The sequence below is a fragment of the Stomoxys calcitrans genome, chromosome 2, assembly GCF_963082655.1.
Source record: "Stomoxys calcitrans chromosome 2, idStoCalc2.1, whole genome shotgun sequence".
NCBI lineage: Eukaryota > Metazoa > Arthropoda > Insecta > Diptera > Muscidae > Stomoxys > Stomoxys calcitrans.
Window position 1 is genome coordinate 167114818 of NC_081553.1, and position 108703 is coordinate 167223520.

The following is a 108703-nucleotide window of genomic DNA, read 5'->3' on the forward strand; positions in this document are numbered from 1 at the left end:
ACATGGCTAAATCGACTTAAAATAACATGACGACCAAGAATATATATTTACTTTATGGGGTCTCAGAGGAATATTTCGAGGAGTTACAAACAGACTGTCGAAATTAGTATATCTTCATCCCATGGAGGAGGGTATAAAGCCAAAAATTTTACGGCTGTTGACACACTTTTGACGCTCGATGTACATATTTCTTCAACACTTTCCGGGGACTTTCTTTTTGGCGCACTTTGGCAACACTTATGTCTGGGCGTCCGTCACTTAGTGAGCGTATATCGGCAAAAGTAATTTTTTGCTTGGTTAATGTCTAAATAAAACATATTGAAAAATACAATCTCCGCATGGGCAGAGCTATCAAAGCAACGAGTTTTTTTGTTTTTTTTTTTTTGCAGAGGGAGAAATTACTCTCAGCAATTCACAGAGGCAGCCAGCCAGGCAAGCAACCATCCATTTAGCCGGTTGTTTAGTTAGTTTAACGCTCTGTTTGTATTCGAACGTACGTCTTATCGGATAGTACGCACCCATGTCAAACACAGGGTGTCTCTCATAAACGAGGCGCGTAATCTTAAGTCTGTTCGTTCGTCTGTCGCCTATACCACTTGGCTCGGTCGTTGTCGGCCGGCCGGTTGATCGTTGTCTGCAGTAAGTTGTGGAAATTTTCAAATAAAAATAAAAAAAAGAAAAAATAAGTAAAACAACAAAAAAACACACCCAATGAAATCCAAGTCCAGAATGCCAGCCAGGAGTCATTTTCCTTGATACAAGTGGACAACTGTTCTTGTTGTAGTTGTTGTTAGTGCATGCAGCCACACACCGATCAATTTGAAACGGTTCATATTGGCGATATTATTATTAATTCAATTGTTATGGCATTTACGGTTCGAATAATTTTGTGCAAGAATAAACGCCACTTGAATTTCAAGCATCGAAACAAATCATATATGGCCCAGCAATGGAGCTGGCAAACGATCCCATCGGTCGGATTGGATGGTATAGCTGCTTAAAAATTCTTTGGAATTTCGTAAATTTGAGAAGAAACATTTTCGTTACACACTGACGCGCAATCGATTAAAGCGGGTTCAACAACAACAACAAAAAAACTTCAATAATTTATTCTAGTGCGAATATCGATAGAAGATAGCTACGTCAACACTATACAGAATGTCTGGCTAAGGCAACAAACATAGGGGAGATATTAATAAAGAAAAAATCTTGTGGATAAAAACAAAGTGCTAAACAAACATTCCCAGCAGCGGCGTCTTTGGAAGCTTTGGATTACCACGAGCTGGTCGATCTTCTTGTTTGGTGGTCTTTGCTTCGCTCAAGTTTTTTCCTGCTGTGTTTTTTTTTTTTGTTTTGGCAAATTGAATAATTTGTTGCCATTTGTGTAAAATAAAGCTCTCATCAATGAGAATTTATTGTCACATAAAATATTCGAATGGCAAACCGGCAATTAGCTAGTTTGGAATGCAACATGACTAGGCTGTTTTTTGAAGCCATCTCTATACAGGGTGACGAGGCTAAAAGTTATCTTAATGTACTTATTTAAATATTTGAATACATAAGCAATTGAGTTAATGTGGCCAGGATGATTTCAATCAGAATTCGCTACCAAATCAACTACCAAAGCACTTATTGTGTGTGTTGAGAGGGAGGAAAAACAATAATTAACATTGGTCAAAAATATCCCATTGTGGCTATTTCCAAAGCTAATAAATAACATTCAAATTGTTATCAATGGCTACCTACATATAATATTTTTACTGAACTTAAAGGGTTTACTACAAACGATCGTCTAAGGTCATTTATCAGAAGAATTTTGATTGCGGGCCGTCGCTAGAAACATATCCACAAGTTCCAATTTCCCTTGAGCTAGGTTAGCTTTCAACCATTTCGTATTCCCTACATTTCTTGTAAGGTTAGGTTGAATGGGTCGCCCATCATAGGTGAGTTCACTCGGTGACCTATTGTAATACCCTAGAAAGAAAGGGAAGGAGAAGAAGTGAGACCTCAGACCATATCCAGAGGTTATATACGAATAAAAGAACCTCCGTCGGAACTAGGGTGTGACTCGAATAATCGCCATTCGATTATTCATGACTTTTCAAATAATCGAACAATCAACAAGTAAAAAGGCGTTTAGCTCGGCCGGGCCGAACTTTGGATACCCACCACTTCGGGTATATATGTAAATCACCTTTCGTCATAATCCGTTGAAAAATGCATAATTTATGCCCCCATAGCAGCTTTATCAAAATATGGTCCTATTGGACCAAATTCGACACGGATATTGAGAGGTCTAATAAGTACAAGTCATTGTTCAATTTTGTAGAACAAAATATTGGTCTTTTTGGTAGCCATATCCAAATATAGCCCGATCTGAACCATATACGACACGGATGCCGAAAAGCCTAACATAAGTCACTGTGTCAAATTTCAGTGAAATCGGATTATGAATGTTCCTTTTATGGGGCCAAGACTTTAAACCGAGAGATCGGTCTATATGGCAGCATTATCCAAATCTAGACCTATCTGAGCCAAATTGAAGAGGGATGTCTAAGGGCCTAACACAAATCACTGTCGCAAATTTCGGCGACATCGGACAATAAATGCGCTTTTTATGCTCCCAAAACCAAGCCAAAAATAAGGCACCTATATCTAAATCTGAACCGATCTGTGCCAAATTGCAGAAAGTTATCGAAGAACCTAAGGCAACTCACTGTCCCAAATTTCGGTGAAAGCGGGCAATAAATGCGTCTTTTATGGGCCCAAAACCTTAAAGCGAGAGATCGGTCTATATGGCAACTATATCCAAATTTGGACCGATCTGGATTAAATTGAGGGAGAAAGTCGGAAGGCCTAACACAACTCGCTGTCCCAACTTTTGGCGAAATCGGACAATAAATGCGCCTTTTATGGGCCGAAGACCTCAAATCGAGAGATCGGTCTATATGGCAGCTATATCCAAATCTTTACCGATCTGGGCCAAATTGAAGAAGGATGTCGAAAGGCCTAACACAACTCACTGTCCCAAGTTTTGGCAAAATCGGATAATAAATATGGCTTTTATGGACCTAAGACCCTAAATCGGCGGATCGGTCTATATGGAGGCTATATCAAGATATAGTCCTATATAGCCCATTTTCGAACTTAACCTGCTTATGTGCAAAGTTTCTGCTCAATATCTTTATTGTATCTATCCTCTAACTTTGATCCATCTGTGTAATACAATTTTCCAGATGGCATTACTAGGGTTCCGTCAGTCCAAGATTGCGCCGCTGGCTGCAGTGCCTAGCACTTGACCTTAAGTGTCGTTTTAGGTATCCGATCGGAAACCTCTTCCCTTCCTTCCAGAAATCCTCTTCCCTTCCTTCCAGGAAACCTCTTCCCTTCCTTCCAGGAAATCTCTTCCCTTCCTTCCAGCAAACCTCTTCCTCTTTCCTTCCTTTCCTATCATCGTCTTGATTATACCGCGATGGTATGACCTGCTCCGATCCTCAATCCATTCTCCCATCTCGCTAAGTCTCATAGCAGCAGGGCTGCCACGCACTTAATCGGTATTTCAATAGGTCGGATATCTAGAATAGTCTCCAGTGCCCTAGTAGGCGTGGTCCTCTCGCTCCGCCTATGCCAAGACAACATGTTCCAACATGTTCTCTGAACCTATTGTATGGTCCTTTGTTACACTTCTTCTTCATAGCAGTTCACCAAACAACTGAGGCGTAAGTAAGTATTGCTCTTATCAAACACTTGTGTAGAGCCAGTGGACTATCCTCGGATTCAGGCCCCATTCGTACGCTCCTGAATGTGACACTTCCAATTAAGTTTCCTATTCAAAATCACTCCTAAGTATTGACCTCGTCAGATATCGAAATCGTTTTATTGAGGAAACCACCTTCATCTTCTTCCTAAACAGGCATATTTCAGTGTTCTCTGGGTTAACATTGAGACCTCTGAGTCTAGCCCAGTCATATGCCACATGTATGATCCTTTTGGCCCTTCTGCATAGCTGGTTCGGATCCTTATTCCTAAGAAGTAATAGGTTATTTATGGCGGTCACTCAAAGGATTGGCGATAAAATGCCCCCTGTGGCCTGCCTTGTGCCCCTTTCTCCCTAATATTTATGTCATGTGAACCACAATTTATCCATCTATTCCTAAACATGTGGTTTTTCCAATCTCTAAGGACCCGATACTGGTCTAAGGATTGGATCAATAGTAATTGATGTCAAATCAAATCGCCAATGTATATGTCTTGGCATCGAAGGATTCTTCCATTTTATGCACAACCTCGTGCAGGGCAGGTTGAGGGATAAGATCTCAAAAAAATATCCCGTTTTGTTTTATTAGACATACTAAACGATTTATCGGTTAATCGATTATTCTTCAACCTCTTCCGGTCTTGGTCGGTTAATCATTGAGCTTGAATTTTGAAATAACCGATTAATCGAATAATTCAAATATTTGTACACTCTAGTCTGAACCATCTTGTTGCGTTCACAAATCTCAGGAGGCATCCCAGAGGTATGTTTGCGAGATTACCCAGATCGCAGAAGAACCACCACCCCCAAAAAAGGAGAGCCTGCGTCCATGCAGACCCGGATTTGGGCAGAGCAAGTGCTCGATAGTCTCCTCCTCATCCTAATCAAGACAACTCCTGGAGAAGTCATTGTGGGGTATTCCCATGCGACCTATGGCATAGTGCCCGGTTATGACCCCTTCAATGTGTTCAGTGACTTCTTCGTCTCCTCCTGCCGATGACAGGACAGAGCGCATAAGCGGTCCGACAACTATCCTCTGTGTCCCATCTCGCCACCGACGCCGCTCTGGCCATCTCCTCTACTATATTCAGTAGTTCGACAAATGGATCGTAGGCAAGACTGGTGACTAATTCGCACGACTCATTCCCCGGAATCCTTTCGTGTCCGGGCACCCACATTAGAGTCACATCGTGGACTCGGAGTCTATTCTAGGACTCTAGGGAGGACCCAAGGCCTTGACTGCCGCCATACTGTCCACATAATGCCTGAGTTTTGAGGGCGGTAGATCCCTTGCCAGAAGTTCTCTTGCGGCTACTGTAATAGCACAGACCTCTGCCTGAAAGACCGTACACTCGTCCGGTAGTCTCAGAGACATACCGATGTTGAGTGCGTTCGAATAGACCTCCAATCCAGTCCCTGACTCCATTTTGGAGCCACTAGTGAAGATCGAAGTCTCACCTCCTTCAAACACAGCATTCGCCCTCCATTCATCCCTCCCATGAAAACGAATCTTGAATGTGGTAATCCCAATCAGAACCGGTGCCGGATAGTCGGCGATACTCCTCATTCCACACTTCGCATCAACAGCATCCAGAATGGAATTACGGGCACATGTTCTCTTTAAATATGCCAAACTCGTCCCCAATGGGCTGCATGTCCAGCATCGCCTCCAGACCTGCCTGCGGTGTGGATCTCAGTGACCCTGTGACCTCGATACATTCCAATCTCTGGACCTTCTCCAAACTTCCTCGCACGAGTCCTCTTATCCACGGCCCTCCAGTGCCCCATAGGTCAAAACTGTTCTCACAATGGCTGTATGCATCCAGTGAATCATCTTACGGTTACCTCCACTTCCTACCGAACATCCTCCTGTAAGAATAAAAAGCGCACAGTGCCTCACGGCTCCTTTCCTCCGTATTCCTCCTCCAGGATAGCTTCGAATCGAGGACTATGCCTTGGTACTTCGCCTCCTTCGACAGCTACAGGGGACTTCAGTCCAAGGACGGAAGTCTGAACTCTAGCATCTTGTATCTGCGAGTGAAGAGCATAAACTCCGTCATCCTTGGGTTGGTTTTCAACCAATTTCTGGCAGCCCATCGCGACAACCTCTTCAATGACCCTTCCATGATCTCTCTACCAGCAACATGACGTCGTCCGCATAAGCGATAAACTTCCTGTCATCTTCGCCGAGATCCAACAGGATTTCACTCATCGCTAGGCTCTACAGAATCGGCAAGAACATCCCACACTGGGGCGTTCCTCTTGATCCAGGATAGTATACTTATATTACAAATTCTGTTTATATAGACTTCAGCAAATCTTTCACTTCGCCTTAATGCCAAATCAATATATAGTGTAGCGATACTGTTCGATATCCACTGGAAACTTTTAGACAGTGTCTTTTGAATATTTGCATCATGTCTCTCTTTGAAGCGATTCTTAGGCTATACACTTTATAATTGCTAAATCAACAACACTTGAAATCAGCTGTATGAGTATGTGTTCGTTTGTCACACCTACACGTTTTCGACACGTTCACATCCATGTTTGTTTAAACAAACGGTCATTTACCTTTACTCACTGATATTTGTTGGGTTGTGATGACGTTATTTTTGTCTTGCCTACTTTGTTAGAAAGAGCCTCTCTCGGTAGTTCTATACCCACCATAATAGGTATACAAAATTTGATTGTCATGACAATTTAAATCGATCCGTCTGTCCTTCGTGGTCGTCTGTCTGTCTGCAAGTACACTTGTGAGTAAAGTAAACCGCTGTAAATTTTGCACAAACCTTTTTATTGTTGCAATTTGGTTTGTTGTTGTTGTATCAGTTTGTTATGTTCTATCTTTCGTCTGCTTAATTCTGTTGAGTGTCAAGACCCAGGAACTCTGCGACTAAGATGGGGTGCGTCCACAGGGATTTGGGTCTGAGTCGAGAGGGTCTGGGCGGGCAGTTAAACAGGTGACGTATATCGTGCGGTCCCTGGTTACAATCGAGACATATATCTTGCACGTCGGCATCAATCCTTGCTCTGGAGGAGTTGAGACGGCTGCATCTGCCGGAACGTAATTGAGCCAGAACTACTCTGGTTTGAAGGTGGAGATCAATTTCTTCAGGTGCAATGAGAGGCGGTCGTTCTCCAAGGACTACATTCACCCGGTAGCTCACGCTCTAGATCTTGTAGATTTACCTTTAGTCTTCTGGGCGGTGGAAATATATCCACAAGATGATTATTTGGATGGTTTCTGCAATAGCAGCCCAAAAGATATTGCTTAGACAGCATGTAGTTATGTCTTCGCACTGGTAGGATCTTTGTCTCCTGATGGAGGTGGTCCACATGAGAACTGAGAAGACAGCCCGTCGCAGTTCGGAGGTCGGCATTCTGACAGATCTGAATATTATTCCACTGCGTGTCACAAAGTTGACGAGACCACACTGCAGCTGCATAACTTACCACAGACCGGCCAATTGCTTTGTACGTGGTCAACAAGGTTTCTTTGTCTGCACCCCAAGTGCTGCCAGCAAGTGACTTAAGGACTTTGTTTCTACTTTTGACTTTATCGCAAATTTCTGGGACATGTGGGGAGAATGTCTAAGTGCTGTCAAATGTGACGCCAAGTATTTTGGGACACTTGATGGTCGGAATCATTTCTCCATCGACCATCACAGTCAGCTCTGTATTCACTACACGCGTATTTGTAGTGAAAAAAGTAGCTGAAGATTTGGTGGCAGATATCTTCAGATTTCTTGCAGCGAAATATGAGGCAAGCTCGTTGAGGCAGACGTTCAACCTATCGCAGATGTCAACAGAGGGTGGGGCCTTATGCCATGGTTGTGCAATCGTCCGCATATGATACGATCTCTATGACGTCTGGAGGTGGTGGAATGGAGGATAGGTAGAGGTTGAACAGTGCCGGAGATATCATCCCACCTTGGGGAACTCCTTGTTTCACTCGACGGTGCTTCGACTTCTTATCCCTAAATTCCACAAATGACTGGCGACAAAACAGATAATTCGCGACTTAACGTGAGTTGATGGCATGCAAAGCTGTTGTTGTGCAATGCAGTCTTCGAAATCCATGTTGATGCTCGGCGAATGAAAATTCTCCCACGAGGCTCAGGACGAGTAATGACTCAAGTAGGTTTAGATTGTGAATAGGCTAAATCGGCCCATGTATACTTATAGCCTCGGAGATCTATTTTTAACGTGATCTTCAAATTTGTCTTGTTGAATCCCTAAAAGGGGTTATTCTTATCCAACTTGGTTGAAATGTTGCACCATGACTTTTGTTATGATTTTCAAACTTCTTTTCCTCCTCAAAGGGGTTACACCCTACAGCACACCGTTTGGACTCGGATATACAAATTTCGACGTCACTGAACGGTGCCTCTTTGTAGAAAAGTTTAACATGGCTGAAGACCTCACAAATATCGCCAGCGGAATGCCACCACTTGAAGTTCTCGCCAGGATTCGATGTATTTATGCATAATTTGGGGCAAATTGCTGTAGTCGTTCGGAAGATAAACGAAAGATGGACGTCCAATGCAAGATTAAGAAAGGATGTTAAAGCTACCAGGAATACTTTATAGGGTCTCAGATCCATTTCTCGATGTATTACGGAAGGACAAACTTAGTATGCCCCAAAATTTGGCAGAACCACCATTCTACAAGCAAGCTGTGCAATTGAAACTTCAAGTACGACGAATACACATGCTAGGGGTGAATATTAATCGTCCGAGACTTATGTTGAATCAAAGCACTATTTTGTTGCACGTAGTGTTTTTTCTAAAGAAGGCTAGACAGCGTAAGTTCTAAATTGCAGCAAATGTTGACATACGCCTTCCTCTGCGCCAACGTGCTGCTTAGATCAAATTACGGCTGTGAAATTATATTTAACCTTGTTAGGCACATTATGTCCAGGACGAAAAAACCAAATATCCACTAATAAAAAATTTCCAATTCATACAAAGTATCTCTCAAATTAAAACTCTTGGTATGCGTGTATCAAATATCACACTTTAGCGGTTTTACTATGAACACTCATCCATTGCGGTCTGTCAATGATTGTTGATGTGGGCGTAAGATCACTGTGACCACTTTTTCTATTTTATTAGTTTTTTTTTTTCTAAATGAATAAGTGTGTGGCTTATCACTTTATAGACAATGTAATTAATATTTGCCAATTGACATTAGATACATTATAAACAAAGCAAACCAACTACAATAGATGCAAATGTATTTCTATTTCAGTAAAATTCCAATAAATGTTTTGTGGCGGTACCGGTCTTGTGCTAAACGGCGGAAATAATTGAACTCGATAAACGAACGATTCGCAAAAGTCAGTCACCATGCAATCCTTTAAAGCAGACGAACTACCGGAAAATCCCCGGGAATCATCAAATCCGCTATCATCATTGATGTTCTGGTAAGTACCTTTTCTTATTTTGCTTAAAGAACGGAAAGTTAAAAAAAAGTTTACAGCATTTTTTTATACCCTCCACCATAGAATGGGGGTATACTAATTTCGTCATTCTGTTTGTAACTCCTCGAAATATTCCTCTGAGACCCCATAAAGTATATATATTCTTGATCGTCATGACAGTTTAAGTCGATCTAGCCATGTCCGTCCGTCCATCCGTCTGTCTATCGAAAGCACGCTAACTTTCGAAGGAGTAAAGCTAGCCGCTTGAAATTTTGCATGAAAACTTCTTATTAGTGTAGTTCGGTTGGGATTGCAAATGGGCCGTATCGGTCCATGTTTTGATATAGCTGTCATATAAACCGATCTTGGATCTTGACTTCTTGAGTCACCAGAGGGCGCAATTCTCACCCGATTTGGCTGAAACTTAGCATGAGGTGTTTTGTTATGACTTCCAACAGATGTGCCAAATATGGTTTTAATCGGTCCGTAACCTGATATAGCTGCCATCTTCTTGAGCCACTAGAGAGCGCAATTTGCATCAGATTTGCCTGAAATGTTGCAAAAAGTGTTTTGTTATGACTTCCTACAGTTGTGCCAAATATGGTTTTAATTGGTTCATAACCTGATATAGATGCCATATAAACCAATCTGACATCTTGACTTCTTGAGTCTCTAGAGGGCGCAATTACTATCCGATTTGGCTGAAATTTTGCCAGAAGTGTTTTGTTATGACTTCCAACAGTTGTGCCAAATATGGTTTTAATTGGTTCATGCCCTGATATAGCTGCCATATAAACCGATCTGGGATCTTGAATTCTTAAGCCTTTAGATTTGGCTGAAATTTTGCCGGAAGTGTTTTGTTATGACTTCGAACAGTTTTTAAACGCCTCGATCTTCAGAGCTCCTTCTCAAATCTCTGACACCAAGTTTCGAGATGTATTTCACCACTTTATCTTTCCATCGGAGATTTTCTCGTCCACTTTTGCTTTTATCACAGTCTTCGCTTGGAAATAAGTCTGCAACTTTTTATCTGATATGGACCCACGGTACTTTCCTGAAAGCTTATGTCCTCCTCTACAAATGTCTAGAACTTTTGGAGACGCTAAGATCAACAGATAAAAAGTTTTAGACTAGTGCGTCGCCAAGCCAAGGTTCATACAACGGAGATACTCTTCACCAGTGCAAACTACTTCGTCTGCATTCGGAACATTTGTATACCCTATCTTTCGATGCTTTCAAAGGCTGCAATTGCCCATGATATCGATGTCGTCGGCATAGGTGACACATGTGCATCTCGTACAATCTTTTTCAGCTGGATATTAAAAATATCACACGATAGGCTGTCTCCCTATTTGGAACCTCGATTTTTATTGAATGGTCGCAGAAGACTCAATACAGGCAAAGAAGAAGAAGAGGAAAATCTAAGCGATGAGGTTCAGGATTGGAGGGTCTCCATGAATCACTCCTTCTCTGACCATCGCGACATTAGGTTTAGGATAGCAAATCCAACGCCGAATTCGATAAGCTTCCGCAAAAAGTTGAAAACCAACTGGGATCCTGGCGAGAACATAAAAATTTCCAACGCTGGTTATCCCCTCCTAATGCTGGCGACATTTGTGAAATACTGTACCATTTGGTATGGCAGCCATGTAAAAACTTTTCCTCGAAGAGGTGTCGTTCGGACTCCACTATAAAAAGGAGGCCCTTTATCATTGAACTTAAACTTGAGTTGTACAGCACCCATTGATATGTGAGAAGTTTGCCGCTGTTTCTTAATGGAATGTTCATGGGCAAATTTGCATTTGCAATCAGAAGAAGACTTGGGCATGAAAATTTAGATTGTCCAAGCATAAAAGACATTAAAGACAATGTCAACAGAATTACGACTGCAATAGTGGGGTCTTTTCAAGAAAGTTGTCCTCTTCGAGGAGGGAAATCAGCCCAAGAAAAACGCTGAATGAACGAGGAGATTCGCCATATTGGGAAAGAGGTCCGCAGACTATACAACAGAGCACATCGTAAAAAAGCGGAGGTTTGCTGGGATGTATACCACACACGGCTCAAGGAATACAATAAGATGACCAGAGCGGCAAAACATGCCTCCTGGAAGCTTTTCTGCGAACAGGTCGATAGCGTTCATGACGCCGATAAAATAAAAAAAGATTTCTTTTAAAAACCCATGTCCAAACTGAAACTATAGTAGACTACATAGGATTGAGAGCAGATCCAACGGGGGACTTGTTGAGGCTTTTGATAAAAGCGCATTTTCGCCAGAATACGGAATAATGCGGTTGATCGAAGGCTGACCATTACAGAATTTATGGCAAAGGAAGCCTTCAGGAGCTTCAAACCATTTAAGTCACCCGTACCTGATGGAATATTTAAGCAGGAGGTCTATCTGGCCACTATTTTCACAGCCTGCCTAGGACTTACACATACTCCGAAAGCCTGGCGGAGGCAATGGTGGTTCGAATAATCGACTTTGAAGTTGAATACTCCAAAAAAGTCGAAAAATGTCAAAAAAGTAAAAAAAATCGAAAAATCAAAAAATGTCGAGAAGTCGAAATAGATTTAGTTTAAGGTAGATTTTTGCCGCCGACAGCTCTGACTATTTTGAGCTAAAGTTGCAATAGATCCAAAAGGAAAAAATAGTTCACAGGAAAAAATACCAAAAATAACTCGAAGTGGAGAGTGTTACAAGAAAAAAAAACAATATCAAAATGAACCGATCGAGACAATATGGGTATCAAATTAAAGGTATTGGAGAGTAGAATACGAATATGACAATAAAATCTGGGTTGAAGTATCCTGGTAGTCGCTCCAACCCCAAATCTCCTCCAAACAGATATATTGGTCATACATATCAATATGGGGCTCAAATGGTATTGGGGAGTAGATTTCGAATATAGCATAAAAAATTAAATCCTTGTAATAGGGCGTCGCTCCACCTCCAAAAACCCCAAAAGGACATATTAGCATATCATGGCTATATGGGATTCAAATAAAAGTTATTCGAAATCTATTGAATATGGCATTAACATTTGTGTACGCATATATAGGTGGCACTTTACCTCCCAAACGATCCAATTTTGAGGCCAAATGTTTGGAGGTCCCAAAGCACCCTCCAAACTGTAGATATTTACCGATAATGCCAATATAGGGCTCAAATTAAAGATATTTGTCTGAATCAACGTTCAACATTTTAGCCCAATCGCATTGTAATTGCGCCCACTAGAGGCTCAAGAAGTCAGATAGAGAGATCGGTTTATATGGGAGCTATATCAGGTTATGGACTGATTTGGTCCATTAATAATCCCATGTGACCTAAACTCAATAATTAGAAGGTTAGGTTAGGTTAAAGTGGCAGTCTGCCATTAAACTTACTTTGACGTTTTCATCCATTGTGATACCACAGGAACAGAAGAACCATTCGTTGAACCATCCAGATCGCCTTAAAAAGCCCAATAACTTGCGAATGTTTCCATCCGCTAAATCAGACAGGTTCTCAAAGAAATGAGAATCTAAAGTGGAACTCCTTCTAACTGCTAGTGTGGGACCCACACACAGAAGGTGTTCTATAGTCGCATCTTCTTCGATGTCCTCACAGCTTCTGCAAAAGTCGTTGCTGGCAACCTTCAGTCTGTCAGCATGTTTTCCGATTAGACAGTGACCTGTTGTGATGGACACAAGGACTGAGACGTCTGTCCTAGCTAATGACAGCAAAGCAGTAGACCTCTTAAAGTTTAGATTAGGCCACATTGGGATTTAATAGCTGCCTAGCTGAGAAGATATTTATGCCAAATGTCATAATGACATTATGTCTTAGCTATTCCACTACATCCTTAATTGCAAGGATCTCTGCTTTATACACACTGCAGTGGTCGGGTAACCAACTGGTCGTCTAGTTTGGAACCATCCGTATAGAAGTCTACGTAACTTCTATTACAAGGGATATCGTAGTTCCAAACAGTTCTATCAGGAATAGTGGTACAGTACATTTTATCAAAAAGCGGCTCAGGTAAGATGTAATCCACACTGCCTGGAACATCGGATATTGTATCAAGGATAACACAGTGTCCGTAAAAGCCACATGACCAAAGCTCCCTTAACCTCACGGCAGTGATCGCTGCAATTTGTCTAGCCACAATGTCCAGAGGCATAAGATGTAGCATTAAATTCAGTGTATCAGCTGGTGTCTTCCTCAGTGCGGCTGTGATGCACAAACAAGCCATCCTTTGAATCCGGTTAAGTATTTGAAGCGCCGTCCACCAACACCATATAGCATTATAGGTCGACAACTACAGTATATACTCAATGTATGACAAGCGGTCAAAATCCCCAACTTTTGCCAATGGCTCTCTTGCTGGGGTATAGGGCAAGAGTTGCCTTTCTTGCCCTTTCCAAAATGTTGGATTTGAAGTTAAATTTCCTGTCCAGCAAAACACCCAGGTTTTTTGCGTTTTCAGTAAATGGAACATTCTCTCCACCTAAGGAGACAGGTTCCACTGTCTCCAACTTGTATCTCCTGCTGAAAAGAACTACTTCTGTCTTGCACGGATTTATACCCAGACCACTTTCGGTAGCCCACTTTGCTGTTGCATGTAGACCTTCCTGAAGTATATCTCTTAGAGTGCTGGGAAACTTTCCCCTTACCGCAATTGCCACGTCATCAGCATACGCGACCACTTTTACGCCATTTTCTTCCAGAGACATTAATGTATCGTTAATGGCTATATTTCAAAGTAGAGGACACAGTACACCTCCTTGAGGTGTTCCTCTGCTGACCCGTCTTCTTAGATTCACAAATCCCAAGCCTGCCGTAATGCATCTTTTAGTAAGTAACTTATTAATAAACTTTCTTCCGATAGAGTTGATGCCTAGAAACTCCAACTCCTTCATGATTGACGTCGGTTTTACATTATTGAAAGCACCATCAATGTCAAGAAATGTTACCATTGTTTATTCCTTGACAGCGATAGAACCCTCTATGTAGCCTACTAGGTCTTGAAGGGCTGTTTCAGTGGATTTGCCTTTACTATATGCATGCTGCTGCCGCGATCCAGCAGCATCTCGAGTGATCTTTACCCTAAGATATGTTTCTATCAATCTCTCAAGAGTCTTCAGCATAAAGGATGACAGACTAATAGGATGAAAATCTTTCGCCTTCGTGTGGTAGGGTTTTCCTGCCACACGAAGGTATATATGACATATGACACAGGTATATATGACATTCTGATACAAGCGGAGTATATCTCCCTAAGCCAGGGAACCAGTCTAGCAGACACAGCTTGTAATTCAACCGGTGATACATCACCAGGGCCTGGCGACTTAAAGGAGTCGAAACTTCTTGTCGCCTAAAGGCTCAGACACAATTTCCCTAATAACCTCCGACGAATGCATGTCAGTGACAACCTCTTCTGGCGCCACGTTGTCCGTTGGAGAATTTCCCGAGAAATGTGTATCAATGAGTAATTCTAGTGTTTCCTCACTAGACATTTCCATACATTCTCTGACTTCTGAATATACCCCACCGTAATAGGTCTCGGTGGAGGCCACCGTAGCGCAGAGGTTAGCATGTCCGCATATGACGCTGAACGCCTGGGTTCGAATCATGGCGAGACCATCAGAAAAAATTTTCAACGGTGGTTTTTTCATCCTAATGCTGGCAACCTTTGTGAAGTACTATGCCATGTAAAACTTCTCTCCAAAGAGGTGTCGCACTGCGGCACGCCGTTTGGACTCGGCTATAAAAAGGAGGCCCGTTATCATTGACCTTAAACTTGAATCGGACTGTACTCATTGATATGTGAGAAGTTTGCCCCTGTTCCTTTGTGGAATGTTCATAGGCAAAATTTGCAATTTGCTATAGGTCTCGAGGACTGAATCTTTCTTAGCCTAGAGGTCTGAGATATATCCTCCACCATGGCGGTCGCTGTTTGGCCCTTGTCTTGGCACTAGGGCATGCTAACACAAGGGAGTCATTCAGGGCCTTCGTGATCCGTTTGACCACTATGTCTATATTCTCCGTAGTTTCCACTTCCTTTTCTAGTCTAGAAGGGAGAAACGCGCAGAATTTGTGACGAAATTTATCCCAATCCGCCTTTCTTCTGTTTAGCCGAGGGATTTTCCCCAAGGCTGAAACTAATATAACAATGATCATAGGAGCTGTGGTCATCCAACACTTCCCAGTCGCATATTTTTCACCTATATCTTCCAATACAAAGGTAATATCTAGTACCTACTTCCTGTTCCTGGTAATAAAGCTCGGTTTATCCCCTTTATTACAAATCGCCAGATTGCAACTTATAATATATTCAATAAGCAGCTCACCCCTTTCGTTGACATCCGAACTTCCCCACATCTGGTGATGTACATTAGCATCACATCCTAAAATGAGGCTTTTCTTCCCTACAGAAGCGGCTTCAACCAGCGACTTAAGGTCTGAAGGCGGCATCTCTGAATCGTGTGCCATACAGAGATGGTCCGTAAGACGATTTTTTAGGTTTCCGACTGTCAAAAAGTTGTAAAAGTCGAAAACGTCGTATACTTGTATAAAACGTAGAAAAAGTCGCAAACGTCATAAACCTTAATAACTCAGTGTAAAAGTTTGATTTTTAACAAATATTATTGTCACTTATTTGTTGTATATAGAAGAGTTTATATGTAAAAAAATTTCGCAATAAAAGAAATATTAAGTTTTTTTTTTTTAATTTTTGCATTTACATTTTTCACACAATAAATTGGAAATATACGCAAATTTCAAGTCAATTTATAAAGTAACGTTTAAGGATTTTTTTGTGAAGCACAAAATCAATAAATTATTAGTTTTCATCAATTATATTTAGAAATTGCAATTATTTTGTATCCTTTTGCAAAATTATTTGCTTCTCCCGTTTTAATTTGCTTTTTGAAAGCTGTTGTAAACGACATATGTTAAAAATGCATGACATCTGAGGAAGTGTCAAGTGAAACGGTACATGGAGTGTTAGTACTTATGCCAAAATTTTTAGTTAATCAGATCAAAAATTCGACAAATTTTCGTTCGAATTTTTTTTTCTGTCAGAAACCTAGTTTTTTGGCTAGGTTTACGACGTTTTCGACGTATGTAATATACGTCGGAAATGTATGTCATATACGTCACTGTTTCTGACAGGCCATCTCTGGTGCAATATATAGGGAAGCCAGCCAGTAATGAGAATTGTTTATTTCAAGGCTGACTACTACTTAATTTTCAGTACTTACAGCGACGGAAGAAGAAAAACATTTAGAGTGTTCTTTATATAGTAAAAGAAGACACAGCGGAGCGGACCCGGTTCAGCTAGTCTTATATATGTATAAAAATCAATTTGTGTTTGTTTGTATGTTTGTGTGTTCCTCATAGACTCAGAAACGGCTGAACCGATTTTCTTGAAATTTTCGCAGAAACGCCAGATTTCGGAGATGGGTGGTGCGATTTAGGCGAAATTTTGTGCGCTTTCATATAGTACCCTAAAAATAAAAATTTGGTATCCAAATTTCGGATGGGGTACCTAGGGAGGCCGCCCCACCCTTAAACCTACCAAACATATATTTAGATCAATCACGACAATATGTGACTCAAATGAAACGTTTTTAGGATAAGAAAACGTATCTGATATCAAATTTTCGGACCAAGTGCTAGGGGGACCACTCCAACCCCGAAAGCACCCCTAAATCGGACATATTTGCCGACCATGGCAATATGGGACTCAAATAAAAGGTATTTGCGAGTAGAATACGAATCTTATATCCAAATATGGGACCACGTTTCTTGGGGGCCGTCTCCCCCCAAAGGGGACAAATTTATGACCATAGCAATATGGGGCTCAAATGAAAGGTCTTTGGGAGTAAAGCACGAATTTGATATCAATATTCGGGAAAAGTGTCTATGGGGCCAACCCACCCCCACAACACCACCCAAATAGGAAGTATTTGCTGACTATTGCAATATGAGGCTCAAATAAGAGGGTTTTTAGAGAATAACACGAATCCGATATATATTTTCTAGGCCAACTCACTAAGTGACCGCCCATCCCCCAAAACACCTACCACGTCGGTCATGTTTGCCGAATATGGAAATATGGGGCTCAAATTAAAGGTATTTGGGAGAGGACCACGTATCTGATATCAACATTAGGGACCAACTGTCTAGGGGACGTCCCACCACCATAGCAACCCCCAAATAAGACGTATTTACTCACCAAGACAATTTAGGTCTTAAAGAGAGTGGAACTAAATATTTATAGTTTTTAGGGCCAATACCCCAAACCGAACATATTTGCTGGCTTTTGCAATAAGGAGTTTAAATGAGATTATAAAACGAATTTTATATCCAATTTTGAGGCCAATGGTAATATGGGGTTCATATAGATGATATATAGATATATGAGAATAGAGCACGTTGCTGATATATTTTCAGGGTTTTGTGTTTGGGGGATCACCCCAATCCCCAAAACACCCCTAAATCGGGCATATTTACCGACCATGACAATGTGGGACTTAAATGAAAGGTATTGGGGGGTAGAGCAAGAATTGATACCCACTTTCGGGACCTATTATCTGGGGGTTTTCCCCTTTCCCAAAATACCCCACAAACAGCAATTTTTTACTGACCATCGTAATATGGGGCTCAAATAAAGGTATTTGGGAGTAGAATACGAATTTTATATCCAGGACCATGTTTTTAGGGCATCACCCTTCCCCAAAACACCCCACAAAGGGTAAAAATATTTCGACCATGCCAATATGTGGGTCAAATGAAAGGTATTTGAGATTAGAAAACGAATTTGATAACCATGTGTTTGGGGGACCCCTCATTGTGTAAACTCCCCCAAACCAATGGCAATATGGGGCTTAGATAAATAGTATTTGAAAGAAGAGCACGCTGATATTTTTCATGGCCAAGTGTCTGGGGGACCACCTCTCCCCCGAAAACACCCCTAAATCAGATATCATGAGAATATCGGGCTGAAATGAATTATTTTTAGAATGGAGTACACATTACATCCAAACTTAAATTCGTGGACCAATGAAGATCATATGGTATTCAGATAAAGGCACTTATATTGTTAAACTGTTAGTCAAGCGACATACTATTTTGTAGTATGGTATTTCGCTAAAAGCTCTTTGATTGTCGAAAATAAATATTCCAAGGAAAATTTTGTTCCATATAAACTAAAAGCAGACACGGCAGAGCGGACCCGATTCAGCTAGTAATTTATAAAAACGAAGTAGTCATACTTTACCGTTATATATCATCTAAATTCTAGGTTATTTTCTAAATTAATAGTCTCCTTGAGATATAAACATTTTCTTTGACACTTTAATATGGTTTTTACCAAATTAATCATTGGTTAAAACGAGGCGTGTATCATTATCGTTGCTAATCTTCGCAAAACCTCTATACTTTATGATTTTAAACATGCACCATATTACGATCCAACCTAATATAAGGATACCCACCATGTACATACAAACGATCACTCCCTTTCAATATTCAAATTAGTTTTTGAGAAAGTTTTTACTTAATCTCCTTTGGGTAAAAACAAATTTCATCGCTGACTGTGATGCATGGTTTCTGCCGTATTGGAATGAATTAATGATTGAAGTAGGGATTTAAATGTAAATATTCGAAGCGATTTCCAGTTGCAACAGCATCCCTCCTTCGTATACACTACAGCACCCCGGATACTTTTTTTGATATAGTAAACTTGGCGATGTGTCTGTCACAAGAAGTGTTACAACTTTAAACTGTAAGCGCCGTTGATGGACGATGTAATTCAATTTTCCATATCGAATGAATTGAAAATCAGTGCTTGCTCGTTCAATGTTGTTGGTGTTGGTGGAGAAAGTGTTGAAGAACCACGCTTTTGGGGTAAATGTATCATCAGTCAGTTTGCGTTCCCTTGTCACAAGCACAGCACTACAATTTGTATTCTTTAGGCATTTAGTGCTTTTCGGAATTGCATTTGTGGCATTTAGTGGCGTTTTTATGCTCGCTGATATCGCAAATGCATTTGTTTGGGAAATCGCATTAAATGCAATTGACAGAATTTAATGCAGAAACCTGAAACCAACTCCACATTAAATGGAAAGTTTAGAAAAATAGGCGCAATTATTTGTGGTAAATATCACGCATATGTTCATTAAATGACACTAAAAACAAATAGCACTTAGAAATTTATCCATTAAAAGTGTTGTACAATAAAAATAAATTTTTGGCTTTTGGTGAAACAGTTATGAATAACCCGTCAATCATATTCTTCAAAGGAGGTTATCATCTTCGCTTGATTTTACTGTAACACAGTAATGGGAAAAAACACACATGCTATTGCATCTTATTGTATTGGTACACAAGAACATTATCCAACCCACCAGGCCGCGTCGTCAAGACATCTTAAAGAAGAAGGTACATGACCATGTCAATTGTTGAAGACATATAGCCTACAGCCCATACAAATCATTGATGACATTTTCATATAGTAGTCGCGAAACTACAATATTCCAAAATATTCTGCAAGTTTGTCTTCAATGACAATATAGAGGAAAGGATCCACAAATCTGACACTGAAGAATTAATTTATTATTAAATTAATTAAATTGGTTTAAAGATATTAAATAATTTTCGCTCTCCTTTTGTTTTGGGGAATTTTGTTTATGGCTGGTGTTAGTTTTTTCCAAAACGCCTCGAATTTTAGGGCTTGTAAAAGGTTAAACCTTTATGAGCATATACCATCTCGTAATATAAAAAGTATACATACTTACCAAAAATTTTTATGATTTTAGGTTAGGTTAGGTTGAAAAAAGTGTGCGGACATTAATTCGCCCCATGCCACCATGGACATTCACCTAAGCCAGTAATCGGATTGTTGTGCGCTATAAATACTGAAAAGGCAACCTCGAAAAAGAACTTTTTAAGTCAGGTATTCCGTGCTACTTACAAAATCCCAAATTGTTTTCCATTCCACGGACACTGTGTTATCCTTGATACAATAACCGATGTTCCAGGCACCCTACCTGAGCCGCTTTTTGATAAAAAGTACGATACAACTATTCCTGATAGAACCGATTGGAACTACGATATCCCTGGTAACGGAAGTTACATAGACAGATGGTTCCAAACTAAACCACCAGGTGGCCTTTGGGGTGTTCTCTAAAGATGTAGAACTGGTTATATCGAAAAAGTTACCCGACCACTACAGTATATATCAAGCGGAGATCCTTGCAATTAAGCAAGTGTTGGAATGGCTAAGATATAATGTCATTACGACGATTGGCAGAAATATCTTCTCAGACAGCCAGGCAGCCCTTAAATCCCTGGAGAACGTATTTCTAAACACAAAAAACGTCCTTGACTGTAGCAGATCTCTCAACGAGATGGCTGAACAGTTCAAAATTCACCTGTTGTGGGTGCCGGGCCACAGAGATTTCCCAGGAAAATGTAAAGCGGACGAGCCTGCAAGACTAAGAACTACCCTACACATTCCAGGGATACTGGAATCTGTGGGTATGCCTCTAGCGACGTGTAGGCTAAGTTTTCAGGACCAGGCCCGAAGGACAACGAATGATAGATGGTCACAAAGAGACACAAACAGACGTCTCAGTCAAAGTGTCCGTCATGACAGGTCACTGTCTAATCGGAAAATATGCTGACAGACTGAAGGTTGCCAGCAACGACTTTTGCAGAAGCTGTAACGACATCGAAGAAGAAGAGACTATAGAACACCTTCTGTGTGTGTGTCCCGCACTAGCAGTCAGAAGGAGTTCTACTTTAGGTTCTCATTTCTTTCTGAGAACCTGTCTGATTTAGCGGATGTGAACATTCACAAGTTATTAGGCTTTTTAAACCGATCTGGATGGTTCAACGGTAGGAACTAGAAGGCATCTTCCTTCTTCTGTTCCTGTGGTATCACAGTGGACGAAAACGTCTAAGTGAGTCTGATGGCAGACTGCCACTTAAACGTAACCTTTCCATACCACGCCCCTAAGTTGGTTCATGTCTGGTGTTGTGTCCCCACCTAAGTGATGGTATCTATTAGACGCGAAAGCCGGGCAATGACAAAAAATGCTCAAACGTCTCATCATCTTCCCCGCATGCCCTTCATATGCAATCACTTGCCGTACCGATTTTAATTAAGTGAGCTCATAGTTCTATGAGTTCCATTATGATACCAATAGCTATATTGGCCTCCTTCTTACTTCCTTTCAGTAATAGCCTCGTCTTCTCACGATCTGGCCAGTTGTTGAAAGTCATAACAAACCACCTCATGCAAAATTTCAGGCAAATCGGATAATAATTGCGTCCTCTAGAGGCTCAAGAAGTCAAGACCCCAAATCGGTTTATATGGCAGCTATATCAAAACGTGGACCGATATAGCCATTTACAATCCCAACCGACCTACACTTATAAAAAGTATTTGTGCAAATTTCAAGCGGCTAGCTTTACTCTTTCGAAAGTTAGCGAGCTTTCGACAGACAGGCGGACGGACGGACATGGCTAGTTCGGCTTAAAATGTCATGATCAAGAATATATATATTTACTTTATGTGGTCTTAGACGAATATTTCGAGGAGTTACAAAGAGAATGACGAAATTAGTATACCCCCATCCTATGGTGGAGGGTATAAAAATGTTTTACATTGCAGCAAAATTGATAATGCTTGTTCTTAAAGAGAAAGAGGGTTATGACGATCACAGATGCATTTAGTTTGACCGGCCTGAATAGATCGCTTTTACTGATTTTTTTCCAGAAATTTAGACGAAAATAGAAAAATTGCTACATAGGATTAAAATTGCGCCACCCAGGTGTTCGAGAAGGCAAATCGGGGATCGGCTTGTATGTGATCTATATCCGGTTTTGCACCGGCTAGACAAACAACGGATCAATTTGGCCCATTTACAATACAAACTGACTTGCTCTAATAAAAAGTATTTGTGCGAAACACTCTTTCGACTCTCTGGATATCTAGATCGATATATTAATCGATTAACTCCTTCGTTAGCGTCTTGCTGAACTCATTGTAAGTTTTTGACCATCGATTTGATGAGTCATCCACCGTATGGACCTGACTTGGACCCGAATGACGTCTTTTTATTCCCGTACGTAAAAAACAAAATGAGAAATCAACGTTTTTTCGACACCTGAAGAAGCGGTTGATGCGTTCAGAATGCATATTGGGGTGATACCTCAATCAGAGTGGCAAATGTGCTTCGACAATTGGTTCAATCGTATGCAAAAGTGTATAGATCTTAATAGGGAATATTTTGATATTTGGAAAAACAATAAATCGATTTGGGATGATTAATATTTGTTTTTGTGTCCTCTAATCTTCTTTTATATAAAAATCAATTTGTGTTTGTTTGTTTGCGTGTTCCTTATAGACTCCGATGAAGAAACCGATGATCCGATTTTCTTGTAATTTTCACTGATGGTGCATAATGATACCGTGAAAATAGGGTACTACATTTTTTGATTTGGTATCCAAACTTCGGATGGGGTCCCAAGGGGTGGGGCGTCCCACCCCAAAACCTACTAAATATATAGATGGGACTCAAATGAAAGTTATTTAAGACTAGAAAACGTATCTGATATCGAATTGTCGGACCATCCCAACCCCCAAAAACACCCCTAAATCGGACATATTTACCGACCATGGCAATATGGGACTCAAATGAAAGGTATTTGCGAGTAGAATATGAATCTGATATCCAAATTTGGGACAAAGTTTCGGGGGGTCCACTCCTTCCCCAAAACACCCCCAAACAGGACTTATTTACTGACCATGGCAAAATGGGGATTAAATAAAAGTTATTTGAGTGTAGAATACAAATCTGATATCCAGATGTGGGACCAAGTGTTTGAGGGCCGCCCCGAGAACATCCCCTAAAGAAGACAAATGTACTACCATAGCAATATGGGAAGTAAAGCACGAATCTGATATCAATCTTCGGGAAAAGTGTCTATGAGGCCACCCCACACCTATAACACCATCCAAATAGGAAGTATTTGCTGACCATTTCAATATGAGACTCAAATAAGAGGAATTTTAGAGTAGAATACGAATATGATATATATTTTTAAGGCCAAGCCACTGAGTGGTCGTCCCATTCTCCAAAACACCCACCAAACCCGTAATTTTTGCCGACTATGGAAAAATGGAGCTCAAATGAAATGTATTTGGGAGTAGACCATGAATCTGACAAGACCAACTATCTAGGTGACGTGCCACCACCATAACAACCCCCAAGTAGGACGTATTTGCTCACCAAGACAATTTGGGTCTTTAAGGGAGTGGAGCTCGATACTCATAGTTTTTAGGGCCCATACCCCAAATCGGACATATTAGCTGTTTTTTTCCATAAGGGGTTTAAGTGAATGGTATTTGAGATTAGAAAACGAATTTGATATCCAATTTTGAGGCCAATGGCAACATGGGGTTGAAATATATGAGAATAGAGCACGTTGCTGATATATTTTCAGGGCTAAAATCGGGCATATTTACCGACCATGTCAATGTGGGGCTTAAATGAAAGGAATTGGGGGGTAGAGCAAGAATTGATACCCACTTTCGGTATCAATTTTCTGGAGGTCTACCCCCTTCCCAAAATACCCCACAAACAGCAATTATTTTACTGACCATCGCAATATGGGGCTCAAATAAAGGAATTTGGGAGTAGAATTCGAATTTGATATCCAAATGTAGGACCATGTCCATGTAGGGCATCACCCCTTCCCCAAAACACCCCCCAAAGGGTAAACATTTTTCGACCATACCAATATGTGGCTCAAATGAAAGGTATTTGAGATTAGAAAACGAATTTGATAACCAATTTTGGGACCATATGTTTGGGGGACGCCTCATCCTGTAAACTCCCCTCAAAACCAATGGCAATATGGGGTTTAAATAAATGGTATTTGAGAGAAGAGCACGATGTTGATATTTGTTTAGGGTCAAGTGTCTGGGCGGACCACCTCACCCCCGAAAACACCCCTAAAGCAGACATCATGAGAATATCGGGCTGAAATAAAGTATTTTAAGAATGGAGTACAAATTACATCCAAACCTAAATTCCAATAAATAGACCAATAAAAATCATATGGGATTCAGATATATTGTTATATTGTTAAAATGTTTGTCGAACGATATACTATTTTCGTAGCATGGTATTTCACTAAAAGCTCTTTAAAATTTTGTTCCATATAAAGTAAAAGAAGACGCTGCGGAGCGGGCCCGGTCCAGCTAGTCCTGAAATATAATAGGAAAGCCTCGTAACTTTTTCCCTTGATACCCATGTTGCCTAGGTTGGTCCACTCACCTCCAAGTGGTGTTTTTTGAACCCTCGGTGGGCCCAAGGTCCTTTGCCCCAAAAACGGACTTCTGATTCGTGTTCCTGAGGTCAACTAAATTTCAGCGAAATCGAAGGTGCGCCCTGTAAAGTGCATTTTTGACGTTTTTATCGCCAGCATGACGATTATAAGTCAAATACCTGATTCCTTTATGTTTTGGTTGGAGAAATTACCCATACTTTAATTATAAGAATTTTAAATTCTTGTAGTGCGGGTGTAAACAAATTACAAATCCTTTTCTTTATTTGCAAAAATAAAACGCACCCATAATGTCATAATCATGTCTAAAATAAAACTTAAATTAATAACACAGTTATGACGTTTTACAATCATAAAAAAGCAATGCACACAATTTTAAAAAGAATTTTGCTTTTGCATTTGCAAGTGTTTTTACAGTGTAAAGGCAAAACACCAATTGAGGAAAAAATGACACAAATGTCATCAGCGTTCGTGTTTAATTCACAATTTATCTCCGCTTCCAAGAAGTAAGTGATCTACCCTCCCGACATCACTGCGTCATTTTAGAAATACTTGTTTAGACAAACACGAAATGCAAATTACTTTGTTTTATACTTATTGTTTATATTTTTATTCACATATCTTTCTCTACATGAGAACACTTATTATTGTGGCTGACAAGTGTCCGGCAACCCAACTACGAGAGTCCTTAATTTGCTTTAGGTTTATGGCTTTTTTTATTTTTATTGGTGGTGCTGTGGTAAACAAAATTATGTATGAACTGCTTTGGTAAGTTTATGACAGCTGAATGTTAGCCGCAATACTTGCATCACATAGAACGGACAAAGACTAATAAGCTCCGTTGCACGCACTAACTTAGTTAGTATGGTGGGGTGATGGCAGCATAGCTGCAAACCTAATGACAATCTGACTACCTTAATTTACAATAGCTGTGTTTTATTATACCCACCACCGGAGGATGGGGTGTATTCATTTTGTCATTCCGTTTGCAACACATCGAAATATCCATTTCCGACCCTATAAAGTATTGATCAGCGTAAAAATCTAAGACGATCTAGCCATTTCCGTCCGCCTGTCTGTTGAAATCACGCTACAGTCTTTAAAAATTGAGATATTGAGCTGGAACTTTGCATAGATTCTTTTTATACCCTCCACCATAGGATGGGGCGTATACTAATTTCGTCATTCTGTTTGTAACTACTCGAAATATTCGACTGAGACCCCATAAAGTATATATATTATTGATCGTCGTGACATTTTATGTCGATCTAGCCATGTCCGTCCGCCTGCCCGTCCATCCGTCTGTCTGTCGAAAGCACGCTAACTTTCGAAGAAGTAAAGCTAGCCGCTTGAAATTTTGCACAAATACTTCTTATTAGTGTAGGTCGGTTGGGATAGTAAATGGGCCATATCGGTCCATGTTTTGATATAAAGGGTGATTTTTTTGAGGTTAGGATTTTCATGCATTAGTATTTGACAGATCACGTGGGATTTCAGACATGGTGTCAAAGAGAAAGGTGCTCAGTATGCTTCGACATTTCATCATGAATAGACTTACTAACGAGCAACGCTTGCAAATCATTGAATTTTATTAACAAAATCAGTGTTCGGTTCGAAATGTGTTCATTCACCGTAACGTTGCGTCCAACAGCATCTTTGAAAAAATACGGTCCAATGATTCCACCAGCGTACAAACCACACCAAACAGTGCATTTTTCGGGATGCATGGGCAGTTCTTGAACGGCTTCTGGTTGCTCTTCACTCCAAATGCGGCAATTTTGCTTATTTACGTAGCCATTCAACCAGAAATGAGCCTCATCGCTGAACAAAATTTGTCAAAATTTGAACACATTTCGAACCGAACACTGATTTTGGTAATAAAATTCAATGATTTGCAAGCGTTGCTCGTTAGTAAGTCTATTCATGATGAAATGTCAAAGCATACTGAGCATCTTTCTCTTTGACACCATGTCTGAAATCCCACGTGATCTGTCAAATACTAATGCATGAAAATCCTAACCTCAAAAAAATCACCCTTTATATCCTTTTTTGCCTAAGAAGAGAACTTAGCTTGTTTTTTTTTTTTTTTTGCCATAAGCAGGTTAAGTTCGAAGATGGGCCGTATCGGACTATATCTTGATACAGCCCCCATATAGACTAATCCGCTGATTTGGGGTCTTAGGCTCATAAAAGCCACACTTTCTATTCGATTTTGCTGAAATTTGGGACAGTGAAATTTGGGACAATGAGTTAAGTTAGGCCCCTCGACATCTTTTTGCAATTTGGCCCAAATCGATCCAGATTTGGATATAGCTGCCATATAGACCGATCTCTCGATATAAGGTTTTTGGCCCAAAAAGGCGCATTTATTGTCCGATTTCGCCGAAATTTGGGACAGTGAATTAAGTTAAGCCGCTCGACATACTTCTGCAATATGGTAGAGATCGGTCCAGATTTGGATATAGCTGCCGTATAGACCGATCCGCCGATTTAAGGGTTTGAGCCCATAAAACGCGTATTTATTGTCCGATGTCGCGAAATTTGGGACAGTGAGTTAAGTTAGGCCCCTCGACATATTTCTGCAATTTGGCCCAGATCGATCCAGATTTGGATATAGCTCCCATATAGACCGATTTTTCGATTTAAGGTTTTGGGGCCATAAGAGGCGCATTTATTGTCCGATTTCCCCGAAATTTGGGACAGTGAGTTATGTTAGGCTCTTCGAAATTTTTCTGCAACTTTCAGAACTGAATCTGATTTCACAATAATATCTGCTTGTAAAGTTGATCAGTGCCCAAGTCCTTCAGAAAACACACCATTAAAATATTTACCACGTCATTTAGTTTACATTCCAAATCTGAAAGCGGTTCATTCGACACTCGCAAACAGTTTTCGATCACTTCGTTGTGGTATGGATATTTTATCTCAATATCAAATTCTTTAAACCATTCGTATCCACAAAGCTGATAACGTTATTCAATTTAACGACATAAAGTGATAAACTCCGGCTTCGATCGCCAACCTTAACTTCAACGTTAAGCATTTCTTTTTTGGAGAGAAAATACGAGTGTTGCGTTTTATATTTCGGGATTTGTGAATACAAAAACAAATATTTATCATCGAAAATCGCTTTATTGTATTTCAAAATACTCCCAGTTAAGATCTATACGCTCTTGCATGCGTTTGAACCAATTGCCGAAGCACTTTTGTCACTTTGATTGAGGTAACTTCAAAACATGCATTTCTGAACGCATCAACCGCTTCTTCAGGTATCGAGAAACGTTGACCTCTAATATTATTTTTTACGTGCGGGAATAAAAAGAAGTCATTCAGTGCCAAGTCAGGACTATACGGCACATGACTCATCAAATTGATGTTTTGAGTGCTCAAAAATGCAGTTGTTTCGAATTTTTGGAGCATTTCTTTCGACACTAAAATTTTTTTGAGCGATTGACAAATTGTTTTATATCCAACGCGACCAAATTTTTTGTCAGTCAAATTTTCATACAATATTGAATGTATGCTGGTCCCACTAATGCCTAAGGTTGCCTCAATCTCACGATAGGTCACATGACGATCTTGCAATATTAGTTGGCGCACAGCATCAATGGTTTTTGCAACAACAACTGATTCTGGACGACCTTCACAAAATTCGTCTTGGAGTGAACTACGGCCTCGGTTGAATTCACCATACCATCGATAAACACTGGTCCTTCATCGCCAAAAATTTAATTAAGTTGATCGATGCACTGTTGTTGAGTTAATCCACGTCGAAAATTGTGAAAAAAAAGAACGAAAATGTTCACGATCATCATAGATGCATTTTCGCTATTAATACGATTCAAATACAACATACCAACGCACGGCCCTTGAAGCCATCACACCTAATATGGTTGAAAAGTCTTCTAACCAAAGACGAAAGGCGACCCATAGTGGTTGGCGTGTGTTGCTATCTTTGGCTTTCCTTTTCCATTTGCATCTCCAATCATCCATCACGTCTCGAAAGAGAAACAAACAAAAAAAGTTCACGATTTAATTCCATTTTTCTTTTAAGTTACTGTAAACAACACAAATAGCGCTCGTATGTCAAAACGTTCTGAGTACGTATAACCTCAAAAATGTCAAGCTTTACGATAGAACTGTCAGTTGGCAGATTGCAACACAAGGGTTGTCCAATCGCGAAATCTAAAAGGCAACCCTCGTAGCTTCTCCATACGCTTTTAATTTTTTATAACTTGAACAACATAAAGTTTTTTGTAGATGTCAAGCCCAATCAATGAGCATGAAGCTCCAGTGTCTGCCTTATAATTGATCATCAGTTTCCCATTATTTCCATTTCTATCACAGACAAATTTTCGCTGCGTACAACAGAACTAAACTAGTCGGGAAGATAGGTTCGAAATCTGCTCTATTTTGTGAAATATGTACCTTTGGAATGTGAAAACATTTTCAGAGTATTAGATTTCACCCAAAAATTTCTCGATCTCATACAGCGAATATAAGAACATAATTTGGCTTTTCAAATTGTTGACGCTTGATCAGGATTCACTGAATAAGGTTAAGCCAAGTGATCAGCCGACATACATCTTTTTAATTTTAGGCAGTACTTCGCATTACGGATGTCAACATGTTCTCTTTATACCCTACATCACTACTGTGGTACAGGGTATTATAACTTAGTGAATTTGTTTGTAACACCGAAAAGGAAGAAAGATGGACCAATTGATAAGTATACCGATCGACACAGAATCACCTTCTGATTCGATTTAGTTATGTCCGTCTGTCTGTCCATGTTAGTTTGTTTACAAAGTCCAGGTCGCAATTTTCATTCGATCGTCTTCAAATTTGGTACAGGCATGTTTTTTGCCTAGAGACGAAGCCTATTGAAATTGGAAACAATCCGTTCAGATTTAGATATAGCTCTCATATATATATGTTAGTCCGATTTTCAGTAATAATGCAATAAAATGGTCATTTGTTAACCGATTCTCTCGAAATTTGGCAGAAAGAATTTTTTTATGACTCTTGACTTTACTGGTGAATTTCATGGAAATCGGTTTGGATTTCGATTTTCACTCCTAGAGCCACTGCAAGCGCATTTATTGACCAATCTTCCCAAAACATCGTTCAACGCTTCCCTCGACGACTGTCACAGTATGTGAGAAGTTTGCTGAAAATCAGTTCAGATTGATATAGCTCCCATATATATATTCGTCCGATTCTCTCAAAATTTGGCAGGTAGGATTTTCTTTTGACTCTCTGCATTACTGGTGAATTTCATGGAAATCGGTTCAGATTAAGATGTAGCTCTCATATATACAGGGTGGCTGATGAATATTGCTACAATGATGAATATTGCTACATTTTTTTTTCGGTGTATGGAATACATTTTTCTTTTATTCATGTTAAATTAAATTATTAAATTAATTATTAAATTATTATTAATTAAATTAATTAATTAATTAATTAAATTAATTATTAAATTATTATTATTAAATAGAAAAAAAGTTATTACATTTTTTTTTGGTAGCGGCTTTCATCAGCCACCCTGTATATCGCCCGATTTTAACTTCTGGTGTCACAGCAAGCGCATTTATTGACCCATCTTGCCAAAATTTTGCAAAACGCTTTCCTCGACGACTGCCATACTATTTTCTCGAAATCGGTTCAGATTTAGGTATAGCTCCCATATATATGTTCGTTCGATTTTGAGAAATATTGGAAGAAAGTGCTCAGTTTTAAATGGATTCTTTCGAAATGTTGCAGGAAGGATTTTCTTATGACTCTCGATAATACTGGTGAATTTCATAGAAATCGGCCCAGATTTAGATATAGCTTTCATATATGTATATCGACAGATTTTCACCCCTAAAGCTACTGCAAGCACATTGTTTGACCAATCTTGCCAAAATGTTGCACAAAACTTTCTCGACGACTACCACATTATCTGAGAAGTTTGTTCGACATCGGTTCAGAATTAGATATAGCTCCTATATATATGTTCGTCAGATTTTGGGCAATTTGCAATAATGTTGTCATTTGTCAACCGTAGTTATTACAGTTTGAACATATTTGCTCGCCGAGGTCCATCAAAATTGGTTAGGAATTGGATATACAATAGCTCCCACATTGTACTTATCCGGCACCGCCCGACTTTTGTCCTTCCTTACTGGTTTAACTTTCATTCTTTGTTTACGTTTTCTCCTATATGATGAAATTTTCAAGCGGCAAATTTGACATCCTCAATGATGTTCATGGGGCCTATCCACTTAGTGAATATAAGTGAATCCTAACGCTCGATTTAAAGCCCATATTTTAGTCGGCACCTCGGCTGCCGTTTTAAAAAGTTGAGTGCAACTTTGTAAAAAAAGTGAAATTTTCATTTAGAAATCGCTGTGCAAAGTTATCAGCTCGAAATGCGGCCAGCAACACGGTCGCTTACCCTGTCCTAGGCATACATCCCATACATATTCAAGTACATAGCCAGAGATGGGTGCAACAGAGACGTAGGGTGGCCATTAGAATTACGAATTACATTGTGGTGAATTTATTTAACATTTGTATTGCGATTGCAAATGTTGTTGTTGTTATTGTTATTGATATTGTGGCGCAATCATTGTACGTATTGTGTGCACTTTAATTGATTCACTTATTAAGTGTTTAATTGATACATACACTCTCTACTCTGGGCATTTATTTACATAGATGTAAGTATGTTTGTATTGCGTATGTTCATAAAAATATTTGTTTAGATTAATCGAAGCAATAAAACAATGGCAATTCATGCCATTAACAATGGTCGTTGTTGTTGTTGCTGCTGTTTTTGCCTTCAATGAATGAAAGGAAAAGTCAACTGAACATTTTAGCATCTGTTGTATCCCAGATGTCCCAATACTTTAACCGCACACAGTGTTTGGAAACATTCAAGACAGCGTATTCGAATCTGCGTTTCACTTGGGCTGCTGGAAAACTTCATCTAAATAAAATTTCGCTAAAACTTCAATAGGACTTTAGTGAAATATTTATACTCAATTTATAATGTGAAAATAGTATAAAACACGTGGTGCCAACGAGTCATGCGATAAACCGGCTTGGGATGAATCTTTCATTTACAAGTTTATATAAATATACATATTATTTATTAGGGACCACGGCACATTGTACTATGTCGCAATTTTATGTAAACATTGGTCAAAATAAGAATGAATGTAATTTGGCATAGTTACTTCTTATTATTAAGAAATCCGGTCGAACTTCCCTATAATGAATCTTGACGGGATCAGAAAATAACTTGTTTAAATGGAAACTTCATTATATAGAAATTATATTTTTCCACACCTTTTTTTATAAAAAAATTAATAAAGCATATTAGATGGGGTTACACTTTTAAATTGTTTTTCTCAACAAAACCTCCAAATACCAAATAACAAATCAATTGTATAGAAGTTATATTTTTTTCTTCTTTATTTAAAACCAGCTGGACAGGGCCCGCTCCGCTGCGCCTTCCTTTATTTTATATGGAACAAAACTATCCTTTGCAAATTTATTTTCGACAAACAAAGAGCTTTTAGTAAACTACAATGTAACGAAAAATAGTATATGTAGACATATCGCTTGCCTAATAGCACAACAATATATTGGGTTGCCCAAAAAGTCGGTAATATAGTAGTAATATAGTCGGCGTTGACAAATTTTTTCAACGGCTTGTGACTCTGTAATTGCATTCTTTCTTCTGTCAGTTATCAGCTGTTACTTTTAGCTTGCTTTAGAAAAAAGTGCGCGAAATTTTGTTTACATTTGTTTGTTTGGCGTCAATTTTAATATGGGTACCACATGTATTGAAAGAAATTTATTTAACAAACTGAATCAACGCTTGTGATATGCACCTTAAACGCAATGAATTCGATCCGTTTTTAAAACGAATCATAACTGATTCAACAAACGATTAATTCGGATGTTTACTGTCAACAATTGGACAAATTGAATACAGCCATCAAGGAGAAGCGACCAGAATTGGTCAATCGTAAAGGTGTCATATTCCACCAGGACAACGCTAGACCGCAGACATCTTTGGTCACTCGCCAAAAACTGAGTGAGCTTGGCTGGGAACTTTTGATACATCCACCATATAGCCCTGACCTTGCACCATCAGAGTACCATTTATTTCGATCTTTGCAGAACTCCTTAAATGGTAAAACTATCGGCAATGATGAGGCTATAAAATCGCACTTGGTTCAGTTTTTTGCAGATAAAGGCCAGAAGTTCTATGAGCGTGGAATACTAAATTTGCCAGGAAGATGGCAAAAGGTTATCGAACAAAATGGCAATTTTATATCTGATTAAAGTTCATTCTAAGTTTTATTAAAAATGCATTTACTTTCTTTTAAATAATCCGCAATTACTTTTACCCAATAAATGCCTTTATCTGAATCCCATGTTATCTTTATTGGTCTACGAATTCGCTCGAAGGGCTTAGGGTCATTTATTTGAATTCGATATTCCCATGTGGATTTTGCGATTTCCCAATTTGCCATGATCGATACTAGTGCTTTACTTTCAAATACCATTTATTGAAAACCCATATTGCCATTTGCTTAAGAAGAGTTTATGGAATGAGGCTTCTCCCAAATACTTAGCCCCAAAATTGGCTATCAAATTCGATTTTTAATCTCAAATACCTTTCATTTGAGTCACATATTGCCATGGTCGGTAAATTTGTACTCTTTGTGAGGTGTTATGGGGAAGGGGCGGTGCCCCAAATACATGGTTCCACATTTGGATATCAGATACTCCCAAATTTCTTTATTTGAGCCCTATATTTCGATGGTCAGATGGTTCCAGAGAAAAATTACCATAAATCGGCGGTACGTTTGTATGGGACCTACACCATAAGTTGAACCGATCTGAACCATATTCGGAACAGTTGTAGATAGGTTTTTTTTTCATTCCAAATTCAGCCAAAAAAGAAAAAAATATGCGCATTTTATAAGCTTAAGATGTTTTATTTGGAGATTCGTATAGCTGACATTGCCATGGAGATTGATCTATGATCTACGAGGGCATGGTATTTACATTATGCATTTTTAGATCTCGTCAGCTCTTTCTCCAGTGTCCTAAATCATGCACATCGATTCGGCAGATCAAAACTTAAAGCCCCTTGAAGGTTGGAGAAATGGAAAGTGGGTAATTTTGACACCCCGTATTAAAGGTATAGGCCAACAATGCCACTTTCCTGAAAGCCCATGTCCTCCTCTACAAATGTGTAAAATAGTTTCTACGGCTCCGATCAACAGGTAAAAAATTGTGAACTTATTTCCAATATTTTTGGCGTTTGGCCCATTGTGTGTAGGAGCATGAGAGCAAATAAAGATGATGTGAAAAAATTTGGTATTTATGTGGATTGTGGCTAGCCTTTCATCCACCGGAGAAATCTGGGAAATATGGTATTTGAGTCTCCGGCTAACCACAAATCCACAACCAAATTCATGCCTCGTTTGATGTCAGCTATAATATAGAGGCCACCGTAGCGCAGACGTTAGCATGTCCGCCTATGACGCTGAACGCCTGGGTTCGAATCCTGCCGAGACCATCAAAAAAAATTTTTCAAAGGTGGTTTTCCCCTCCCAATGCTGGCAACATTTGTGAGGTACTCTCCAAAAAGGTGTCGCACTGCGGCACGCCGTTCGGATTGGGCTATGAAAAGGAGGCCCCTTATCATTGAGCTTAAACTTGAATCGGACAGCTCTCATTGATATGTGAGAAGTTTGCCCCTGTTCCTTAGTGGAATGTTCATGGGCAAAATTTACATTTGCAATATAGGGCGTCACATTTCGGTGTTGTTGTGGAGCCTTTCCCGAGCGATCGAATCTCCTGTATGGGAGTAATGTCTGTCCTGTACTACTCCTATACTTCCGTCAGTGCGTATATATAGAGGGTGCACTCTCTTTGTAAAGAATTCGAACATTCCTGGTGCAGATACGCAAATCATGGTCCTTAAAACGATTGCGAGGGTTGTCAACATAGGGGGGATTCGTTTTCAATCTTCTTCGTTTTTCTAACCCAACCCATATTTTTATAGTTGTACAGGTGAAGTGGTGGCTCATTTTAGCTCACTACCTTTAACGGATGTTAAAGATAGCTACCCAGGTGACAGCGCTGGGAGGATTGTGTCCACATTTGAAACGAAAGAAGACCAAGATAAGTCTGTATTTCGCAAAGTTAAAACCAATTAGAACCGTTGCTTGGTTTCCGACATGACCAAGTCACCCATTGTCATTCTTTATAGAGATGAAATGTTTTCTTGTTCATTGCTCCCTATGTTGTCAAAAATACCAAACTTTGTAAATTTTTTAAAATTAATTGGAAAACTTTCACTCTGTCTTAACCAACGCTCATCAAAATGAGAAAAATACTTCGGACGGAATTTTACAGAATGGAATGGAAAAGTGAAGTGATGGTTATTTGGCCCACAGAATTAGATTTTGTACGACTATGCGCCATTCGGATACGGCTTTGTTTGCAACAGGAAGCAAACAATGAACGAACAATGCAAAATAAACCTATGCAAGTAGTGAATTTTGACAACTATAAAATTGTAAAGCCGTTTAGTTAATTCAATACTGCCCTAAACAAAACAAAACACATCAGTTTTGATATACAAAGGAGAACAATACTGCGTTATATATGCCACTTTAGACAATGGGAAAAAAGCGACAATGTTCTGCTTTGGAATCCAAATTGAGGGAACGGTGTTAGCTATAATAGAAGTCTTAATCTTCGAGTCCGCCATGACACTGTCTGATTGGAAAACCTGCGAATAAAATTAATTTTACAAGTAATGATGTATGCTGAACATGCACTGTGTGCATATCCTGCACTAGCAATCAGAAGGAGCTTCCCTTTAGATTCTCATTTGTAAGTTATTAGCCGTTAAAGCAGTGATTGGAAAACACACACCCACACTATGACACATGATTGTGTACATACACAACAAAATAATCCAATGCAAACCCATGGGCTTTTTTTGAATCGCTGGAGGTGTGGAATTTTCAAAAGATGTACTCAGTGTAAGGTATAAAAAGGTTTTTTAATCATGTCTATGAGGTGGGAGCATGTTATTTGCGGCGATATCCTCCCTTTCAGCTTAGACATTACACCGCGTGTGCTTTACCCCAGGGGTTTGAGTTAGCTTCTTTTCATATATACTTGAAACATCTGATTTGCTTCTGGAAGTTGCTTTCTGCAATTCATTTCTTGTGTGATGGTATTGGTCGCGTTTTGTAGTCTATTTCTGAATCTTTTATATGGCATCCTCGCCTTGAGACATTCTTTTCGCAGTGCTGCTATTTCGCTATTCCACCAATAGTTTTTTTTCTACATGCACTACTTTTTCTGCCATAATTGTTATTTCGTCTTCTTCAATTAGGTAGATGCTCCTAGTACATTTTTATACCCACCACCATAGGATGGGGGTATACTAATCTAGTCATTCCGTTAGTAACACCTCGAAATATTATATATATATTCTTGGTCGTCACAACATTCTGGGTCGAACTAGCCATGTCCGTCCGTCCGATAGAGGTCGAACGCGTAAAGCTTGGCGCTTGAAATGTTGCTCTCATACTTTATATTAATGTAGGTCATTGGGAATTGCAAATTGGTCATATCGGTTCAGATTTGGATATAGCTACCATATAAAACGATCACCCGATTTGACTTCTTGAGCCCCTGGAAGCCGCAATTGTTGGCCGATTTGATTAAATTTTGCACATATTGTTCTGTTATGACTGCCAAGTACGGTTTGGATCGTTCAAGAACCTGATATAGCTCCCATATAAACCGATCTTCCGTTCTGACTTCTTGAGATCCTGGAAGACTCAATTTTTATCCGATTTGGTGAAATTTTGCACAAAGTGTTCTGTTATGACTTCCAACAATTGTGTCAAGTACGGTCTGAATCGGTCAAGAGCCTCATATAGCTCCCATATAAACCTCAATTTTTATCCGATTTGGCTGAAATTTAATGTTATGACCATGAGCCATGTATGGTCCAAATCGGTCTATAACCAGATATTGCTCTCACATTTTAGCAGAATCTATGGTGGTGGGTTCCCGAGATTCGGCCCGGCCAAGCTTAGCACGCTTTTACTCGTTATTACTGAAACTGAAAAAAAAAATTACGATTACGCTTAGAATCTACCAAAATCGAGTTGGGCCTTCCATCCAACCAACTCTCTAAAGTTTAAGATCATTCCTAGAAAATTTGGTAGAAAAAGTATAAAACTCTTCTACGAAGCAAGGAGCTCTGTCGCAAATAAAAAAAATTAAAATTTGCAACAAAAAGAAAAGAAATATAAGTAAGAGAGATACACATATTGGAAGCTACGACTGCCGAAACCCTATATACGTGCATTACGTCATAGTTTCTTTCACGGGAAAGGAAATAATGCATATTTAAACAAATAAAAGCATGCTTAGTTCGGCCGGGGCGAATCTTAAGAACCCACCACCATGGATTCTGAGAAAATATCGGAGCTATATCTGGTTATAGACCGAGTCATAACAGAACTCTATGTACAAAATTTCAGCCAAATTGGACAAAAATTGCGGCTTCCAGGGGCTTAAGAAATCAAATCGGGAGATCGGTTTATATGGGAGCTATATCCGGGTATAGACCGATTTGAACCGTACCTGGCGGAGTTGTTGGAAGTCATAACGAAACTTTAAATGCAAAATTTCAGCCAAATCGTACAAAAAATGCGGCTTCCAGAGGCTCAAGAAATCAAATTAGGAGATCGGTATATACGGGAGCTATATCAGGTTCTTGACCTATTTGGACCGTACTTGTTGAAAGTCGTAACAAAACAATACGTGGAAAATTTTAGCCAAATCGGACCAAAATTGCGGCTTCCAGGGGCTCAAGAAGTCAAATCAGGAGATCGGTTTATATAGGAGCTATATCGAAATCTGAACCGATATGGCACATTTGCAATCCCCAATGACCTACATCAATATTAAGTATCAGTGCAAAATTTCAAGCTGCTATATATACTTTTTGGGGTCCTAGATCAATATTTCGAGGTGTTACAAAATGAATGATTAGTTAAGTGTACCCCCATCCTATGGCGGTGGATATGATAAAGCAAACAACGCAAACTGCATGCCATTGAGAGCAGAATTCTGCTTGGGGGATTGTCTTAGATAATTCTCATTTATCTATATTCATAAGAGCCACCAACCAGTCTATGTGCTAAGTTCAATTTCTATATCTATGTAGGAACTTAATATCTTAAATATTGGGTTGCCCAAAAAGTAATTGCGGATTTTTCATATAGTCGGCGTTGACAAATTTTTTCACAGCTTGTGACTCTGTAATTGCATCTGTCAGTTATCAGCTGGTCCTTTTTGCTTGCTTTAGAAAAAAAGTGTAAAAAAGGTTATTTGTTTAAAGTTTATTCTTAGTTTTATTAAAAATGCATTTACTTTCTTTTAAAAAATCCGCAATTACTTTTTGGGCAACCCAATATATTCCTTCTCTTGCTGTGTGATATTACAATGGGTGCTATATATTGCAAGCTGCTTCCCTAACCTTTCCTTACCTAACCTTACGCATCAAACAAGATAAGAATAATGATTTTGTATAGGTTTTGGTTTTTTTTTTGTTCACGTTATAAACTCATTGGTCCGGATTTTTGTTCGCTCATGTGAGTATTTTACATAAATAAATAATTGCTAACGGAAAGTAAATAAGTGTGCAATTCAAAACATATTTACATTTCAGCATACAATAAAGCGATTAGCATTCAATAGAAATTTCTTAATTATCAATGATTGTTTGTATTGTATTTTTGTTGTATACATAAAATAATCCATAAAATGTACACTTCCCTTCTTTCTTTTATTGTGCAGCTTTGTTATGCCAACATTTTTCAAAGGACGCAAAAAAGTTTTGGAAGAAACAGATCTCTACAGAGCACTAAAGGAACACAAATCCGGTAAGTTTGCTTCGTATATTGTATAAATTAGTTATAAGGCAATAGACCACTGAGTTAATTGCGTCTGTTCAAGGAATAGCATAGCAAATAACTTTCAAAAAGTTAGGCAAATGTGTGATGTTGTTAAAGCATTTCACTGGCAACACGGATCGCGATTTCTAACCTGCCCAGACCGTCATCAGCCAGATTTTTGAAATGGATTATGGTTTTAACATACCCACAACATGAGGATAGGGTGTAGGTTAGGAAAGTTTGGCAGAGAATGACGCCAAGTTATATGTCTTAGTATTCGCAAAGGCCATCATAAAAGACCCGCCTGTAAGACTGATTTTAATGCACTTTCGCGTACCCCTTGCCGCTTCGATGAAGGCCCTATGTTTGAGTGGATTATAGCCTCTGGGTTCATTTAGTGTCTGCAAGAAAAGATAACAAAGTATCCTACTTCTACTTTGGGATAGTGCAGGGCATTGACATAGGTAATTTAAACTTTCCTTTGTAGCGTTGGACCGGATACCAACGGCAAATTTTATCATTTTTAATGCCTATGCGAGACATGTATCCAGTTATGATCCCAATGACTGAATTTAAATACATCTCCTATATAAACAATAGAGCGTCTATGTTCTACTTCAAACGTTAGTCCCATATCTGCTTCGTTTGCTCACAGCCTTCGCTTGGATTATAGCCTCTGGGTTCATCTAGTGTCTGCAAGAAAAGATAACAAAGTATCCTACTTCTACTTTGGGATAGTGCAGGGCATTGACATAGGTAATTTAAACTTTCCTTTGTAGCGTTGGACCGGACACCAACGGCAAATATTATCATTTTTAATGCCTATGCGAGACATGTATCCAGTTATGATCCCAATGACTGAATTTAAATACATCTCCTATATAAACAATAGAGCGTCTATGTCCTACTTCAAACGTTAGTCCCATATCTGCTTCGTTTGCTCACAGCCTTCGCTTGCATTCCAGCGACTTAACCAAGTTTCTTTGTAGCGCTCTTTGAGGAGGTTTCACATTCATAACCGACACAAGAGGGTATTCACTAGAGAACTAGCAAGTAAATAGTTATTTTTATTCCCCTTTTTGCCCTTATGCCCCGGCACCCAGCATAGGGTCAAAGTATGGTATTCCTGTAGACCCATCTCTAACTCCCAACAAAGGTCCAGGACGTAAGATATCACGCACGTTCTGTTTAAAGACTTCAACGTTAGACTGTCGCTAAAAAAATTAAATTCTGATCTGCCGATAACACAAGTACCACACACACCCTGCTTGAAAGCTGCTACAATCATTCTCCATCCATAAGCAGATATTGACATCGAGTTCGTTGCAATAGATACCACACTCTGTTCCATTCTCCACCTTCGATGCATCAGTTAAAACGTTAATGCCTGAAAACCCAACCTCATTCGCTGTCCCTTATCCACCACGTTTATTCCTATTAGGAAGTCCCTCTGAGGAACCGAACTGAGAAGAGACATCTCCGTTATTTCCATTATAAACAAGTCTATACCTACACCTTTTATTATACCTATACCCAGCCACGGGATAGCTGTGAGCACCACACAGGCTGGAACAGTGAGGACCGTCAGTGTGGTGTTCATTGCAGTCACGAGAAGCTCAGCTGAGAGTTACCGGGCTCGTCCAAGGTTGCGGATAGTGGAATGCTCCATACGGTGTAGCTGCAACGGTAGACGCGGACAATCAGTGGCATAGAGCGGAGAGTCTCAGTGAGAGGCCGGGCGACACCGACTCTTGCACAAATACTGAGTGCCTATGATGCTCGATATGACAAGGCGAGTTATTGGCGCCACACTGTTTCTGCGGCGAAGAGGTGTCGCTGTGCGGGCCGCCGTTCGGATTCAGCTATCAGTGGCTTAAAATTGAATCAGACAGCACTTGATATGTGAGAAGGTTGCCCCTGTTCCTTAAGCAAATTTGCATAGGAATGCAAAAGATCCTGTCCGTTTCAATGGAATCAACAGCCGTCTTTTCTGGATCAATAAAGGGGTGAAGCAAGCTGTATTTTTAATTTTACTAGATTCTTTCGCTGGCGTATAAATGACTTCCTTGGAGACATTGACTACACGGATGATATATACCTCTTTGCGCATTGCTTTGATCACCAAGTGTAAGAAAAGGACATATTTATATATTGTTTGATTCTCTTTCAAGATGTGCTCAATGATCGGAGATTTTTGCAATGGAAAAGGAAAGCCAGAGATCACAACACACACCAACCACTATGGGACTCGTTTCGTCATATGATTAGAATAACTCATCGGCCATATTAGGTGTGGAGTCTTCAAGGGCCGTTCATTGGAAGGTCTTACTTATAACGTATATACTGCGAAAACATGTCCACGATGTAAGCACGCCACTAACACAAATCTGACACCTTTCACGCTATCTGTCCTTTTCCACTGCATGTATTTCTTTGTAGTGATAGACTTTTTCTCTATACGACTACTTAGCTTCCATTGCATATACATGTCGTTTTTGAACTTTTTTATACCCATCACGGAAGGATGGAGGATGGTATATTCATTTCGTCATTCCGATTGCAACACATCGAAATATCAATTTCGGACCCTATAAAGTATATATATTCTTCATTAGCGTAAAAACCTAAGACGATCTAGCCATGTCCGTCAGTTTGTCTGTTGAAATTACGCTACAGTCTTTAAAAAGAGAGATATTGAGCTGAAACTCTGCACAGATTCTTTTCTTGTCCATAAACAGGTTAAGTTCGAAAATGGGCTATATCAATCTATATCCTGATATAGCCCCCATATCGCGGATTTAGGGTCTTAGGCCCATAAAAACCACTCTTATTATCCGATTTCCTAAAATTTGGGACAGTGAGTTGTGTTAGGCTCTTCGATATCCTTCTTCAATTTGGCTCAGATCGGTCCAGATTTGGATATAGCTGCCATATAGACCGATCTATCGATTTAAGGTCTTGCGCCCATAAAAGGCGCATTTATTGTCCGATTTCGACAAAATTTGGCTCAGATCGGTCCAGATTTGCATATAGCTGCCATATGGACCGATCTGTTTATTTAAGGTTTGGCTCCATAAAAGGCGCATTTATTGTCCAATGTTGCCGAAATTTGGGACAGAGAGTTGTGTTAGGCTCTTCGACATGCGTCTGCAACTTGGCTCAAATCGGTCGATATTTGGACATAGCTGTCGTATAGACCGATATCTCGATTCAAGGTTTTGGGCCCATAAAAGGCGCATTTATAATCCGATTTCTCCATAATTTGGGGCAGAGAGTTGTGTTAGGCTCTTCGATATCCTTCTTCAATTTGGCCCACTCGGTCCAGATTTGGATATAGCTGTCATATAGACCGATATCTCGATTTGAAGTCTTGTCCCCATAAAAGGCGCATTTTTAAACCGATTTCACTGAAATTTGACACAGTGACTTATGTTAGGCTTTTCGACATCCGTGTCGTATAGTTCAGATTGGTTTATTTTTTAATATAGCTACTAAAAAGACCAATATTTTGTTATGCAAATTGCAAATTTTGCCCATGAACATTCCACAAAGGAACTGGGGCAAACTTCTCACATATCAATAATTGCAGTCCGATTCAAGTTTAAGCTCAATGATAAGGGGCCTCCCTTTTATAGCCGAGTCCGAACGGCGTGCCGCAGTGCGACACCTCTTTGGAGAGAAGTTTTACATGGCATAGTACCTCACAAATGTTGCCAGCATTAGGAGGGGAAAACCACCGCTGAAAAATTTTTCTGATGGTCTCGCCATGATTCGAACCCAGGCGTTTAGCGCCATAGGTGGACATGCTAACGTCTGCGCTACGGTGGCCTCCGTTTGTTATACACAATTGAAAAATGACTTGTACTTATTAGTATTTGGTCCAAATTGGAACATATTTCGATATAGCTGCTATGGGGCATAAGGTATGCATTTTTCACTGGAAATGTGATATACCCGAGGTGGTTCAGCCCGACCGAACTTATCGCCTTTTTACTTGTTTTAAAGTTGTATTGGTGGCTTCGAACGCTAGACAACGGCAACGGCTCTCGCTGCTATTCCGAATGCCCAGGTAAGAATCCCAGCAGGGCTCTGACAAATTTTTATTTTCAGGTTGTTTTGCCTGTTAAGTCAAAGATCGTTTTATTTTACAATTTGTTGTTTGTTTCTCTTTTGAGACGATCTCAATGATAGGAGATTTTTGCAATGTCAAAGAAAGCCAGAAATCACAACACACACCAACCACTCGTTTCGTCATTTGGTTAGAATAACGCATCGATCATATTAGGTGTGTTACATCAAATATACCGCGAAAACGTGTATACGATGTAAGAACGACACTAACACAAGTCTACCCCTTTCACACTCTTTTCCAATGCATGTATTTTCGTTGTAGTGGTAGACTTTTTTCTATACAATTGCATAGCTTCCATGGCATACACTTGTCATTTGTGTGAATTTTTTTTTTTTGTAAGTTGTATTGATGGCTTCGAACGCTAGACAACGGGACGGCTCTCGCTGCTGCTCCGTGTGCCTAGGTACAAATCCCAGCCGGACTCTGCCGGATTTTTATTTTAAAGTTTTTTTGCCCGTTTAGGCAAAATTTTTCGTTTGTTTCTCTTTCGAGACGAGCTCAATGATCAAAAATTTTTGCAATGGATAAGGAAAGCCAGAGATCGCAACACACCAACCACAAATATTTATATATACAGTGGTGGAAAAAATAATAGGGACAACATATTGCACTAGAAGAGCAAGAAAACATGATTACTTCTGTATAAGGCTGTACCTGAATATTCGTAGACATGTTGGGCTTTCAAAGGTGGACTTAAATCCACGCATACTCGTTAAGATGTTTTTTTTTTGTTGTAAATTTACTTGGCAAAAGTTATGGTGACACTTATCAAAACGTTATTAATTATGAATTCTATTAGATTTGCAACTTTAAATCTAAGAGGAGAGTCTTTCAAATCTTTGTTTTTTATGCGCCAGAGGTTTTCAATAAGGTTTAGGTCCTTTGATTACGGCAGGCCTTTCAAACTCGGTACAGAAAACTCTAAGAATTAGAGTTCCGCTATTCTGGAAGAGTGCTTTGGGTCGTTAACTTACATGAACTGCCACTTAGGGCGTGCTAAGTGCGGCCGGGCCGAATCTTATATACCCTTCACCATGGATCGATCAATTTTTCGATTTCTTTTCCTGTATCTCTTTTTAGACAAACAACGGGTAAAAGAAAAAACTGCTATGCTAATTGAATTGAATGTTGGAGACCACAGTCATTGTAGAAAATTTCAGCCAAATTGAATAAGAATAGCGCTCTTTAGGGGCTCAAGAAGTAACACAGGGAGATCGGTTTATAGGGGAGCTGTATCAGGCTATAGACCGATTCAGACCATATTCGACACGTATGTTGGAGGTAATGGGAGAAGCCGTTGTACAAACATTTCACCCAAATGGGAAAAGAATTGAGCCCTCAAGTGGCTCAAGAAGTCAAGATTCAAGTTCGTTGCCCAAAAAGTAATTGTCGGTAATATAGTAGTAATATAGTCGGCGTTGACAAATTTTTTCAACGGCTTGTGACTCTGTAATTGCATTCTTTCTTCTGTCAGTTATCAGCTATTACTTTTAGCTTGCGTTAGAAAAAAAGTGCGCGAAATTTTGTTTACATTTGTTTGTTTGGCGTCAATTTTATTGAAAGAAATTCATTTAACAAACTGAATCAACGCTTGTGATGTGCACCTTAAATGCAATGAATTCGATCCGTTTTTAAAACGAATCATAACTGGAGATGAAAAATGGATTGTTTACAACAACGCTAGTCGAAAATGATCATGGTCCAAGCATGGTGAACCAGCTCAAACCACTTCAAAGACTGATATCCACCAAAAGAAGGTTATGCCGTCTGTTTGGTGGGATTGGAAGGGTGTGGTATATTTTGAGCTGCTTCCAAGGAACCAAACGATTAATTCCAATGTTTACTGTCAACAATTGGACAAATTGAATACAGTCATCAAGGAGAAGCGACCAGAATTGGTCAATCGTAAAGGTGTCATATTCCACCAGGACAACGCTAGACCGCACACATCTTTGGTCACTCGCCAAAAACTGAGTGAGCTTGGCTGGGAACTTTTGATGCATCCACCATATAGCCCTGACCTTGCACCATCAGACTACCATTTATTTCGATCTTTGCAGAACTCCTTAAATGGTAAAACTTTCGGCAATGATGAGGCTATAAAATCGCATTTGGTTCAGTTTTTTGCAGATAAAGGCCAGAAGTTCTATGAGCGTGGAATACTAAATTTGCCAGGAAGATGGCAAAAGGTTATCGAACAAAATGGCAATTATATATTTGATTAAAGTTCATTCTAAGTTTTATTAAGAATGCATTTACTTTCTTTTAAAAAATCCGCAATTATTTTTTAGGCAACCCAATATATGGCAGCTATATCAACGAAACACGTCACGCAAAATGTCAGTCAAATCGCATGGGAATTGCGCCCTCTAGCGGCTGAAGAAGTCACGTTTTGACCCCGTTTATAATCCCAACCGGTCGGTTGTAATAATAAAAAGTATTTGTGTAAAATTTCAAGCGGCTAACTTTACTCCTTCGAAAGTTAGCGTGATTTCGACAGACAGACGAACGGACGTGGTGACTTAAAATATCATGACGATCAAGAATATATATATACCTTATGGGGTCTTGGACTAATATTTTGAGAAGTTATAAAACAGAATGACGAAATTAGTATACCCTTACTCTTACTGAGATACCGTAATATTAAAATGCATCTTCTATTTGGACATGTAGTTACTAGTCTCCAACGATTATCCTAACCTCCAGATTATATTTTGTCAAACCATTAACTTAATTTTGACGAAGTTAACTATACAACCTACAGATTTCGTTCCATGATACCCATATTATTGGCACCGTGAGCAGAATATATTTTGTTTTGTGAAAATTCAATGCATGTTTTGAAAAGTTTAATTAAGTTACTCAAAAATACACTGTTACTCAAAAACTGCGCTGACTTCTGAAAGTTACGAAAATCATGATAAAATTTTATATATATAAATCAATTTGTGTTTGTTTGTAGGTTTGTTTGTGTGTTCCTTATAGACTCAGAAACGGCTAAACAGATTTTCTTGAAATTTTCACTTATGGTGCATAATGATCCCGTGGTGAAAATAGGGTACTTCATTTTTTGATATCCGAAGGGGGAGCGGACCCTCCCCCTTACCCTAATTTTCAGAAACGCCAGATCTCGGAGATTGGTGGTGCGATTTAGGCGAAATTTTATGTGCTCTCTTATAGTAACCCACAAACAAAAATTTGGTATCCAAATTTCGGATGGGGTATCTAGGGGGGTCGCCCCACCCCCAAAACCTACCAAATATATATATATATATATATATATATATATATATATATATATATATATATATATATACACCAATCAGGACAATATGGGACTCAAATGAAAGGCATTTAAGATTAGAAAATGTATCTGATATCCAATTGGCGGACTAAGTACTTGGGGGACCACCCCAATGTGGGACCAAGAGATTGGGAAGGCCACCCTCCCCTAAAAACATCCCCCATAGAGGACAAATTTACGACCATAGCAATATGAGTCTCAAATAAAAGGTCTTTGGGAGTAATGCACGAATCTGATATCAATATTCAGGAAAAAGTGTCTATGGGACCACTCCACCCCCATAACACCATCCAAATAGGAAGTATTTCCTTACCATTGCAATATGAGGCTCAAATAAGAGGTATTTTAAAGTAGAACACGAATCTGATATATATTTAAAGTCACTGAGTGGCAGCCCCATCCTCCAAAACACCCCCCAAACTGGTCACCTTTGCTGACTATGGGCATATTTACCGACCATATCAATTTGGGGCTTAAATGAAAGGTATAGGGGGGGCAGAGCAAGAATTAATACCCACTTTCGGCACCAATTTTTGTGGGTCTACCCCTTTCCCAAAATACCCCACAAACAGTTTTTTTTTACTGACCATCGCAATATGGGGCTTAAATTAAGGTATTTGGGAGTAGAATGCGAATTTGATATCCAAATGTAGGACCATGTATTTAGGGCATTACCCCTTCCCCAAAACACCCGCCAAAGGGTAAAAAATTTTCGACCATGTCAATATGTGGCTCAAATGAAAGGTATTTGAGATTAGAAAACAAATTTGATAACCAATTTGGGACCATATGTTTGGGGGACGCCTCATCCTGTAAACTCCCCTCAAAATCAATGGCAATATGGGGTTTAAATAAATGGTATTCGAGAGAAGAGCACGATGTTGATATTTTTTCAGGGCCAAGTGTCAGACATCATGAAAATATCGGGCTGAAATAAAGAATTTTAAGAAGGGAGTACAACTTACATCCAAACTTAAATTCGTAGACCAATAAAGATCATATGGGATTTAGATAAAGGCACTTATATTGTTAAACTGTTTGTCGGGCGATATACTATTTTCGTAGCATGGTATTTCACTAAAAGCTCTTTAATTGTCGAAAATAAATATTCCAAGGAAAATTTTGTTCTATATAAAGTAAAAGAAGACGCAGCAGAGCGGGCCCGATCCAGCTAGTTTAATTATAAAAACGACAATGTTATCAAGCATATATTAAAAATCCTATATTGAATTTTTTTTCTAATTCTATGTAGGTTGATGTCAGTGTTTTTGTTTTTTTAAATTTCCTCCTTAAGCATATGTAAGCAAACAGTAAGAGCTCCCACTCCCTGTCAATACACGAGTCCTTTTTATCGTTTATTACAATTTACATTTTCTGATTAAATGGCAGACACACCCCATTATGATCACGTACGATTTGAATAATGAAAAGAATTTCTGGGGGAGAATATAAATGCGACCTAAATAAATTTCTTGCTTTTCCATTAAAGTGTCAGAAGGGATTCAAAGAATTTATTTTTGGCCTTTTAAACATTTATTGATTGATTTCTTTTTTGATTACATACAACGCAAGTGCTCTCGTAGTCTGTGCGTACGCGTCCGATATGCATCCCGATTCCCTTATTAGTTTTAACCCGATGAAATGTATTAAAAGCATGTGTTAATTAAATTCAATATTCTGAGCGCGTGTCATAATTTGCATTTAACAAAGTACTTGCCATGCAGAAAGAAGTGATTTATTGTAGGTTTATTATATGCTTGTCTTCTTTGCTTTAATTCATACACTAAGAAACAAAACTTAACGATTTTTGGTATTTGATTTTTGGATATTTGGTTTTTGATCATTTTGGTCTCCCCCGGTTTATAAAATTCATTCCATCCGTTCAACATTACGCTTATATATTTCTTCAAACCATTGAAACAAAAAAATTAAATTTTAAACACCCAGCAACAAATCAACACTTCATAACATTTAAATGAAGTACAATATGAAACCATATCCTTAAATTTTCACAGATGATGTAGATTGGTCCCATGGATATCTAGAGTGGGCGGACTCCCTCCCTCATGTGAATTTTCAAAAATGTGTGGACTAATTTAAATGAATTTTTATTTGAATCCTTATTGTAACCCAAAAACTCGAATATGAAAAAATTGATGTCCTGGTTTTGGTCCCACCCCAAACACCCAGAGAAATTTGTAAGTGAAAGCAGCAAAACATGTTTGCTGTAGCAAGAGAAAATTTGTTACAAATAGGACAGCAATTAGTTTATGGTAAAACAGTCAAAAATTTTAAGTAGAGTAAACATTTTACAAAATCTTGAATAACCTGTTCCTGTTGTTATATTAAATATATTAAAAAACAAGTAAAGAGGCGTTAAGTTCGGCCGGGCCGAAATTTGGTTACCCACCACCTCGGGTATATATGTAAACCACCTTTCGTCAAAATCCGATGAAATATGCATACCTTATGCCCCATAGCAGTTATATCGAAATATGTTCCGATTTGGATCAAATACTAATAAGTACAAGTCATTGTTCAATTGTGTATAACAAAATATTGGTATTTTTATTAGCTATATCTAAAAGTAAACTGATCTGAACCATATACGACACGATATCCAAAAACGCCTAACATAAGTCACAGTGAAATCGGATTATAAATGCACCTTTTATGGGGCCAAGACTTTAAATCGAGATATCGGTCTATAAGGCAGCCATATCCAATCTCGACCGCTTTGGGCCAAGTTGCAGACAAATATCGAAGAGCCTAACACAACTCTCTGTAACAAATGTCAGCGAAATCTTACAATAAATGCTCCTTTTATGGGCCCAAAACCTTAAATCGAGAGATCTGTCTATATGACAGCTATATCCAAGTCTGGACCAATCTGTGCCGTATTGCAGAAGTATTTCGAGGGGCTTGACATAACGCACTGTCCCAAAATTTCGGCGACATCGGACAATAAATGCGCCTTTAATGGGCCTAAAACGTTAAATCGAGAGATCGGTCCATATGGCAGCTATATCCAAATCTGGACCGATGTGGGCCAAATTGAAGAAGGATGTCGAAAGGTTTAACACAACTCACTGTCCCAAATTTCGGAGAAATCGGATAATAAATGCGCCTTTTATGGGCCCAAAACCTTAATCCAAGATATCGGTCTATATGACAGCTATATCCAAATCTCGACTGATTTGAGCCAAGTTGCAAACAAATGTCGAAGAGCCTAACACAACTCTCTGTCCCGAATTTCGGCGAAATTGAACAATAAATACGCCTTTTCTGGGTCCAAAACCGATCGACAGATCGGCCAATAGGGAAGGATGTCGAAGGGCCTAACACAACACACTGTCCCAAATTTCGGCGACATCGGACAATAAATGCGCCTTTTATGGGCCCAAAACCTTAAATCGAGAGATCGGTCTATATGGCAGCTATATCTAAATTTGGACCGATCTTGGCCAAATTGAAGAAAGATGTCGAATGGCCTAACACAACCCACTGTCCCAAATTTCAGCAAAATCGGAGTATAAATGTGGCTTTTATGGGCCTAAGACCCTAAATCGGCAGATCGGTCTATATGGGGGCCATATCAGGTTAAAGTCCGATATCGAACTTAACCATCTACGAACTTAACCTGCTTATGGACAAAAAAGAACAAAAAGTGCAAAGTTTTAGCATAACCTGCTTATGGGCAAAAAAGAATCTGTGCAAAGTTTCAACTCAATATCTACTCAACTCAATATCTATTTTTAAAGACTGTAGCGTGATTTCAACAGGCAGACGGACGGACATGGCTAAATCGTCTTCGATTTTTACGACGAATATGTATTCTTCATAGGGTCGGAAATATTTAGATATTTCCATGTGTAGCAAACGGAATGACAAAATGAATATACCCCCATCCTTTGATGGTGGGTATAAAAACTCGAATCTAAACAAATTGATGTCCTGGTTTTGGTGAAAGCAGCAAAAAATGTACGCTGTCGAAAGAGAAAATCTGTTCAAAATAAGACGGCAGCTGTGTTCTTTATCTACAATTAAAGTATTCAACGTTTCTAAGTTCGTCTAACGGAACAAATGTTCTGTCATAGCCAATTAAAGTAAGTAAAGTTAAGTATATTCAAAAATCCACCTACTGCTCAATACTTAACCGGATCCAAAGGATGGCTTGTTTGTGCATCACAGCCGCACTGAGGCCGACATCATATGATGCACTGAATTTAATGCTACATCTTATGCCTCTGGATATTGTGGCTACCCAAATTGCAGCGACCGCTGCCGTGAGGTTAAGGGAGCTATCTCATTGGTCATGTGGCGGCTACGGACACTGTGTTATCCTTGATACAATATCCGATTTTCCAGGCAGTGTGGATTATACCCTACCTAAGCCGCTTTTTGATAAAAAGTACTGTACCACAATTCCTGATAGAACCGATTGGAACTACAATATCCCTAGTAACAGAAGTTAGATAGACTTCTATGCGGATGGTTCTAAACTAAACGACCAGGTGGGCTGTGGGGTGTACTCTAAAGATCTAGAACTGGTCATATCGAAGAAGTTACCCGACCACTGCAGTGTGTACAGGAACAGAGGAAGAAAGATGCCTTCTAGTTCCTACCGTTGACCCATCCAAATGCTTTAAAGAGCCCAATAACTTGCGAATGTTCACATCCGCTAAATCAGACAGGTTCCCAAACATGAGAACCTAAAGTGGAACTCCTTCTAACTGCTAGTGCGGGATACACACACAGAAGGTGTTCTATAGTCTCTTCTTGTTCGATGTACTCACAGCTTCTGCAAAAATCGTTGCTGGCAACCTTCAGTCTGTCAGCATGTTTTCCGATTAGACAGTGACCTGTCATGTCGGACACAATGACTGAGACATCTGCTCTAGACAATGACAGCAAATTAGTAGACCTCTTCAAGTCTAGATTAGGCCACATAGTTTTAGAATGCTCACAGTCCCCTCTTTTAGGGTCTGCCTCGCTGTCTGAGAAGATATTTATCCCAATCGTCGTAATGACATTATATCTTAGCCATTCCACCATTTCCTTAATTGCAAGGATCTCCGTTTGATACACACTGCAGTGGTCGGGTAACCTTTTCGATATGACCAGTTCTAGATCTTTAGAGTACACCCCATAGCCCACCTCGTCGTTTAGTTTGGAACCATTCGTATAGAAGTCTATTTAACTTCTGTTACCAGGGATATCGTAGTTCCAATCGGTTCTATCAGGATTAGTTGTACAGTAATCCACACTGTCTGGAACATCGGATATTGTATCAAGGATAACACAGTGTCCGTAGCCGCCACATGACCAATGAGAAAGCTCCCTTAACCTCACGGCAGTGGTCGCTGCAATTTGGGTAGCCACAATTTCCAGAGGCATAAGATGTAGCATTAAATTCAGTGCATCAGATGATGTCGTCCTAAGTGCGGCTGTGATGCACAAGCAGTAGGTGGATTTTTTTTTTGCCTTAGGTAAATCAGGACAAATAGTTTTTTTAAAAAACAAATGCCTAATGAAATGAGTACTTAATATATGGTACAATTTCAAAAGTGTAAGTATACTTTCTTGCTATAGTGTATGCACGCTCAAAAGCAATTATAATTATTTAACTTATTAGGCACTTATGATACTTATGTTTTTATTTGTTTTGTTCAACACCACAAGAATTCTTATCAAAGTCCCCACGGTACGAATATAAAAACATTTTTAAACATGTCATAAAAAAGATCTTGGGTGCATACATTTATGTAAAAACAAGTGAGCACTTCTGCGCCATCAATTCAATTTTATATGGGTTTAGTTCTAAAATGTTTTACATACAATTTCTGATAAAATCTTATGAACAATAAAAAGGCGAGTTGATATATATGAGTTTTTATGTTCACAAAATTATAAGAACATCTTGTTGAAAGACACGAATCGTGTTATTCAAAAAGATATCCATATCGATTAGTACCATGATCTTTAAGTTTCTTAACTTTCAAAACCCATCCAAGCCTGTGCCTCTGGCAGCAGTGTCTCGCCATCGACCTCAAGTGTCATCTCAGGTATCCGATCGGAAACCTCTTCTAATCCTTTCCGTTTTCCTGTCGTCACCACGATAATACCACGATGGTATTGCAACACAAGAGTTGTCCAATCCCGAAATATCAAACGCAACCGTATTTCATCAAAAAGGGAAAAATTTGGTTTAAGCTCAGCCGTCAATGTTTGCTGATATCAGCTAACTTTTTTTCTATGCAGATGTCTGGTTATACCCATTACATACTCATATATACAAATTTACGTCAAACTATTGGAATGATTTAAAATGTTGAATCATTATCACGTGAATCATAATCACTGTAATTGGTTCCACGATTCGCATGATATTTTGCACCTAGTATTTTTCTGCCGAGCCCGTGTGTAGCTGCCATAATCCTGAATATTGAATTCTTGAGCCTTTAGAGGGCGCAATGTCATCCGGTTTGGCTGAAATTTTGCACCTGGTATTTTTTATGGACTTCCAATAAAAGTGTCAGGCATGGTTCAAATCGGTTCATAACCTGATATATTGTACTTCCCATATAAACCAATTTCGGATCTTAACATCTTGAGCCGCTAGACGGCGCAAATATTAACTGATTTTGCTGCAATTTAGCATGAAGTGGTTTGATTTCACTTCCAACAACTGTGCAGAGTGTGGTATTAATCGGTTCATAACCTGATATAAATCCCATGTAAACCGATTTCCGATCTTGCCTTCTTGAGCCGCAGTTATTATCCGATTTGGCTGAAATTTTGCATGAAATTTTTTGGCTTGACCATCAACAACTGTGCCATGTATATCCTAAATCGGTTCATTGTCTGATGTGGCTTCCGTACAAACCGATCTAGGATCTTGACTTCTTGAGCCACTAGAGGGCGCAATTATTTTTTAACCGATCTGGCTGAAATTTTGCATGAAGTTGGTTATTTTGACTTCCAACTACTGTGCCAAGTATGGTCTCAGTCATTTCAACACCTAATATAACTCCCATATAAACCAATTTCGGATCTTGACTTCTTGAGCCGCTAGAGGGCGCAAATATTAACTGATTTTGCTGCAATTTATCATGAACTGATTTGATTTCACTTCCAACAACTGTGCAAAGTGTGGTCTTAATCGGTTCATAGCCTGATATAGATCCCATGTAAACCGATTTCCGATCTTGCCTTCTTGAGCCACAGTTATTATCCGATTTGGCTGAAATTTTGCATGAAATGTTTTGGCTTGACCATCAACAACTGTGCCATGTATATCCTAAATCGGTTCATTGTCTGATGTGGCTTCCGTACAAACCGATCTAGGATCTTGACTTCTTGAGCCACTAGAGGGCGCAATTATTTTTTAACCGATCTGGCTGAAATTTTGCATGAAGTTGGTTATTTTGACTTCCAACTACTGTGCCAAGTATGGTCTCAGTCATTTCAACACCTAATATAACTCCCATATAAACCAATTTCGGATCTTGACTTCTTGAGCCGCTAGAGGGCGCAAATATTAACTGATTTTGCTGCAATTTATCATGAACTGATTTGATTTCACTTCCAACAACTGTGCAAAGTGTGGTCTTAATCGGTTCATAGCCTGATATAAATCCCATATAAACCGATTTCGGATCTTGCCTTCTTGAGCCGCAGTTATTATCCGATTTGGCTGAAATTTTGCATGAAGTGGTTTGTTTTGACTTCCAACTACTGTGCCAAATATAGTCTCAGTCAGTTCAACACCTACTATAGCTCCCATATAAACCCATCTCCCGATTTTATTTCTTGAGCCAAGCAATACTTATCCAATTTGGCCGAAATTTCGCACAATGAATTGTACTTTGTTCTCATACAGCCATACCAAGTACGGTCCCAATCGGCTCATAACTTGGTATATTGGGTTGCCCAAAAAGTAACTGTCGGTAATATAGTAGTAATATAGTCGGCGTTGACAAATTTTTTCAACGACTTGTGACTCTGTAATTGCATTCTTTCTTCTGTCAGTTATCAGCTGTTACTTTTAGCTTGCTTTAGAAAAAAAGTGCGCGAAATTTTGTTTACATTTGTTTGTTTGGCGTCAATTTTAATATGGGTACCACATGTATTGAAAGAAATTCATTTAACAAACCGAATCAACGCTTGTGATATGCACCTTAAATGCAATGAATTCGATCCGTTTTTAAAACGAATCATAACTGGAGATGAAAAATGGATTGTTTACAACAACGTTAGTCGAAAATGATCATGGTCCAAGCATGTTGAACCAGCTCAAACCACTTCAAAGGCTGATATCCACCAAAAGAAGGTTATGCCGTCTGTTTGGTGGGATTGGAAGGGTGTGGTATATTTTGAGCTGCTTCCAAGGAACCAAACGATTAATTCGGATGCTTACTGTCAACAATTGGACAAATTGAATACAGCCATCAAGGAGAAGCGACCAGAATTGGTCAATCGTAAAGGTGTCATATTCCACCAGGACAACGCTAGACCGCACACATCTTTGGTCACTCGCCAAAAACTGAGTGAGCTTGGCTGGGAACTTTTGATGCATCCACCATATAGCCCTGACCTTGCACCATCAGACTACCATTTATTTCGATCTTTGCAGAACTCCTTAAATGGTAAAACTTTCGGCAATGATGAGGCTATAAAATCGCACTTGGTTCAGTTTTTTGCAGATAAAGGCCAGAAGTTCTATGAGCGTGGAATACTAAATTTGCCAGGAAGATGGCAAAAGGATATCGAACAAAATGCCAATAATATATTTGATTAAAGTTCATGCTAAGTTTTATTAAAAATGCATTTACTTTCTTTTAAATAATCCGCAATTACTTTTTAGGCAACCCAATAGTTCAAATAGCATTGCAACTCTTATCCACTATCCTTTGTTTGTCTAAAAAGAAATAAAGAGAACTTGACAAATACGATCCAAGGGGGAGGATATATAAGATTCGGCCCGATCGAATTTAGCACGCTTTGAATTGTTCAGTGACAAATTTTGATCAAAATGTCTTTTAAGAACAAGTTTTGAAAAAATAAATTTTCAATGCAAAATTTTGATGGCATTTAAGACAAACCTATAACACCAGAATTACTGTTGTAATAGCAGTGAAATTAACTACTTACAGTCAGCAGACAGTGTTTGCTGTTATCAGCAGACTTTTCCTATCAGTGTAGGGATTTCTTTTTATGCCCCTGTATTATCCTTTTTTTTTTTTGTTTCTGCCTATAAAACAAATCCTTACAAAGAAACTGGCAAATACTATATATGGTGAAGAGTTTACATTCAGCCCAGACAAACATTACATGTTTTTACTTTAACAAATGTAGTGTTGTGCTGTTATTAATTTTGTATATGATTAAACATTCGCAATGGCAAAAACTTGCTAATCGTTTTAGAAATGTTCTATTTACTGCAGCAATTAGCAAGAACTTGAAGTGTTTTCTGTGTTGTGATTTCTTAAATGTCATATTTCACATAATGTGTTCTACAAATCGCAATCAAAATGAAATAAAGTTATCACCTTAGAATTTTTCGAGTCTGTTCGACGCTACTGTATATCAATAAAATGCTTGAAGGAAGTTAATTGGCAAGTTGATTCTTATCGTAATTCGTGGCTATGATAATTATAAATATTAGCACTTGAGCGTGCGTATATAAGATTCACTTGTTGGCTTTTATTATTTTATATTTGTTTATGTTTACTTAAAGTGAACTGGTTGTCGAGATATGCCACCTGCTTCAAAAGGTTCACTTATCATTTCATTTCTTTCATATTTCATTTTGCAGAACGTCATCGTTTATCTTTAAAGTTCATTCAAGCAAACAATAGACGCCTTTTAGTATTGCTCTAAATTAAATTGTATACCAGTAAATAGAAAATAAATCACTTTGACAAAAATGACACTAAGTGGTTCGTAGTAGTTTCTAACTTAAGGTTGGTACTAAGTTCGCTTTGCGCGACATTTTTTTAATGATTACTTTTTTAGATACATGATTTTGAAGCAAAAAAGAGCCTGCAGATTTCATTCAGTAGGACATTCCCTCATTATCATTGATATTTTTGTAGTATTTCAAAACTGTAATCGAGAAAAACATGTGTTTTCAACTGTGAACAAGAAAAGGCGTGCTAAGTTCGGCTGGGACGAATCTTATATACCCTCCATCGCATTTGTTGAGCTCTTTCCTCTTAGAATTGCTATGTTATTGGAACAAAATCGGACCATAATTTAATTGAATATTGGAAACCATAGTAGACGTCATTGTGTAAAATTTCATCCAAATCTAGTATTAATTGCGCACTTTAGGGGCTGAAGAAGTAAAATAGGGAGATCGGTTTATAGGGGAGCTGTATTTGGCTATAAACCGATGCATGCCAAATTCAACACATATGTTAAAGGTCAGTCAAATCGGATATTACTTGCGCCCTTAAGAGGCCGGAGAAGTCAAGATCCCGTATCGGTTTATATGGCAGCTATATCAGGTTATGGACCGATTTAAACTATTCTTGGTACAATTGTTGGAAGTCATAACAAAACACCTCATGCAGAATTTCAGCTAAATCCGATAATAATTGCACCCTCAAGTGGCTCCGAGGTCCTGATTCAAATCGGTTTATATGGCAGCTATATCAGATTATGGACCGATATGAACCATATGTGGCACAATAGTTGGAAGTTATAACAAAATACATTATGCGAAATTTCAGCCAAATCGGATAGGAATTGCGCCTTTTAGACGCTCATAAAGTCAAGACCCCAGATAGGTTTATATGAAAGCTATATCAGGTTAAAGACCGATTTAAACCATATGTGACACAATTGTTGGAAGTCATAACACTTCGTGCAAAATTTCAGCCAAATCGGATAATAATTGCGTCCTCTAGTGGCTCAAGAAGTCAAGACCCCAGATCGGTTTATATGACAGCTATTTCAGGTTATGAAACAAATTGAACTATTCTTAACACAGTTGTTGGTATTCATAACAAAATACTTCGTGCAAAATGTCAGCCAAATCGGATAGGTATTGCGCACTCTAGACACTCAAGAAGTCAAGATCCCATTATATATATGGCAGAAGTCAAGACCGGTTTATATGGCAGCTATATCAAAACGTAGTCCGATATAGCCTATTTACAATCCCAACCGACCTACACTAATAAGAAGTATTTGTTCAAAATTTCAAGCGGCTCGATTTACTCCTTCGAAAGTTAGCGTGTTTTCGACAGACGGACAGACATGGCAAGTTCGACATAAAATGTCATGACGATCAAAAGTAAATATACTTTATGGTGTCTTAGACGAATATTTCGAGAAGTTATAAACAGAATGACGAAATTAGTATACTCCATCCTATGGTGGAGGGTATAAAAACGAACTAAGTACCAGCCTTTAAAAGAAGGAAAACATTGCCCCAAGTCAAACAACTTCTTTGCTGAGAATTTATGCATGAGTTCGGTTAAGTCATTTTTAATGTCTGGCTATTCTTCATCCAACAAGTACAAATAATTTTTTTGCACAGGTTAAATGACATGAAGTGTTACCAATTAAAACGACCATAATAATAATGACAAGTAAACAGGCTTTAAGTTCGGCCGGGCCGAACTTTGGGTACCCACCACCTCGGGTACATACGTAAACCACCTTTCGTCAAAATCTGGTGAAAAATGCATACCATATCGAAATATGTTTCGATTTGGATCAAATACTGATCTGAACCATGTACGACACGGATGTCGAAAAGCCTAACATAAGTCACTGTGTCAAATTTCAGTCAAATCGGATTGTAAATGCGTCTTTTATGGGACCAAGACTTTAAACCGAGACATCCAAATCTGAAGATACTCTCGAGCATACTGTGTGAAAGATTAAATCCTAAAGTCAAAGAAATAATTGGGCCCTATCAATGTGGCTTTAGACATGGTAAATCCACCTTAGACCAGATATTCACACAACACTCACCATCTCTTTGATGGTAGGTGTTGATTTGTCCTTCTCGGGTCTTTTTCAGGATTTGGCGTAATATCTGGTCTAGGGTGGATTTACCATGTCTAAAGCCGCATTGATATGACCCAATTATGTCTTTGACTTTAGGGTTTAATCTTCCACACAGTACTCTTGAGAGTATCTTGTATGCGATTGGGAGGAGACTTATTCCTCTATAGTTGGCATACTTCGCTTTCGATACCCCTTTACGTTCAAAGGTATTTCAAGTCATGTCTGAGTTTGGTATCCCTGCAAAATTAATAAGACTCTGCAGGATGACACTTGCAGTTACGCGTTCCTCAGCAAGAATAGGAAAGAATCTCTCCGAACCCTTTGATACCAAACGAGGTTTCAAACAAGGAGACAGCCTATCATGTGATCCCTTTAATATCCTGCTAGAGAAGATTATACGAGTTCAGATGTGAATGATGTTGAACTTGGTGTCAGATTTTATAAAATGAGCGCAGAAGATCGAGGTGCCTGGAACGCTATTCTACGTTCGGCTAGTGGAACAAATGTTTTGACATAGCCAATTAAAATAAAGTAAGTGAAGTTTCAGCAAATAATTACTGCTGTCCCATTATCTGCTGAATTTCTGTTGTTACAACAAACATTTTTGTTGTTTTTACTAACAGTTTTCTCTGAGTGTATGGCTGGATTTGGTTGAATTCATACGCCGAACCATTTCAGATGTTGTTACAGTTTTTATTTGAACCACTATCTCATGATTTGGCACCCCTACCAATATCATTATAACGATTTACGGTGCGATTCACAAACATTTTGTTCACTTTGCGGTGTTTGAGTTCACCAACAATAGTCTGTTGTGACTTTGCAGATAAATATAGCGCGATTACACGATTACGCTTAACTGCATCACGAATAACTTTATTTTTTATAACCACCACCATGGGATGGAGTATACTAATCTAGTCATTCCGTTTGTAACACCTCGAAATATTGATCTAGGACCCCATAAAGTATATATATTCTTGATCGTCTCGACATTCTGAGACGATCTTGTCATGTCCGCCCAACCGTCCGTCTGTCGACATAACGATAGCGGTCAAACGTGTAAAGATAGCCGCTTGAAATCTTGCACAGATAGTATTGATGTAGGTCGTTGGGGATTGAAAATGGACCATATCAGTTCAGATCTGGATATACCTCCCAGCTATTTTCACCCGATTTGGCTGAAATTTTGCATGTAGTGTTCTGTTATGACTTCCAACAACTGTGCCAAGTACGGTTTAAGTCGGTCTATACCCAGATATAGTTCCATATTTTAGCAGAATCCATGGCGGTGGGATCCCAAGATTCGGCCCGGCCGACCTTAGTTAGCTTTTACTTGATAATAATCTCAAAGACAAATGCTTTTGTTGGCTTGTAAACGATATAATGCGATGTCAATAAAACAAATATCAAGTAGCTGTCAGTGTGAAGTTGGTAACATTTCGTGTCAGCTACACTGTAGATAAATACCCCTTTTCAGCATATCGTGTCGTTTTCAGTGCCTTAGACGCGTATGCCAATCTATTTTAAAATTGCCCGAAACTTATGTTGTAAAAGCCCTCTTCTTCGAAGGCAGGAAAGAGATATAATTCTGCGTTCCATGAGTTTTCAAACATAAATATCAATATGTCTCTATAGGCACGGGATGACTATGAGCGCCATACATTCGGGAAATTTGAGCTCCAATCCCTGTGGTGTTTATCGCTGTCACGATAAGCTTAGCTTCAAGCAGGTTAACCGGTTGCGTATAATGAAATGCTCCATACGGAGTAGCTGCAACTGAAGTCGCGGACAATCAGCAGCATTGAGTGGAGAGTCTCAGTGAATGACAGTGTGACACCGGCTCTTGACGCGTTATTTGCGCCTTTAAATAACAAATGGTCTCGGCGATCGGTCCTATGGACCGCAATGAACTTGCTCACCTATAATAGTCATGGAAATGTAACTACAACCACAGAACATACCATTTTTAGAAGACTATACGTTTCTAGTATGAATTAAGACCACAAAATATTTCGTACATGCATTTCAAACATGGCAGTTTTAGACTCGGATACTACGGTCCTTAAAATGTTTGCCCCTTTTTTACAATGTTATCTGAGTGCTTGACCAGGTAGAATTAACAACCTCGGAGTTTTTTATGGAAATTGAGAAAACTTCAAAAATATTACGAAAGAAAATGTTTATTGAAAACAAGTAAAAAGGCGTTAAGTTCGGTCGGGCCGGTGAAAAATGCATACTCTATGCCCCACAGCAGCTATAACGAAATATGTTAGGATTTGGAGCAAATACTATTCAGTACAAGTCAATTGTGTATAACAAAATATTGGTCTTTTTAGTAGCTATATCTAAAAATAAACCGATGTAAACCATATACGACACGGATGTCGAAAAGCCTAACATAAGTCAAATTTCAGTGAAATCGGATTATAAATGCGCCTTTTATGAGTCCAAAACTTTAAATCGAGATATCGGTCTATATGCAAATCTGAACCGATTTGGGCCAAGTTGCAGAAAAATGTCGAAGAGCCTAACACAACTCACTGTCCCAAATTTTTGTCAAAATCGCACAATAAATGCGGCTTTTTTGGGCCCAAGACCTTAAATCGAGAGATCGGTCTATATGACACCTATATATGCAAATCTGGACCGATCAGGGCAAAATTGAAAAAAGATGTTGAAGGGCCTAACACAACTCACTGTCGCAAATTTCAGCAAAATCGGATAATAAATGTGGCTTTTATGAGCCTAAGACCCTAAATCGGCGGATCGGTCTATATGGCAGCTATATCGAAATCTGGACCGATCTGGGCCAAATTTAAGAACAATGTCGAAAAGTCAAACACAGCTCCCTGTGCCAAATTTCAGCAAAATCGGATAATAAATGTGGCTTTTATGGGCCTTAGACCCTAAATCGGCAGATCGGTCTATATGGGGTCCGATAAAGACCATCTTTGAACTTAACCTGCTTATGGACAAAAAAAAGAATCTTTGCAAAGTTTCAGCTCAATATCTCTATTTTTAAAGACTGTAGTGTGATTTCAACAGACGGACGGACGGACATGGCTAGATCGTTTTAGATTTTTACGCCCATCAAGAATATATATACTTTATAGGGTCGGAAATGCATATTTCGTTATATACTTTTTATTAGTGTAGGTCGTTTCGGATTGCAAATAGGCCAAATCGGTCCATTTTTTGATATAGCTGCCATATAAACTGATCTTGGGTCTTGCCTCTAGAGGGCGCTATTCTCGACCGATTTGACTGAAATTTTGCACGTGGTGTTTTGGTATCACTTTCAACAACCGCGCTAAGTATGGTTCAAATCGGTTCATATTTAGATATAGCTGCCATATAAACCGATCTTGGGTCTTGACTCCTTGAGCCTCTAGAGGGCGTAATTCTCATCCGATTTGGCTGAAATTTTGTACAACGGCTTCTTCCATGACCTTCAACATATGTGTTCACTATGGTCTGAATCGATAAATAGCTTGATGCAGCTCCCTTATAAACCTATCTTCCGTTATGCTTCTTGAGCCCCTACAAGGCGCAATTCTTATCCGAATGAACTGAAATATTACACAATGACTTCTACAATGTTCAGCATTCATTTATGGTCCGAATCGGACTATAACTTGATATAGCTCCAAAAGCATAACAGTTCTTATTCATTATTCTTTGTTTGCCTAAAAAGAGATACCGCACATAGAACTCGACAAATGAGATCCATGGTGGAGGGTCAATCCCAAGACAGCCGGTTGTACGTACCGGATTGACCCGATGAACTCCTCCATCGGCAAAGGCTGCCGGCTCAGTGTACAACACACTGCTACACAAACAACAACAACATGGTGGAGGGTATATAAGATTCGGCCCGGCCGAACATGGTGGAGGGTATATAAGATTCGGCCCGGCCAAACTTAGCACGCTCTTACTTGTTCAGAGTACTTTTGCTTGTATAAAAAACATTTACCCACTTTGTGAGTAACATCACTTTCCATTTATCTGCAAAACAGAATTGCCACCATCAACACTAAAATGATTAATGGAATGAAAAGCACCTGAAATGACATGAACTACTCGAAAATGTCTATCATAATGTTGCGAAATGATTGATCGAGAAATTGTCTCCACCCTACACTTGCGTATGAATCCAATTTGTTTTGAATTCCCCAAGAATTGACACTAAAGATAAGACAATACTTAAAAAGTAACACCTTTAAAAGTTAATATTTGAGAAAACAAATAGAGGTTTAGTATTAGTGATAAAGTTTTTTGGCACCCAAGAAAAAAAGATAAAAAAAGCAAAAAATACTTTGTCCAAAGGCGTGACAATATTTGTCATATTAAGAATATGATAAGAGTGTGTTTGTTGATATAAACGCTTAAAAGAAAACATTATGCTAAACAATGAGCTTACAGAGTTAACGATGGCAACGTAAAACACATAGCAATGACGATACAGATTTTTTGCTTTTCATTCAGGCTGCAGTTGATCCCAAAGTGAGCGAACCTCTTTCTCTTACCATGCATTGATTTAAAGAACAACACAGAACGTTTTGCAAAATTTATGATTTTCTTTTCAGTTGTCCATTGTTAAGTTTCGTCTGATTTTGATTTTGTTTCAAAGTAAGCCTCAATTTCGACGAATACCACAGTGCATACTTCCTTAGCTGGTTGACCATGGGAAAGTATAACAAGCTCTTCCCGCCAAAATGATGTAAGCGACAAAATCCAAATTTTCCGGGAGACGGTTTTTATTGAATAATAATTATTGAATAATATTTACGAAAATCGGAGTTTTTTGTCGCTTACATCATTTTTCGCAGATACGCTCGAAGGCTAGTTTTCAACAAAATGTCAGTTACATCATCATATAACATTAAGGCACAGATCGTATATTTGAGCCGATTTAGTTGAAATTTGGCGCAGATGATTTTTGAGGCCTAGAAACAGATCACACTCAAATTGCTTAAAATCAGTTCAGATTTAGATATAGTTCCCCTATATATGTTCGTCAGATTTGGACTAATGTTGCAATAATTTGGTCATTTGTCAACTGGTCTTCACGAAATTTTTCACTTGACTCATGAAATTACTGGTATTTTTTTTAAATCGGTTCAGATTTAGATATAGCTTTCATATATACATATGACCATCAAGAGACCATCCCCAAATTTTGCACTCTTGCCCTATACACCTGCAAGATAGCCATTGGCAAAAGTTGAGGGGTTTAGACCGCGTGTTATGCATTGGGTATATACTGCAGTTGTCAGACTCATAATGCTAAACAAAATTTGTCGATAAAAAAGCGGATTTTCTGCCAACTTTTCTAGGGCCCATTCACTGAAAATGATTTGCAAGCGTTGCTCGTTAGTAAGTCTATTCATGATGAAATGTCAAAGCATACTGAGCATCTTTCTCTTTGACACCATGTCTGAAATCCCACGTGATCTGTCAAATACTAATGCATGAAAATCCTAACCTCAAAAAAATCACCCTTTATATGGCGTTGTGGTCTGGTCTGGTGGATGGCGCTTCAAAATTCTACCTACTGCTCAATACTTAACCGGATCCAAAGGATGGCTTGTTTGTGCATCACAGCCGAACTAAGAACGACACCTTCTGATGCACTGAATTTAATGCTCTGGACATTGTGGCTACCCAAACTGCAGCGACCACTGCCGTGAGTTTAAGGGAGCTTTCTCATTGGTCATGTGGCGGCTACGGACACTGTGTTATCCTTGATACAATATCCGATGTTCAGGCACCCTACCTGAGCCGTACCTGTACTGTACCACTATTCCTGATAGAACCGATTGGAACTACGATATCCCTGGTAACAGAAATTACATAGATTTCTATACGGATGGAAGAAGCCTATGTATAGCTAGCCGCTTTAAATTCTTCGCGGATACTTTCTATCAGTCCAGATTTGGATATATCTCCCATATAAACCGATCTCCCAATTTGACTTCTAAAAGCCACAATTTTTGTCCAATATGGCTAAAATTTTGCAGAGAGTGTTCTGTTGCAACTTTCAACAACTGTGACAAATACGGTCCAAGCCGGTCTATGACCTGTATAGCTCCCATATAAACCGATCCCCCGATTTTATTTCTTGATCCCCTGGAAGCCGCAATTTTTGTCCGATTTAGATAAAATTTTGCACATAGTGTCCTGTTATGACTTGCAACAACTGTGCCAAGTACGTTTCAAATCAGTCAATAACCTGATGTAGCTCCCATTAAACCGATCCCCCGATTTTATTTCTTGATCCCCTGGAAGCCGCAATTATTGTCCGATTTGGCTGAAGTTTTGCATGCGGTATTCTGTTACGACTTCCAACAACTGCGCCAAGTACAGTCCAAATCAGTCTATTATCTGATATAGATTCCATATAAACCGGTCTCTCGATTATCCTTGTACGGTTTCTAGAAGCTTTAATTTGTGCTGCCATTCAACAAAATTTAGTTTGTATACATTTTTAGCAGAATCCATGGTGGTGGATGCAAAAATTCGGCCCGGCCGAACTTTGTTTAATTAGCACCATATGTCCGAGCTTCATTGTCAAAAATTGAATTAAGTTCATAAGAGTTAATCCACGTCGAAAATAATCGCACGAAAATGCTCACGATTTAATTCCACTTTTGGGCGAGATGAATCGTTTAAGTTACTGTAAACAACACAAATAGCGCTCGTATGTCAAAATATTTTGAGTACGAGTATAACCTCAAAAATGTCAAGCTTTACGATGGAGCTGTTGGTTGGCAGATTGCGACACAAGCGATGCCCAATCTCGAAATGTGTACGTATTGGCATGGAAGGATTCTTCTATTTTATGTACAACCTCGTGCATGGCAGTCTCCACCGACCTTCCCTTGACATAGGCATGCTGCTTGTATTTGAGCAGTTCACTGGATGTCCTACTCTTAATCATGGTGTCCACAATACGTTTCATGGTTTTGAGTAGAAAAGACGCAAGGCTTTTAGGTCTGTAGGTCTTTGGTGTCGCATAACTTGCCTTGCCGGGCTTGGTGTATATGCAATTCATTGGCACGCTGTGAAAAGCCTTCAATTAACCTCATTATTCCAAGATTCCATTGTCTCCGTTAGTCCCGTCGTATCGTGGGGAAAATGCGTTTTCATCAAAAGTTTCAACATGTCCTCCGTTGTCTTTGCTCTCACTCCCATGTCGCCTACTAACGTTTCAGTTTGGACATGGGTTTTTGAGAAAAACTTTTTCATCTTGGCGGCGTCATTAACGCTATCGACCTGTTCGCAGAAAAGCTTCAAAGAGGCACGTTTTGCACTGGTAATTTTATTGCAAGTCTGCGGACCTCTTTCGCATTATTTTCCAATCTCTCAGGTCATCCAGGGTTTTTCTTGGGCTGATTTCCTTTCCCGAAGAGGACAGCTATCTTCGAAAGAAAAGACCCCACCAGTGAAGTCGTGAATGTCTTCTTTGCTTGGATAATCTAAATTATCTTGCCCAAGCCTTCTTTTTAGTAGTCTTGCGAATTTTGTCCAGTTGGTTTTCAACTTTGTACGGAAGCATATCGGATTAGGCTCTGGCCGTGTTAGTCTAAGAAGGAATGCTCCTTGTAGACCCTCCAACCCTAAACCTCATCAAACATATTGTCACATCTTAAACTTTCTCCCTATTCCTAATAACAATGGTGTTACCAATATTAAGTGTTATTAGTTCGTTAGCATTATAGAATTCTTCCAGGGCTTGACCCCGCATATTAATGTTGGTACTTCCCCACGAACCCTAATAGTACCTTATTTCCTCTCTGTTTTAATTTCCTCACCAGCCGTTGCAGCTCCGACGTGGGTGGCAGTGTCGGAGAGTTGAAAGGAAGTTAATGTGATGCCAGGTATGTTCCATAGCCTCCCTGTCTCATCACTGTTGCGTCCGACGTTGACAACTCTGAGGAAAATATACAATAGAATTAAAATTTGTATGGAAATTAACGCAGGTCTTCGGCCGAATACCAGTGTTAGCACATAATTATTGGTAATGTATATGGCTTAATCCAGAAATTTTGTTCCGAGTCGTCCATGGCTCCTGAATTAAGTCAATGTGAATCTTGACCTTGCTGATTTTCTCCATTAGAGCGTGAGTAGCTGTCTTGCTCCGGTGGAGGTTTACTTAGATGACCTCAATCATTAGTCCTCCATTAGATGGGCTTCTTGGCAGTGAGTGATGGTCTCATCGACAGCTCCCTGCTCGTTAGGCTGCATTGAGTTTCCTGTTGCTGCACTGCCTGATATTTCAATATTAGGTTCTTTGCCTATCCTAGTCTTCCGAATCTTGAGAAAGTCGGTAATGGTTCCATCATCGGTTGCCCATTCGATAAGCTGTATTGAGTCTACCATCCCTGCACTGCCTGATAATCCAATGTTAAAATCTTTGCCTATACTAGTCTTCCAAATCTTGAGTAAATGGACTTCTTGGGAGTAGGTTATGGTCTCATCGTCGGCTCCCTGTTCGTTAGGCGGCATTGTGTTCTCTGTCTGCCTGATGTTTCAGCATTAGGATCTTTATCCATCTTGGTCGTCCTAATGTCGAGAAAGTCGTTGATGGTTCCGTCGTCTGGTCCCTATTCGTAAGGCTGTGTTGGGTCTCTCGTCCCTGCTCTGCCTTATATCTTAGTGTTAGGATCTTTGCTTACCCTAGTCTTCCCAATATTGAGGGAGTCGGTGATTGTCTCGTCGTCGGCCCCTGCCAATTAGGCGGTATTGCGTAACCCGCCACTGCACCGCCTGATGTCTTCCCAACCTTGAAAAAGACGGCCCCGTAGTAATCCATGTCGAGAAAGTCGTTGATGGGTCCGTCGTCTGGTCCCTGTTCGTAAGGCTGTGTTGGGTCTCTCGTCCCTGCACTGCCTGATGTTTTAGTATTAGGATCTTTGTCTTCCCAATATTGAGGGAGTCGGTGATTGTCTTGGCGTCGGCCCCCTGTCCATTGTGTGGTATTGAGTAGCCCGCCACTGCACCGCCTGATGGCTCAATTTAAGGATATTTGCCTATCCTTGTCTTCCCAACCTTGAAAAAGACGGCCCCGTAGTACGCCATTCCTTTAGTCTTAGCCAAACTTGTCACGGAGACTTGATCAATGCCCACCACAAGGAGAGTTCCTTCCTCCTTCTCCTTCCTATGGCAAACCTTCCATCTCTCCACGTCCAACTCTTGGTTTTACTTTTTTAAGACTTCCATCATGCGTCCCGTCGCGATTTCGCCGCCCACACCCTTGATGAAGACCGTCACCTTTGTGAGCTATGGGATGTCCATCATTCTTACAAGGTCGTGCCTTGCGTCCTAGAGAGTGTGGATACTTCCTACGAGCTTTTTGACGATAACAATACACTCCGCTGACGCAAAGCGCAGCGTTAAGATGTCCCCTCTATACTCACAGCTCATAATTCGTATGGGAGGACCCCCTTCAGAGTTCAATACATGTTCGATAACCCGATTATTTACCAAATGCCTCAGCTTGAGCCGACGATCTGGTGGAATCCAACCGAATGCGTTGTTGATATCAATGACTACATGCGTCAGCTCGTCTCTGTTGTGTTTCCTCTAACGTAAGAGTGCGACTCCTTACGTCCTTTTAGAAGTCACAGTCCTTCATAAAGACTCGGGGGGTCTGCTTCTCTTTCCAGCTTCCGTAGAAGTGCTTGGAATGTCCGTTCTATCCATACTATCAACCTGCATTTTCGCCCGATTGCGCTGCAAGAGCATACTGCTCAATCTCCTTCGTCGTGCCACAGATTGCTTTCTCGACCTTCTTGTGAGGTTAGCAAAATCGTCGCTCACTACAACCGTTACCACGCTAACTTCACCTCAATTCTGGCCCGCACCAGACACCTTTCTACGCTTATGAAACTCCCATGCCCATTTCAACGCTTATGGGCTTGACATAAACCCCAAAAAAGACTAACTTTTTCGGAAATCTGGCAAGATCTCTGGGGCAATGAGGAGAGCCCTAATAGAGGCACTCAATGCCATGCCCGATCTTATGCTTTTGCACTTCCTTAAACCGAGAGAGTCGGAAACCTGTCGTTCCTCAAACTATAGGCATTCTCCTGATTCGCTAGGGGCTAGTAATGCGGCTTGGTAGCAGGTTATATGCGTGGCGACAAATTATGTACCAGAGTTCTTCCTTGTTGAGTAACATTTTCCAGAAAAGGATCGCTGGGCTAGGGTACCCTACACAAAGATAGATTCAAAGATGGGACACCCTATACCAGGATGGGTCCAAATTGGATGGCGGCAAAGGGGCAAGAGTCAATATTAAATTCCTTGGAGTTAGGAAGTCGTATAGGTCTCTAGAGGCGAAGGCCACCGTAACGCAGAGGTTAGTATATCCGACTATGATGCTGAATGTCTGAGTTCGAATCATGGCGAGAACATCAGAAAAAATTGATTCCGCCTAAGCTGGTGACATTTGTGAGGTACTTTGAAATGTAAAAACTTCTCCATTAAGGGGTGTCGCTCTGCGGCCCGCCGTTCGGATTCGGCTATAAAAAGAAGGACCCTTATAACTACATAAAAAGGAGGACCCTTATCACTATAGCACTCATTGATATGTGAGAAGTTTGTCCCTGTTTCTTAATGGAATGTACATGGGCAAATTTGCATAGGCCTCTGGTTGAGTGTAACGTCTTTCACGCGGAGGTTTGAAGGTACCGGAGAGGTTGTCGGTTCAGAAGCGGCTGATCGCTCGGACCTACAAGGAGTAGCGGGAAATGGGGCGTCCGATGAACCATTCAGAACCATCCCCACTGCATGCTTCTTGGTAGGTTAAGGTAGGTACGATATCGCCCCGCAAGTACGAGTAGAATATTCACACGATTATGGATTAAATGTATTTTTGGACAATAGCCCGTATTCCTTCTAGGACCTCTCAATATTTTTAATTACTTTGGAAGCCGGAAAAAGATGACAGGGTAAAGCTCTCGCCTATGAGAGCTACTTTCAGGTCCGCCTAGTATTTGGGCTCATGTTTTTTTCATGTGTTTTTATTCGTTATCGTTAATATTTGGAAGACTGAGTTCTATTAGACCATACTCGTACTACATCCGGGCCGAATATGTTCCACGTCAGATGGTAGTGCCACATAGACTGACCCCCGAGCTAGCTGAAAATTTGCTTTAGTTGACTTAATATACCAATCATGTTCGCAGTAATAGTTATCCTCGTCTATTAAATGTGTTCCTAGAAATCTATTCAAAAACAACAAGTAAAATCGTGCAAAGCTCGGCCGGGCCGAATCATATATACCCTCCGCCATGGATCGCATTTGTCGAGTTCTTTTCCCGGCATCTCTTCCTAGGCAAAACAAGAAGTAAAATTGAGAGATCGATTTATATGGGATCTGTATCAGGCTATAGACCATAATAAACACATATGTTGATGGTCATGAGAGGATCCGTCGTACAGGCAATTCGGATAACAATTGCGCCCTCTAGAAGCTCAAGAAGTCAAGACCCAAGATCGGTTTATATGGCAGCTATATCAGGTTATGAACCGATTTGAACCATACAAGGCACAGTTGATGGATATGATAACAAAACGAGTCGTGCAAAATTTCATTCCAATCGGATATGAGCTGCGCCCTCTTGAGGCTCAAGAATTCAAGACCCAAGATCGGTTTATATGGCAGCTATATCAAGTGATGAACCGATTTGAACCATACTTAGCACAGTTGTTGGATATCATAACAAAACGCGTCGTGCAAAATTTCATTCCAATCGGATATGAGCTGCGCCCTCTAGAGGCTCAAGAATTTAAGACCCAAGATCGGTTTATATGGCAGCTATATCAAGTGATGAACCGATTTGAACCATATTTAGCACAGTTGTTGGATATCATAACAAAACGCGTCGTGCAAAATTTCATTCCAATCGGATAAGAATTGCGCCCTCTAGAGGCTCAAGAAGTCAAGACCCACGATCGGTTTATATGGCTGCTATGTCATAACATGGACCGATATAGCCCATTTACAATCCCAACTGACCTACACTAATAAGAAGTATTTGTGCAAAATTTCAAGCGGTTAGCTTTACTCCATCGAAAGTTAGCGTGCTTTCGACAGACAGACGGACGGACGGACAGACGGACGGACATGGCTAGATCGACATAAAATATCACGACGATCAAGAATATATATACTTTATGGGGTCTCAAACCAATATTTCGAGTAATTACAAACAGAATGACGAAATTAGTATACCCCCATCCTATGGTGGAGGGTATAAAAAGTAATGCTGGATTCGCTTAGTTGATAATGGGTTGGGATAAACCGTATGAGGGTCTAAATTTCTTCATGAATCTGTTCATGCTGCCAACATAACCGATCTGCTTACTTTTGATGGCAACATTTCAAAGTATTGCAGACTATTAGATGGGGGCTTCTTCTTATTGAGTTACATTGAAAAGTGAATGGAATGTGATTTCAAACCCTCTTCCTCATCATTTCATTAAATATACATTATCACAATTTTCTATTAGAGATATTTGAGGATTTCCGGAAGAATCTACGTAAAAAACTTTAAACCCTAGTTTAATCCGTTCTTTATTGACATGTCCAACGAAGTATTATTTAATTGTTCAGTTTCTAGAAAATTAGCACCCACTGACGTCACTTTTTATTTCAATTTGTAATTAGCGGAAAATTGACTTGTAATGTAACTTTTTTAACCTCAGGGAATATGACTTGCATGTATCATTAAGTAGCAATTTTATTTAAATATTTTAATTAAATTTTAAATAATTGCAGAATAGAGTGGAACGAAACAAAATTTATTTGTTGTTATGAGCACTATGAAAATTGATTATTGTTTATTGCTTATAATCTTTGTGAAGGCAAACTACCTACACAGAAAAAATAAAAATCGGTTTCAATCACAAAGTTAATTGATCCAATTAATTTTTTAATTGAAACTGTTTCAATCACGAAATTGATCAATCACCGTTTTTGAAAATGTATTTAAAAAATTTTCAATTAAAAAAATTGCATTATCAATTAAAAAATGATTGAAATTTTTTAAATTTTCAAATAATTTCTTACTTGATCCAATCAAAAAATAATTGCAATTTTTTCAAAATTCCAATTAATTTCTATATTAGTTACACAGATTATTACCTCCTGGAAAATGAACTTGAGGCGCGTTGCGTGGGCAAAGATCCGTGTACACCCGTACAAAAAATATCCCCCACAGGAGTTCTCCAAAAAATGTCTGGTGTATAGATTTGTTGTGTTGTGCACTGATTCAGCTGCCCTTGGCCGATTAAGGACTCCATACACACATATAAATAAAATTTGAAAAACTGTTGTTCTTGTTGTTAATTTTCCTGCAACAATTTATTTTGAATCTCAACGGCTCAAATAACAAATTTGTTGTTGGAAGACACTCTTTGCAAGGCAACATATAACAACAAAAACAATATATCCATAAGCAAGACAAAAAACCATGTACCAGCCCGCCGCATGTGCTTCGCTTCGGGTGGTGGTGTTTTTGTTTTCTTTGTTCGGCTCGCGCTGCTTTCTCTTGTTTGTTTTACTGCTGCCCTCGAGGTTTCCTCTGTCACTCTCTACTATTAACCTTAAAAACATATTTTAATAATTTTGGTGCCACAGAGTATTGAACTCGTGATCTCATGTTTGGGAGTCTTGCACGCATCCACAAGCCTACCGACATCATCTGCTTTATAATGAAATAAAACAATAAGTATTAATTGAGACACAGTATAAAGTGGCTCAATTAATTAAATTTAAGAAAAAGATAATAACCACTCTTAAAATCTTTTTTCTGAATACGAAATTTATATTTTTATGCCGATTTTTCCAAAATAAGTTTAATGAAAAAAAAATAAAATTTTTCTTTGGCGATCGAGGACGAACCTGTGTTTGCAAGCCATGAATGGCATGGGAGTTTTGTGCTCTACGTGGTAGTACGCCTATTTTAACAACTACCTCAACTAAAGAATTTGTTGAAAGTCGACCAAATTTCAATAACTTTGTCTGTCAAGTTTCTTGTAAGGACTTACTTACGTACTTCAACAAATAATGTCTTCGATTCAATGCTAAAATTCGTGATGGCCCTTGAAGCCATCACACCTAATATGGTTGAAAAGTCTTCTAACCAAAGACGAAACGCGTCTCATAGTGGTTGGTGTGTGTTGCTATCTTTGGCTTTCCTTTTCCATTGGCAACCTCCGATCATTGAGCTCGTATCGAAAGAGAAACAACAATAAGAAACAACAAAAAATCGGCAGAGCCCGGCCGGGATTCGAACCTGGGCATACAGAGCAACAGCAAGAGCCGTTGCCGTTGTCTGGCTTTCGAAGCCATCAATACATCTTTCAACAGATGACAGAATCATATGTACTACGGAAGAAGTGTAATTGCCACAGAAAAAAAAGACTGTCATTACACAAAACACATGCATTGGGAAAAAGTACAGCTAATAGACAGGGTTATCGAGCGGGGTTAATGTGGTAATTCTATCATAGCTGCGTTTTCGCAATTAATACGATTGAAATACAACATACCAACGCACGGCCCTTGAAGCTATCACACCTAATATGGTTGAAAAGTCTATATAGTGGTTGGTGTTTGTTGCTATCTTTGGCTTTCCTTTTCGATTGGCAACCTCCGATAATTGAGCTCGTCTTGAAAGAGAAACAAACAAAAATTGTAAAATTTAATGGTCTTCGCCCTAACAGGCAAACAAATCTTGAAAAATGAAACAAGTAAAAAGGCGTTTAGATAATCACCAATCACAGGCGGGCCGAACTTTGGATACCCACCAACTCGGGTATATATGTAAACCACCTTTCGTCAAAATTCGGTGGAAAAACCATACCTTATGCCCCAAAGCAACTATATGGAAATATGTTCCGATTTGGATTAAATACTAATAAGAACAAGTCATGGTTCAATTGTGTATAACAAAATATTGGTCTTTTTAGTAGCTTTATCTAAAACTAAACCCATCTGAACAATATACGACACGGATGTCGAAAAGCCTAACATAAATCACTGTGTCAAATTTCAGTAAAATTGGATTATAAAGACTTTAAATCGAGATCGATAGACCGATACTATATGGCAGCTATATCCAAATCTGGAACAATTTGGGCCAATTTGCAGATAAATGTCGAAGAGCCTAACACAACTCACTGTCCCAATTTTTGGCGAAATTGGACAATAAATGGGCCCAAAACCTTAAATCGAGAGATCGGTCCATATGGCAGCTATATTCAAATCTGGACCGATCTGAGCCGTATTGCAGAAGTATGTCGAGGGCCTTAACTTAACTCACTGTCTCTAATTTCGGTGACATCGGACAATAAATGAGCCTTTTATGGGCTCAAAACCTTAAATCGAGAGATCGGTCTATATGGCAGCTACATTCAAATCTGGACCGATCAGAGCCAAATTGAAAAAGGATTTCGAAGGGCCTAACACAACTCACTGTCCCAAATTTCGGCTACATCGGACAATATAGGCGCTTTTTATGGGCATTTTTTTTTTTTTTTTTTTTTTTTGTACTACACTTCACATTGGTAAATAATTTCTTAAAATTAGAGCAAAACATGCGAGTTCAATTTTAACCTGATACACATTTTTTTGTCTTATATTTCAGATTTCCTGGGGCACAAACTATCCGAGGCATGGGAGGAGGAATGCAACAAAAAACAAATGAAGCACAAAGAGCCGAGTCTTTTGAAGGCGTGCATGCGGGTTTTCGGTCTACGATTCGCCACCTTAGGTTTTATTTTATTTATTCTAGAGATAGGTTTACGGTAAATACCAGTTTTGTAATCTTGATAGCCACCATTCGAAATGAAATCAGGATGAAGTAATCCTTTTAAATACATTCTGGCATCATTTCCAATGGTTCGTTCGAATCCTTCGAATTCCGAAACGCCAAGTTAGTGGAAGATTTTTAAGTTTTACCTTTTATTTCGTAAATTTCCAGTGTAACTCAGCCGTTATTTTTGGGTGGCTTAGTTTCGTATTATGCCAAACCCCAAAATAATAACAGTAGCGATCTATCCACAGCGTACTTGTACGCCATGGGTGTGATCCTATGCAGTGCGGTAAACGTGCTGCTCATGCATCCTTACATGTTAGGCATACTTCACGTGGGCATGAAGATACGCGTGGCCATGTGTAGCATGATATATCGTAAGGCCTTACGTCTGAGTAAAACCGCACTGGGCAATACAACGTCGGGTCAGGTGGTGAATCTGATATCGAACGATGTCGGCCGCCTGGATACATCAGTGATTCACATGCACTATCTGTGGCTGGGGCCAGTTGAAATAGTCATTATAACATATCTAATGTACAGAGAGGTGAGTATAAGGGAGAAACTTGTCACCTGGACACTAGCAAATCTTTATTGCCACCTAAAATGTTTGCAGATTGGAGTATCCTCTTTATTTGGTGTGGCCATTATGATACTATTCCTGCCATTGCAAGCCTATCTTGGCAAAATGACTTCCGTTTTACGCTTACGCACTGCCTTGCGCACCGACGAACGTGTGCGCATGATGAACGAAATCATTTCCGGTATACAGGTGATCAAAATGTATGCCTGGGAAAAGCCTTTTGGCAAAATGGTCCAATATGCCAGGCGCAAGGAAATGAATGCCATACGCCTGGTCAACTATATCCGTGGAATTTTACAGTCCTTCATAATGTTCTTAACGCGCATTTCTGTGTTCGCCAGTCTGGTGGGCTTTGTCCTGCTGGGGAAACTTCTCACTGCCGAAAAGGCCTTCGTGATTACGGCCTATTACAACATATTACGCACAACCATGACCGTTTATTTTCCCATGGGCATTTCGCAATTCGCCGAGACCATGGTCTCGTTCAAACGTATCCAGAAGTACATGATGCACGAGGAGACAAAAGTCAAAGACAAATCCCAAGATGTTGACTGCGAGAACAACAAACTACAGCCTACGGCCATTATAGAGGAAAATGGCAAGGCTATGGGGATGAATGGCATCATCAAACCCTTGAGCATTATTGCCAATCATCATAATCATCATCCGCATCACTTGGAATCAGGTGTGACCATTAGCAAACTCAAAGCGAAATGGGACCACCAATCGACTGAGTATACATTGGACAACATAGATTTCAAAGTTAAGCCACGTACCTTGGTGGCGGTCATAGGTCCTGTTGGTTCAGGAAAATCAAGGTAATTTTTATTTCACTAAACAAGGATGTACTAAATTTTATTTTCTTTGCTTAGCCTCATACAAGCCATACTTGGTGAACTACCAGCTGAATCGGGCTTCGTTAATGTAAGCGGCACCCTGTCCTATGCCTCACAAGAGCCCTGGCTATTTACTGGTACGGTGCGGCAAAACATTCTATTTGGCATGCCAATGGATAGGCAGCGCTATCGCACAGTTGTCAAAAAATGTGCTCTCGAAAGAGATTTTGAGTTATTACCTTATGGCGACAAAACAATTGTTGGCGAGCGCGGCGCTTCTCTTTCTGGTGGCCAGAAAGCCCGTATCAACTTAGCCAGGGCCGTGTATCGCAAGGCCGATGTTTATCTGCTCGATGATCCCCTAAGTGCTGTGGACACCCATGTGGGCCGTCATCTTTTTGATCAATGTATGCGTGGTTATTTGCGCGATGACATTGTGCTGCTGGTCACCCACCAACTTCAGTTTATGGAGCAAGCAGATCTCATAGTGATTATGGATAAAGGGCGCATCAGTGCCATTGGAACCTTTGAGTCGATGCGTAAAAGCGGCTTGGACTTTGCCAAGCTGCTCATGCAGGCTGACAGCCAGGAGGATACGGCTAGCGTAAGAGGTCTCAATGGTGATATTGGCAGCGAAAAACAACCCCTGTCAAGACAGAACAGCAAAATGCGTTCGCGACAAGACAGTGTATCGTCAATGGGCTCCGTTGCAGAATCGGCACCCGGAGATGCCCCCGTGCAAGTTCAAGAGACCCGAGAACAGGGAAAAATTGGTTTGGGGCTGTACAAAAAGTATTTTGGTGCCAGTGGTGGTTATTTTCAGTTTTCCGCGATGGCTTTCTTTTGTATTGCGGCGCAAGTTTTGGCCTCAGGTGGTGATTACTTTTTATCCTATTGGTAAGTATTCTATTCAGTCCCATAGATTTTTGCAGTATAATGAAGTTCAGACGTTCTCACTTAAATATTAGGTCTGCTCGCGCACTTTTTCAGTAAAAATTTGCAGGAAAGTAAGAACAGCCTTTACTCTCTTTCGCTATTTATTTGAACTCAGCTGTTGGTTTCATAAAACGGCTGTTCGATGCTACAATTTTCTACTGGGAAAAAAACTCCAAGAGAAATTTGCAAGCATACAATTACCAAACTCTCCAAATTTCGCTTAAGTAAGATGTATCAGCTCTGCATAACCACTCATTTGTTCTTTTCATTTTTATGCATCTGTAGACAGGTTCGAAAGTTTAAATATCATATGATTGGAGAGCATGCAAAAAATTTTGTTTTTGTACCCACCACCGAAGGATTGATTCAAAAATAAAGATATTGAGCTGAAATTTTGCACAGATTCTTTTTTTGTCCATAAGCAGGTTAAGTTCGAAGATGGGCTATATCGGACTATATCTTGACATAGCCCCCATATAGACCGATCCACCGATTTAGGGTCTTAGGCCAATAAAAGCCATATTTATTATCCGATTTTGCTGAAATTTGGGACAGTAAGTTATGTTAGGCCCTTCGACATCCTCCGTCAATATGCCTCAGATCGGTCCAGATTTGAAAATAGCTGCCATATTGACCGATCCTCCGATTTAGAGTCTTAGGCCCATAAAAGCAACATTTATTATCCGATTTTGCTGAAATTTAGGACGTAGAGTTGTGTTAGGCCCTTCGACATTATTCGTCAATTTGGCTCAGATCGGTCCAGATTTGGATATAGCTGCTATATAGACCGATCCTCCGATTTAGGGTCTTAGGCCCATAAAAGGCGCATTGCTTGTCCGATGTCGCCGAAATTTGGGACAGTCAGTTACATACTTCTGCATTATGGCACAGATCTGTCCAGATTTGGATATAGCCGCCATATAGACCGATCTCTCAGTTTTAGGTTTTGGGGCCATAAAAAGCGCATTTATTGTCCGATCGCCGCAATTTGGGACAGTGAGTTCTGTTGGGCCCTTCGACATCCTTCTTCAATTTCACTCAAATCGGTCCAGATTTGGATATAGCTGCCATATAGACCGATCTCTCGATTTAATATTTTGGGCCCATAAAAGGAGCATTTATTGTCTGATGTTGCCGAAATTTGGGACAGAGAGTTAAGTTAAGCCCCTCCACATATTTCTGCAATTTGGTCTAGATCTATCAAGATTTGCATATAGCTGCCTTATAGACCGATATCTCGATTTAAAGTCTTGGCCACAAAAAAGGCGCATTTATAATCCGATTTAACGGAAATTTGTCACATTGACTTATGTTAGGCTTTTCGACATCCATATTGTATATGATTCAGATCGGTTTACTGTTAGATATAGCTACTAAAATGGCCAATATTTTGTTAAACATAATTGAACAATGACTTTTACTTATTAGTATTTGGTCCAAATCGGATCATATTTCCATATACATTGCTATGGGACATAAGATATTGCAATTTTCACCGGATTTTTTGTAAGGTGGTTTATATATATACCCGAGGTGGTGGGAATCCAAAGTTCGGCCCGGCCGAACTTAACGCCTTTTTACTTGTTCGTTATTTTTTTAAACTTTAGTCGTGATTTTCTCGTGAGTCGTGATTAGTGTCGTGAGTCACGCACGATCGCGAGTTCAGATTTGGATCTTACTCACGAATCACGTGACTCACGCGTGACACTCCAACTCACGTGCACAACTCTACCTGACACTTAAATATCATTACAGAGATTTCGTAACCTTACCGTGAGAGGAAAAGGTGAGCTTATGTTATCTTGTCGAGCGATGGAGTCGTGTCTGAATCAACAACAATGACAGTCCTATGTCGGCCCGCGAGGTCCAAAGGTTGGACATCCGATGCCATAGATCCAATGTGATGTGGAGAGGATTAAGAAAATTCAGCCACGTTCGCCTTTTTGCATTCGCGCCTAAAGCACATAGAATTTCATTCTCCAAACTCCGAACGCTACTAAATCTTAATCTCCTGAAGATATTTTAATAATATATGAAACATTAATGATTCAGACACCGAAAACTTCCAAGTTGAAGCAAATACGGTGTATCATCAAATGCATCTAATTTAAAATATTGAAAAATTAACTTTCAACAAGCTCAAAATAAATGGCCATATGAACTTAGTCGTTACTACATATTTCTATCGTCCCAAAAGAAAGCTTAAACTTATTGGAAAATTTTATAAAAAAGACTTTTATCACTTTCCATCTACATTTTCCCAAATACTTCTGTTTTACTTTTTGCAGGGTTAACAAAAATGGACAAACACAAAGCAGGGTTACAGACGCTTATCGACGGCCCGAAAGACGCCTCGATAGCGACTCAGATCCTGTCGATCTCTATATTTTTAGCGCCATCAACATTTCGGTTATCTTTTTTGCTCTAACTCGATCGCTTCTCTTCTTTAATTTGGCCAAGAGATCATCGACCAATCTTCACAATACCATGTTCGAAGGAGTTACCAGGGCTTCCATGTATTTCTTTAATACAAATCCTGCCGGCAGAATTCTCAATCGCTTTGCCAAGGATTTGGGCCAAGTTGATGAACTTTTGCCGGGTGTTATGATGGATGTTACGCAAATCTTTTTGGCCTTGTTGGGTATTGTCATAGTGTTGTGTGTGGTAAATCCATGGTATTTGGTGGCCACAGCGTTACTCAGTATTCTATTTTACTTTATGCGATCATTTTATTTAAATACCTCGAGAGATGTAAAGCGCTTGGAAGCCGTAAGTAAGTAAATCATTTCCCATTGGAGTTGTTCCAAAAATTTCTTATCTTTGTTCGCCTATCGTTTCAGCCCGATCTCCGATTTACTCACATTTGGGCGCATCCTTGAATGGCCTTTCAACAATTAGAGCTTTTGGAGCTCAACAGGTTTTGATAGAGGAATTTGATAACTACCAAGACCTTCACAGCTCCGGCTATTTTATGTTCTTATCCACCAGTCGTGCTTTTGGCTATTGGCTAGATTGTTGTTGTGTATTGTATATAGCCATTATCACTTTAAGTTTCTTCCTTTTTTCTCCCAAAAATGGTGGCGATGTTGGCCTTGCCATTACCCAGGCCATGGGTATGACCGGTATGGTTCAGTGGGGCATGAGGCAATCGGCAGAATTGGAGAATACCATGACAGCTGTGGAACGTGTCGTCGAGTATGAAAGCCTAGAGCCAGAAGGTGAAATGGAATCACCCCCAAATAAGAAACCCCCAAAATCTTGGCCAGAGGAGGGTCAAATCATATTCGACAATTTAAGTTTGCGTTACTTCCCCGATCCGAAGGCCGAATTGGTTTTAAAAAATTTGAATATATCCATTAAAGCTCGTGAAAAAATTGGCATTGTGGGTCGTACTGGTGCTGGCAAATCATCACTCATAAACGCTCTATTCCGTTTGTCCTACAATAATGGCTCGGTGATAATTGACAAACGCGATACTAAAGAGATGGGATTATATGACCTACGTAGCAAGATTTCAATTATACCCCAAGAGCCGGTACTATTCTCTGGGACAATGCGTTATAATTTGGATCCATTCGATGAGTATTCCGATGTTAAACTATGGAAATCACTCGAAGAGGTAAGTGGTAATTGAGATTGTAAGCATTCATGTTATCAATATTTTAGCAAATAGGTCAAAGAAAAGCAGCATAAGGTAGTTAAAACATCACCAACAAAATTCGATGTTACCGACAAATGTCGATAACGTGGTCTCGTCGATAACAAATTACTGCCGTTAACTTTGCGACTTCCTGCAGTGAAATGAACGTCGGGCGGTGCCAATTTTATAATACCCTACACCTACACTATAGGTACAAAGTGGGAACTGTATATAATTCTGAACCAATTTTGTTGTTGTTATAGCAGTTTGTTGTGTTCTATCTGCTTGATTCTGTTGAGAGTCAAGACCCAGGAACTCTGCGACTAAGATGAGGTGCGTACACAGGGATCTGGATCTGAGTCGAGAGGGTCTGGCTGGGCAGTTAAACAGGTGACGTGTATCGTGTGGTCACTGGTTACAATCGGGACATACATCTTGCACGTCGGCATTAATCCTTGCTCTGTAGGAGTTGAGGGGGCTGCATCTGCCGGAACGAAATTGAGCCAGAACTACTCTGGTTTGTCAGGGGAGGTTAAGTTCTTCAGTTGCAATGGGAGGCGGTCGTTCTCCAAGGACTACATTCACCCGGTAGCCATTTACCGCATTTGCTACCATGTCTGCATGAATGTTGTATAGACCTGCTTGATATACAGCTTGATCTAGATTTTCTCTCTTGTAACGCCCTAGATCACGCCCTCACGCCCTAGATCATGTAGATCTACCTTCAGGCTTCGAGGCAGTGGATATCTATCCACAAGATGATGATTTGGATGGTCTCTGCGATAATAGCCCAAAATCATTTCTCCATCGACCATCACAGTTAGCTCAGTATTCATCTCACGCGTATTTGTAGAGAACAACGGGCTGAAGAAATCTTCAGATTTCTTGCAGCGAAATATGAGACAAGTTGAGCTAGACGTTCAACCTATCGAAGATGTCAACAATGGGTGGGGGGCCTGATGCCATGATCGTACAATCCTCCGCATATGATACGATCTCTGTGACGTCTGGAGGGGGTGGGATGGAGGAAAGGTAGAGGTTAAACAGTGCCGAAGATATCACCCCACCTTGGGGAACTCCCTGTTTCACTCTACGGTGTTTTGACTTCTTATCCCTAAATTCCACAAATGACTGGCGGCCACACAGATAACTCGCAACCCAGCGTTTCAGGCCTGGCTGGAGGAACGCGTTGACAATGTTCTCAAATTATTTGGCATGGCTGACCGTGTCGAATGCCTTCGATAGGTCCAGTGCCACAAGGACCGTCCTATCACATGGCCTGGGTTGATTGAAGCCACGGTAAATGTGTGCGGTGATGGCATACAAAACAGTTGTTGTGCTACACAGTCTTCGAAATACATGTTGATGCTCGGCGAATGGAAATTCTCTTTCGAGGTTCAGGAGGAGTAATGCCTCAAGCGTCTTTGCTACTGCTGAGAGAAGGGAGATCGGTCTGTACAATTCCCCTAAACTCGGGTCTTTTCCAGGTTTCAGTAGCGGATCACTCTGCCCATTTTCCAGATATCGGGAACTATAAGGATGTTCAAAGATAGGTTGAGGACAGTAGTAAGGTACTCAACTCCAGGTAAATCCAGATTCTTCAACATCAGTGTAGAGATTCCGTCGGGGCCCAACGCCTTGGGTGATTTAGCGCCACAGATGACATTCGTAACTTTGCTCACGGTAAGGTGTGAAGGCTGTCCATCGCCTCGGAGACCACGGATACGGCGAATAGCTCTCCTCCTTTCCCTGTCACTCTCGGGACGGTTGGACAACCTGGCGCATCTCTTCGGATCAGTCACGGTTACATCGCCAAAAGAGACTAAGGTCCTGTTATGCCGTTTACCGGGGTTCGAAAATGATTTAACAGTAGACCACAGCTTGCCTATACCAGTGCCTAAGTTACATTGCCCAAGTGTTCAAGCCACAAATTCCGATTATGTTCGTTGACTACCCTGTTTATTTTATTTCAGCTCGCTGATTTTGGGGTTCTGGACTCGTATTTCTTCTATACGCAGGTTAAGTTCTTGAATGGGTCATATAGGACTATATTTTGATATACTTGCCATATAGACCTATCTATCGATTTAGAATCTTAAGCCCACAAAAACCGAATTTTTCCGAATTCGCTGAAATTCTTAACAATGAGTTATACTAAAGGCCTCGACATCCGACCCGAATATGGTGTATATGGTGTCGATCTGCCTATTCAGGATATCAACAGGGATTCGGAGCGGAGTGGAGCGTGGAGCGGAGCAGGCCTATTTTTGCTGGAGCGGGAGAGGTGCGGGAGAAAAAGTTTTAGAACCCGGAGTGGAGCGACTTCTAATATCTATATCCGCTCCGATAAAATTAAAAGTATATTTTTAGTTTTCAAACTTGTTACTATTTTTGCGTCTCGAAACAAAAATTTAATATTATTAAGTTAAAGTTAAAGTTACACAAAAAACACATGCATTGGGAAAAGTACAGCTAATAGAAAAGGTTGTCGTGCGTGGTTAATATGGTAATTGTATCATAGAGGCGTTTTCGCAATTAATACGATTCAAATACAAATGGATATATATACGTATATATATTCTTAATCGTCTTGACATTCTAAGTCGAAATAGCCATGTCTGACAGTCTGTGAAATCAAGACAGCGGTCGAACGCGTAATAGCCTCTCGAAATTTAATGCAGATATTTTTTGTTGATTTAGGTAGCTGGGGTTTGCAAGTGTCCATATAGATTCAGAATTGAATATAGCTCCCATATAAAGTGGTTATTCGATCAGAATTCTTGAGCTCCTAGAAACTGCAATTATTATCTGTTTGGGCCAAAATTTGATCCAAATCGATGTAAAACCTGACATAGCTCTCATTTAAACCGATCTCTCAATTTAACATCTTGAGCCCCTATAAGCCGCAGTTGTTATTCGATTGGGTTAAAAATTTGCACATGGTAATTGTTATCCGATTTAGCGGAAAATTTTTACATAGTGTTTTCTTATGACTTCCAACATCCAACAAAACCATATAAGCTGATCTCTCGGTTGAGCTTCAACGGACCCTAGAACTTTTAAGTTTTTCTGGTTTGGCAGAAATCGGATACCCAAAGTACAACATTGCCCTTCAACTGAATTCATTTGTTTAAACTTTTAGCAGAATCCATGGTAGTACAAATGCAAATTTGCTGATTAACATTGCATTAAGAAACAAGGGCCAAACTTCTCACATACCAATGAGTGCTGTTCGATCCAAGTTTAAGCTCAATGACAAGGGGACTCCTTCTTATAGCCGAGTCCGAACGGCATGCCGCAGTGCGACACCTCTTTGGGGAAAAGTTTTTACATGGCTGCCACACCATATTTTCAAATGGCATAGTTCCTCACAAATGTCGCCATCATTAGGAGGGGATAACCACCGCGATAATTTTTGTTGATGTGTTCACCAGGATTCGAACCCAGGCGTTCAGAGTCATAGGCGGACATGCTAACCTCAAAATTTGGCCTGGCCGAACTTAGCGCGATTTTTCTTGTAATACCCTACACCACTACTGTGGTACATGGTGCATAAGTTTATAACACCAAAAAGGAAAAAGATAAAACAATTGATAGGTATTTCGACCGACTCACAATCACTTTCTGAGTCGATTTAGCAATGTCCCTCTGCCTGTCTGTCTGTCCGTCCATGTTAATTAGTGTACAAAGTACTGGACGTAACTTTCATCTGATCGTCTTTAAATTTAGCATAGGCATGTTTTTTGGTGTAAAGCGATTTAGAATTATATATAGCTCCTAAATATATTTTCGTCCGATTTTGATAAATACCGCAATATGTTGATAATTTGTTAGCCGATCTTCACAAAACTTGGCACAAAAGTTTCTTTAATGACTGGCGAGTTTCATAGAAATCAGTTCAGACTTAGATATAGCTCCCATATTTTTCACTACTAGATGTTGAAGGTCATAGGAGAAATCATTTTGCAAAATTCCAGCCAAATCGGATATGAATTGCGTCCTTTCGGAGATCGGTTTATATGTATGGACCTATTCAGACTATATTTGACAAGATTATTGGAACTCATAAAGGAGACCGAAATTGCAGCAAAATCGGATGAAATTTGGAACCGTTACTTGTATAAAGCTTCTTTGCACCTGAACGAAATATGATTAAGACCGGCCTATATTTGGATATTAATATGCATGTAGTAGAGTTATGGGCATCAAAAGTTCGGCACGACCGAACTTAACACAGTTTTACTTGGTTTCCATTATACCCTATACTAATACAGTGGTAAGGGTTTTATAGATTGAACTATATAATTTTTTTGCGGGGCAGTGAGGACTAAAAAGTACGTAGACTTTACGAAATTCATTATTCAAAATAGCAAACAAGTTTGGCAAAACAGCAATGTTTTGTTTGCTATATTTAGACCTAGTAATAAAAACAAGTAAAAGCGTGCTAAGTTCGGCCGGGCCGAATCTTATATACCCTCCACCATGGATCGTATTAGTCAAGTTCTATGAATGACTTTTTCAAATATATATGAGCTATATCAAGTTATTGACCGATATGGACCGTACTTGTCATGCCGTACAAGTCATATAAAAATATCACCTCCAAAATTTCAGGCAAATCGAGTATTAATTACGCCTTCAAGAGGCTCAGAAAGCCAAATTGGGAGATCGGTTTTTATAGCAGCTATTGGAAGTCAAACCAAAACGACGTATGCATAATTTCAGCCAAATTGGATAGGAATTGCGTCGTCTAGGACTCAGTAAGTCAAATCAGGTGATCGATTTATATGGCGGCTATATCAGGTAATGGACTGATTTAGACGACACTTGGCACAGTTGTTGGAAGTCATACTAAAACGACATGTGCAAAATTTCAGCCAAATAAGATAAAAACCGTGCCCTCTAGAGGCTCAAGATATCTAATCGGGAGATCGGTTAATATGGCATCTATATCAGGATATCGACTGATTTAAACCATACTTGATACAGTTATTGGAAGTCATACCAAAACGATATGTGCAAAATTTCAGCCAAATCGGATAAGAATTGCGCCCTCTAGAAGCTCTAGAATTCAAGACCCAAAGTCGGTTTATATGGCAGCTATATTACGTTATGGGCTCATTTAGACCATACTTGGTACAGTTGTTGGATGTCATACCAAAACGATATGTGCAAAATTTCAGCTAAATCGGATAAGAATTGCTTCCTCTAAAAGTTCAAGAAGTCAAGACCTAAGATCGGTTTATATGGTAGCTATATCAAAACATGCACCGTTATGGCCCATTCAAAATCCTAAAACTAATCTACACTAATAAGAAGTTTTTGTGCAAATTTTCAAGCGCCTAGCTTTACTCCTTCGAAAGTCAGCGTGCTTTCGATAGACGGACGAACGGACATGGCTAGATCGACTTAAAATGCCATGACGATCAAGAATATATATACTTTATGGGATCTTAGACGAATATTTCGAGGTGTTACAAACGGAATGACGAAATTAGTATACCCTTATCCTATGGTGGAGGGTATAAAAATCGGAAAGCAGACATGATTGCAAACATAGAGCTGCTGTTTTAATCAACATTTTAGTCTGCCATTTTAACGAACAAAATCTGCTATTTCAAAATTTACCAATAATTGGACACACATTACTTCTTGACAATGGTGTTACTTCTATTATTGTCAACTACTTCAACTACAAAAAGTTACTTCAATTTATGGAAAGAAAACTTTCCTGGACTAACGGGATTGTTTCATATATACATGACCGTACGTTAGCCTTAAATAGAACGAAACCTTCGTGATTCAAACCATCATGATCCTTCTATCGCCACACATGTGTGTGTTATTTTTCAATAACCAGGTATTTTCTTTCACACCATTGCCATAGATTCTTCTATTACACTCACAGAAAAAATTGTGTTGCTAATAGCAAACAGTGTCTGCTGACTGTTAGTAGCTAATTTGGCTGCTTTTACAGCAGAAGTTCTGCAGTCATGGCAACATGTTTGCAATTTCAGACCAGCAGGCAGCCTGCTAGCCGTTGTTTTCTGAAAATGGCTGCTGCTTAATTTATGGACCGTACTTGACAAAGTTGTTGGAAGTCATAACAAAACACTACATGCAAAATTTCAGCCAAATCCGACAAAAATTATGGGTTGTAAGGGCTCAAGTCAAATCGGGGGATCGGTTTATATGGAAGCTATATCAGGTTATTGACCGATTTGAACCATACATAGAACAGTTTTTGGAAGTTATAAAAGAACACCACGTGCAAAATTTCAGCCAAATCGGACCAAAATTGTGGCTTCCAGGTGCTCAAAAAGTCAAATCTGGAGATCGGTTTATATGGGAGCTATACCAGGTTATAAACTGATTTGGACCGTACTTGACACAGTTGTTGAAAGTCATAATAAAACACCACATGCAAAATTTCATCCAAATCGGACATAAATTGCAGCTTGTAAGAGCTCAAGAAGTCAAATCGGGAGATCGGTTTATATGGAAGCTATATCAGATAATAGATCGATTTGGACCGTACTAAGCACAGTTGTTGGAAGTTATATAAGAACACTACATGCAAAATTTCAGCCAAATCGGACAAAAATTGCGGATTCCAAGAAGTCAAATAGGGAGATCGGTTTATATGGGAGCTTTATCGAAATCTGAACCGATATGGCCCATTTGCATTTCGACAGACGGACGGACGGACATGGCTAGATCGACTCAGAATGTCGAGACGATCCAGAATATCAATATTTCGAGGTGTTACAAATGGAATGACTAGATTAGTATATCCTCATCCTATGGTGGTGGGTATAATAAAGTATAATGGGTGAGTAAAACGCTACATGCGAAATTTCATGCAAATAAATACCGGCTCTTAAAGCAGCGCAATTTATTTGCTATCGTTGCATAAATGTTTTGCCTGTTCAACAACTGCAGATTGCGGTAGTTGAAATAGAAGACGTAATTTTTTGCTTAAATAACAGCCCCTTGTTTGTTGAAACAGCAGACATGTCTGCTTTCCCATGTGCAGCAGACAAAAACTATTTTTTTTTTTTGCAAATATTTTCGCTATTTTGAATAACAAATTTCGCTAAGTGTAAGAGGATCGTTTTATTAATGTTATTAGGATGCAGACATTTATAGGAAGAAACAGACTTTTCAGCAGTCAACCTGTTGTTCCGAATTTGCAAACATTTTGCTATAACAGCAGAATTACTGCAGTAATAACAGCAAAATTAACAAGGAACAGTCAGCATAGTGTGTATAATCAGCTGACTTCTTCTTAGGTATTCTGTTCAACTTATAAACACTGTGATATAGGCTCTCTTCGCTCTACGTTTCAACTTTTGTTATCTCATCATTAATCTCATCTTCCTTTTTTCTTGTCCATAGGTTAAATTGAAAGAAGTTGTTAGCGAATTACCTAGCAGCAAAATTAACAAGGAACAGTCAGCATAGTGTGTTTTCTATAATCAACTGACTTCTTCTTTGGGGGTTCTCTTCAACTTATAAACATTGTGATATAGACCCTCTTCACCTTATGTTTCAACTTTTATCATTACTCTCATTTTCCTTTTTCTTGTCCATAGGTTAAATTGAAAGAAGTTGTTAGCGAATTACCTAGCGGATTACAAAGTAAAATATCCGAAGGTGGTACTAATTTCTCTGTGGGCCAGCGGCAGCTGGTTTGTCTGGCCCGAGCTATATTGAGAGAAAATCGCATATTGGTAATGGACGAGGCCACCGCTAATGTGGATCCACAAACCGATGCTTTAATACAAACCACCATACGTAATAAATTTAGACACTGCACAGTTCTAACAATAGCCCATCGTCTGCACACTGTCATGGATTCTGATAAAGTTCTAGTTATGGATGCTGGGAGAGCAGTAGAATTTGGTTCACCCTTTGAATTACTGACACAAAGCAAAACGAATATCTTTTGTGGTATGGTCAAACAAACTGGCAATGCCACCTTTGAAAGTTTATTGAAAGTGGCACAAAAGGTAAGAGTGTTTGTTCTAATATTTTGATAGATTAAAAGCTAAAATTAATTTTTTTTTTGTAGGCTCATGAGGATAATCTGAAGGCCAGAAAAGACTCTTGACATTTCGTTCAAGTACCTAAAGTATTTAAGGACTATATATTAAAAATCTTAGAGCCCATAACAAATCATCCGGCAAATGCTAAAATTCAAAAGACATTATTTTTTGATAATACAACAAAACCAAAATTTTTAGGCTAACACTCGATTTACTTTTGAACAGGCGAAGCAGAGAGTATAACATAAAATCACATACAAACTGTCTTTCCCTTTTACCTACCTTAGAAAACATACCTTACCTAACCTTACCATACCTTACTTATCTACAAATTGTGAATATTCGTAAAGTCATTACAGCGCCCACATAACATAAATGGTATATCAAAACTGGAAACTTCATGTACAACATTACTTTAGAATGAAACAAGTAGACAATTTTCAAATTTAAATGAGAAAAGACCATAAATCAAAACAAAAAAAGGACATATTACATATACATATTTATATATACATATATACACATGAGTACGGATATATTTATACGATATTTAAGATCAATAAGAGATATTCATATTTGTTACATGAACTTAACAAGGCATCCCAAAAAAAGGGGGAAAAAGAACAAAAAACACAGCAACATGCTTCATCTGAATATCAATTTTTTAAGACAATAATTATTCATACAGACATGTTAAAAATTACTTTTATTAGATATATAGTCATATGAAAATAGTAAGTAACTGTGTATTGTATTAGCTAAATGTGTAATGCTAAGGAGGAAATCAATAATGCAAGTCAACTAACAAGAGCATATCTACACCCATACTTGTCGCCATCACTAAACCGGGGTAGTTCAATACAAGGTGGGAGATCAGATGTCGAACAAGTACAGCCATACTAGCTACATTCCGTAACTCTAAATGTCATTCATATGCATGTGGGATGAAAAAAGAAATCGAAAAGAAACGTTTCATCGCGGTGTTTTCAGCATTTTTAGACCTTTTTACAGATGTATTAAAAACCTACCAACGTTAGAGTTCTGGCAAAATCTTAAGAAATTTTCAGACACATGACCCTAACTTGTATTGCTCTATCTTGCCTTAAAACCAAAACCAATATATCAAAAAATGTCCCCCCAACAAACGTATCTTGATTTGTGTTCCTCTTTTAATACTGTGCAATAAGAGTTGTAAATAATTTTTGTAATAATTTATGCATTGCTAAGATCTATTATAATTATTATTCATCCTTAAAGGATCCATTTTATATATATACACATACTATATGCGTAAATCTAGATATAAGAGTAAGATAAGCATCATTAGAAGCCTATTATCGAAAATGTACTTATGTATGTATTATACAACTAAAATTTGCAACAACGGTAGAAAGTTTACAAAAATCGATTATGTGTTCCATTTAAACGACAATTTTTTCTACAATTATACATTTGATTTTGAGAGTTTCTATAGTATTTTGATGTCATTTTTATTTGAAATAAATTTTTATGTAGACAAAAACACGAGGAAGGTTTTAATTTTTCGTTATTTTTTTAATCTGCAGAAAACCAATATTATACAAATCCTAAAGTGAGGTACTTATGGCTTATAGATTGGCATGTGGTCTTAGACGGCTGATTTCGAATATCTGAAATAGTTTCCTAGATATTTATAGGCCACAACAGAATGAGCTTTGTGATGGGCTTCTACCTCAAGGATGTCAAAACTTCAATTAAAAGTTATCAGACACCATTCGATATGATACAAAATTCTTTTACAAATTTCGAAAATTAATTTTTCAAATATAAAGTGTGATTTTTTGAGTGCTATAGGAAAGTTTTTCAAAAAAAAAACAAGTAACCAGTAAAGAAGGGCGGTGCCGACTGTATAATACCCAATAAGTACAATGTGAGTGCTATATCCAATTCTGAACTAATTTTGATGGATCTCGGCGGATGTTTCCAGATGGGTTATTAAACAATCCGTATCAAAATTCGAGCAAATATGTTCAAACTGTAATAACTACAGTTGAAAAATGACAACATTAATCCAAACAAGTAAAAGCGTGCTAAGTTCGGCCGGGCCGAATCTTATATATCCTCCACCATGGATCGCATTTGTCGAGTTCTTTCTCTCTTTTTTAAAACAATACAAGAAAAGATTTGATCTGTTATTAGAGCGATATCAAGATTTGGTCCGGTTTGGACCACAATTGAATTATATGTTGGATACCTGTATAAAATATCAGCCAATTCGAATAAGAATTGCGCCCTTTGGGGGCTCAAGAAGTAAAATAGAGAGATCGATTTATATGGGAGCTGTATCGGGCTATAGACCGATTCAGACCATAATAAACACGTACTTTGATGGTCATGAGAGGATCCGTCGTACAAAATTTCAGGCAAATCGGATAATAATTGCGACCACTAGAGGCTCAAGAAGTCAAGATCCCAGATCGGTTTATATGGCAGCTATATCAGGTTATGAACCGATTTGAAACTTATTTGACACAGTTGTTGAAAGTAAGAATAAAATACGTCATGCAAAATTTCAGCCAAATCGTATAAGAATTGCGCCCTCTAAAAGCTCAAGTAGTCAAGTCCCCAGATCTGTTTCTATGAGAGCTATATCAGGTTATGAACCGATCTGGACCACACTTGGCACAGTTGTTGGATAGCATAACAAAACACGTCGTGCAAAATTTCATTCCAATCGGATAAGAATTGCGCACTCTAGAGCCTCGAGAAGTAAAGACCCAAGATCGGTTTATATGGCAGCTATATCAAAACATGGACCGATATGGCCCATTTTTGCGGAAAAAAAATGTTGAATATTATCTCACAGTAGCGCTCACCATTCACAGTTACGTTTCGATTCGCATCATCTTTGAAGAAGTACGGTTCAATGATGCCAACAGCCCTTAAACCGCACCAAATAGTGAATTTGTATACCCACCACCAAAGGATGGGGGTATATTCATTTTGTCATTCCGTTTGCAACACATCGAAATGTCCATTTCCGACCCTATAAAGTATATATATTCTTGATCAGGGTAAAAACTAAAACGATGTAGAAATGTCCGTCCGTCTGTCTGTTGAAATCACGCTACAGTCTTTAAAAATAGAGATATTGAGCTGAAACTTTGTACAGATTCTTTTTTTTTTTTTTTTGTCCAAAACCATTTTAAGTTCAAAGATGGGCTATATCGGATTATATCTTGACATAAACCCCAATTTAGGGTCTTAGGCCCATAAAAGCCACATTTATTATCCGATTTAGCTGAAATTTGGGACAGTGAGATGTGTTAAGCCACACGACATCGTTCTTGAATTTGACCCAGATTTGGATATAGCTGCCATATAGACCGATCCGCCGATTTAGGGCCTTAGGGCCATAAAAGTCGCTTTTATTGTCCAATTTTGCTCAAATTTGGGACAGTGAGTTGTATTAGGCCCTTCGACATTATTCTCCAATTTGGCCCAGATCGGTCCAGATTTGGATATAGCTGCCATAAAGACCGATCTCTCGATTTAAGGTTTTGGGCCCATAAAAGGCGCATTTATTGTCCGATGTCGCCGAAATTTGGACAGTGAATTGTGTAAGGCCCTTCGACATCTTCCTTCAATTTGCCTCAGATCGGTCTGGATTTAAATACAGCTGCCATATAGACCGATCTCTCGATTTAAGGTTTTCGGGTCATAAAAGGCGCATTTATTGTCCGATTTCGCCGAAATTTGAGACAGTGAGTTGTGTTAGGCTCTTCGACATTCTTCTGCAACTTGGCCCAAATTGGTCCAGATTTGAAAATAGCTGCGATATAGACCGACATCTCGATTTAAAGTCTTGGACCCATAATAGGCGTATTTATATTTCGATTTCACTGAAATTTGACACATTGACTTATATTAGGCTTTTCGGCATCCGTGTCGTATATGGTTCAGATCGGTTTATTTTTAGAGTGCTCTACTAAAAAGACCATTCATTTGTTATACACAATTGAACAATGACTTGTACTTATTTGTATTTGGTCCAAACCTGAACATATTTCTATATAGCTGCTATGGGGCATAAGGTATGCATTTTCATCGGATTTTGACAGAAGATGGTTTACATATATACCCGAGGTGGTGTGTATCCAAAATTCGGCCCGCCCAAACTTAACGAATTATTACTTGTTCTGGATGCATTGGTAGCTCTTGCAATGCTTCTGGCTAATCTTCACTCCAAAATCGACATTTCTGCTTATTTACGTACACATTGAGCCAAAAATTAGCTTCGTCGTAAAATGGAAGAAGCGCGCGATGAACTTTCTTAACAGAGCTTGCATTTTGATAATAAAATTAAGTTCAATAATTTGCAAGCGTTGTTCGTTTGTAAGACGATTCATTGTTAAATTATAGACTAAACTGAAGGTGTTTGACAGTGTCAAGTTATTGACCGATATGGACCATACTAGTCATGGCTGTTAGAAGCCATACAAAACACCATATTTTCAGCCAAATCGGATAGTAATTGAGCCCTCTGAAGGCTTAAGAAGTCAAATCGGTTTATATGGCTGCTATATCGAGTTGGATCATACTAGTTTAAAAGTTGTTAGATGTCAAAACAAAATACCTCATACAAAATTTCAGCAAAACTGGATCAAAATTGCGTCCTCTAAAAGCTCAAATTAAGTTTGCTTATCTTTGGCTCTCATCTTTAAAATTAGGAGAAATTTTTTTTCGGTGTAGAAAGACCAGCTCAGTCAGAAATAGCTTGAAGGTCTCTGGATTGAAAAGTGACACGTGAAGAGATGTTGTACAGCAGGGTGCAGAAATTCTCATGTGTGTCCTAAACTTATATACCAGAAAAAACAAGCTAGAACTGTGGGCCGGCAGACGAAAGGCCCATAGAAAGCACGATAGTTTTGAAAATCGTGGAAACCCCCGAAACGTTCACTAATGGTGTGTTTGATCTGTGTCTGTTCCGCCTATGTGTCTGACAATTTCTTTTCTGTAATCAATGAAAACTTTTCATACCAGAGCCACTCATGTTCATGGTCAAACAGCCCGTATCTCTCCCCTTTTGGAGATTAGTGAAAATCCATCCTTTTGCTTCACCATATTACAATATCCGATCAATCCCATGGCAGCCGATTGAACGTACCGGATTTACTCGATGGAGTTCTTCATTGGCAAGGGCTGCCGCCTCTGTGTACAACCCACTGCTAAAACAACAACAACAATATCCGATTATTCAGTCAAAAGTTAAAATTAATTCATTAATGCATTCAAACCCGCATAACTTTTGAATAAAGAATCTAATAAATTTCCCATGAATATTCCATTAAGGAACAGGGGATACTTCTCTCACATCAATGAGTGCAGTCCGATTAAAGTTTAAGCTAAATGACACGGGGCCTCCTTTTTTTATGCCGAGTTCGAACGATGTGCCGCACAGCAGCACCACTTGTTAGAGAAGATTTTAACATGGCAGTATACCTCACAAATGTAGCCAGCATTAGTAAGGGGATAACCACCGGCGAAAATTTCTCTGATGTTCACGTCGGGATTTGAACCCAGGCGTTCGTCATAGGCGGACATGCTCGGATATTAAAATATGATACAGCAAAATTATCGTAAATTTTTTAAGCCAAACCAAGAAGACAAAGTTATAAAATTCCAAAGGTCAACAATAAAATCATAGAATGTTCCTAACCACTAAGTAAGTCATGCGAAAATTTTCTTCGAGAACTCCTAGCAAAATACGATTGGGAACATTTCTTTTACTGACATCATCCTCTTTACCCTAGTAGGCGCAGATTGGCCTAGCCAAACAAATTTTGACTTTATTGGCCTTCCTACAATTCATTAGGCGTTTTTATGAATTTTGACTCAATGTTTTAGAGTGAAATTAAAAAATGTATTGGTAGAATTTCACTTTATTTTGGACCTGATATGCTTATAAAGTTAAAACCTACGGATGTGCGCGGACATGGCCTGGCTGGACCACAACATATATTTTTAGCAAATTCTAGTACCTTAATTTATTTAAGTTTTTGTGTTTTTATACCCACCACCATAGGATGTGGGTATACTAATCTAGTCATTCCGTTTGTAACACCCCGAAATATTGATCATGGGGGCATAATGTATATATATTCTTGATCGTCTCGAAATTCTAATTCGAGCTAGCCATGTCCGTCCGTCTGTCTATCTTATTGCGTCTTATTTGTCAAATCGTTCCCAGTGTGTTGTCCTAAATGAACAAAAGTCGAACGTATTGGATATATCGCGAGGTGTGCCTCAGGGCTCTATTCTTGGTCCTTTATTGTTTACCCTATATATAAATGACCTTCCTGACGTCCCTGAGACATGCAGTATACAAATGTATGCGGATGACGTACAACTATATGCTAGTACAAAAGTCGAAGATATCAATAGCTGTATCTCAAAATTCAATAAAGACTTGCAAGCAATCAGCGAATGGGCATGTACAAATTGTTTAAACATAAATCCATCGAAATCTAAACTAATAATTATTGGCAAGACTCCAGCCTCTCAACCCGATATTAACTTAAGAATTTCAGACTCAACTATTCAGCGAGTGGAGTCATCTAGCAATTTGGGTTTGACTTTTAACACCAAGTTGAATTGGACTAACCACATAAATCGAGCTTCCGGCAAAATTCATGGCATGTTGAGAAACCTATGGAAATTACGTACATCGACTCCTCAAGATATTCGCTTATTGCTTGCTAAAACGTATTTAATCCCAACGCTTCTCTATGGATGTGAAGTTTTTGCATGCTGCGGTTATAATGACACAAGGACACTTAATGTTGCCTATAATAATATTGCAAGATATGTCTTTAACAAAGGAAGAAGGGAAAGAATTTCGGAGTTTTCATACCAAATTTTTAATGTCCAATTTGACAACTATCTTAAAATCAAATGTCTATTACAACTGCATAAAATAATTTATACACAAGTACCTCCTTATCTGTACAATCGTTTACAGTTCGCAAGATCCAATAGAGGAAAAAAACTAATTCTACCCAGATTTAGAAAACTTTCTTCAGAACGACAATTCTACATAGGCACACCACGTCTTTGGAACTCGCTCCCCAATAATATTCAATTGTTAAGCAATGCTTCCGCCTTTAAAACTGAACTTTTTAAATTTTATGCTTGATTTATATAATCGTTTTTCATATTCAACCTATATAATGTTAATTCTTACCATAATTACTCTATAATTATTCTTTAAGTATCGTTTGCATTTTTTGTGTGTTCACTTTTAATTCTAGTACAGTCAATTATAAGATATTTCATCTTGTTGTACTAGTAATGTCAATAAATAAATCAAAATCAAAATCAAATCAAATCAAAATCGTGATAGCGGTCGATCGCGTGTAGCTAGCCACACGAAAGTTTACACAGACACTTTATATTCATGTACATAGGTCGTTGGATATTGCAAATGAGCCATATCGGTTCAGATTTGGATATAGCTCCCATATAAACCGATGTCCCGATTTGACTTCTTGAGCCCCTGAAAGCCGTAATTTTTGTCCGATTTGGCTGAAATTTTGCACATAGTGTTCTATTTGTACTTCCAACAACTGTGCCAAGTACGGTTTAAGTCTGTGTATAACCTGATTTAGATCCCATATAAACCGATCTCCCGATATGACTTCCTGAGCCTCTGGAAGCCGCAATTTTTGTCCGATTAGTCTGAGAATGTGTACATGGTGTTCTGTTATGACTCCCAACAACTGTACTAAGTACGGTGCAAATCGGTCAAGAACCTGATATAGCTCCCATATACACCGATCTCCCGATATGACTTCCTAAGCCCCTGGAAGCCGCATTTTTTGTACGATTTGGTTGAAATTTTGCACATAGTGTTCTATTTGTACTTCCAACAACTGTGCCAAGTACGGTTTAAGTCTGTGTATAACCTGATTTAGATCCCATATAATCCGATCTCCCGATATGAGTTCCTGAACCTCTGAAAGCCGCAATTTTTGTCCGATTAGTCTGAGAATGTGTACATGGTGTTCTGTTATGACTCCCAACAACTGCGCTTGTAAGGGCTCAAGCGTTTTTTATCCGATTTCGCTGAAATTTTGCATATAGTGTTCTGTTATGACTCTTAACAACTGCGCCAAGTACGGTCCAATTCGGTCTATAATTAGATAAATCTCCCATATTGAAGCAGAATCCCAAGATTCGGCCTGGCCGAATTTAGTACGTTTTTACTTGTTTGAACTACACCACTACTTTGGTATAGGGTATTATAAGTTTGTTAATTTGTTTGCAACGTTAAGAAGGAGAAGAGCTAGACCCATTGATAAGTAAACTGATCGACTCAGAATCACTTTCTGATTCGATTTAGCCATGTCCATGTGCCGTCCGTGTATTTTTGTAATCAAGGTACAGGTCGTATTTGTTGTCCAATGGTCATGTATTTTTGCACATGTCACTTTTTTGGCCCAAAGACGAACGCTATTAATTTTTGTAAAAATGGGTTCAGATTTAGCTATAGCTCCCATATATATATATATATATATATATATATATATATATATATATATATATATATATATATGTATCGCCCGATTTGCACTTAATTGACCGTAGTAACTATAATTATCAACCGATCTGCACAAAATTTGGCACGGTTTAGTTTGTTGCTGATCCTAACATATCTCTAAGATTTCATCAAAATCTGTTCAGATTTAGATATAGCTCCCATATATATGTATCGCCTAATTGGCACGTAAATAGCCGTAGTAACTAAAATTTTCAACCGACCTACACAAATTTTGCCACGTATTGCTTTCTTACTGATTTTAACATATCTGCAAAATTCGCCCGATTTGCACTTAAATGTAAAATATCGCCCGATTTGCACTTAAATGACCGTAGTAACTAAAATTTTAACCGATCTGCACAAAATTTGATACGGATTGTTTTGTTACTGATATTAGCATATCTGCCATATTTCATTAAAATCGGTTCCGATTTGGATATAGCTCTCATATATGTTTCGCCTGATTTGCACTTATATGGCCGCAGTTACAACTATATTCGACTGTTCTGCACAAAATTTGGCACGCATAAATAAATTTCGCCCGATTTACTCTTATAAGGCAGCAAGCCAATTTTCCACCAATCTGCACAAAATTTGGCACGGATTGTTTTGTTACTGATCTTAACATATCCGCAAGATATCTCCGAAATCGGTTCAGATTTGGATATAGCTCCCATATATATATATATTATTCAATATAGCTGGTTTCACTAGATGGACTGAAGCCCCGTTTACACTGCTCATTAAATTCGGACTTAAAGCCCTCGTCAACTGATTTTATGAAGGGAAAACAGATGATCGAGCCATTAAATCTAAAATTAAAGAGCAACGTAAACGAGGTTTTAGAATGCCAAGAGAGATATCCATAAGTTGAGATATTGCCGTTTTGTTTTTTTTTTTTGGCATCACTCAATTGACCTTACCTGTGAGACTGAAGACATTCAACTTAAGGAATTTTTACACCAATGCCGGTTGCTTGAGCTTTGAAAGTGTTTTATTTCATTTCATATTAACAAAAGCAAAATTTCAAGTTTGTAAAACATTGCATAGCCAATATTTAATTTGTTCGGCTAAACATGACGAATCTTTAAGTCAATGTAAAGTTCAATCAAAAAAATAAGAGATAGATTCCTTGAAATCTTAACAGTGTAACGTAGATATTGGCATTAAGGGAAATACTACATCCCCGTAAAGTTTATTTAACACACATTGCTACGCGCAGCCAATTATAACACATAACTCAATTCAAGTTATTTTATCAAAAACTACTACTTAAAAATAAAATAAAAAAAAAAATTATAAAACTTAACGATATTAGAATTAAATAAATTACATTTTTTACAGAACGCTACACGCTAAAAACATTATTTGCTGATAATTTGATTGTTTTTTCTTTTCGATTACGCTCGATTTAGTTAACAACTTTAAATTATACAAACAAGACTCTATTTATATTTGACAGTTGTGTTTTAAAACACTTTGCTTTATATATAAGTATGTGAGTATGTATTACTTAGACAATAGCTCGAACGAGAAAGAGATTAAAAAGAATAAAAAACTATTTTTTTAAAATAACAATGATAACCAGGCAGCAATGAGACAAAAGCCGCCGCATGTGGCTATTTGAGTAAATTTCTTGTCACCCGTTAAAGCTCGATAGTACATGGGCCCACTGAACATTATGGTACCAGCTGCCATCAAGGAACCAGTCTAGAAAAGAAAAACGAAGGACAGGATTTGGTTTAATCATTGAATTCATCTAAACAACAATCCATGCATACTAATACTGAAATATGAAAAATCGAATTAGAGCTTTTACCAGAAATTAAAATATCAATTAAAACAAATTCTAAATTTGAAAGCTTAAACTAAATAAAACCAACAACATGACAAAACAATCCTCTTCCCTTTATGTAGCTTAAAAGTAAAATATATATAAAAAAAACCAAAAAAAAAAACATATTAAAATAAACTATGCATTTAATGTTGTAACAAAATTCTAAAAAAAAGCATCAAGCATGCAAGGACAAAGGTCGTACATTTAAGAATCCTGGCATACCTATATGTATATATGCATACATACATAAAATACATACAGAATGTAAGTGTAACAAATGGATAGATAAACTCCATATAGTGGTTGTTATTAGCTAACGAATTGTAAAGAAATTATTTACAAATTTAATATCTAAACCACATTTAGTTTTACATGTAAGAGAAAAAACAAGTAAGAGCGTGCTAAGTTCGGTCGGGCCGAATCTTATATACCCTCCACCATGGATCGCATTTGTCGAGTTCTTTGCGCGGTATCTCTTTTTAGGCAAACAAAGAATATTGAATAAGAACTGTTATGCTATTGGAGCTATATCAACTTATAGACAGATTCGGACCATAAATGAATTGAATGCTGAACATTGTAGAAGTCATTGTGTAATATTTCACTACATTCGGATAAGAATTGGGCCTTGTAGGGGCTCAAGAAGCAAAATTGGCAGATAGGTTTATATGGGAGTTGTATCAAGCTATTGATCGATACAGACCATATTAGACCGCCTTTGCCGTTGTACAATTCTGCCAAATCGGATAAGAATTGCGCCCTCTAGAGAATCAAGTAGTCAAAATCCCAGATTGGTTTATATGGCAGCTATATCAGGTTATGCACAGATTTACGCCATACTCAGCACAGTTATTGCAAGTCATAACAAAACACCTAATGAAAAATTTCAGCCAAATCGGATGAGAACTGCGCCCTCTATCGGCTCAAGAAGTCAAGATCCAAGATCGATTTATATGACAGCTATACCAGATTATAAAACGATTTGAATCGCAGTTGCTTGAAGTGATACCAAAACACCACGTGCAAAATTTCAGTCAAATCGGACGAGAATTGCGCCCTCTAGAGGCTCAAGAAGTCAAGAGCCAAGATCGGTTTAAATGGCTGCTATATCAAAACATGGACCGATTTGGCCCATTTATAATCCCAACCGACCTACAGTTATTGGACGTCAAAATAAAACACTTCGTGCAAAATTTCGGCCAAATCGTATAAGAATTGCGCCCTCTAGAGTCTCAAGAAGTCTATTCGAGAGATCGGTTTATATGACGACTATATCATATACTTGGCATAGTTGTTGAAAGTCATACCAGAACACTTCATGCAAAATTTCAGCCAAAACGTATAAAAATTGCGCCCTCTAGAAGCTCTAGAAGTCAAGACCCAAGGTCGGTTTATATGGCAGATATATCAGGTTATGAACCGATCCATAGACCATACCTGGCACAGTTGTTGGAAGTAATACCACGTGCAAAATTTCAGTCAAATCGGATGAGAATTGTGCCCTCTATAAGCTCAAGAAGTCAAGAGCCAAGATCGGTTTATATTGCAGCTATAACAAAACATGAACCGATTTGGCCCATTTACAATCCCAACTGACCTACACTAATAACAAGTATTTGTGGAAAATTTCAAGCGCCTAGCTTTACTCCTTCGAAAGTTAGCGTGCTTTCGACAGTCAGACGGACGGACGGACGGCCGGACATGGCTAGATCGACTTAAAATGTCATGATGATCAAGAATATATATACTTTATGGAGTCTCAGACGCATATTTCGAGGTGTTACAAACAGAATGACGAAATTAGTATACCCCCCATCCTATGGTGGAGGGTATAAAAACAAATAGACAGGGTTCGCGTGTTCTCAACAAGTGCATTCGCATGTTATGTCATTATTTTTACTTCATTTAAATTATTTTTAAACATGCTTTACACAAAACCGAATGTCAATGTTCTATGAGAAGAAACGTCAATTATATATGTTTAATAAATGCATTACAAATAAATTCGAAAAAAAAAAATCGACAACAAACCCTTTAGAGGTAAGTAGCCATTTTTAGGGAGTAGCAAGTAGTTCAATGAGAAAATTCTGAAAGTACTTTATTTTAACGAAAGAAAACAAAAACAACCCAAATACAAGTAACAAACTTAACAACATTTTGTACACCTAACTTAAGAAAAACTTTAAACCCAACAAATGACAGCCCATATGAAAACTGTAAACATATTAAAATAAATATTGAATGTATGCATTTTATTTATGTTTTACTGCTCCCAATCCTTGAATAAAATTGTAATTTTATGAAAATCAAATTTGGTTCCATTTAATCTAGGTTGGGAGAAGGATAACAGAGTGGTCTAATGTATTAGAATTAAAGGAAAGGAGAAAGTCGCGAGAATCACCACATAGAAAGCATAAAAACGTATAGGACTGTATTTTTTGTCATTTCATTTCCAACGGCTTAGATACTCCAAAGTTTTTAAGTTACGTTAGGATACGAGTAGTGGTTCCACAGCTTTCTGTCCCTGGATGCGTAAGGAAACTCATCATGACAAGATCAAACGATTCTTGTGAGGATGAACTCCTGGCGGACTCAGGAGACGAGGCTAACGCAACAGTGGTGGAAATTCTGAATCTTGACTATGGTCCGGTTTCTGCAGATAAATCTCCACCATTGGCACTTAAGGCACTTCAAGCCTTAAGTTGCTGGTTGTAGCCACTTCTCCAGAGAAAGAGAGCCTCATTATAGGAAGTGATGCTAATGCACATCACCAGATATCTTGACATGGCAACCGGTTGTACGCACCGGATTGACCCGATGGAACCCTCATCGGCAAGGGCTGCCGCCTCAGTGTACGTGTTCGTCTTTTTACGTCATGGGAGACGCACATTCCGGAGTTTTGTTCGGATGACAGGTCCTCAGTCACTTTTGGCGCAGTAACCGTGACTGATTCGAAGAGATGCGCCAATTTATTGTGCATCCCGAGAGTGACAAGGCAAGGAGGAGAGCCATTTGGCATATTCGTGGTCTCCGAGCCGATAAACACCCATCAATATTAACCGTGGGCGAAGTTAAGAATGTCACCCCTGGCTTCAAATCATCCAAGGCGTCGGGCCCCGACCGAATATCAACATTGATGTTGAAGAATCTGGATCGAGTACCTTACAACTGTCCCCAACCTGTCTGTGAACACTTACAGTTCCCGTTGTCTGGAAAAGAGTAGAGTGATCCCGCTACTGAAGCCTGGAAAGGACCCGAGTTTTGGGGGAGTCGTACAGACCGATCACCCTTCTCTCACCAGTAGCAAAGACGCTTGAGGCATTACTCATCCCGAGCCTCGTAGGAGAATTTCCATTCGGCGAGCTAATGAAGATTCTATCCTCGAAACATTTCATTAAGGAACAGGGGCAAATTTCTCATATATCAATGAATGCTATCCGAATCAAGTTTAAGCTCAATGATAAGGGGCAGCCTTTTTATAGCCGAGTCCGAACGGCGTGCAGCAGTGCGACGCCTCTTTAGGGAGATGTTTTTATATGGCTGCCATACCATTTTTTTCAAATGGAAAGGTTCCTCACAAATGTCGCTGACATTTTTTTCTGATGTTCTAGCCAGGATACGAAGCCAGACGTTTAGAGTCATAGACGGACATGCTTACCTCTGCGCTATGGTGGCCTCCGAAGCCACCCATGGCAGCTGGTTATAGGCACCGGATTGGCCCGATGGAATCCTTCATCGGCAAGGGTGTACGTGTTTGTTCTTTTTCGTCATGGAAGAGGCACATGCCGGAGTGGCTTCTCCTCAACCTTCTGTTCTGGTCCGTGCCGGTGTTGAAAGAAACCCCGGACCCTGGTTCTGTTCGGTTTGCCCGAACCGCCTCCGTCGTCGACCGATGTCGGCGAGGTGTAACCGGTGCATGGAGTGGTGCATTTCCGATCTTGCTCTGGCCTTACGTCACTACGGGAGTATAGACGCACTGAATATGTTGCAAGGTGCTGTGCGAACTTAGACAGCAGTGAGTCCCAAGCGTCGTCGTCGAACTATGTGATCCCCCCGACCTCTCCCGTGCGGCAATATACACAACAGCAGCATCCCAGCCCCAATATTGCCAGGCCGGTGTCGGCAGCGGTCAAGATATATTAATCCCTATTTTGTTTAAATTTCTATCAATATACAACCCAATTGGGTTCGGATTAATTAAAAAAATAAATTGATTTTTAAGAACACATTGGTTGCAGCGAGACAAACCTGACTAACACCTGCAGCCTGCACAGTATTCACGGATACAATGTGCTACGTAAAGATCGCTTAAGGAATGTAGGTGGGGGATTGGCCTCCGTTATACACCTTTCCGTGCAGTATAGACCCATTTCGCCCGCGCCTGCCGCAACATGAAGTGCATGGTGTTAGCAGTCAGGTCCGGTACTGCCGAGATAGAGCTCTACAGTCAATGGCCAAGTTTACAATCTCGATATAATTGCGTTATTGTGTGGCAATAATAGTGTGGTTCCAGGAAACTTTAACACCAACACGTTTCATGGCATACCTAGGGGACTACGTAACGACCAGCAGGTTTTGCACGGTGAATGGGAATGCCCCCAAGAGGATTACGAGGAGGTGCAGCAGTTCGTCAGACATTTCCATTGCATTCCTTGATCTCCTGAATGACTGACAACTGACAAACCGTAATTTCTTCGGGATCAGACAACCTCCCTATAATTCTCACTATCGACTGAGCACCGAACGTTTATTAATCAAAATATGGCCGGCTTCAGAGAGTACACCAATCGCCGCTTCAGTACTAATTGCCGAGAGGAAACTCCGGGACATCATTAACGCAGCAGCTGCTGCTCGCTTTATACCAGCCGGTCGAATACCCAAAGTTCGGCCCAATTTCCCGCCGCAGGCAGTGGTACTCGCAGACGAGTGTGATGGGATTCGTTATACGGACTCTACTAACCCCATGATCAGCGAGCTGAATCTGGAAATAAACAGGGTAGTCAACGAACATAGGCGGAATTTGTGGCTGCAACACTTGGAGCAATGTAACTTAGGTACCGGTTTAGGCAAGCTGTGGTCTACTGTTAAGTCACTCTCGAACCCCGGTAAACGGGACGACAGGACCTGTCACTTTTGGCGACGTTACTGACTGATCCGAAGAGGTGAGCCAGGTTGTTCTACCATCAACTTATTGTGCATCCCTAGAGTGACAAGGCTAGGAGGAGAGCCATTCGTCGTATCCGTGGTCTCCGAGCCGAAGGACAGCTATTACAATTTACCGTGGAAGACATTACAAATGTCATCCGTGGCGCCAAATCTTCCAAGGCGTTGGACCCCGACGGACTGATGCTGAAGAATCTGCATCTACCTGAAGTCGAGTACCTTACAACTGTTCCCAACATGTCTTTGAACACTCTTATAGTACCCGATGTCTGGAAGATCTACAGAGTGATCCCGCTACTGAAGCCTGGAAAGGACCCAAGAAAGGAGGATTTGTACAGACCGATACCCCTCCTCTAGCAAGTAGCCAAGACGCTTAAGGGACTAATCGTCCCGAGTCTCGTTGGAGAATTTCCATTCGCTGAGCATCAGCATGGATTTCAAAGCACCGCATACAGTTCCCGTCGCTTCAATCAGCCCAGGACAAGTGATAGGATGGTCCTCTTGGCACTGGAATTATCGAAGGCATTCGTTATCGCCAATACGTCCCTATAACCAGGTCTGAAACACTGGGTAGCGAGTTATCTGTATGGTCGCCAGTCATTTGTGGAATTTAGGGATAAGAAATCGTAGAGTGAAACACGGAGTTTCTCAAGGCGGGGTGATATCTCCGGCACTGTTTAACCACAACCTATACTCCATTCCTAGCCTCCCAGACATAATAGAGACCGAAATATATGCGGACGATTGTGACATGACATCAGGCCCCCTCCCATTAATGACATCTGCGATAGTTTAAAAGTCTACCTCAACTCTAACTGCAAGAAGGTATACTTGTATACTCCGAGTCTTCGTTGATAATCCTGTCGTGTAGCATACAGCCTGCCCACAGGGACCGCCCTAAACCGCACGGGGGTCCACCCGTGACGGTGACTGTCGACCCATCCCTTCGTTGTTTAATGCTCCCTCAATATTCTGGAAGGCCGCCATCGCGCACTCCTTCATTTGGATAGACGTCTAGACTGATCGCACCACTTTGTGGAGGGCTGTCTCCTGCGACCTGCACTTGCGTTACGCCTGAAGTTCTCCGACGTCAGACCCTCCCTCACCTTCAAGACTTTCTTGTTAATAATGGCTGTGTTTTATTTAAGTACTATATAGTGCAGAGCAATAAAATTTGTATGAAAATGATATCTATCTAGAACTTTGTTGTCCTGGATAGATGTCATTGTCATACAAATTTCATTCCACTGCACTATAGCTATATCCATACCTATACCTGCTCACAGCTATCAGCAAGCGATGCCGCCTCAGTGTACAACACACTGCTACAACAACAACAAAAATAAAACACAGCCAATATTGTTTTGTTTGTTAGGCCGAATGCTACGGTTTGTAATAAGCTTAGTTGCTTCCTTACATTTACGATGCACTCATTCTACATTTACGAAACTGATGTCTTATAAGTCAAAATAAGACATCAGTACGGGGATTCACACTGTTAAATTGAGACGTCACACAGTTATTTGTGCCACAATCTAAAGATTTATGAAATAATAGTGCAAACATTTTCAAGATAAACTTAAATCAATAACGAACAAACTAAAACTTCCCAATTATCCAAATATTGAATTGAGCATAAACTATTATTATTATAGATGTTTACTTACCAACACGGGTCGACGTGCAAGTGGCATGGCCAGTAAGGCAAACTATGAAAAAAATATATATTAAAGTTTTAAATGCTTTTTACTAAAAATCGACTTACTGAATGCAAAAAATGGAATCGATTGGCGGTCTCAAAGACTGCTTTTGATTCTGTCTGTTCTTTGGCATCAACAATCTTCACCAAATAATGTTTCCCATAAGCACCCATAATAACTGCTGTTGCTCCACTCAATCCTGCAAGACGCACAAAGTGATAGCTGCTGCCTGCATTCTCCCACAGTTTCAGAGATTTTGGCGGCATGACCACAACATCTTTCACTTGCTGTTTTGGCTTCAAGCCCTTAAGAATAATTAAAATAGATATTACAATACCAAACCAATACTCAAACCAAACTTACGGCTCCGTTGAGAACGGCAGAGGCGGATGTTAGTACGGCCTGACTGATAGGATTTCCTAATGTTAGATAAGTTAAAGTTTCACCCCAAGACATGTTGGCTTATAAATTCTTTTACTTTCTTGCGACTGAAATGACAGTGTTAACATCTAAAATTTGTCTAAACAGCTGATTATTAAATCTCTGCTCCAAACCTCAAGATACTGCGTAGGACGCCGGTCCAACAAAACAGCAAAGTAGATTTAGAGTTTAAACGCAATCCATGGTACAATTAAGTGGGTCCTGAACGCAATCAAAGAGTCAAGAGTCAGCGTCAAATTGTTTACATATATTTCATATGGCCATGACATTATTACCAGATAGTGTACCGCAAACAGCTGAGTAAATTTTTTCTCGCGAAGTGCACTATCTGTCAACGAGTTTTGGTTGTGTGTGTGTGTATTATAGTTAAGAATCATAACACACACAAACAACGAAAAATGGCACGAACTAGTAACATACACAAAATCAGAGTAGCACTAATCATTGATTTTGCACTCAATATTTTGTTGTTGGGCAACTGCCACTACCTGTAAATGAATATATCTTGTCACATGGCAAACAAAAAATCGCTGACGTTAGAGTCAGAGACGTGGATTTTGTAGTAAATATTGACTTGATCCGATATTCCACACTTAAGTAAGAAAACAGTTGTTAGACTTTTTAAAGCGATTTGGATAGTTGAACGGTAGGAACTAGAAGGCATCTTCCTTCTTCTGTTCCTGGTTCCTGGTATCACAATGGACGAAAACATCTATGTGTGTGTACAACCAATTAATAAGCATGGTAGCGTGTGTTTCTCAATGCGAAAAAGTCCGCAAAAGTTTTATACGAATAAATTGCTATTGATAGCACTTTTCCTAAATAATTGTGCACATTTATTTATATTTGTGATGGTTTTAAATTAATAAAATAAGAATATCAGGCTTTGAGAAGAATTATTTATTATTTTTGTCGATTCCTCTTTGTGTTTTTGGGTAGAGTTGCCAGTTGTCTGTTAACAAGGAAATAGAGATTAACATAATCGTTAGTGCAAACGATTTTTTTGGAACGCGACACTCAAAAACGAAGCACAACGCTCTCATTCTATTTTGGCCTTAAACAGAATTGCGGTATTGGTCGCGATGCAAGTGGCAACCGGCATCCCTAACTGTCCTCTCAGCTGTTTGTTAGAAACGTCTGGTGTAGCCGCTATGTCTGCAGACGATTCACATAACGAATGGTTTAAAATGTAATAATACTGAAAGTATATAAATAGAACATGGAAAATATTTTCGGAATTTCCTTAAGAAGATCACTAAGTACGAGCCTGCAGTCGTGGGCCAAACAGGTACCAAATAATCTAAAGGGAAAAAGCAAAAGTTCGCAAGAATGGCTTACGAGACAACTGGCAGATCCTTATGTGGAAAAGGCCAAGATGATGAATTATCGATGTCGAAGTGCTTTTAAGCTTCTGGAAATCGATGATAAGTATAGTATCATAAAGGCAGGAGATTGTATAATAGACTGTGGTGCAGCACCAGGAAGTTGGACTCAAGTTGCTGTAGAAAGATGCAATGCCAATGGAAAGCAGGACAAAAAGCCGAAAGGTTCTGTATACAGCATAGACTTACTACATTTTCATAGTGTTTCGGTATGAGGATACTTTTGAAATTATTTAAGACTTACTAATTTTAATTTTTTTTTGAAGGGTGCCACAATATTTGGAGGTATGGACTTCACAAAAACCGAGAGTAAACAAAAAATAATTAAGTCACTTGGAGATAAAGCAGTTAATTGTGTGCTGTCAGATATGGCACCGAATGCTACAGGTGTAAGAATTTTGGATCAAGAAGCAATCGTGAACCTATGTTACGATGTATTGTACTTTGCGGTTATACTGTCAGCGCCTCAAGCTAACCTTGTTATGAAAGTTTGGGACAATGGAGATGTGCCAAAAATGGAAAAGGATCTACAACGCTTTTACGACAAAGTAAAACGAGTTAAGCCTCGTTCTAGCAGGGGCGATTCAGCCGAACAATTTTTTGTTGCACGAGGATTTAAAGGAATAGTGAGTCAGGAACGTGCAAAAAAGAGTTAATATAAGAAACAAAGACAGCAGTGTTTTTGTTAACTCTGGAGATAAAAGATGTTATATTAGCTAAAATTTTCCAATTAACTAATAGAGATATATATGTACATATACATTTGTAACAATATCTGTATCCTGCGAGCAACTCAGAACCTTGCTCTAAATGAAGAAAACTGAAAATTTGTACAGCGAACGTTTCAAATGCATTTATATTTACTGTGGATAAAAAAAGTCGATCTTAGAAGTATGACATCTTTGTTTGTCATCGGGAAGGACTTTGAAGGACTCCATCGGGTCAATGCAGTACGTAAAACCGGCTACCATGGGATTGATGTCTTTGTTGCCCGAGCTTAGTAGACCTCCAAAAGCCCCCTGCATGTTAAGGTTAAGATACTGCACGAATATGGAAATTCAAAAAAAAGTAGACAACTTTAGATAAAATTATTTTTAAGTAGCAGTCTGCCATCAGATTCACTTAGACGTTTTCGTTCATTGTGATACCACAGGAACAGAAGAAGGAATATGCCGTCTAGTTCCTACCGTTGAACCATCCAGATCGTTTTAAAAAGCCCAATTACTTGCGAATGTTCACATCCGCTAAATCGGACAGGTTTTCAAGAAGAAAGAGAACCTTAAGTGGAATTCCTTCTGACTGCTAGAGCGGGACGCACACACAAAAGTTGTTCTATAGTTTCCTCCTCTTCGATGCCCTCACAGCTTCTGCAAAAGTCGTTGCTGGTAACCTCCAATCTGTCAGCATGTTTTCCGATTAGACAGTGACCTGTCGTGACGGACACAATAACTAAGACGTCTGTTCAAGCTAATGACAACAAAGCGGTAGACCTCTTCAATTCTAGATTAGGCCACAACGTTTTGAAATGCTCACAGCCCCCTCTTTGTGACCATATATCTGTCGTTGTCCTTCGGGCCTGGTCCTGAAAACTTAGCTTACATGTCGCTAGAGGCATACCCATAAATTCCAGTTTCCCTGGAATGTGTAGTGTAGTTCCTAGTCTCGCAAGCTCATCCATTTTACAATTCCCTGAGTCTGGTACTGCCGAGATAGAGATATACAACGTGTATATACCGCC

General features: G+C 39.3%; 3 protein-coding genes across 4 annotated transcripts; 2 read left to right on the forward strand and 1 right to left on the reverse strand.

Moving 5' to 3' along the window:
* The first annotated feature begins 462 nt into the window (after positions 1 to 462).
* Positions 463 to 89388, forward strand: LOC106081309 (probable multidrug resistance-associated protein lethal(2)03659). Of its 2 annotated transcripts, XM_013243191.2 has the most exons (11): positions 463 to 639; positions 9008 to 9182; positions 38431 to 38516; positions 73654 to 73813; positions 73990 to 74368; positions 74438 to 75222; positions 75277 to 76137; positions 78465 to 78949; positions 79017 to 79795; positions 87412 to 87828; positions 87891 to 89388. In XM_013243191.2, the coding sequence occupies exons 2-11, from the start codon at positions 9106 to 9108 to the stop codon at positions 87927 to 87929; spliced, it is 4068 nt and encodes a 1355-aa protein (XP_013098645.2). In that variant the 5' UTR covers positions 463 to 639; positions 9008 to 9105; the 3' UTR covers positions 87930 to 89388. The 2 variants fall into 2 exon arrangements, with proteins under 2 accessions (XP_013098645.2, XP_013098655.2); XM_013243201.2 differs by lacking the exons at positions 87412 to 87828; positions 87891 to 89388 and adding an exon at positions 87215 to 87351.
* An 8208-nt stretch (positions 89389 to 97596) lies between these two features.
* Positions 97597 to 105695, reverse strand: LOC106081451 (transmembrane protein 256 homolog). Its single transcript, XM_013243411.2, has 4 exons — positions 105506 to 105695; positions 105208 to 105447; positions 105110 to 105151; positions 97597 to 98152 (listed from the first exon to the last, which is right to left on the reverse strand). The coding sequence occupies exons 1-4, from the start codon at positions 105596 to 105598 to the stop codon at positions 98009 to 98011; spliced, it is 519 nt and encodes a 172-aa protein (XP_013098865.1). The 5' UTR covers positions 105599 to 105695; the 3' UTR covers positions 97597 to 98008.
* Positions 105696 to 106695: 1000 nt separating this feature from the next.
* Positions 106696 to 107805, forward strand: LOC106080924 (rRNA methyltransferase 2, mitochondrial). Its single transcript, XM_013242533.2, has 2 exons — positions 106696 to 107174; positions 107232 to 107805. Exons 1-2 carry the CDS (start codon positions 106803 to 106805, stop codon positions 107619 to 107621), a joined length of 762 nt encoding a protein of 253 aa, XP_013097987.2. The 5' UTR covers positions 106696 to 106802; the 3' UTR covers positions 107622 to 107805.
* Positions 107806 to 108703: the final 898 nt, after the last annotated feature.

What these genes read in the sequence shown, in the direction of transcription:
- LOC106081309 (XM_013243191.2), top strand. Translation starts at nt 9,106, where the DNA reads ATGCAATCCTTTAAAGCAGACGAACTACCGGAAAATCCCCGGGAATCA. An exon ending in TATGGAAATCACTCGAAGAG is followed by an intron (nt 79,796 to 87,411) that starts GTAAGTGGTAAT and finishes TCTTGTCCATAG; the next exon opens with GTTAAATTGAAAGAAGTTGT. An exon ending in TATTGAAAGTGGCACAAAAG is followed by an intron (nt 87,829 to 87,890) that starts GTAAGAGTGTTT and finishes TTTTTTTTGTAG; the next exon opens with GCTCATGAGGATAATCTGAA.
- LOC106081451 (XM_013243411.2), bottom strand. Translation starts at nt 105,598, where the DNA reads ATGTCTTGGGGTGAAACTTTAACTTATCTAACATTAGGAAATCCTATC. An exon ending in CTGCCGTTCTCAACGGAGCC is followed by an intron (nt 105,448 to 105,505) that starts GTAAGTTTGGTT and finishes ATTATTCTTAAG; the next exon opens with GGCTTGAAGCCAAAACAGCA. An exon ending in TTGCACGTCGACCCGTGTTG is followed by an intron (nt 98,153 to 105,109) that starts GTAAGTAAACAT and finishes TTTCTTTTCTAG; the next exon opens with ACTGGTTCCTTGATGGCAGC.
- LOC106080924 (XM_013242533.2), top strand. Translation starts at nt 106,803, where the DNA reads ATGGAAAATATTTTCGGAATTTCCTTAAGAAGATCACTAAGTACGAGC. An exon ending in TACATTTTCATAGTGTTTCG is followed by an intron (nt 107,175 to 107,231) that starts GTATGAGGATAC and finishes TTTTTTTTGAAG; the next exon opens with GGTGCCACAATATTTGGAGG.